The 144179-nt window shown below is 36.4% G+C and overlaps 12 protein-coding genes, 1 long non-coding RNA gene and 4 pseudogenes across 16 annotated transcripts; 8 read left to right on the top strand and 9 right to left on the bottom strand.

Annotated features, from left to right (window-relative positions):
* Positions 1-46766: 46766 nt before the first annotated feature.
* Positions 46767-48457, top strand: LOC120211569 (F-box protein At1g67340-like). The gene is made up of 3 exons (XM_039210077.1): positions 46767-47090; positions 47183-47345; positions 47424-48457. Exons 1-3 carry the CDS (start codon positions 46849-46851, stop codon positions 48180-48182), a joined length of 1164 nt encoding a protein of 387 aa, XP_039066008.1. The 5' UTR covers positions 46767-46848; the 3' UTR covers positions 48183-48457.
* A 1999-nt stretch (positions 48458-50456) lies between these two features.
* Positions 50457-51834, top strand: LOC120211362 (probable serine/threonine-protein kinase At1g09600). The gene is made up of 3 exons (XM_039209909.1): positions 50457-50533; positions 50858-51188; positions 51622-51834. Exons 1-3 carry the CDS (start codon positions 50457-50459, stop codon positions 51832-51834), a joined length of 621 nt encoding a protein of 206 aa, XP_039065840.1.
* Positions 51835-52419: 585 nt separating this feature from the next.
* On the bottom strand, positions 52420-55693 carry LOC120211568 (probable arabinosyltransferase ARAD1). Its single transcript, XM_039210076.1, has 4 exons — positions 55151-55693; positions 53843-54139; positions 53658-53753; positions 52420-53198 (listed from the first exon to the last, which is right to left on the bottom strand). Exons 1-4 carry the CDS (start codon positions 55631-55633, stop codon positions 52773-52775), a joined length of 1302 nt encoding a protein of 433 aa, XP_039066007.1. The 5' UTR covers positions 55634-55693; the 3' UTR covers positions 52420-52772.
* A 5827-nt stretch (positions 55694-61520) lies between these two features.
* On the top strand, positions 61521-63430 carry LOC120211361. The gene is made up of 3 exons (XM_039209908.1): positions 61521-62210; positions 62832-63357; positions 63417-63430. The coding sequence occupies exons 1-3, from the start codon at positions 61521-61523 to the stop codon at positions 63428-63430; spliced, it is 1230 nt and encodes a 409-aa protein (XP_039065839.1).
* LOC120211565 lies at positions 63394-66133 on the top strand. Its single transcript, XM_039210073.1, has 6 exons — positions 63394-63790; positions 63965-64352; positions 64557-64730; positions 65022-65225; positions 65358-65468; positions 65601-66133. Exons 1-6 carry the CDS (start codon positions 63465-63467, stop codon positions 65922-65924), a joined length of 1527 nt encoding a protein of 508 aa, XP_039066004.1. The 5' UTR covers positions 63394-63464; the 3' UTR covers positions 65925-66133.
* Positions 66134-66251: 118 nt separating this feature from the next.
* LOC120211566 (OVARIAN TUMOR DOMAIN-containing deubiquitinating enzyme 4-like) lies at positions 66252-68517 on the bottom strand. Its single transcript, XM_039210074.1, has 6 exons — positions 68472-68517; positions 67579-67700; positions 67128-67168; positions 66882-66977; positions 66608-66772; positions 66252-66395 (listed from the first exon to the last, which is right to left on the bottom strand). Exons 1-6 carry the CDS (start codon positions 68494-68496, stop codon positions 66380-66382), a joined length of 465 nt encoding a protein of 154 aa, XP_039066005.1. The 5' UTR covers positions 68497-68517; the 3' UTR covers positions 66252-66379.
* A 1605-nt stretch (positions 68518-70122) lies between these two features.
* LOC120211567 (U-box domain-containing protein 6-like) lies at positions 70123-73926 on the bottom strand. The gene is made up of 6 exons (XM_039210075.1): positions 73812-73926; positions 73442-73540; positions 72969-73154; positions 72724-72831; positions 71256-72433; positions 70123-71079 (listed from the first exon to the last, which is right to left on the bottom strand). The coding sequence occupies exons 2-6, from the start codon at positions 73490-73492 to the stop codon at positions 70272-70274; spliced, it is 2331 nt and encodes a 776-aa protein (XP_039066006.1). The 5' UTR covers positions 73493-73540; positions 73812-73926; the 3' UTR covers positions 70123-70271.
* Positions 73927-92081: 18155 nt separating this feature from the next.
* Positions 92082-95404, top strand: LOC120211564 (proteasome subunit beta type-5-like). Its single transcript, XM_039210072.1, has 8 exons — positions 92082-92215; positions 92382-92513; positions 92615-92744; positions 92977-93083; positions 93838-93972; positions 94066-94169; positions 94892-94992; positions 95108-95404. Exons 2-8 carry the CDS (start codon positions 92400-92402, stop codon positions 95233-95235), a joined length of 819 nt encoding a protein of 272 aa, XP_039066003.1. The 5' UTR covers positions 92082-92215; positions 92382-92399; the 3' UTR covers positions 95236-95404.
* Positions 95405-102607: 7203 nt separating this feature from the next.
* On the top strand, positions 102608-105794 carry LOC120211563. Of its 3 annotated transcripts, XR_005524611.1 has the most exons (5): positions 102622-103282; positions 103395-103427; positions 104698-104761; positions 105159-105499; positions 105619-105794. It is a non-coding gene; the product is annotated as an uncharacterized LOC120211563 (long non-coding RNA). The 3 variants fall into 3 exon arrangements; XR_005524609.1 differs by lacking the exon at positions 105619-105794 and having other exon boundaries at positions 102608-103282; positions 105159-105427; XR_005524610.1 differs by lacking the exons at positions 104698-104761; positions 105619-105794 and having other exon boundaries at positions 102608-103282; positions 105159-105427.
* Positions 105795-114050: 8256 nt separating this feature from the next.
* Positions 114051-116582, bottom strand: LOC120211562 (F-box/kelch-repeat protein At1g67480-like). 2 transcript variants are annotated; one of them, XM_039210068.1, is made up of 4 exons: positions 116506-116582; positions 115928-115997; positions 115009-115830; positions 114051-114930 (listed from the first exon to the last, which is right to left on the bottom strand). In XM_039210068.1, the coding sequence occupies exons 3-4, from the start codon at positions 115524-115526 to the stop codon at positions 114303-114305; spliced, it is 1146 nt and encodes a 381-aa protein (XP_039065999.1). In that variant the 5' UTR covers positions 115527-115830; positions 115928-115997; positions 116506-116582; the 3' UTR covers positions 114051-114302. The 2 variants fall into 2 exon arrangements, with proteins under 2 accessions (XP_039065999.1, XP_039066000.1); XM_039210069.1 differs by lacking the exon at positions 116506-116582 and adding an exon at positions 116190-116322.
* A 4142-nt stretch (positions 116583-120724) lies between these two features.
* Positions 120725-123044, top strand: LOC120211559 (annotated as a pseudogene).
* LOC120211560 (probable signal peptidase complex subunit 1) lies at positions 122996-124229 on the bottom strand. Its single transcript, XM_039210067.1, has 2 exons — positions 124124-124229; positions 122996-123541 (listed from the first exon to the last, which is right to left on the bottom strand). Exon 2 carries the CDS (start codon positions 123539-123541, stop codon positions 123266-123268), a length of 276 nt encoding a protein of 91 aa, XP_039065998.1. The 5' UTR covers positions 124124-124229; the 3' UTR covers positions 122996-123265.
* A 962-nt stretch (positions 124230-125191) lies between these two features.
* Positions 125192-126910, bottom strand: LOC120211252 (annotated as a pseudogene).
* LOC120211577 lies at positions 126154-126271 on the bottom strand (annotated as a pseudogene).
* Positions 126911-129210: 2300 nt separating the features above from the next.
* Positions 129211-131592, top strand: LOC120211360 (annotated as a pseudogene).
* A 1327-nt stretch (positions 131593-132919) lies between these two features.
* On the bottom strand, positions 132920-133648 carry LOC120211359 (putative B3 domain-containing protein At2g27410). The gene has a single exon (XM_039209907.1). The coding sequence runs from the start codon at positions 133646-133648 to the stop codon at positions 132920-132922; it is 729 nt and encodes a 242-aa protein (XP_039065838.1).
* Positions 133649-140977: 7329 nt separating this feature from the next.
* LOC120211558 (glyceraldehyde-3-phosphate dehydrogenase, cytosolic) lies at positions 140978-143302 on the bottom strand. Its single transcript, XM_039210066.1, has 11 exons — positions 143184-143302; positions 143052-143084; positions 142860-142960; positions 142633-142748; positions 142425-142524; positions 142134-142341; positions 141957-142054; positions 141690-141832; positions 141517-141600; positions 141336-141425; positions 140978-141221 (listed from the first exon to the last, which is right to left on the bottom strand). The coding sequence occupies exons 1-11, from the start codon at positions 143185-143187 to the stop codon at positions 141173-141175; spliced, it is 1026 nt and encodes a 341-aa protein (XP_039065997.1). The 5' UTR covers positions 143188-143302; the 3' UTR covers positions 140978-141172.
* Between the last annotated feature and the right edge of the window lie 877 nt (positions 143303-144179).

Here is a 144179-nt window from a genome sequence, read left to right as displayed (position 1 = left end):
CATCAGTAGTGCATCGATGCATACCTTCATTAAAAGATGAAATTGACTTTTCTCTTAGTCTAAAGAGTGAATCATTAGAGTATATTAGTTATAATACTGATATAGATCCATGTGCGATTATGTAGATACTAAAAGTAAGCTTATTCCGGAATGATCAAAGGATTAGAATCGAATCAAAGCAAAGCTAAGGTGAGTGCATACTATATGTATATTATAATGGAATAAGACTTGTGATAAGTCTAATCCCTATGTTGATTTTTATAATACAGTAGTTGTGAACATGCATATATGATAATTATTGTGATACATGCATAAGATATATATATGTTCATGTGATATGATATGTGATATGACCTGTGATATGAGAACATGATATGAAGTGATATGAGATACATGATCACAAGAGAAATGATATGAGTACATGAACATATGAAATATAAGAATAATGCCCATAGTATACGATATGAGAATTATAGGTGTAATTGGCATGCCAAGAGTCGAGGGTATAATAGTCCTTCGGGACGTAGTCCTTCGAGATGTAGGAGTCCTACGGGACGAATACTGAACTAAGGTTTGGTGCCCCATGAGGGAATAGATACGAGCTGTGGTGACAGCATTAGTGCACAACCTCAATGCACTCACATACCTCTAATCTCAATAATATACATGGGCTATGCAATTGAAATACCGATTTTACAATGAAAGTGATACAAGAAGGTAAGTTTCGTATGTGCATTATATGTTATCGTGCGATAGATACATGCATATTGAAAATGTCATGATCCAATTGTAAGTATGAACAACTGTACACATAAGATAATTTTTTAAAAATAAATAATATTTTATAATCATCTTGTACTATTAAACAAACCGAACCACGGTATAAGGAAATTCTCAATATAGAAGGAAGAAGCACTTTCCATTCATTTACAAGCTCTTCATTGTTTGCCAATTGCCGGCTCTAAGAAGTAAAAGAAGTAATGTGAAATACAGTGAAAATGTTGCCGAAGAATATATATATATATTAATTGTAAAATTTAGGAAGAAAGAAGAAGATAAACGCGTTTAGGTAAGCATTGAGTTGAGGTTAACTTCACTTACCATGCACGTAAAGGTTGTCCCATTACTAGCAGGCATTAAGCAATCTAACTTAGGGATGGGCATGGGTCGGGCTGGATCGGATTTCTGGTTAATCCGACCTGACCAAAAAAACTATACACTCTCCACCCGATTCGAATCCGACTCGAAAATTACACACCCTCCACCCGATCGAAACCCGGTCTATCTTTTTGGGATAAACCTTGAACCCGACTTGAATTGAAATAATATATTTATAAACAAATATTACTTTTATTTAATAAAAATAGGGATTTAATTGAAAAAATAATGAATGGTGGAGGCAGCAAAGTGGTTGTGGATTGAGCTATATTCATGAACTTAATGTCAACAGAAGAGGGAAAATGTTGGAGGGTTTTCAAAGATCAAATGATGTTACATTCTATAATTATACAATTTCGATTCATGTTTGAATTAAATCGAGTTATATTTCGTTAAGTAAAGAATTATATATATATATATATATATTCATTAAAAATATGGACTGAAACAGATAATGTTAGAATAGCTTAAGAATCACTCGAGGATTTGTGGCATGGAGCATGCAATGGGATTATTCTACACGGGGCACGAGGATGACAAAATATAAGACGTTTAGATGTTTTAATTTAATCCCCAATCTATGACTCTCATTTTAAATTAGTCCTTAAACTTTTGAATATTCTATTTTCATCCCTAAATTATGATCCTCTTTCTAAATTGGTCCCTAAACTTTTGAATATTCTAATTTCATCCACAAATCCGTCCAAATATATGATTAGTTTCATCATAATTTAACCTAAATTTTGTTTTTCTTCAAACATATTATAATATAACCTGGCCAAACAATTTTATTAACAAGGAATGTGATACCATATACGTATAGTTTGGGATGAAATTGGAACGCTCAAAAATGTTTGGGGACCAAATTAGAAAGAGGGTAATAGCTTGAGGATGAAATTGAAATGTTCAAAACTTTTTTGGGGGGGTGATTTGCATATTTTTACCCAAGAGAAGCAGAAAAAAATGCTATAAAGAACATGAGAGCACCCTAAAAAAACACAGGTACTCTAAACAATTTCCCAAGCATCACAAAGGAAAGAATTTAAACGACGAAGCCTATTTACAATCCTCCCCAGAAACTTGATTTTCATAAGCTCCTTAACAGATTCAAATATCTCACTCTCATCCCTAGTTCCAGCCCCTGCAAACAACATCCTATTGATCTCCTGTCAAGTAAAGTAATTTGATGCACACCATGTAATTTTCAACACAAACACCATGCAATATTAGAAAAAAATAACAAAAGAATAATTAAATTGAAAGTAAAAAAATAATTTAAAAATGTTACATCAACTTCGCCATTATTTTTTTAATGATGGATAGTAAAAAAAAGAAAAGAAAATATAACGTTAAGTATGATTTTGGAAAAAAATAATAATTGGATGACCTAAACATAAATAAAATAATAGATGAGTGACTAAATAAATAATTTATCATCTTTTAATTATATGTGAATTTACAATTTTGGGCCCGAGACAAGAGGGGCCTGGACGAGCGCCCATTTTGCCCATGCTCAGGGACGAGCCTAATAATAGGTTAACGTTCAACTCAAAATGTTGTCAACTTTTAATGAAAAATGATGAGTTTAGAATATAATAAATAGTCGGGTGACCATTTTGCATCTTTTAATAGTCGATGGACTCAACAAGGCAATACTCCATAGTCCAAGGATCATTTTGTAATTTTTAATAGTCGAGAGATTTAATTAGAAAATACTTTATAGTCGGGATCATTTGTATACTTTACCCTAAATTTAAATCCATCTCGATTTAAACATAAATGAAGTTTTAACGAGCGCTTTGTTGAATCAATTAATATAACATTCAGTCTCAGAGACATAAATTATCAGTGCTTTTTTTTCCTGGAATTAATTAGAGTTGTTGCTATCAGACGTATATTTGTATTCAGTTGTAATTTCAACTATCTGAACACATTTTTGTTTCCTTTCATAAAGAGAAAAAAGTTGGTCGGTAATTAATTTCGATGAAATTAATGTTAATGTATTTGTATTGTACGCTACTTTTAATAAGGAGTGGGATGCACTGAACATTATCTAATCTCACCTGCTTGAGTATACTATATGAGTCCATTCGTATATCTGTATATATATATACACGCACGAACCAATTTATCTTATTGGTTAAAAGGATCGTTGTTGTTTTTAGAGGTCTTGGGTTTGAGTGTTTCTCAAATGATTAAGAGTATTTAGAACATATACTACTTTGTAATCACCTTAACTTAATAAAAAATTTAATTAAATATATATACATATCAAAAGATTATTATATATTTTATATTTTAAAATTTGTTTTGAGTGTAATCTAATAAAAAATAGAATTGAAAGTTACGTAACGAGATTTTTGTTTAATCTATTCAGCGACGGATCTTGACCAGTTAATTTAAAGGGGTTAATTAAAAAAAAGAAAATAACTTCAGTGACCGAAAATGCCTTATAATATACGATTTTAACCAACTTTTTTTAGATTTACGAAAATGACCAACAAATTCGCAACGCAATCTCGAATTCGTAACGTGAACTCCAATTTCGCAACTCAGTTTCCAAATTCGCAACGCGAATATGTAAATCGCATTGCAATTTTCCAAATTCGCGTTGCAATTTTCCAAATTCGTAACGCAAATATGAAAATCACAACGCGAATTTGTAAATCGCAACACAAAAGTCAATTCGCAAAGCGCGTTTATTTCGCAAATTTATTTTCGAATTCGAAACACAATATTTATTTCGCAATACAAATGTAAACAGTATAATCGCAAATCATAGAGAAAATAACTTCAGTGACCGAAAATGCCTTATAATATACGATTTTAACCAACTTTTTTTGGATTTGCGAAAATGGCCAACAAATTCGCAACGCGAACTCAAAGTTCGCAACTAAGTTTCCAAATTCGCAACGCGAATTTGTAAATCGCAACACAGAAGTCAAATTCATAAAGCGCGTTTATTTTCGCAACGTGAATTTTATTTTCGAATTCGAAACACAATATTTATTTCGCAACACAAATGTAAACAGTATAATCGTAAATCATAACCTAAAACCCTAAATCACAACTCAGTTCCATCTCCATCTCTCACTCTCTACGGCGACATCTGTCCCCATCTCCGACGAAATTTGTCCTCATCTCCGGCGAAATTCATCTATCTCCATCTCTCAGAGCCACCCTAACAACCATTCACGGTCAGAAATGGAAAATCAACCACCGAGGGTTAGTTTTTTTAATTATTTTTATTTTGAAATTTTTGTATTATTATTAGATTTTTCATATTTAAATTGATGATAAATTTACTGGTAATTTCAATAATAGATTAACCATTTCACTTAGGTTGCTTAGTAAATTCATTCGGTTTCTGCCAATACTGCTAAACTGTTTAGTCTTTAACCCTGTGAAGTTAGTATTTGTCTTTGTTTTATCTTTTGGTTGAAGTAATGCAATTCATTCAAGTTTCAATTTGTAGAAGACTATTTGAAACTTAAATCGCAACACGGAAATGAAAATCGCAACGCGATTTTAGTTTCGCGTTGCGATTTTAAGTTTCAAAACTATTATTCTTTTGCAAATTGAAACTTGAATGAATTGCATTACTTCAACCAAAAAACAAAGACAAATACTAACTTCACAGTGTTGCGAATTTAAGTTTCAAGAATAAACTACTACTCTTATGTTGTCCTTGAACCTGCACTAAACCTATATGTTGTCCTTTTAAATGTTTATATAAGTGCTTACTTCTGGAATGTTATCTGATGCATTTTGTGAACTATGATAGAATAATGACTTGGGTGAATACCGTGCAAGTTTGAAACATATTTGGCTTTATTTTCACTGTTTAATATCATGTTTGTTTATAGTGTATAATTTGTAGTTTTTGGTATATCTAACTTGGTATGTTTATTGTTTTTGTAGATTTTTTTTTCAGCTTCATTGACCTTAAAGAATAAATTAAGCCTAGCCACTACAATTGCGTCGACGCTTATACCTGTACAAAGAAAATTGTTTGAGGATACTTGCTTCGGGCCATGGCTGAAAGTACAACATCCGGGTGGAGATGCTATGTTGACCATTTATTACCATGACTAACGATCTACCCGAGAGGATACAACGTGGTGATGAAGAAATATGATTTCATTTTCCTCCGACGTATGCTTGTTTTGGGCGGGATGAGTTTTGCTTAATGACTGGTCTACGCTTTGGACTCGATGATGTAGGTCGGTACACTAGTCATATCTCCCGCCCTTCATGGTTATCTCGGGTTTTTTCTAAGCTGGCAAAGGCGAAGCCGAGTTTACACGTCGACGACTTGAAAAGATTATTTGTTAAAGATGCTTTTACTCGGATGGATGACCTGGATGTTGTCTGAGTATGCCATTTATTACTTTTGCATGCCGGTTTTTAGGCAAAGAGGCCAGACAACCTATTTCTGAGGACCTAATATTATTGGCAGAGGACCTAAATGCATGTAATCTATTTCCGTGGGGTTCATATCTATGGAAAGCTACCTGGAAAAAGTTATCGTCTGCCTTTGAGGACCGAAAAAGTTTGTGTGGCCATGGTTCCAAATACACTTTGGCAGACTTTATTTGGGCCTTTAAGGTAAGAATTTATATATAATGTTTCCAAAATTATAATTAATTATTTAACAATTACTAATGTTTGTGTATTATATTGTTTGTAGATTTGGATATTTGAGGTTTTTCCCAGCATGCAGACATATGTTATCAAAATTTCAAATGATATTCCTAGGGCTATTTCCTGGAGGAGGATCCGGCTGTTGGATTGGGAAGAGTTACTACCATATACGACGATGAATGATGTAAGTTAACACAAATACTACCATATGTAAACAAGTTATTACTAGTAGACGTTTAACTTTGTTTGAGCTTTTATATTGTTAGGAGGCCAACTATCCATTACAGAGGCTGACACCCACAGAGGCTGAGCTTGCCACTGATTGGTGGCAAACTAGTAAGCGTTTTTTTATGGCACGGATGATGAGCAGCCCCCACTTCGAGAGCCATCACCTCACCTAGAGCCATTACCTGATCGAGCCGATTATACACCTCCACAACGAGAGTCATCACCTATTCAATTACATCATCGAGCCTCTTCTCCACCATCACCTCATGATAGGCAATCGACAAAGATGCCACGACATTTATCTCCATGTTCTCCACCTCCACAGGATGAGTTAGGGGAGTTACGTGATAAGGTCAATGCTTTGCGTGAGGAGGTCGGTATTTTACGTGAAGATAATGGTGCATGGCGTGATGAGGTACGATCTTTACGTTGTGAGGTAGAGGATTTACACGATGATAATGATGCTTTACGTAGTGAGGTATCTACTTTACGTGATGAGGTAGCCGCTCTACGTGAGATTGTTGCATCGTTGCAAAATTAGGTTCATACTCTACGCAATGAGGTAAGTTTGTTTAATAATATACTAAAAATGTAAATAACCTTTTTTTCGGCATTATTTATTTGTTTATTTACTGATTTATGTATTAATTTATTTTTAGCGGCCCGATAAGGTAAATGCTTTATGTCGGGTTTTTCTTGCACGACGGGGTTCACGCATCAGATGTCGTACACGTGCCATTATGTCTCCGTTCACCCCAATAGTGCCAAGACTTCGTAAGAAAAAACCTGATTCACCTGTCATCATTCAAGAGGCCTCTCCTATCGTTCAAGAGGCCCCTATCATCCTTCAAGAGGCCCCTCCCACCGTTCAAGAGGGCCCTTTCATCGTTCAAGAGATCCCTCCCACCGTTCGAGAGCCCGATTCACATGGCATAATATGTCGACATATTGATAAACCCCCTCACGTGCCCGACATGATGGATAAGAGTTGGCTTTCGTATGAGTTACCGGTCAGTACCATTCTGGTATCTGAAGTAGAGAGGAGAACACTACCGGACACAATTCTGGATAATACCCTTTGGGCTAAGACCGCAGTTGATTTTTATCTACATGAGTGGAGCCAGGGGTGTTACGCTGACATATGCAAACTCGACGATGATATGCATTTGTTTCTTGATCGGTCTTGGTGGGATGTGTTATTAGGGGTTGAAGACAATGGCTATTTCGACGGGGGGTAAGTCTTATATTCTTCTTATATTGCATTTTGATTAATTTTTTTAAAAATTTATGAAATTCACTAATATATGTATTTTTTTATAAAACAACATATTGATGCATGGGTGACACGCCTTCTGATAATAAGGAAATTGAAGAAAATAAAAAATACGCGATGGACTATTATGTCGACGTCTTTTCACGTAGCTCACTTAATGGATCAAAGAGACACTTCATATGTGTTGGGTAATGGAAAAGTGTTGAAAACATTTTGATGTTTCGATATAACAAATTAAATTAAAAGAATTTTAATTTTGAAAAAGATTTTTCTAAGCATATTCGATATATTAATCGAATATCAAAATATTACTCAAAGTATTTCAAAGTTTATTTTAAATCCTTACTAAAGTGTAAAATTAAGTTTTAATATTAAAATAATTTTAAAACAATTTTACAAAGTATTTCGAACCGTTTCAAAGCCAAAAATTACAGTTTGTCCAGAGGGAACCGATTCCCCCTGAATGGTTTGGCTCCGAAAAAAATTCCAGTATGCTCGGAGGGAACCGATTCCCCCCAGGGGTATCGATTCCCCCCACTGTTCAACGGTCGAAATATTTGAATTTTACATTTAGGGAACTGATTCTCCATGAGGGGTACCGATTCCCCCCACACTCCAAGTTGTTGTATTAATTGTTTTTACACTTAAACGGCTCCAATAACTTCATTAATGATCCCTAACATTCAGAAGTGATTCAAGGTGTATTTAAGCAAGCTTAGAAGCCATTGATCAAAAACAAGAAACATCAAGCAACTAAAATCAAGAGAGAATAAAAGAGAAAGCATCAAACGTCAAGTTTGAGCATTTCAAGCCTATTTTTCATTTAATATTCATTTTGCTTTCAAGAACACTTATTGTGCTCAATTGTATTTATTCTTGAGTGTTCTTTCTTTGTTCTAGAATTGTGCAAACATATTTGCCTTGTGAGGTTTTTCTTGTAAGTTTGTAAATTTGTAATCTTCTATTTGAGAAAAGAGTGTTCTCAAGAATTGGGGTATATTCTTGAGGGAGTTGTAAGGTTATCTCTTTTGCCTCAAAAGAAAGAACAAATTAGTGAATTTGTTGGAAAATCCTTAGTGTGGATAGCTAAGGTAGTGGACGTAGACTTTGGTTGATAAAGTCAAACCACTCTAAATCGTTGTGCAATTACTTTCAATTTTCTGCAAAAGCTTCCACAAAATTTTAATTGTCAATTTACCCCCCTCTTGGCCGATTCCGTCAATCGATTAACTCAACAAAAAGCTAAACTTTATCCTGCGTGGTGGGAGGTTGATAAGGTTAGTATTTATTTTGAATTTTAATTGCCGATTCCCCCCAGGGGTATCGATTCCCCTCACTGTTCAACGGTCGAAATATTTGAATTTTACACTTAGGGAACCGATTCCCCATGAGGGGTACCGATTCCCCCCACGTTCCAAGCTGTTGTATTAATTGTTTTCACACTTAAACGGCTCCAATAACTTCATTAATGATCCCCAACGTTCAGAAGTGATTCAAGGTGTATTTAAGTAAGCTTAGAAGCCATTGATCAAAAACAAGAAACATCAAGCAACTAGAATCAAGAGAGAATAAAAGAGAAAGCATCAAACCTCAAGTTTGAGCATTTCAAGCCTATTTTTCATTCAATATTCATTTTGCTTTCAAGAACACTTATTGTGCTCAATTGTATTTATTCTTGAGTGTTCTTTCTTTGTTCTAGAATTGTGCAAACATATTTGCCTTGTGAGGTTTTTCTTGTAAGTTTGTAAATTTGTAATCTTCTATTTGAGAAAAGAGTGTTCTCAATAATTGGGGTATATTCTTGAGGGAGTTGTAAGGTTATCTCTTTTGCCTCAAAAGAAAGAACAAATTAGTGAATTTGTTGGAAAATCCTTAGTGTGGATAGCTAAGGTAGTGGACGTAGACTTTGGTTGATAAAGTCAAACCACTCTAAATCGTTGTGCAATTACTTTCAATTTTCTGCAAAAGCTTCCACAAAATTTTAATTGTCAATTTACCCCCCTCTTGGCCGATTCCGTCAATCGATTAACTCAACAAAAAGCTAAACTTTATCCTGCGTGGTGGGAGGTTGATAAGGTTAGTATTTATTTTTGAATTTTAATTGCCGATTCCCCCCAGGGGTATCGATTCCCCTCACTGTTCAACGGTCGAAATATTTGAATTTTACACTTAGGGAACCGATTCCCCATGAGGGGTACCGATTCCCCCACGCTCCAAGCTGTTGTATTAATTGTTTTCACACTTAAACGGCTCCAATAACTTCATTAATGATCCCCAACGTTCAGAAGTGGTTCAAGGTGTATTTAAGCAAGCTTAGACGCCATTGATCAAAAACAAGAAACATCAAGCAACTAGAATCAAGAGAGAATAAAAGAGAAAGCATCAAACCTCAAGTTTGAGCATTTCAAGCCTATTTTTCATTCAATATTCATTTTGCTTTCAAGAAAACTTATTGTGCTCAATTTTATTTATTCTTGAGTATTCTTTTATTTGTTCTAGAATTGTGCAAACATATTTGCCTTGTGAGGTTTTTCTTGTAAGTTTGCAAATTTGTAATGTTCTCTTTGAGAAAAGAGTGTTCTCAAGAATTGAGGTATATTCTTGAGGGAGTTGTAAGGTTATCTCTTTGGCCTCAAAAGAAAGAACGAATTAGTGAATTTGTTGGAAAATCCTTAGTGTGGATAGCTAAGGTAGTGGACGTAGACTTTGGTTGATAAAGTCGAACCACTCTAAATCGCTGTGCAATTACTTTCAATTTTCTGCAAAAGCTTCCACAAAATTTTAATTGCCAATTCACCCCCCTCTTGGTCGATTCCGTCAATCGATTAACTCAACAAAAAGCTAAACTTTATCCTGCGTGGTGGGAGATCGATAAGGTTAGTATTTATTTTTGAATTTTAATTGTCGATTCCCCCCAGGGGTATCGATTCCCCCTACTGATCAACGGCCGAAATATTTGAATTTTACACTAAGGGAACCGATTCCCCATGAAGGGTACCGATTCCCCCACGCTCCAAGCTGTTGTATTAATTGTTTTCACACTTAAACGGCTCCAATAACTTCATTAATGATCCCCAACATTCAGAAGTGATTCAAGATGTATTTAAGCAAGCTTAGAAGCCATTGATCAAAAACAAGAAACATCAAGCAACTAGAATCAAGAGAGAATAAAAGAGAAAGCATCAAACCTCAAGTTTGAGCATTTCAAGCCTATTTTTCATTCAATATTCATTTTGCTTTCAAGAATACTTACTGTGCTCAATTGTATTTATTCTTGAGTGTTCTTTCTTTGTTCTAGAATTGTGCAAACATATTTGCATTGTGAGGTTTTTCTTGTAAGTTTGCAAATTTGTAATCTTCTCTTTGAGAAAAGAGTGTTCTCAAGAATTGGGGTATATTCTTGAGGGAGTTTTAAGGTTATCTCTTTGCCCTCAAAATAAAGAACAAATTAGTGAATTTGTTAGAAAATCCTTAGTGTGGATAGCTAAGGTAGTGGACGTAGACTTTGGTTGATAAAGTCGAACCACTCTAAATCGTTGTGCAATTACTTTCAATTTTCTGCAAAAGCTTCCACAAAATTTTAATTGCCAATTCACCCCCCTCTTGGCCGATTCCGTCAATCGATTAACTCAACAAAAAGCTAAACTTTATCCTACGTGGTGGGAGGTCGATAAGGTTAGTATTTATTTTCGAATATTTTAAAAGTGTTCATAAATAAAAATTTGATGTGCGCAATTGAATTATTATTTATGATTGCAGGTGTTTATCCCTTTTTTGGAACGTCGTCATTGGCTTCTCGTCGAGCTTCAGTTGCCATCCCTGAAGAGAATGGTATATGACAACATGTTGAATTACATATCATTGTCTGATTTGAGAGATATTATTTGTAAGGGATGGAGCGCTCATTTGGCTAAATACTTGGATGTGATTGATTATTGGACTAATTCTGGAAATAAGAAACCAAATAAGTTCAAAGTTACAATGATCAGAGACGAGACCGCGCCACAACAAACGTAGGGAGCCAGAGGAGATTGTGGTCCTCTCGTATGCATGTGCTTGGAACGTTTGACGACAGGAAGTAAACAGTTTCTACCTCCCACAGATAGAGATAGAGGTGCAGTAGGCTTGTGGTTTCGGCATTTTATGGCTAGAGCGATATATGCGAGATGTTGGCTACCTGGATTCGCATGCTGAAAGTGTGCATAAACAATTGGTAAGTTTGAGCGTTAACATATATTCTTTGTTGGTTTGAAAATGTTTGGTTAAGTACCTAGAATTCAATAATTTGTTGTTTGTTGGTTTTAGATGTGTAGAAAGTGTTGTTTGAGCAAATGTTTGGTTTATGCAGGTTAATCCTGAAGTGAGATGCGTGAAATTGATGTATTTGTTAAAGTTTATTTGTAAAGTTGATTTGTTTAATTGATGAGGAAATAAGAATTATTTTTTTCTTGTTTAATTGATTTGTAAAAGTTGATTTGTTTAATTGATGTGTAAATAATTCTTATTTTTTGCTTGTTTAATTGATTTGTAAAAGTTGATTTGTTGTTTAAATTTCAATATGCATTAAGTTAAGGCAAAAAATAACTGTTGAAGGTACACTTTCGCAACGTAAAAGTCAAATTCGCATTGCGATTTCGCGTTTCGAATTTGACTTTCGCAACAATCGCAACAAAAAATCTGATAAGTGATAACAACTGAATAGATCATAGCAATGTTCAAACTCAAGTTACTAATGAATGTCTAATTGAAATGTATACATTCACACATAAAATACACATAATACAATATTTTCATTTAAAAATCACCTAAGTTAATAAGTCCCAAAAGGTTAAGCCGGTTGTGATTAGGATTTTGATTTTGATTGCGATTTTGATTTCCTTTTGCTTGGCACCATATGAGCTTTGGATTTTGATGAGAATCCATATTTTGGTAGAGGAAAAGATGATTGTGATGGCACTGGTGATCCACAGGTTAACCTTGTATGACAACTTTCCTTGCACCGACTACATGTCGATATCCTCTTCTCTTCACCCTTAGACGGTATACGATCATGATTTTTTGGTTGGCCGGGTAGCCTGCTGTCCATGACTGGTGGCAAAACTGTTTGTAAGTCATCTGGTATGTCCCACTCAAAAGGATGTGGAATAGGGTAGACAATATCGACATAAGTCTGTCGATATACTTCTGTAATGTAGTAATCCATAACGTATGGGCTTGAATCATCTTGGTTTAGATGAAGAGCAACTTTTATAAAATGACCACATGGATAACCAAATGTTTGTCATTTCATACAACTACACGTCTTTGTATTTAGATCGACAAGCCCATTCAACTCTCCATGACGTTGACTTCACAACACGTTCCATTATCTTTTTTTCAGTCCATGATGTAACACGACGTTCCAATGTTCCTGTAAATTTAAATAAATAATACTTAGTAAATATATGATAAGTTACGAATTTAAAGAAATAATACCTACATGATTTCTTTTCTTGTAGTACCACTGTTGAATAGAGGCTCGAAAAAACTCCATTAACATAGTAATGGGTAATTTCCGGGAATGACGACGTAGAGCGTTGATTGATTCTGCACTATTAGACGTCATGAAACCATATCTTGCTCCAAGTTGATGTACTCTTGACCATCTTTCAAACTCGACATCTTCTAGTGTTTGAGCACATTGAGGCAAAACACGTCTTAAACAATTTATATGCTTATTAAAATCCACTTCCCGATAAGCTTTTACAGCCTTCCAATATGTCCATTTGTGATTTTTTATACCATCAGACCTTGATTTTAGATTTATGTACAAATAAACACCACAAAGTCCATGAAAAACATCTGGGAAACACCTTGTAACAGCGTTGTCAATTGAGTTTGCCCTATCGGATATGATTGTCATATTGCTAATAGGACCTATACAATCCCTAATATGCCCCATAAACCATATCTATGAATCAAAGGTTTCAGATTTGCCAACCCCATAAGCTATTGGCAGTATCCCATTGTTAGCATCCATGGCTACTGCTAATAAGTTTACTCCAATGTATCGACCTTTCAAATGTGCTCCATCAACTATAATAATTGGGCGCATGCAAGTAATAAACGAACGAATCTACAAAATAATATACACAAGAAATATAATCATTTAAATGTGAAATGCATGTAACTAACAAAAATGAGTCAACAAAATTATATTGATTTACTAACCGCAACACCAATGGCGATAAACAGCAACTCAAAGCGTTCATCTCTATCTGTTTTGATATGAGTTACCAACCCAGGATTTTTCAGCTTTAAATTGTGACAATAAGCCGGCAGTTGGGCAAACAATGCTTCTGGAGACCCCCTCAACAATTCCAAGGCATAACATTTGGCTCTCCAAGCTTGAGAATATGAGATGCTAATCTTGAACCGAGCATTCATGTCAGTCATAATTTCATGTCCCCGATATACCATGCCATTCAAAAATATTAACTCAGCCAGAAAACCACCCAACACCTTTTTGTTTGCCTGTCTATGGTGAGGAAAAACTTGGGTTCTTGAACATGAATGTTTATCAATAAAAGTCCTAACTTGAAACATTTCGCAATCTTTTATCCACTTTGTAATCATACGCCACGTACAATTTTTTTCAATCATACACTTTGTTTCGAAACAATCTTTGCTTGATTTTTTAACTTTTAGTTGATAGCCATCTTCCACATATTTCGAATACAAAGCTATCTTCAAGTCTTCATTTGTATCAAAACAATCATCTTTCTTGATACGAATAACTATTGTGTAATAATCAACTGCTATCTTTACCAACTCTTCTTGCGGTATCTGAAGTAATTCTGGCATATTCCAGTTATACTCCCGTGGTATTTTCTTCTTTTTCTTTTCTTCGGGGACTTCTTCTTCTTTTTCTTCTTCAGGGTTATATGAATTAAAGAATGGATGTTCAACATGTTCATTTACAGTCGTAACTTCCTCCTCATTATTATCAACAACATCTTCCTCGGCAACGGTTGTTTCATCATCAAAATTCGGGTATTGACCAATATCAAAATCATTACACGCAGGGTCTGTTTCTTCTTCTGAAACATCATCAAAATCCGAGTATTGACCAAGATCAAAGTCCGGGTATTGACCAAGATCAAATTTCGAATACTGACTAGTACTCACAATTTTTTCTGTTGGCTCATAATCGTCTAACTGGTCAATACGAAAACCGGAATTTGGTGCTGAAAGTTGATTGGGATTTGGATTAGGAAAAGGTTGTGGGTTTTGAGATTGTGTTTGATATTGGAAATGTGGTGAAACAAAATTTTCTTGGTGATGAAATTGTGGTGGAACTATTAAATTTTGAGGTTCATAACAACGTTGTACATTGTGAGCACCATAAACTGGGGTTGAAGAACTTAGTTGATTACTACCCGCTACTGACCCAACTTCACTACTTTTACGTTCAACAACATACAATGTAATATCATCTTCTTGCGAAACACTAATGTAAGCAATGAATCGTTCAACATCTTCATTGTCAGTTAACAAATAAACTTTACCTTTTCTCTGATAAGATAGCCTAAATCCACTTAGAGGCTCTAAATTCAATTTCTTTGCAACAAGTAACATTAGAATTTCATAAGTTAACTTTTTAATGACAATTTTAGTTGAAGATTCATAGGTAAATGCATATATTGTAAAACACCATGAACATTCTCTCATGACCCTCCAAAACACAAATCTATCCAAACATGATCAACATTAGATGATTTTATTCTACAAATTGTAAATTAATTTACTAAATAAACGAGCTATAAACTACATATCATCACTAACTTAGAGAAAAACATACCTTTATTAAGTTGATAGTTGATAATTTGGGAGAGCAATCATTAAAAAAATTATATAGAAATAAAATTATGTAAAAAAAATTAGAGATGGGGAAGGATATCGTTGGGTATAGGAATGGATGTCGCCGGAAAGAGTGATAGATGGAGATGAAATGAGTTGCGATTTAGGGATTTAGGTTATGAGTTGTTGTTGTTGCGTAGTTATATACTCAAAACATTTGTGTTGCGAAACTAAAACCAGTTGCGAAATTAAAATTTGTGTCGCGAATTCGAAAATCGAGTTGCGAAAACAAAATTCACGTTGCGAATTTAGAAATCGAGTTGCGAATTTGAAATTCAGTGTTGCGAATTTGGAAAATCGCAATGCGATTTACATATTCGCGTACTGAGTTGCGAAATTGGAGTTCGCGTTGCGAATTTGTTGGTCATTTTCGCAAATCCAAAAAAAAAGTTGGTTAAAATCGTATATTATAAGGCATTTTCGGTCACTGAAGTTATTTTCTCTTAAAAAATTCAAAGTTTAAATCAAAATTTTTAAAGTTTAAGATTTAATTGGATTTTTTTTAAATTAGAAGAAAACTTAATTAGAAATATTCAAAATATCCTAGAGTCAAATATTATTTCTTTAAAAAAACAGAGGATTAAGTCATGTCACGCCTTGGAAATGTTGGAGACATTAATCTCACGTTGAAAATGAAAAGAGAGATCATAGATATTTTTCGGAAAGAAAGAAGTAATTTCGTGACAAGTGATATCAAATTGATTTTTTGACTGTTTGATGTCACTTTGGGTGTTACAACGGATGGAAAACAATGACCGATCCAAAAATATTTTTTAGCGTGACCATGCATATGTTAACGACACAAAATCTTTGAATGATGTGGACATAAATAAAATTTTAGGATTGCCATTATCAGTTAAAACAAACAATTAATTTAAAAAATCAGAATTCATAGTGGGCACATACGCATCCTAAGGAAAGTGTAGATCTACTACTGGTGGGATAGATAGGGTGGATAACCGTGACGAGGGCGTCACGAGATCGAGTGAAGGAGAATGGCACATAGATGCCTCTATGGTCATTGTTTCCACCAAGAAAGGGTTGCAAAGTAGCGTATCCCAATTGGGTCTGCAAAGTTAATCGTTTTCGGTGGTGAAAATCATGGAAGGGCGACCCCATGATTGAATACGCCACTCAAAAAGGCTGAGCAGAAACTGTAGACAATGCCCTCCCGAGACCTTCGGGCAGCCACACATTAATCGCAATAATGAGTCCCCGTTAGCTCGGTCTGCTGCATCTGCCCCAGCCCCGGTCCTTTTGTTTTAAACTTGGAAGCTTCAACTTCACTTAACATGCACGTTAAGGCAAACAAACAACAACAACAAAATTGCCCAACCACCAGGAAGCAAAAACCCAACCCCACCGTATACACGTTACCAGAAGACACAACGTGAAAAGGAGATGCACAATGGTGAAACTTGCATGGCTTGTCAATCAATCTCAGTCTCTCTGAATTCATGATGAAAAGACATTCAGACCGGTCAAGCATCACGTGTATATAAAAAATGGCTGATGTTTGGTTACATCGAACTCCTTTCATCTTGTTTTTCTGATGAGAATTTAAGATTGGTCTAATTATGATTCTAGTCCTTACATTCTTTGTAATCTAAAATTTTGTGAGTGTGTATCAATTCTTAACTATTATTATTAGAGTTAATTGCATCATATGTCCCGAAGCCGTGACTCTCATTTCAGATTAATCCATAAACTTTTAAACATTTTGATTTCATACCCTAACCATGAATCTCATTCTAAATTAGTCCCTAAACTTTTAGATCTTCCAATTTCATCCCCAAATCCATCCAAATATGTCATTCATTTCAACCATAGTTTAACCTAATTTTTTTTCCAAACATATAATAGTATAACTTGGCCTAATGATTTTATTAACAAGAGATGTTATTAGTATATACATATAATTTTAGGATAAAATCAAAATATTCAAAAAGTTTAAGGACCAATTTAGAATTAAGATCACAATTTGGGGATGAAAATGAAATATTCAAAAGTTTGAGGACTAATTTAGAATGATAGTCATAGTTTAAAGATGAAATTGAAATATTTAAAAGTTTAGAGATCAATATGAAATGAGAATCATAGATTAGAGACATATGATACAATTAACTCTTATTATTGTTATTATTATTATCATCAAATTCTTAGATTATTATGTGACGCTATCACAAAATATTTATCTATAAGAGGGTTAGATTTTCCTTTCGAATGGTATGGAGTGATTATAAGATAATATTTGTTCGTAATTTTTTTAATTAATTAATAATAGACGCTCCCTCTGTAGTTGCTCAAACCCATTATCTCTAACAAAAATATTATAATAACATTCTATTTTATTATTAAAATCACGTGATAGATTCAATCGTATTTTAAAATACGTCACCGACGATGAAACCATTTGTACTAGGTGGGTTCGTTTCTGCATGTGCCCCCCCCAACCAACACACCATCAAAATGCATCAACACTTATGAGTTATGACCACACAAACCATACTCACCGTACAATCAATGGGTCACCCACCTTTTGTTGTTTTCAGAAAATATTTACGTCCAGTAAATTGGCTTCAACCATACTCAACCTCCTATCTAAGAGCCCCCCATCACGTGGGTGCGCATGCAACTTTACCAGTAGTTTTTTTAAATAAAAAACTAAATATATCAATAATCACTTAATTATATTAAAATTATAGATTTAATTATTAATATCGTTACCGTTTTTCATCCAGGTGAGAAAAAAAAGTAATTTGACTTGGGGGTTTTTCTTTGAAAAGAGTTTGCAGTGTGAGGAGTCGCCACCAATCATTTAAGGTATGATTGAAACACTATAAAAATCGGGTCATTTTAATAAAATATTTTTATTTTATAAAAATATCGAGTTTGGGTCTGTGAAAACTAGAATCAGGTTCGGGAGTCGGTTATGCGTAGGGAATGATTAACACCCCCACAACGCTCAAAAATTGGTACCCAGTTGATGACCTTATATTTAAAAATCAGAAATTTTGAGTTCGACATTTATTTAACTTTAAAAATCATTGTGGATGCTTATTTTGAAAAGGATGTTCGTTTATTTAAGCTAATAGTATTTGCCCCTAGCATGAATGCGGGAGATAATTATTATGCCCAATAATCTAGCATTGCTTTGGAATTTTAGAAACATAACTTGGATTTTGAAAAGGATGTCGACTCATTACGAGAATCACTAGTAGTCATTCCCTGAGCATAATAACGGGAAATATACCATTGATAAATGAATGAACATTGTCTTTTTTTAAATGCAATTAAACAATCAATTTAAGAAAACCTAATTTTACTAGATGAGTAAATCAAGGGATCTCCTACTTAAAGTTGTCAAATTATGTAATTAAAGAACCCAAGTGATTAACCTAAGGTGAAGTCCCTAATAATTATCATTTTGTTTTATTAATCAATTTTAAATGGATGATTGCTTTGAATAATCGGGCATTTTCATGCGATAATCCAAACCAAGTCACCCTCTAATAATAAGTTACTAAATATGAAACTAAATGTAGGTTCTAAGTATCCTAATTAGATCATATTTTAATTCAATTAATCGTTCAAGGACTAAATGGTGAAAATTTTAAAGTCTAGGGACTAATCTAATAAATTAGGGCTCTAATAACCTATTTAATTACTAAAAAAATTAAAGAACTAATCCGCTTTAAAATTAATCAATAATTAACCAATTATTTGATTTGAACAAATGACTCGAATAATCGGGCATTGAAACGAAAATTCGAATCAAATTTCTCTTTAATAATTAGGTGAAAACCTAGACATCTAATCACATTATTTATTTTTAAAGTGAACTATCTATCTAATGGGTGAATCCTCAACTAAAACAAGACAATTAACTACATAAAGATGCAAACATAGATAACAAGTAGAAAATTTAAAACCATTAACTAACCAAAATAGCTAATAAATAAAACGGATAATAAAAGCATAACATAAAAAAATGGTACAAACATGAAAGGGAACATGCCAAAAACAAATAATTAATTAAATGAAAGACAATAAATAGCAAAACATGTAGAACACAAAAAAGGAAAATAATCGAATGGACAAAAATTAAATAGGAAAATAATGAAATAAAAAGAAATTAATTAATTATAACGATAAAATAAGAGTTTTTTTTTAATATAGCAAAACAAATTAAAATCTTAGGGTTAGATAATATAAAAGTAAAATAATAATTTTTTTAAAAAAATAATAAATCTAATAAATAAAAATATGAATTAAGATGAAAAGATTTTAAAAAAGAAATAGGGACTATAATGTAAAAATACGTGAAATTTAGAAGGATTAAAACATGAATAACCCAAATAATTATAGCACGGTCTTGAAAAATGGGAAATTGTGGAATAAGGCTGAAGCAAAAGGGTAAAATACAAAGTAGGTCCTTACATATGACCAAAGTTGTAAAAACACGCTTAAGGTAAGGTGGGAGTAGGGATGGCAACTCAACCCGAATCCGACGGGTTCCGACCCGACCCGACCCGATCGGGTCGGATTTTTTTAAAAAAATTCGGGTTCGGATCGGGTCGGGTCGGGTCGGGTTTTTTTTAAATGTACTGTTCGGGTCGGGTCGGGTCGGGTTTAGGGTGAAAAAAATCCGACCCGACCCGACCCGAAAAATATATATAATTTATCCTATATATTTAGGGATAATTACAATAATGTCCCTCCATATATAATTTTTTTCAATTAAGTCACTGTTTTCATTGAATAAAATTTTTTTTATTATTATTTCGGGTCGGGTCGGGTCGGGTGAAACCTTAATTTCGTCGGGTCGGGTCACGGGTGAAAAACCCTTTCTTCTCGGGTCGGGTCGGGTGGCCCAAAAACCCGACCCGACCCGACCCATTGCCATCCCTAGGTGGGAGGGCATAAATTAAATTAAACCAAAATTGTAAAGCACAAAAAAGGGAAAATAACAAGATTAATGCAATTGGAAAAGGGTAAATATAAATTCGGTCATCGCAGGTGACCAACTTGTAAAAAACGCGCAAGACTTTGGGGGACTAAACACAAAATTTCCCATTTTCCTTCTTATAAAACAACCTTAATCCCTAATTAACCTAAACCTATGCCTTTTTTGTTTTTACCCAGCTGCCTGAGGTGAGAGACTCTCTTTCATTTTATTCACATAATCCCCCTCATCCTCACATTCTACCGTGCTTCGGCGAGCTCCAGTCACCATTCGTGGTGGTCGTGGAGGCCAAACGATATCTTGAAGGCCCTAAAACACTCTGGTTTTCTTTGTTTTCCTCACCCAGAAATAATTTGGCCAAAAAATGAACCCTAAAAACACTTTGAAACTCCAAAAACATTTCGAAACATGCAAGCTCCAATGACCTTTCCTCCGTTGGTCCTCGGCGACGGAACCTTCTCCTGGGCATCGTGGGTGCCCGTAGACAACCCAAGCATCTCAAATAAGAGAGAAATCGACCTTTTTTTGTGTTATGTTAAAAAAAACACAAGCAAAATAAGAGAGGAAATGATACCTTGAAATGAACTATGGTTTTCTTTTTATATTGATTTCAAACTGAAAGATTACATATTTGGGAGGGATTTTATAGAACCCTGACATTCAAAAATGGAAGAAAAAAAGCTTTTCTGATTTTCTTTTGTTTTTGTTGATTGTTTCGGCTTTCGGTGGTCTGGCCGAGGAGGGGAGGGCTGCGACAGTGACGTGGGTGGCAGAGGGGTAAAAAAAAGCTTTACCCCGAGGCTCGTTTTGGTTGTTTCTGGTTATCGACGTAACTCTTGGCGGTGGTGGCAAACCTCGGGAACACGAGAGGGCTCCGGCGCGTGGCGGCGGTGGGAGCAACTGGAGAGATTAGGGTTTTTGCCTAGATATGGGACAGCTGGGCATGTTATATTTTTTTGGGTTTTTTTATTATGTTGGGCATGATGTAATTTTTTTTAATAATAATAATATAATAAAATAATGATCTAACCCTAAAAATGGTGATAACAATTAAATTTATAGAAATTATAAAATAGTTAATGTGTTAAAAGCAACATCTGCTATTGTTTTTAATAGGGATGAACATGGATCGGGTTTCGGACAACCCGACCCGATCAAAAAATTTTACATTCTTCATCCGACCCGAAAATATATACCCTTTATTCGATCCGAATCTGACTCGATTTTTTGAGATAAAATTCGATCCCGATCTGATCTGACACGACTCGAAATAATAAAAAATATTATTTTATTCAATAAAAATGGTGATTTAATTGAAAAATAATATATAGAGAGACATTACTGTAATTATTCCTAAATATATAAGATAAAATTATTTTTTTTGGGTAGGGTTGGATCAGATATTTTTCACTATAAACCTAAATCCCACCTTACCTAAACATCAACTTTAAAAAACTCGACCTGACCCGACCCAACCCAAATCTGATTTTTAAAAAAAATCGTGACTCAATCTAATTGAAACCCTTCAATTTCGGTTTCCATGTCCATCCCTAGTTTTTAAGGTTATGTTTTTTTAATGAGAAAATCGCCTCAGTGACCAAAAAAAAGTTATAATATACGATTTTAACCAACTTTTTTTGGATTTGCCAAAATGACCAACAAAATCGCAACGCGAAATAAAAATCGCAACGCGATCCCCAGAATCGCAAATCAGTTTCCAGAATCGCAAATCAGTTTCCAAAATCGCAACGCGATTCTTGAAAATCGCGATGCGATAGTACAAATTCGCATTGCGATTTTCCAAAATCGCAACGCGAATATGAAAATCGCAACGCGAACACATAAATCGCAACGCGTATCCGTAAATCGCAACGTGTATCCGTAAATCGCAACGCGTATGGGTAAATCGCAATGCGTATCCGTATATCGCAACGCGTATCCGTAAATCGCAACGATAATACATAAAATCGCAACGCGTATCCGTAAATCGCAACGCGATATTTAAAGCGCCATTATAATCGCTACGCGTATTTTATTTTCAAATTACAAAAAGAATATTAAGACAAAATCCCGTAATCGCAACTCATAACCTAAAACCTAAAATCACAACTCAGTCCCATCTCCATCTCTCACTCTCTACGGCGAAGAAATCCGTCCCCATCTCCGAAGATTTCCGTCCCCATCTCCGGCGAAATCCCTCACAACCATTCACGGTCAGAAATCCCTCACAATATTCAGAAATGGAAAATCAACCTCCGAGGGTTAGTTTTTTTAATTATTTTTATTTTGAAATGTTTGCATTATTGTAGGTTTTTCATATTGAAACTGATGATAAGTTTACTGGTCATTTCAATAATAGATTAACCATTTCACTTAGATTTCATTTCGCGTTACGATTCTGTCGTTGCGATTTTCATTTCGCGTTGCTATTCTCTCGTTGCGATTTTCAAGTTAGTATTTGTCTTTGTCTTTGTTCTGTCTTTTGGTTGAAGTAATGCAATCCATTCAAGTTTCAATTTGCAGAAGAGTCGCAACGAGATAAATGAAAATCGCAACGAGAGAATGACTGTCGCAACGAGAGAATCGCAACGCGAAATGAAAATCGCAACGAGAGAATCGCAACGCGAAACCAAAATCGCATTGCGATTTTCATTTCGCGTTGCGATTCTCTCGTTGCGATTTTCATTTCGCGTTGCGATTCTCTCGTTGCGATTGTCATCTCGCGTTGCGATTCTCTCGTTGCGATTTTCATTTCAACCAAAAGACAAAACAGTGTTGCAAATTTTAGTTTAAAGAATAAACTACTACTTTTTATGTTTATTGTTTTTGGTATATCTTCACAGTGTAGTTTTTGGTATATCTAACTTGGTATGTTTATTGTTTTTGTAGAAATTTTTTTCGGCTCAATTGACCTTGAGAAATAAAGTCAGCCTGGCCACTACAATTGCAAAGAAGCTTTCACCTGCTCAAAGACAATTGTTTGAGGAAACCTGCTTCGGGCCATGGCTGAGAGTACAGCATCCGGGTGGAGATGCTAATTTGACCCATTTGTGGCTTCAGACCATGACATCAAATCTACCCGACAGTATACAACGTGGTGAGGAAGAGATATGGTTTCATTTTCCACCAGCGTATACTTGCTTTGGGCGGAAGGAGTTCTGCTTAATCACTGGTCTACGATTCGGACACGATGATGTAGGCCGGTACACTCGTCATATCGCCCGCCCATCATGGTTATCCCGGGTTTTTCCGGATGAGTCAATGGAGAAGCCGAACCTACATGTCGACGACCTGAAGAAATTATTTAATAAGAAAGCTGGTTTCACTCGGATGGAAGACGTCGATGTTGTCCGAGTATGCCTTCTACTACTTGTGTATGCCGGCTTTTTAGGCAGAGAGGCCAGACAACCTATTCATCGGGAGCTAATAATATTGGTAGAGGACCTGAATGCATGGAATCTGTTTCCGTGGGGTTCGTATATATGGAAAGCTACCTGGACTAAGTTGTCGTCTGCCTTTGATGACCGCAAAAGTTTGCGGGGCGATGGGTCCAAATACACTTTGTCAGGCTTTGTTTGGGCCTTTAAGGTAAGAATTTCTATATAATGTTTCTAAAATTATAATTAATTATTTAACAATTACTAATTTTGTTATTATATTGTTTGTAGATTTGGATATTCGAGGCTTTCCCCAGCATGCGTACATATGCAATAAAAACGTCAAATGATATTCCCAGGGCTATTTCCTGGAAGAGGAAAACTCTGTTGGATTGGGAAGACTTAATACCATATGCCACAATAAATAATGTAAGTTAACACAAATACTTTCATATAATATATAAACAAGTTATTAATAGTAGACGTTTAACTTTGTTTGAGTTTTTATATTTTAGGAGGCCAACATTCCATTACAAAGACTGACACCCACGGAGGAAGAGCTTGCCACTGATTGGTGGCAAGCTAGTCAGAATTTTTTTGATGGCACGGATGATGAGCAGCATCCACTTCCTCCAATTCGAGAGCCATCACCTCACCTAGAGCCATCACCCGATCGACCCGACTATACATCTCTAGAACGAGAGCCATCACCTATCCCGTCACATCATCGAGCCTCTTCTCCACCATCACCTCATGATAGGCGACCGGCAAAGATGCCACGACTCCTATCTCCCTGTTCTCCACCTCCACCTCAACGGGATGAGTCAAGGGAGTTACGTGATGAGGTCAATGCCTTGCGTGAGGAGATCGGTACTCTACGCGATAACGATGGTGCATGGCGTGTGGAGGTGTCAACTTTACGTGGTGAGGTTGCCGCTCTACGTGAGATGATAGTATCGTTGCAGAATGAGGTTCATACTCTACGCAACGAGGTAAGTTTAAGATTTTCCATATTTAACTTAATGATAAATTTACTCGTAATTTCACTTAGATTAGCCATTTCACTTAGATTGCTTAGTAAATTTGTTCGGTTGCTGCCAATTCTGCTAAACTGTGTATTCTTTAACACTGTGAAATATATTTGTCTTTGTTTTGTCTTTTGGTTGAAAGTAAATTTGTTCGGTTGCTGCCAATTCTGCTAAACTGTGTATTCTTTAACACTGTGAAATAGTATTTGTCTTTGTTTTGTCTTTTGGTTGAAAGTAAATTTGTTCGGTTGCTGCCAATTCTGCTAAACTGTGTATTCTTTAACACTGTGAAATAGTATTTGTCTTTGTTTTGTCTTTTGGTTGAAAGTAAATTTGTTCGGTTGCTGCCAATTCTGCTAAACTGTGTATTCTTTAACACTGTGAAATATATTTGTCTTTGTTTTGTCTTTTGGTTGAAAGTAAATTTGTTCGGTTGCTGCCAATTCTGCTAAACTGTGTATTCTTTAACACTGTGAAATAGTATTTGTCTTTGTTTTGTCTTTTGGTTGAAAGTAAATTTGTTCGGTTGCTGCCAATTCTGCTAAACTGTGTATTCTTTAACACTGTGAAATAGTATTTGTCTTTGTTTTGTCTTTTGGTTGAAAGTAAATTTATCCATTCAAGTTTCAATTTGCAGAAGAAGAAATAGTTTACTTTCGCAACACGAAACTTAAAATCGCAACGCGAAACCAAAATCGCAACGCGAAATGAAAATCGCAACGACAGAATCGCAACGCGAAACCAAAATCGCAACGACAAGATCGCAACGCGAAACCAAAATCGCATTGCGATTTTCATTTCGCGTTGCGATTCTTTCGTTGCGATTTTGGTTTCGCATTGCGATTCTGTCGTTGCGATTTTCATTTCGCGTTGCGATTTTGGTTTCGCGTTGCGATTTTAAGTTTCGTGTTGCGAAAGTAAACTATTTCTTCTTCTGCAAATTGAAACTTGAATGGATTGCATTACTTCAACCAATAGACAAATCAAAGACAAATACTAACTTCAGGGTATTAGTTTGAAACATATTTTTCTTTGTTATCTGATGCATTTTGTGAACTATGATAGAATAATGACTTGGGTGAATACAATGCAAGTTTGAAACATATTTGTCTTTGTTTTCACTGTTTAAATATCATGTCTGTTTATTTACTGATTTTTGTATTTAATTATTTAGCGGCCCGATAGAGTGGATGCTTTACGTCGGGTTATGCTTGCACGACGGAGTTCACGCATCAGACAGCGTGCACGTGCTATTAAGTCTCCGTACACCCCAATAGTGCGAAGACACCGCAAGAAGAAGCCCGACTCGCCTGTCATCCCTCAAGAGTCCACTCCTATCGTTGAAGAGGCCCCCCATATCATTCCTCGAGAGTCCCCTCCCACCGTTCAAGAGGCAACTGTCATCGTTGAAGAGGTCCCTCCCACCATTCCAGAGCCCGATTCACATGGGGTATTATATCGAAGTATTGAGAAACCCCCACCGGTTCCGGACATGATGGATGAGAGTTGGCTCTCGTATGAGTTACCGGCCAGTACCATACCGGTATCTGAAGAGGAGAGGGAACAACTACCGGACACAATTTTGGATAACACCATTTGGGCTAAGACCGCAGTTGATTTTTATCTACATGAGCGGAGCAAGGGGTGTTTCACTGACATATGCAAGCTCACCGATGATATCTTTTTGTTGCTTGAACGGCCTTGGTGGGGCGTATTATTAGGGGTCGAAGACAATGGCTATTTCGATGGGGGGGTAAGTCTTATATTTTTCTTATATTTCAATTTGATTAATTTTTTTTTTAAATTTATGTAAGTCACTAATATGTCTTTTTTTGTAAAACAGCATATCGATGCGTGGGTGACACGTCTTCTAATAATAAGAAAACTTAAGAAAAATAAAAATATACGATATACAATAATGCCGACGTCTTTTCACGCCGTTCACTTGAAGAATGCACGAGATGAATCATTTGATTTGGGCAATGGACAAGCTAAACTTTATCCTGCATGGTGGGAGGTCGATAAGGTTAGTATTTATTTTAGATTGAGTTTAAAGGTTTTATGAAATAAGTGCGCAAATGAATGAATTATTACTTATGATTGCAGGTGTTTATCCCTGTTTTGGAACGTAAACATTGGATTCTCGTCGAGCTTCAGCTCCCATCCCTTAAGATAATAGTGTATGACAGCATGATAAATTACATATCATTGGCTGATTTAAGAGATGTTATTAAGGGATGGAGCTCTCATTTGGCTAAATTCTTGGATGCGATCAATTATTGGACTCGTTCTGGAAACAAGAAGCCAAAGAAGCTCAATATTACAGTTATTAGAGACGAGACCGCGCCACAACAAACGAGCGGAGCCAGAGGAGATTGTGGTCCTCTCGTATGCTTGGCGTTGGAGCGTTTGACGACGGGAAGCATCAAGTATCTACCTCCCACCGATAGAGATAAAGCTGCAGTAGGCTTGTGGTTTCGGCATTATATGGCTAAATCGATATATACGAGACGCTGCCTACCTGCATCTGCGTTATAAAAATGTCCATAAACAATTGGTAAGTTTATATACTTATAAATGAAAATGTTTGGTTAAGTAATTAGAATTCAATAATTTGCGTAGAAAGTGTTGTTTGAACAAATGTTTGGTTTCTGCAGGTTAATCTCAGAAGTGAACTGCGTGAAAATGATGTCGAGCTGCAAAAGTTGATTCAATAGTTTAATTGATTGTTTTTTGATTGTTTAATTGATTTGTAAAAGTTGATTCAATTTTTGATTGTTTAATTGATTTGTAAAAGATGATTTGTAAAAGTTGATTTGTGTAATTGATGCGAACATAATTCTTATTTGTGCTTGTTTAATTGATTGAAATGTAATGGTTGATTTTGTTGATTTCAATCTGCATTATGTTGAAGGCAAAAATGACTATCGCAATGCGAAATGAAAATCGCAACGAGAGAATCGCAATGCGAAATGAAAATCGCAATGCGGAAATGAAAATCGCAATGCGTTTATAATTTCGCATTGCGATTTTCATTTCGTATTGCGATTTTAATTTCGCATTGCGATTATGTCGGTTCGATTTTCATTTCGCATTGCGATTTTCATTTCGCATTGCGATTCTCTCGTTGCGATTTTCATTTCGCATTGCGATTTTCATTTCGCATTGCGATTCTCTCGTTGCGATTTTCATTTCCGCATTGCGATTTTCATGTTGGGATTTTCATTTCGCGTTGCGATTGTATTTTCCGTGTTGCGATTTTCATTTCGTATTGCGATTTTAATTTCGCATTGCGATTATGTCGGTTCGATTTTCATTTCGCATTGCAATTTTCATTTCGCATTGCGATTCTCTCGTTGCGATTTTCATTTCGCATTGCGATTTTCATTTCGCATTGCGATTCTCTCGTTGCGATTTTCATTTCCGCATTGCGATTTTCATGTTGGGATTTTCATTTCGCGTTGCGATTGTATTTTCCGTGTTGCGATAGTCAAATGCATGCCTAATAGTGATAACAACTGAATAACAAGAGTTGGTTAAGTCAAAATGGTTGGCCTGAGTCATTAATTCAACTGAAAATGTTAAAAGTTCACACATAAAATCCACATAATACAACGTTTGCATATGAGCTTTTGATGGCAACGTTTACATAATACACATAAAATGTTAAATGTTAAAACGTTTACATAATACAACTGAATAACAACGTTTACATAATACAAAGTTCACACCATATGAGCTTTGGATTTTGATGAGGATCCATATTTGGTAGAGGAAAAGATGATTTTGATGGCACTGGTGATCCACATGTCAACCTTGTATGACCACTTTCCTTGCACCGACTACATGTCGATCTCTTCTTCTCTTCACCCTTAGACGGTATACGATCGTGACTTTTTGGTCGGCCAGGTAGCCTTCTGTCCATGGCTGGTGGCAAAACTGTTTGTAAGTCATCTGGTATGTCCCACTCAGAAGGATGTGGAATAGGGTAGACAATCTCGGCATAAGTCTGTCGATAAACTTCTGTAGTGTAGCAATCCATAGCGTATGCGCTTGAATCATCTTGGTTTAAATGAAGAGCAACTTTTATAACATGGCCACACGGATAACCAGATGTTTGCCATTTCATACAACTACACGTCTTTGCATTTAGATCGACTAGCCCATTTAAGTTATTATCCAGTACTTGAAACAAAGTGTTTGAACATGGTTCAACTCTCCATGACGTTGACTTCACAACACGTTTCGTTATCTTTTTTTCAGTCCATGGTGTAACACGATGTTCCAATGTTCCTGTAAATTTAAATAAACAATACTTAGTAAATATATAAATATGATAAGTTACGAATTCAAAGAAATAATACCTGCATGGTTTCTTTTCTTGTAGTACCACTGTTGAATAGAGGCTCGAAAAAACTCCATTAACATAGTAATGGGTAATTTCCGGGAATGACGACTTAGAGCGTTGATTGATTCTGCACTATTAGACGTCATGAAACCATATCTTGCTCCAAGTTGATGTACTCTTGACCATCTTTCAAACCCGACATCTTCTAGTGTTTGAGCACACTGAGGCAAAACACGTCTTAAACAATTATATGCTTATTGAAATCCACTTCCCGATAAGCTTTTACAGCCTTCCAGTATGTCCATTTGTGCTTTTTTATACCAGCAGACCTTGATTTTAGATTTCTATACAAATGAACACCACAAAGTCCATGAAAAGCATCTGGGAAACACCTTCTAACAGCGTTGTCAATTGAGTTTGCCCTATCGGATATGATTGTCAGATTGCTAATAGGACCTATGCAATCCCTAAGATGCCCCATAAACCATGTCCATGAATCAGAGGTTTCAGATTTGCCAACCCCGTAAGCTATTGGCAATATCCCATTGTTAGCATCCATGGCTACTGCTAATAAGTTTACTCCAAGGTATCGACCTTTCAAATGTGCTCCGTCAACTATAATAACTGGGCGCATGCAAGTAATAAACGAACGAATCTACAAAATAATATACACAAGAAATATAATCATTTAAATGTGAAATGCATGTAACTAACAAAAATGAGTCAACAAAATTATATTGATTTACTAACCGTAGCACCAATGGCGATAAACAGCAACTCAAAGCGTCCATCTCTATCTGTTTTGATATGAGTTACCGACCCAGGATTTTTCAGCTTTAAATTGTGACAATAAGCCGGCAGTTGGGCAAACGATGCTTCTGGCGACCCCTCAACAATTCCAAGGCATAACATTTGGCTCTCCAAGCTTGAGAATATGATATACTAATCTTGAACCGAGCATTCATGTCAGTCATAATTTCATGTCCCCGATATACCCTGCCATTCAAAAACATTAACTCAGCCAGAAAACCACCCAACACCTTTTTGTTTGCCTGTCTATGGTGAGGAAAAACTTGGGTTCTTGAACATGTATGTTTATCAATAAAAGTCCTAACTTGAAACATTTTGCAATCTTTTATTCTCTTTGCAATCATACGCCACGTACAGTTTTTGTCAATCATACACCTTGTTTCGAAACGATCTTTGCTTGATTTGTTAACTTTTAGTTGATAGCCATCTTCCACACATTTCGTATATAAAGCTATCTTCAAGTCTTCCTTTGTATCAAAACAATCATCTTTCTTGATACGAATAACTTTTGTGTAACAATCAACTGCTTTCTTTATCAACTCTTCTTCCGGTATCTGAAGTAATTCTGGCATATTCCAGTTATACGCCCGTGGCATTTTCTTTTCTTCGGGGACTTTTTCTTCTTCTTTTTCTTCTTCAGGATTATATGAATTACAGAATGGATGTTCAACATGTTCATTCACAGTCGTAACTTCCTCCTCATTATCATCAACATTACATTCTTCGGCAACGGCTGTTTCATCATCAAAATTCGGGTATTGACCAATATCAATATCATTACACGCATGGTCTGTTTCTTCTTCTGAAACATCATCAAAATCCGTGTATTGACCAATATCAAAGTCCGGATATTGACCAAGACCAAATTTCGAATACTGACTAGTACTCACAATTTTTTCTGTTGGCTCATCATCGTCTAACTGGTCAATACGAAAACCGGAATTTGGTGCTGAAAGTTGATTGGGATTTGGATTAGAGAAAGGTTGTGGGTTTTGAGAAAAACTTAGTTGATTACTACCCGCTACTGACCCAACAATACTACTTCTAGGTTCAACAACATACAATGTAACATCATCTTGTGAAACACTAATGTAAGCAATGAATCGTTCAACATCTTCATTGTCGGTTAACAAATAAACTTTACCATTTCTCTGATAAGATAGCCTAAATCCACTTAGGGGCTCTAAATTCAATTTATTTGAAACACGTAGCATTAGAGTTTCATAAGTTAACTTTTGTAAAGACAATTTTAGTTGAAGATTTATGGGTAAAGGCATATATTGTAAAACACCATTAACATTATCCCATGACCCTCCAAAACACAAATCTATCCAAACATGATCAACATTAGATGATTTCATGGTTGTAACTAAACAAACGAGATGCGAAACTAAGACCTGTTGCCGGATGGGGAAGGATGTCGTTGGATATAGGAACGGATGTCGCCGGAGAGAGTGATAGATGGAGATGGAATGAGTTGCGATTTAGGGATTTAGTTTATGATTTCAGTGTTATATACCCAAAATTTCAGTGTTGTGATTTACAGATTCTCGTTGCGATTTACGGATTATCGTTGCGATTTACAGATTCTCGTTGCGATTTACGGATTATCGTTGCGATTTACGGATACGCGTTGCGATTTACGGATTATCGTTGCGATTTACGGATACGCGTTGCGATTTACGGATACGCATTGCGATTTACGGATACGCGTTGCGATTTACGGATACACGTTGCGGTTTACGGATACGCGTTGCGATTTACGGATACGCGTTGCGATATACGGATACGCATTGCGATTTACCCATACGCGTTGCGATTTACGGATACACGTTGCGATTTACGGATACGCGTTGCGATTTATGTGTTCGCGTTGCGATTTTCATATTCGCGTTGCGATTATGGAAAATCGCAATGCGAATTTGTACTATCGCATCGCGATTTTCAAGAATCGCGTTGCGATTCTGGAAACTGATTTGCGATTCTGGGGATCGCGTTGCGATTTTCATTTCGCGTTGCGATTTTGTTGGTCATTTTGGCAAATCCAAAAAAAGTTGGTTAAAATCGTATATTATAACTTTTTTTTGGTCACTGAGGCGATTTTCTCTTCATGTGTTAGAGAATTCAGGTGATTTTGATATTATTCTACGTTGACTTGTTGCCAAACCAATAACCTACCGTTTCAAAATAATAATAATAAAAATAAGCTATTGCCTTCATTTATTGTAACCTTTATTCTTTAACTAATTATTAAACTCATATTTGATATGATATAAATCAAGTAAAGTACAAAATGGTAAAATCTCATAGTCACATTATTATTTATTATATTTTAAATTTGTCATTTTATTAAAAAAAAATATGATATTCTGAGTTGAATGTTAGCATGTCGACTGTTATATAATAAAATCTTATCCCAAAATCTCAAACGACTATTATATATAACTTAAATAACAACCATCTTTACGAGTTTAGAACATAATGAATAGTTGGGTGAACATTTTGTAACTTTTAATAGTAGAGAGACTTAATAAAGTAACATTCTATAGTCGAATGATCATTTTATAACTTTTAATGATCGAGAGACTTAATGTAAATTAATCTCGAACTTCATAAGGTTGGGTAAAGCTGCCTTTTTTTTTTTACATGTTGGGTAAAGCTGTTTAAATTGGGTTGTGTGGGATTATGGAGCACATGCAGCACCAACAACCTTACCCAGAATATTTAACAACTGCCATAGAGTTTTCCAACAAACAACGTTACCGACCGATGGAGGTTGAGGCCTGAAAATTTTAGTCACAAATGGGAAAGCTTGTTTGGTATATTTGGTGTATGCATTTAGATTTGAATGGGCAATGCCCCCACATCTATGTACCATACGCATAGGCCAGGGTTTCAAGTAAGTATATTCATTGCGGTACATCAAAAATTATTATTATTATTATTATTATTATTATTATTATTATTATTACATAAGAAAGTAGCTCACATACTACATGATACTGGGAGATGAAGCCTCACAATCCGTCCGGAAGATATCTTGCACCACATCAGGTGGGGAGTCAAACAAATGGTACCCGAATGGTAGTGACCAAGTAGTTTTCACCAATCCGTCCGCCAAAATGTTACACCCTCGAGGACTGAACACCATAACAGTACTCCAAGGGCGAGCTAAAGCCTCTCTAATGCACATCACCAAAGGAAAAAAAGAAACCTCGCTCTGATCCGGATTAATCACCGATAATGCCTGTTTGTTATCCGTTTCCACCACCAGCTCTCGAACTCCCGAATCCCAAGTGAGCTTCAAGCTCTCAAGGATTCCCCATAAACTCCGCTCCAAAGTTGAACATATACCATTGGATTTTGAGAGCCCCGCAACCCAACTTCTCATAGAATAACGTAAAACTCCACCACTTGTATTAAGTCCCGAATACGTCCGTCTAGAGCCATCCGTATTTAATTTGAACCATCTCTGCTGAGGGGTTGTCATTGTGAGGAGCTAACATCCATTCTTTTCGTCGACTACTGCTGAACACGTGCTCTTAATAATTCCTGAAGCAAACGTAAACTCCTCTGCAAAACACTTTCAAACTCCACAAACCACACATCAAAGATCCTTTTATTCTTTCGACACCAAAGGTTCCATAAGACCACACCAAACAAGAGATTCCAATCTTCGGATGCAACCCGAAAGCGATAGTGATTAGCAAGATTAATCTCAATTCAGGCCATTAAATCTAGCTGAAAGAATTCGACTTGCTGATCCGCTTTAATTAGATTAATCCATACATTCCTCACGGGCAAGCAATCGCGGAGAATTGGTACACCAAATCTTTATAATAAACGTTGTCACTTTTGGTTGGATTCAACCTCATTGTTTGTCTATTTTAATATATTCGTTGATATTCAAATAAATCATTCTTTTATTGATTGAATTTAATTTAATTAATATTATAATGATTACAATTTATAATAATATGTGTGTTCAAACATATTTAAGTATTTAATATCATGTCATTAAATTATATAGGAGTATATTATTTTTGAACTAGATACTATCATATTATAAAAAAGGGTAAATTATGCGTTTAGTACCTAAACTATGAGTTTTAATTTATTTTAGTACTTAAACTTTAATTTTTTACAACCATACCTAAAGTTTAGTTTTTGTTTCATTTTAGTTTCATTGTTCAAAATTTAACATTAAGTTTTGGACAAAATAATTGAAAGTTTAGGTACTGAAACGGGCCAAAACTTATAGTTTAGGTACTAAACACATTGAGTTTATAATGGTGGGCACTAAAATGAAATGAAAACTTGACATTAGGTATGGTTTTGAAAAATTGAAACTTTAAGTACTAAAACTGACCAAAACTAATAGTTTAGGTATGACATGCGTTCCCTTTTTATATGGTAAACTATGCATTTAGTACCTAAACTATTACTTTTGGTCCATTTTAGTATCTAAATTTTTAATTTTTTAAGAATTATATCTAACATTTAAATTTTATTTCATTTTAGTACCTCCACCGTTAAAACTTAATGTGTTTAGTACCTAAGCTATCAGTTTTGGTCTGTTTTGATACCAAACTTTCAATTTTTCCAAAATTTAATGTTAAATTTTGGATAGTGATACTAAAATGAAATAAAAACTAAAATTTTTAATGATGGCGTACTAAAATGAAATAAAAACTAAATTTTAAATATGATTTTAAAAAATCAAAAGTTTATGTACTAAACGAAATAAAAATAATAATTTAAGTACTAAACTCATAATTTACCCTAAAAAACTTGAAAATTAGTGGAGTAATATAAAATATAGGGGTGTTTTCTTAAAATCTCTTATCAATTTTGCAAGAGAAAAAGGGTGGGAATAGGGATGGCAAAAAAATCCGAATCCGACGGGGAAAACCGAAAATCGAATTATATGGGTCGGGTTCGGGGATGATAAACGGGGACGTGAAAAACCCATTTATTTTAAACAGGGACGGGGACGGGGACGGGGACGGGTTTGGTAATCCCCGCCCCGATTACCCGATTACCCGCCCCGATTACCCGCCCCGATACCCGACCCGATAAATATTAAAAATAATTATTTTTATATATATATATATATATATATATATATATATATATATATATATATATATATATATATTAATAAATTTAATTTAAATAAAAATATATTTTATATTTAATTTAAATATATATATATACCCGGCCCGATTCTCGGCCTAATACCCGACCCAATACCCGGCCCAATACCCGTTTAAATAACTGTTTATGCTAAACGGGGATACCCGTTTCCCCGCGGTTTTCCCCGATTACCCGACGGGGATCACCGTTTAAATCCCCGCAGTTTTTTAAATGGGGACGGATACCGATTTTTTAAACGAGAACAGGGGATCAATACCCGGCCCGAACCCAGCCCGTTGCCCCTAGGTGGGAAACTTCTTTTATTGTTAAGGACGTCAAACTGGTTGACTTCTCTTCGCTCAACTCTCCGAGTCATCTTATTATCCGACGTGGCAAAGGGAAGATCTGCCAACACACAGAGCAAGAGGGTCGATAGTCCGCCACGTGTCGGATTTGCAAAAGGACTAAAGAGTCGTGCGTCAGTGGGAGAAACAAGACTCGGCTCAGCTGTTCCAAAACGACCCAACAAATAGTGGGGCCTGCCGTAACAGATTCTGTCCAAATTTAGCAGCGGAAAACTGAAAAAAGGTATGTAGGTCTCTCGTGGAGCTTAGTTGGAGTTGGACCCCACTCCTACCTAACCGCCGTCTCTGGTTGTCGTTACCGTCGGCGTGGAGAATATTAACGGGATGTACGGAGGCGGCCATTTAAAAAATATAAGCTAAACTACGTGTTTATTACATAAGTTACTCAATTTTAGTTCGTTTTAGTATCTAAATTTTTTAATTTTATCGTGATTATGTCTAACATTTAATTTTTATTTCATTTCACTATCGGTTAAAAATTTGACGTTAAATTTTGAGAAAAAATAAAAAATTAAATATTAAAATGAGTAAAAAACTTATAGTTTAAGCATTAAACACGTTAAGTTTTTAACATCATGGTACTAAAATGAAATAAAAACACGTTAAGTATGATTAAAAAAATTTAAAAATTTAGATACTAAAACAGACTAAAACGAATAATTTAGATACTAAACAAGTAACTTACCCAAAAATATAATACGTTATATTAAAATACTAAATAATCATTCCATTTTCTATATCTAAATTATAGATTAAATCTTATATTGACCCTTGAAATTTAAAATGTTCTGCTCAAGCATCAAACTGAAATTTTGTTTGATAAGATATTTATCAAACTAGTAGTTAGTTTTGGTGTCAAATGTTGACTAGGGTGAGGTGCTAACAAGTTAAAATAACAATAATTATTACTGAATACGTTTTCTAAAAATATTTTTCACAGGAAAAAAAATATAAAAATGGGCTATGCTTATCATAAAATAAGAAAAGCTTAACATGAGAGGGTTGAGCGTACAAAACTATAACACGTCTTGTCTACCACGTAATCGGCCTTAATCAACTTTTAAAACAGTGACGTTATCACTATATCGACGGCTAAACTACATTATTAAGGGTCAAAATCAAGTTTCCATTTGTCTGTGCCGTCCCCAACATATTATTAATTATGTGATACCGATGTTTCTCTGTTTTTATCCATCATAATTAGGATTATAAATGAGACGAGACAGATCACGTGTTACTCAAGATTAATTCGATTATTTATGATCTATTCAGTCAAGGTTCGATAAATACTCGGATCGAATGAACTCAACTCGAATTCTTAACATGCCAAAACGAGCTGCTTGATATTCGACTTGAAAAGTTCGTGAGCAGCTCGCAAATATAATATACTAAGAATTTATTTTTAAAAAAATAAATTATTAATAATATTAACATTTATGTGTTAATTTTTTTTTTTAAAATACAATAAGGTTTTCATGTATTTAAGGTTCAGGTTCGAGTTTGAGTCTGATGATTCAATCTTGTTAAGTTTAAGATTTTTTTTTCATTTCGAGCCTTTTCGAGCTGATCACGAGCTTCAGTTTAGGATTTCGAGTTCGAGTCGAGCTTAAAAATTTTAAGCTCGCGAATTTTCGAGTCGAGTCGAACTCCATTTCAGAGTTTTCGAGTCGAGCTAGACTCGACTCTTTTATACCCGTAAACAAAATTACGAAAACATTATCATCATCAGAAGCTTTGATCCTTAGTTTCACAAATTCTGAAAGAAAAAAAAAATAAAAACATTAATTTGATTGAAAGTGAGAAATTTAGTGAAAATTAGTTAGAGATGAAGTTAATTTCTAAGAATCATCTTGCATTTTAATTCGACAAACTAATAATTAATATTATATTTTATAACTTTTATATTGGTTCAATGTAATTTTAGCATTTAAGGATAATCAAATAGAATTTTATAATTTTGGAGACTAAACCCTCAACCCTATTTTTTAAAAGAAAAAATCGCCTCAGTGATCAAAAATGCCTTATAATATACGATTTTAACCAACTTTTTTTGGATTTGCCAAAATGACCAACAAAATCGCAACGCGAAATAAAAATCGCAACGCGATCCCCAGAATCGCAAATCAGTTTCCAAAATCGCAACGCGATTCTTGACAATCGCAATGCGATAGTACAAATTCGCATTGCGATTTTCCAGAATCGCAACGCGAATATGAAAATCGCAACGCGAACACATAAATCGCAACGCGTATCCGTAAATCGCAACGTGTATCCGTAAATCGCAACGCGTATCCGTAAATCGCAATGCGTATCCGTATATCGCAACGCGTATCCGTAAATCGCAACGACAATACGTAAAATCGCAACGCGTATCCGTAAATCGCAACGCGATTTTTAAAGCGCCATTATAATCGCTACGCGTATTTTATTTTCAAATTACAAAAACGAATATTAAGACAAAATCCCGTAATCGCAACTTATAACCTAAAACCTAAAATCACAACTCAGTCCCATCTCCATCTCTCACTCTCTACGGCGAAATCCGTCCCCATCTCCGAAGATTTCCGTCCCCATCTCCGGCGAAATCCCTCACAACCATTCACGGTCAGAAATCCCTCACAATATTCAGAAATGGAAAATCAACCTCCGAGGGTTAGTTTTTTAATTATTTTTTTTGAAATTTTTGCATTATTGTAGGTTTTTCATATTGAAACTGATGATAAGTTTACTGGTCATTTCAATAATAGATTAACCATTTCACTTAGATTTCATTTCGCGTTACGATTCTCTCGTTGCGATTTTCATTTGGCGTTGCTATTCTCTCGTTGCGATTTTCAAGTTAGTATTTTTCTTTGTCTTTGTTCTGTCTTTTGGTTGAAGTAATGCAATCCATTCAAGTTTCAATTTGCAGAAGAGTCGCAACGAGAGAAATGAAAATCGCAACGTGAAAATGACTATCTGCAACGAGAAAAATGAAAATCGCAACGAGAGAATCGCAACGCGAAATGAAAATCGCAACGAGAGAATCGCAACGCGAAACCAAAATCGCATTGCGATTTTCATTTCGCGTTGCGATTCTCTCGTTGCGATTTTCATTTCGCGTTGCGATTCTCTCGTTGCGATTTTCATTTCAACCAAAAGACAAAACAGTGTTGCAAATTTTAGTTTCAAGAATAAACTACTACTTTTTATGTTTATTGTTTTTGGTATATCTTCACAGTGTAGTTTTTGGTATATCTAACTTGGTATGTTTATTGTTTTTGTAGAAATTTTTTTCGGCTTCATTGACATTAAGGAATAAAGTTAGCCTAGCCACTACAATTGCTTCGAAGCTTTCACATGCACAAAGACAATTGTTTGAGCAAACCTGCTTCGGGCCATGGCTGAGAGTACAGCATCCGGGTGGAGATGCTAATTTTACCCATTTGTGGCTTCAGACCATGATATCAAATCTACCCGACAGTATACAACGTGGTGAGGAAGAGATATGGTTTCATTTTCCACCAGCGTATACTTGTTTTGGGCGGAAGGAGTTCTGCTTAATCACTGGTCTACGATTCGGACACGATGATGTAGGCCGGTACACTCGTCATATCGCCCGCCCATCATGGTTATCCCGGGTTTTTCCGGATGAGTCAATGGAGAAGCCGAACCTACACGTCGACGACCTGAAGAAATTGTTTAATAAGAAAGCTGGTTTCACTCGGATGGATGACGTCGATGTTGTCCGAGTATGCCTTCTACTACTTGTGTATGCCGGCTTTTTAGGCAGAGAAGCCAGACAACCTATTCCTCGGGAGCTAATAATATTGGTAGAGGACCTGAATGCATGGAATCTGTTTCCGTGGGGTTCGTATATATGGAAAGCTACCTGGACTAATTGTCTACTGCCTTTGATGACCGCAAAAGTTTGCGTGGCGATGGGTCGAAATACACTTTGTCAGGCTTTGTTTGGGCCTTTAAGGTAAGAATTTCTATATAATGTTTCTAAAATTATAATTAATTATTTAACAATTACTAATTTTGTTATTATATTGTTTGTAGATTTGGATATTCGAGGCTTTCCCCAGCATGCGTACATATGCAATAAAAACGTCAAATGATATTCCCAGGGCTATTTCCTGGAAGAGGAAAAATCTGTTGGATTGGGAAGACTTAATACCATATGCGATAATAAATAATGTAAGTTAACACAAATACTTTCATATATATATAAACAAGTTATTAATAGTAGACGTTTAACTTTGTTTGAGTTTTTATATTGTTAGGAGGCCAACATTCCATTACAAAGACTGACACCCACGGAGGAAGAGCTTGCCACTGATTGGTGGCAAGCTAGTCAGAGTTTTTTTGATGGCACGGATGATGAGCAGCATTCACTTCCTCCAATTCGAGAGCCATCACCTCACCCAGAGCCATCACCCGATCGACCCGACTATACACCTCTAGAACGAGAGCCATCACCTATCCCGTCACATCATCGAGCCTCTTCTCCACCATCACCTCATGATAGGCGACCGGTAAAGAGGCCACGACATTTATCTCCTTGTTCTCCACCTCCACGGGATGAGTTACGTGATGAGGTCAATGCCTTGCGTGAGGAGATCGGTACTCTACGCGATAACGATGGTGCATGGCGTGTGGAGGTGTCAACTTTACGTGGTGAGGTTGCCGCTCTACGTGAGATGATAGTATCGTTGCAGAATGAGGTTCATACTCTACGCAACGAGGTAAGTTTAAGATTTTCCATATTTAACTTAATGATAAATTTACTCGTAATTTCACTTAGATTAGCCATTTCACTTAGATTGCTTAGTAAATTTATTCGGTTGCTGCCAATTCTGCTAAACTGTGTATTCTTTAACACTGTGAAATAGTATTTGTCTTTGTTTTGTCTTTTGGTTGAAAGTAAATTTGTTCGGTTGCTGCCAATTCTGCTAAACTGTGTATTCTTTAACACTGTGAAATAGTATTTGTCTTTGTTTTGTCTTTTGGTTGAAAGTAAATTTGTTCAGTTGCTGCCAATTCTGCTAAACTAATACCCTGAAGTCAGTATTTGTCTTTGTTTTGTCTATTGGTTGAAGTAATGCAATCCATTCAAGTTTCAATTTGCAGAAGAAGAAATAGTTTACTTTCGCAACACGAAACTTAAAATCGCAACGAGAGAATCGCAACGCGAAATGAAAATCGCAACGACAGAATCGCAACGCGAAACCAAAATCGCAACGACAAAATCGCAACGCGAAACCAAAATCGCATTGCGATTTTCATTTCGCGTTGCGATTTTCATTTCGCATTGCGATTCTGTCGTTGCGATTTTCATTTCGCGTTGCGATTTTGGTTTCGCGTTGCGATTTTGGTTTCTCGTTGCGATTCTCATTTCGCGTTGCGATTTTAAGTTTCGTGTTGCGAAAGTAAACTATTTCTTCTTCTGCAAATTGAAACTTGAATGGATTGCATTACTTCAACCAATAGACAAAACAAAGATAAATACTAACTTCAGGGTATTAGTTTGAAACATATTTTTCTTTGTTATCTGATGCATTTTGTGAACTATGATAGAATAATGACTTGGGTGAATACAATGCAAGTTTGAAACATATTTGTCTTTGTTTTCACTGTTTAAATATCATGTCTGTTTATTTACTGATTTTTGTATTTAATTATTTAGCGGCCCGATTGAGTGGATGCTTTACGTCGGGTTATGCTTGCACGACGGAGTTCACGCATCAGACAGCGTGCACGTGCTATTAAGTCTCCGTACACCCCAATAGTGCGAAGACACCGCAAGAAGAAGCCCGACTCGCCTGTCATCCCTCAAGAGTCCACTCCTATCGTTGAAGAGGCCCCCCTATCATTCCTCGAGAGTCCCCTCCCACCGTTCAAGAGGCCACTGTCATCATTGAAGAGGTCTCTCCCACCATTCAAGAGCCCATTCACATGGCGTCATATGTAGGCTTCTTGAGAAACCCTCTGACGTGCCGGACATGATGGATTCAAGTTGGCTCTCGTATGAGTTACCGGCCAGTACCATACCGGTATCTGAAGAGGAGAGGAAACAACTACCGGACACAATTCTGGATAACACCCTTTGGGCTAAGACCGCAGTTGATTTTTATCTACATGAGCGGAGCCAGGGGTGTTTCACTGACATATGCAAGCTCACCGATGATATCTATTTGTTGCTTGATCGGTCTTGGTGGGGCGTATTATTAGGGGTCGAAGACAATGGCTATTTCGATGGGGGTAAGTCTTATATTTTTCTTATATTTCAATTTGATTAATTTTTTTTTTAAATTTATGTAAGTCACTAATATATGTCTTTTTTTGTAAAACAGCATATCGATGCGTGGGTGACACGTCTTCTAATAATAAGAAAACTTAAGAAAAATAAAAATATACGATATACAATTATGCCGACGTCTTTTAACGCCGTTCACTTGAAGAATGCACGAGATGAATCATTTGATTTGGGCAATGGACAAGCTAAACTTTATCCTGCATGGTGGAGGTCGATAAGGTTAGTATTTATTTTAGATTGAGTTTAAAGGTTTTATGAAATAAGTGCGCAAATGAATGAATTATTACTTATGATTGCAGGTGTTTATCCCTGTTTTGGAACGTAAACATTGGATTCTCGTCGAGCTTCAGCTCCCATCCCTTAAGACAATAGTGTATGACAGCATGATAAATTACATATCATTGGCTGATTTAAGAGATATTATTAAGGGATGGAGCTCTCATTTGGCTAAATTCTTGGATGCGATCAATTATTGGACTCGTTCTGGAAACAAGAAGCCAAAGAAGCTCAATATTACAGTTATTAGAGACGAGACCGCGCCACAACAAACGGGAGGAGCCAGAGGAGATTGTGGTCCTCTCGTATGCTTGGCGTTGGAGCGTTTGACGACGGGAAGCACCAAGTATCTACCTCCCACCGATAGAGATAGAGCTGCAGTAGGCTTGTGGTTTCGGCATTATATGGCTAAATCGATATATACGAGACGCTGCCTACCTGCATCCGCGTTATAAAAATGTCCATAAACAATTGGTAAGTTTATAGACTTTTGGTTTGAAAATGTTTGGTTAAGTACCTAGAATTCAATAATTTACTGTTTGTAGGTTTTAGATGTGTTGAAAGTGTTGTTTGAGCAAATGTTTGGTTTCTGCAGGTTAATCTCAGAAGTGAACTGCGTGAAAATGATGTATGGCTGCAAAAGTTGATTCAATAGTTTAATTGATTGTTTTTTTATTGTTTAATTGATTTGTAAAAGTTGATTCAATAGTAGATGATTGGAAATAAGAATTATTGCTTATTTTTTGATTGTTTAATTGATTTGTAAAAGATGATTTGTAAAAGTTGATTTGTGTAATTGATGCGAACATAATTCTTATTTGTGCTTGTTTAATTGATTGAAATGTAATGGTTGATTTTGTTGATTTCAATCTGCATTATGTTGAAATGAAAATCGCAATGCGAAATGAAAATCGTAACGAGAGAATCGCAATGCGAAATGAAAATCGCAATGCGGAAATGAAAATCGCAACGAGAGAATCGCAATGCGATTTTCATTTCGCATTGCGATTTTCATTTCCGCATTGCGATTCTCTCGTTGCGATTTTCATTTCGCATTGCGATTTTCATTTCGCATTGCGATTCTCTCGTTGCGATTTTCATTTCGCATTGCGATTTTCATTTCCGCATTGCGATTCTCTCGTTGCGATTTTCATTTCGCATTGCGATTTTCATTTCGCATTGCGATTTTCATTTCCGCATTGCGATTTTCTTGTTGGGATTTTCATTTCGCATTGCGATTCTCTCGTTGCGATTGTAATTTCCGTGTTGCGATAGTCAAATGCATGCCTAATAAGTGATAACAACTGAATAACAAGAGTTGGTTAAGTCAAAATGGTTGGCCTGAGTCATTAATTCAACTGAAAATGTTAAAAGTTCACACATAAAATCCACATAATACAACGTTTGCATTTAAAAATCACCTAAGTTAACAGTCCCAAAAGGTGAAGCCAATTGTGATTGGGATTTTAAAGATGATTGCCTTTTGCTTGACACCATATGAGCTTTGGATTTTGATGAGGATCCATATTTTGGTAGAGGAAAAGATGATTTTGATGGCACTGGTGATCCACATGTCAACCTTGTATGACCACTTTCCTTGCACCGACTACATGTCGATCTCTTCTTCTCTTCACCCTTAGACGGTATACGATCGTGACTTTTTGGTCGGCCAGGTAGCCTTCTGTCCATGGCTGGTGGCAAAACTGTTTGTAAGTCATCTGGTATGTCCCACTCAGAAGGATGTGGAATAGGGTAGACAATCTCGGCATAAGTCTGTCGATAAACTTCTGTAGTGTAGCAATCCATAGCGTATGCGCTTGAATCATCTTGGTTTAAATGAAGAGCAACTTTTATAACATGGCCACATGGATAACCAGATGTTTGCCATTTCATACAACTACACGTCTTTGCATTTAGATCGACTAGCCCATTTAAGTTATTATCCAGTACTTGAAACAAAGTGTTTGAACATGGTTCAACTCTCCATGACGTTGACTTCACAACACGTTTCGTTATCTTTTTTTCAGTCCATGGTGTAACACGATGTTCCAATGTTCCTGTAAATTTAAATAAACAATACTTAGTAAAATATATAAATATGATAAGTTACGAATTCAAAGAAATAATACATGCATGGTTTCTTTTCTTGTAGTACCACTGTTGAATAGAGGCTCGAAAAAACTCCATTAACATAGTAATGGGTAATTTCCGGGAATGACGACTTAGAGCGTTGATTGATTCTGCACTATTAGACGTCATGAAACCATATCTTGCTCCAAGTTGATGTACTCTTGACCATCTTTCAAACCCGACATCTTCTAGTGTTTGAGCACACTGAGGCAAAACACGTCTTAAACAATTTATATGCTTATTGAAATCCACTTCCCGATAAGCTTTTACAGCCTTCCAGTATGTCCATTTGTGCTTTTTATACCAGCAGACCTTGATTTTAGATTTCTATACAAACGAACACCACAAAGTCCATGAAAAGCATCTGGGAAACACCTTCTAACAGCGTTGTCAATTGAGTTTGCCCTATCGGATATGATTGTCAGATTGCTAATAGGACCTATGCAATCCCTAAGATGCCCCATAAACCATGTCCATGAATCAGAGGTTTCAGATTTGCCAACCCCGTAAGCTATTGGCAATATCCCATTGTTAGCATCCATGGCTACTGCTAATAAGTTTACTCCAAGGTATCGACATTTCAAATGTGCTCCGTCAACTATAATAACTGGGCGCATGCAAGTAATAAACGAACGAATCTACAAAATAATATACACAAGAAATATAATCATTTAAATGTGAAATGCATGTAACTAACAAAAATGAGTCAACAAAATTATATTTATTTACTAACCGTAGCACCAATGGCGATAAACAGCAACTCAAAGTGTCCATCTCTATCTATTTTGATATGAGTTACCGACCCAGGATTTTTCAGCTTTAAATTGTGACAATAAGCCGGCAGTTGGGCAAACGATGCTTCTGGCGACCCCCTCAACAATTCCAAGGCATAACATTTGGCTCTCCAAGCTTGAGAATATGATATACTAATCTTGAACCGAGCATTCATGTCAGTCATAATTTCATGTCCCCGATATACCCTGCCATTCAAAAACATTAACTCAGCCAGAAAACCACCCAACACCTTTTTGTTTGCCTGTCTATGGTGAGGAAAAACTTGGGTTCTTGAACATGTATGTTTATCAATAAAAGTCCTAACTTGAAACATTTCGCAATCTTTTATTCTCTTTGCAATCATACGCCACGTACAGTTTTTGTCAATCATACACCTTGTTTCGAAACGATCTTTGCTTGATTTGTTAACTTTTAGTTGATAGCCATCTTCCACACATTTCGTATACAAAGCTATCTTCAAGTCTTCCTTTGTATCAAAACAATCATCTTTCTTGATACGAATAACTTTGTGTAACAATCAACTGCTTTCTTTACCAACTCTTCTTCCGGTATCTGAAGTAATTCTGGCATATTCCAGTTATACGCCCGTGGCATTTTCTTTTCTTCGGGGACTTTTTCTTCTTCTTTTTCTTCTTCAGGATTATATGAATTACAGAATGGATGTTCAACATGTTCATTCACAGTCGTAACTTCCTCCTCATTATCATCAACAATACATTCTTCAGCAACGGCTGTTTCATCATCAAAATTCGGGTATTGACCAATATCAAAATCATTACACACAGGGTCTGTTTCTTCTTCTGAAACATCATCAAAATCCGTGTATTGACCAATATCAAAGTCCGGATATTGACCAAGACCAAATTTCGAATACTGACTAGTACTCACAATTTTTTCTGTTGGCTCATCATCGTCTAACTGGTCAATACGAAAACCGGAATTTGGTGCTGAAAGTTGATTGGGATTTGGATTAGAGAAAGGTTGCGGGTTTTGAGAAAAACTTAGTTGATTACTACCCGCTACTGACCCAACAATACTACTTCTAGGTTCAACAACATACAATGTAACATCATCTTGTGAAACACTAATGTAAGCAATGAATCGTTCAACATCTTCATTGTCGGTTAACAAATAAACTTTACCATTTCTCTGATAAGATAGCCTAAATCCACTTAGGGGCTCTAAATTCAATTTATTTGAAACACGTAGCATTAGAGTTTCATAAGTTAACTTTTGTAAAGACAATTTTAGTTGAAGATTCATGGGTAAAGGCATATATTGTAAAACACCATGAACATTATCCCATGACCCTCCAAAACACAAATCTATCCAAACATGATCAACATTAGATGATTTCATGGTTGTAAATTAATTTACTAAACAGACGAGCTGCGAAACTAAAACCTGTTGCCGGATTGGGAAGGATGTCGTTGGATATAGGAACGGATGTCGCCGGAGAGAGTGATAGATGGAGATGGAATGAGTTGCGATTTAGGGATTTAGTTTATGATTTGCTGCTGTTGCGTAGTTATATACCCAAAATTTCAGTGTTGTGATTTACAGATTCTCGTTGCGATTTACGGATTATCGTTGCGATTTACAGATTCTCGTTGCGATTTACGGATTATCGTTGCGATTTACGGATACGCGTTGCGATATACGGATACGCATTGCGATTTACGGATACGCGTTGCTATTTACGGATACACGTTGCGGTTTACGGATACGCATTACGATTTATGTGTTCGCGTTGCGATTTTCATATTCGCGTTGCGATTCTTGAAAATCGCAATGTGAATTTGTACTATCGCATTGCGATTTTCAAGAATCGCGTTGCGATTTTGGAAACTGATTTGCGATTTTGGGGATCGCGTTGCGATTTTTATTTCGCGTTGCGATTTTGTTGGTTATTTTGACAAATCCAAAAAAAATTAGTTAAAATCGTCTTGTTGTTTTCGATCCCTCTGCCTTCTATATAAGATTTCCACTTTGCTTTTTTATATACGTCTCTTGAGCCACAAGAGAAAAAGATGACAGAGTGAAACGCAGACGATGAAGGCACGGAGCTCGAGATCAATTTGCATAATAGATTGATTTTCTAGAGAGAGACAAAAATGAGAACAAGGAGAGGGCTCTATTACCCCAGAGCAGATGTTTGTTTAGAGAAGAAAGTCGTTAAAATTACGGGTTTCGCCGGGGATAATATGGGTTGCCGGAAACGGCGAAGAACCTCGCCGGAGAGTATTGGAAAGAGAGACTTTTTTTATGCTCTGCCTGATGATCTTGTCATTTATGTTCTCTCTAAACTAAGCTCCACCGCTCGTTGCCCCTCAGATTTTGCCAACGCTTTGGTTGCGTAAGTTTCCTGGATTCTTCTGGGTTGATTGCTTGTTTCTCGGAAAAGATAGTTTTTTCCCTGAAGATTTCATTTTCTATTTTGTTGAGCAGATGCAAGAGATTAAATAGTTTAGCACTCCATCCCCTTGTATTATCCAAAGCCTCTCAAAAAATGTTTGCCATTAAAGCCAGAAACTGGTCGGAATCGAGCCGGAGGTTCTTGAAGGACTGTGCGGATGCCGGAAATATTGAAGCTTGTTATACACTCGGCATGGTGAGTTTCGATTTTATATTTTAGTAGTGAAGTATCAACGTTCAGTAACGAGTTTAACTGATATATAATTTGAAACAGATTCTTTTCTACTGTCTAGAGAATCGAGAGAGTGGAGCCTCTCTTTTGGCTAAGGCGGCGATTAATTTACACGCGCCGGCACTGTACTCCTTAGCTGTGATTCAGTTCAACGGAAGCGGCGGCTCCAAGAACGACAAAGATCATAGGGCCGGCGTTGCTTTGTGTGCTCGCGCTGCTTTTCTTGGCCACATCGACGCCCTCCGTGAGCTCGGTCACTGCCTGCAGGACGGTTACGGCGTCCGGCAAAATGTCGTCGAGGGCCGTCGGTTTCTCGTCCAAGCAAACGCCCGAGAGTTAGCGGCGGTTTTATCATCAGCTGGGGCTGCTTCCAACAAATTTATGCGCTCCTGGCTCACGTGGAGCCCACACCCTAACCTCAACCTCAGCCACCGCCATCCGGCGGTCCCGGGTTGCCCGTTGCTGAGCGATTTCGGATTCAATGTGCCGGCTCCGGAGGCGCACCCGGCTAACAGGTTCTTAGCCGAGTGGTTCAGCGCTCAGGGCGGGGTGCCTGGCCCGGGCTTGAGACTATGCTCCCACATCGGTTGTGGGAGACCGGAGACGAGAAAGCACGAGTTCCGGAGGTGTTCCGTTTGCGGGGCCGTTAATTACTGCTCACGCGCTTGCCAAGCGCTCGACTGGAAGTTGCGCCACAAAGCCGGGTGTGCGCCGGTGGAGCGGTGGCTCGACGACGAAGGCGATGGCTTCGTGGGGAACGAAGCGGTAAATGGGAACGATGACGTTATCGCCGAAAGTTAAAATAATAACGCCTCATGGTAATTTACTATTTATTTTAAACTCTTTAAGGCAACGATAAAAAGAGGAAGTGGAAAATGAAAATGAACAACCAGTTTTGGTGGAAAATTCGAGTCTAAAAAGTCAACGTTTACTGCAATGACGATAGTTGCTGAAACGGCACAGTTTTAGTTCTCTGTGTAATGTTAAGAGGGCGCCTTGTTTATCTTTTTTTCAAAATCCCTCTTGTACTATATAGATCAATGTTCACCTTCGTTAAATTAAAATTTAATATCCGGTAAGTTAAAATATTTTTTTTCTAAAAAAAATTAAATTTAAATAATTAAACTTAAAAAATATAATAAGTTTATTTTCATTTTAATTCATTAGGTGTTGGTGTATCAAATTATCACTTAATTTGAGATCAAATTTTTCTACTCTTAATTTGGAAATGGAATTATTAATATACATGCATCATGAATTAGGTGTCTAATGCGTATGAAATGAAGTCCAAGGCCCATCTAGTCCATTTGGATTGGGTCTTCTTTATCAATCATATTGGACCCAGCCATACTTTCAGATTTTAATCAAATCCTTCAATTTTGTATAACATATGAGGGGCGGATATACGTGGGTCCTTAGTGGAGCAACTGCACATTATTATTTTGATAAAAGTGTTAAATTTAATTTAACTTGTTAAGAAAAATAAAAAAAAAAATTTAAAATATAATAATAAAATTTTGTACTCTTATTTTTTTTATTACTAGATCTACAACTGTGATATATGTGTATAACATGTGAAAGAAACATATATGTATTACATTTTTCTAATAAAAAGTCACACAAAAATGAATTGTTATATATATGTATTGTATATGATAAAAATGATCATCCAGTTCAGTTGGTAGAGCACAAGGCTCTTAACTTTGGGGTCGTGGGATCGAGTTTTACATAGGGCATTTCATAATTCGGAGGTCTCCTACGGAAGTTGTTCTTAACCTGACGTTGGGAGCAGTTTACTATCCTACCTCCCCTTACCCTATTATTATATATGAGAATAAAGGTCAGCTAATGTATTGTATATGATCGTAAAAAACTATTTAAATTAAAATTAAATAATATCATAATATTATAAATATTTATGATCAAATTTAAACAAAAACTCGAAAATTAAATTCGACTTAGTCAACGCGAATTTTATAAACTCAATTTGACTAGAAAATTTTTTAAGATAACTCTGAGTTGCAAAATATGACTCGTCAACTTTAATAACAAGAAATTTTTTTACTCGACTTAATTGAATGCTCACTCCTATCCACAATTAATCGAGATTAAACTAGAAACAACGTGCGTGTATCATCGTCTAATTCACAATTTACTTTTATAGAATTATTCACTATAATACATTAAATATAAATATACATCACCTTAGTATCAAGATAAACAAGAAGATGATCAGGAACGTCCTTACATTTCTGGTAGACGGGGCCAACGGTGGGGGCGACGGTGCCTTCAAAGGTCACGACGGTGGATCGAAACGGACTGGAATTCTGTTTAGCATACTCATAAAGATTCGAAACACAAAATAGCACACGGATCACGGCCACCCTCACCAAACCTACGTGCTTCAGGCTGTGTATGTTGCTCTCAAAATCTACCTCCTAAAACATAATAATGGTAACAATACATTTTTCAAAATGAAATAAAATCCACAAGCATTTAAGAGAGAAAAAAAAGGTTCAATCTACCCTTCCCTATTGATTCTCGAACAAGGATCGTCGAACCAGTACAATAAACAGAGCGTTTCAGTTAAGTTAAATGGAGTTTACATGAACCAGAACCTTAAGCTCTTGAGATAAATAGGGTTCATGAAAGACCAGCTGTATGCGACAACTAAAGCTACGAGCTTTAGCTGCAAGTAACTCAAAACTAAACTAAAATAAACAATTTACTTACCAGATGAGCTAAAAAAAAACGAAAATGGAGTCAAACGGAGATGCAAAAATGAGTGGACTGAAACCCTTGATTTTGATATAGTTAGAAGTGAATAGCTTAGTTTTGGGGTTTGGGGTTTTCGAAGGGTTGGTTTAACCTAGATGTAAAATTGATAGTGTCTTTCCTTAACAGTATATTAAGAATACCTGAGAATTTCTAGGTTTGACGTACAGGCGAAGAGCCGAGAAACCAAAAGAAAAGGGTACCCTCCAACAACAAACCCCAAAGAAAATTCGTATCCACTAATATTGGTGGAGCAAATTGATAATAGATATGCTCTAATCAAAGCTAAGAAAACTAATCATGCTGGTCGAATATATAGATAATGACAGATTTAGCATCTTTATCATAATTGTATTATTGTCTTTGATTTTCAGAACGTATATTTTTATTCTCAAGATAAACATTTTTTTCCATTAATTTAACTAAATAATTTGATGTGTTTTTATTTTTCTTTATTTGTTTGAAAGTTTTAATATTTTTTTATCTATTTTAAAATTTTAAATATTCTAATATTTTAAAATTATTCATTAATAGGGTACATTATATAAATAGTTCCCAAACCTTTAGGGCGTTTACATTTTGGTCATCCAACTTTTGAAACCTGCAATACAGTCATCGAACTGTTAATTTGTTTTCAGTAAGATCCCTACCGTTTCCTCCCGTTAGTTTTTGCTTACCTGGCACATTACCGTTTGACTCAGCCCGTTTGACTTCTTCTTCTTCTTCCAACTCAAACCAAGCAAAACCCAAAACCCTTCTCCTTACAGCAGTGTGTACAAAGCTCGTGACCTTGAATCAAATAATTTAGTTGCCTTGAAGAAAGTTCGATTTGTTAATATGGACCCTGAAAGTGTTTGTTTCATGGCAAGGGAAATTATTATTTTGCGTCGGCTTGATCATCCTAATGTCATGAAGCTTGAAGGTCTAATTACTTCCGGGGCATCTGGAAGCCTATGTCTTATATTTGAATACATGGCGCGTGATCTTGCAGAGCTTATAGCAGCACCTACGATTAAGTTCACTGAGGCTCAGGTATATTCATATCTTCAATATTTATTTGATTAATGTTGTTTAGATCAGCATAAAGTTTGTGATCCTATAATTTTCTGGACTTCAAAGGAGTCTAGTCTTGATGGAAGAAAACAATTTCGTAAGAAGTCTGTGGCATTATGAACTGTGAGTGGTTTTCCCTTGGTTTTTGATGGAACATATTGTGCATGTAGAAAATAACTGTTACAATTTACGACTCAAAATGGAAAACAAATTTGGTGGAAACTCCTTTCTTTAGTTATTAGCTGCTTGTGCAAATGGAGGCAATTTTTGTTGTCAAAGTTGCACCCTTTCTTGTATGTGTTATTTTTTATGGTGAAGAATTATATTTAGCCTTTTTTTTACTCAAATGAAAGACAAGGGACTCTGTTGTTAAGGGTGTTCAAGTGTTGAATCCTTATGTGTAACTGTCCAGATAAAGTGTTATATGCAACAGCTGCTCCGAGGACTCAACCATTGCCATAGTCACGGTGTTTTGCACCGTGACATTAAGGGCTCAAATCTCTTGATAGACTGTAATGGAAACCTCAAGATTGGTAAGTTTGGACTGGCAACATTTTTCCATCCCAATCAGACTAAGGATTTGAGTTGGAAGAAGGAGAAGGATTTTGGGTTTTGCTTAGTTTGAGTTGGGAGGAGGAGAAGAATAAGGGTTTTGGGTTTTAGTTGGAAGAAGAAGAAGTCAAACTATCGGTCAAATGTGCTGAGTCAAATGGTAACGTGTCATATCAGCAAAAACTAACGGGAGGTAATGACATGGATCTTACTGTAAAACGAACTAAAAGTTCGATGACTATATTGCAAGTTTTAAAAGTTGGGTGATCAAAATGTAAGTGCTTTAAAAGTTTGGGGACTATTTATATACTTTACCCTTATTAATATTACGAACAATATTACATAATATTACCTCAATAATAAAATATATGTGAATTATCATACATATTGTCACATCAATATCGATTATATTTTAATAATTTAGTAAACATTTTAATTTGACTTAAAGTAAAATATTGAGTGTTAAATTACTATAAAAAATGCCATTTTAATAGTTTTTGTATGTCTTTTTCTTCTTTTGCATTTCTATCAATTTTTGCAATATAATAAATAAAAGGACAGTGGCCAAAACCCAAACTAAAATTGCCCGAAAGGCCCAATTGAACAATATAATTTTACTCATATTTGTTGAACGAAAAAGATTTATTCAATAGTACAAGACAAAATCAAATGAAGTTTCTGAGGTACTACTGATACATGGATTAGCTTGATCACTTTGAATACACTTGTACAAGATTTGAATGCAAAGATTAGAACCTAAACAAAATCACCTCTGGAAGTGTATATCCTATGTCATTACACTATCTATAGCCCACATCCGCACAAACAAATGATGAAAAACAATATTAACCGAGTTTGAAACTACGTACCGTAAGTCACAGAGCTCGGTAAAGCTGGCCCATGATGTGTTGGCTTGTGGTTTCCAGGCACCTTTGCTCATTACCCGCCGTCAGATGTCACCATAAATGAGAAAAATATGGTGATGTACAGTGTTGAAACAAGGTTCTGTTGTCATCGTCTCCGTTGCCACCAATCTGGAACTTTCAATCTTCTACTTCTGTGTAAAGCAAGTTGGATCCCGGGAAGCTTGTGCTTTACCTGTCTCCATAACATATTGACGGCGTCTTCCTTCTTTGGAGGGTACTGGAACTCGAAATGATGGGAAACATTCTTGAGCCGGTTCCACATTCCAAGCCATCGGTCCTTTGGAAATTGACGCAACTGATTGACCAGATAACCTGGTACCAATGCCTCTTTCATAGAGAAGAAAATTGAGAATTCAGTGTAGTCAATTTCATCCTCGTAGGGGAGCTCAATATTATCACTGACGATCACCGGAACACAATGGCTCACAATAGCATCAAACATTCGGCAAGATGAAGGTGTGTCACCTGCAGGATGCAGACAGAACTTTGACGAACGCATCCCCTCTGTAGACTAATACAAAAGAAAGTGAAAGAAATAAGATATTTAGCATAATTTTAGCACAAAAATTATATTGAAAAAATTGCAAAGCGTCTCCAAAAGTTTCTTCCACCTTGAAAAAGTGATGATTATTTGGTTTTAGACTGTAATATGGTGGCAAATACTTCCCATTTAATAGATTAGCAACACAAATTTATTGTCTGAAACCAAGAGACAGATGTATCAAACCACGTCAAAACATCCAAAGGAAGGAAAAAAAAAAGTACAAATAGCAGACATGGTAACTAAAAATTGGCTTTTTGACTAAAAATCGTTGCGAAAAAGCAAACATAACATTAACACGTATCGGCAAGCAAGTCCATTTGAATTTTGGGACTATCAAAATATGCAAATTGGAAACTGGGATTACCACTTCGTTTTCTGAATGCTTAGAAAATAGTATACTTCCAAGGTCCAAGACAAGCAGCATACCATTATAATGTTTTTCGGAGTTGCTACACTCTTCTCGTAATGAACATCATCAATACCAGACAACATCTTTGACAGTTTGACTCGAATTTTGCCTTGCTGCGCAGAAATGATATTGAGTTAAGAACGTTACCAAATTCAACATAAGTTCTATGAACGGAATATCTGTGTTTAAAAAATTGTCGTACATCTTTCCTGACAGTATTTCCCCGGAAGAAAAGAAGTGTATTTCGAGACTCGTATGGGTCCAGAGGGTCATCATCTGTGAAGGAGTCCACAACATGTACATATGGAGCAACCACATCTTTGCTTAATCTTGACACGTTTCTAGGATAGCGGCCAAAATCTACAACAATAAGGAGTGATGCATTCAACTCTTGTCGAAGAAATCTGAAAGCATTTGGATGTGTCATGGGAATTACATGGTCTCTGCCTCCAGATCTTTGATAGTACTTGGATTTTTGCAGGAATTCCAATAACTCAACCTGAAATGAGAAAGCAATTTTTTTTTTTTTTGGATAAGTGAGAAAGCAATTTACGTTCACCATAATCAACAGTAATCAACTTGAAATGAGAAGCACTTTATATCCCACATCCGTCAATATAAGTCTACTCCAGAAAACTGAAATATAAGATCATTCCGCCTGCTGGGACGTAGAGTCGAGTAAAAACACAAAGCAATAACTACAAACTAGAGAAACTCATCGGCAGCAGAAAAGGGGGAGAAATAGCTCTTTTAATATCATTCGCATTAAAATTACAGAATTCTGACAAGTTAGGCATGATAATATTTGAGACAACCGGTGCAAGTTACTAATAATCAAACCAGCAACCGCTGCTTGCTTCCGGTCAGTAAAAGAGGGCATATAGTGCCATCTTAAAAGAAAAATACTTAGAGGATTGCAATAAGCATTCATTTACACACTTCAAAATAATATAAGGAGCTAGGAAGCATGTGGAAGTTCTCCTTTCCCTAAATGATTACCATCAATAATGAACCGTTGACCAAGGATTAGATGCATCATGATAAAAAAGTATTCAAGTTATCATGTGCTGAACATGTTTGAAATCTACATTCCATTAATTGAAGAGCAATTAATGAATTCATTATTACAAAATGATAGTTCCCAAAACCATTGGCTAATTCTTTAACATGTCAAAAGCACAAGCAAAGCGGCATTTCCTTTTCATATAATGATCAATTGATAAATGCACCTAAAGTCCCATCTCTTTTATAATTGGGAAATGTTAAAGAAATAAAAGAGCAATTAACAAATTTATTTTTGTTTTGAATTCAGCTGATGTAGTTATCCAAACCCAGATAGCTAAAGTCTCGTATTTTTCATGGAATTCAATATCAGTAACTAAAAACAAAATGCAACTAAATGAACTTAATTTGTGCATTTTTGGTATCAAAACAACTGGAATCCATCTCCCTAATCACCAAACAACGCATTAAGCCATAGCGCGGAGCGATTGATTAAGATTCCCAGTACCTGTAATCGGCGATCAACCTCCGTCTCAGGATCCGTCATATTATGGCCGTGCGTATTAAAACTCAACGAGGAAAAAAACGGCACATAAAAGGCGTCCGCGGTTTCAGGATCCGAAACCCTAACCGCCTCCCTACCTTCCTCTCCGTCGCCGCCGTAGAGAAGCGACGCCATCAGCCAATACTCCACACTGTGCTGTCTCTTGATCCCGGAATTCGATGGCCAAGGTGGGAAATTCTCCGCCGTCACGGGAGCCGATCCCTCGGAGGAGCTCCGACGGTCCATCATGCCGACGTGGAATCTCCTGGGGAGATCGTACATGTAAACGCGGAGGGGGCGGCCGGTAGCGCAGAGCGAGCGTGTGACCGTGGGCGACTGAAGTAGAGGGAAGAAGTAGGATCTGAAGTCAACGGTGCCGACATAGATTGAACATGAAACGAGGAAGAGAATCACGGATGGTAAGCAGATTGCAGCTTTACCGTACATTGCTGTGTAAGAATTGAGATCTACCTCTGCTCTTTGCTCACTGAATATAATTATCTGTGATTCCAAGTCTTATATTCTCTTCTGCTGAATTGTCCTTTGGATTTCCACGCGCACACACAAAATCTTAAAATTTGCTTTATCCGCATTTGAAGCAAAACAAAAGAACAAAAAGGGATTTATTTACAGTGCCGTTGTAAATTCCCGGAAACGCCAACTAAATTCGTTACTATTTTTTATTTTTATTTTTTAAAAGGTAAAATAAGTGTTCAAATTACAATATTTTTTTTGAATATATATTTAAATTATTTTTAAATGATCTCAATGTATAACATTATAAATCTAGTCCTAGGATCCAAGTGCATACCTATTATTTTAGATAAATTATTAAATATAATTCAATATATTAAGGGAATGATTAGAAAATAATTTTTTTTACATACTCATTATATTATTTTTTTAATTTCTAGATCTGTCATTGGTTATAAACGTTATCATTTTAGATGTTCGGGCTGTTAACAACGTTAGTTTCCTCCATTAACATTATGAAATAATAACATTTATAACGTTAGACACTAATATCATTCAAAAAAATTTAGATACATATTCGTAAAAAAAAAACTATAATTTTAACGCTTATTATATATATATTTTTACTTTGTTACCACTTTTTAGGTTTGTTCTAACGTCCAAGTAATTATGCATGCTTAAAACAAACGATTTCTGTTAGGTAAATTGACAGTTGAAGCGGTAACGTAGTTTGATCGGTATTTCTCTTGGTTGTATTAGGGATGGACAGATATTGAGTTTTATTAGATTTTTTTATTTATTCGGAGTATCATATTTTTTTATTTTTTATTTTATTTAGAATTCGAATAAAAACTATTTGGGTAAATTACACACTTACTCACTTGACTTTATCCTCTTTTCTATTTCACTTACCGTACTTTTAATTTTTTTCAATTTACTCACTGAACTTTAGACATTGAACTTTTTTTGTCACTCTGCCGTTAAATAATTAACGACGTTATGGCATAACAACTTGTAATAAAACGATGTAGTTTTAAATCATTACAAATATCCAATCTGGATCAATACGATGCCGTTTTGGTCTCAATAAAAAAATTAAATTTATATTTTTTTCATTTTATCCCTTTATCTTCCGCCCCTCCCCTCATCTCTCTCAAAATCATGAATCACGCCAACCCATTTTCTCCTCCCATTTTCCTCATTTGTATACTAATAAGCCACGGAGGACATCTAGAGATGGGTCTCGGAGAGTTTATTTGGAACTTTCCTTGGGGTAAGTTTGAAAGCTTTTGCATTTCCTTTCTTAGTCTGCGTATAGTGCCGAATAGGGTTGTAAAAGAGACGAGACAGATCACGAGTTACTCGAGATCTATTCGATCAAGACTCGATAAATACTCTGATCGAATAGATTCGACTTGAGCTCGAGCTCGACTCGAGTTCTTAACGAGCCTAAATGAGCTACTCGATATTCGACTCGAAAAGCTCGTGAGCAACTCGAAAATATAATTTATTAAGATTTTATTTTAAAAAATAAATTATTAATAATATTAATATTTATGTATTGATTTTTTTAAAAAAATACATTAAGATTTTATGTATTTAAGGTTCATGTTCGAGTTTGAGTTTGAGGCTTCAATCGAGTTAAGTTTAAGCTTTTTTTTTTCATTTCGAGCCTTTCGAGCTGCTCATGAGTTTCAGTTCAGGATTTCGAGTTCCAGTCGAGCTTGAAAATGTTAAGCTTGCGAGTTTTCGAGTCAAGTCGAGTTGATCTCAGCAATACTTGAGCTCGACTCGTTTACACCCCTAGTGCCGAAACCAAAAAAAAAAAAGAGAAAATAACCTCAGTGACAGAAAATGCCTTATAATATACGATTTTGACCAACTTTTTTTCGATTTGCCAAAATGACCAACAAAATCGCAATGCGATCTCTAAATCGCAACGCGATCTCTAAATCGCAACGCGATCTCTAATATCGCAAATCAGTTTCCAGATTTGCAACGCGATTTTGACTATCGCATTGTAATTTTGCAAATTCGCGTTGCGATTTTAGAAAATCGCAATGCGAATATGTAAATCGCAACGCGATTCTGACAATCTAAACGCGATAATACAAAATCGCAATGCGATTTTCCAAATTTACGTTAGTCCAAATTCGTTGCGATAGTCCAAGTTCACGTTGCGATTTTTCAAATTCGTTGCGATAGTCAAAGTTCGCGTTGCGATTTTGAAAAATCGCAACGACTGGTGGTATTGCATTTGTTTCTTAAGAATTTTCTCTAAAAAGATAGTATCCGCGCGGACGTGTCGAAGACACGTATTACCACGACCACGACCACGACGGCAGCGGCTGTGCGCGAGAGTCCCCCTTGTTCTCTTCCACTCAACAAGGAAGTGGGAAATCCAAGCATTAAATACTCATTCCCAGTAGTGTTTCCAATACTATGTGAGATTGAACATTGCAAACACTTGGGAATCTTTTACACTATCGCAACACATTCTTTATTGTTTCAAACTAAGATCTTACAAATGGCTTGAGAATCTTTTACACTATCGCAACACATTCTTTATTGTTTCAAACTCCACGTGAATTTGGAATAGTTAAAATGTAAACTTATTTTGGATTTTTCACTATCGCAACACTTTTTCACTATCTCAACAACACGTTTTTTAAACTCTCGCAACACATTTTTCAAAATCGCGTTACGAATCTGGATATTCGCGTTGCGAATTTGGAAACTGAGTTGAAAAATTAGAGTTCGCGTTGCGATTTTTTTGGTCATTTTGGTAAATCTAAAAAAATTTAGTTAAAATCGTATATTATAAGGCATTTTCAGTCATTGAGGTTATTTTCTCAAAAAAAATTACGACATTTAGAAAATATAATAGAGTAAACTATGTATTTAGTACCTAAACAATTAGTTTAATTTATTTTATTACCTAAACTTTCAATGATTTTCAAAACTACGCATAACATTTGATTTTTGTTTCATTTTAATACTCCACCTTTAAAAACTTAATGTTAGTACCTAAACTTTTTTAGTCTGTCGGACCCGTTCAAAGAAAAGCTGTTTTTACGTACTTCCCTCGGGTCCGTTCATATGCATATTATACCCATAATAGATATAAATTAGTGAAATCTATGAAAAGATCATATGAATAATGTTATCTCGATCATCTTCTCATATTTTTTGAGAAATTACTTCTTTATTTCAAAACATTCATTTTTATTTTGGGAGCTACACATTTATTATTTAAAATATTAGTTTTAGTCTGATTTAGTATTTAAATTTTTTAAAAAAATTTAAATCATTCATAACGTTTAATTTTTGTTTCATTTTAGCACCCACCGCTAAATACTTAACGCATTTAGTACCTAAACTATAAGTTTTGGTCCGTTTTAGTACCTAAACTTTTTTAAAAAATTCAAAACTTAAATTTAAATTTGAACGGGTACTAAAATGAAACAAAAATTAAACTTTAGGTATGATTTTAAAAAATGAAAGTTTATGTACTAAAACGGACCAAAACTAACAGTTTAGACACCAAACACAAAATGTACCCTTTTATATTTAGATTTTACACTTTCATTTGTGACTTCATGTCTAAAGCGAAAGGTTAAATTGTACCCAATCAACACAACATTTATTTATCTCTTACACATCAATAATGTGAAAAAAAAATTAAAATACTATACAAAGATGATACAATACAAAAATGTCTCAAAAATATATATGGTACAATTGTTGGATTAAAATTCATAATTATGGACACATATTTATAATGTATATTGTTATCATAAAATATGATATAAATTAAGTGACTAATTATGTTATAAAGTCATAAGGTATTAAAAGTGTTATGGAAATAAAAGTGTAGATACTATTAAAGTTGTATTTATAATTCGACGAGGGGCAGAGTTATAAGTACGGACAATAAATGATTCTTAAATCAGCTATATAAAGTGGTTATGGTCCCCAAAAAAATAGAGAGTTCTCGTATTTACTCTTATCCCGTCAGAGAATTTATACTCAATGGAACTCTTATCCCTACATAGGTAGATGTGATTGCTTATTCTAGTTTTTTATTCTTTTAATAGTGTAATGATGGTAGATAATGCAAATATTAGAGGATGATTGAAAGATGTGAAAGGTTTTTTTAAATCGAAAATGTTACCTTTTCATAATATTTTTCGGTAGACAATAGAAAGTATTTTCTTCATAATATTTTCGGTTCAACCGTAAATGTTAGAAAAAATTAATATTTTAGGTTACATTCAATCGAAAATATTATGCTTTTTTATAACATATTTGGTTCCAGTTATTGTCTGTCATTTTTATCTTTAAATTAGATTGTCATATAGCAGAATTACTTGTCGTTTGGACGATTTCATCTTTTAACCAATTCTATAAAATAAAAATTGATATACAGACTAAGTTAAGTGACGAACATGATAATTTACCCTAAAAGAAAAAGGGTAAATTATACGTTTAATACTTAAATTATTGTTTTTATTTTATTTAGTTTTTGAAATTTATTCTTTTATATCATACTTAATATTTAGTTTAAATTTGGTTTTGATATTCTACCGTTAAAAATTTAATGATGATGTTGACATATCATCATAAGATAATTGCATGTCAACATTGAAAAAAGAAAAAAATGTGACATCAGTAATTCTATCAATTTTTTAATAGTGGGTACCAAATTGAACCCTAACCAAATGTTAGACATGAATTTATGAAAAAATAAAATTTAGATACCAAGACGGAATAAAAGTAATAGTTTAAATATTAAATGCGTAGTTTTCCCAAGAGAAAATAATAATTAAAATATATGGTTTGCATGGGTTCTTTTAGTGACGAAAGCAATGGAAATACAAATAGCGACGACAATGTAATGTATATATATATATATATATATATTTATTTTATTTTTTTTCTGAAGCAACTTTAGATTCCCCCAAAATTCCCTTCATTCTTCCCCTAGAATTGATTCTTTTCCCCATCCTTTTATGCTTTTTCCTTCACACTGTGCTCAGATTGACCCTTCACAACTCAAAAGAAGAGTAAAAGTTTGTTTATCCTCTTTCCATCATTTTAACACTTTCATATTCGTTTCTTCTCTGTTAGTGTGTCCTTAGCTTCCGATTCTTCGTCCCCACTGACACCCTTTCCTTTTATCTTGTACGTACATTTCAACTCGTTTCCTTTTTATCTGATTTATTTCTCTTACACCCTTAGCTTCTTTTTTTTCTTTAATGGTGTTTGCATGAAATGGGTTGCTTGCGTTTTGTCTATCTGGTTCATAGATTTGTTGTTCTTTTTTTTTTGGGTGTAAAATTGGGCTTAATTTGTATCTATTTGACTCTGTTTTTAGTTTGAGTACATAGCCTGATTGGTTGTTAAGAATTTTATATTTAATTCCATTAGCTATTTAGTGGTAGAGATCCTCTTGAGATTCATGGACAGAAGTTGTTTTAGTTCGATAAAGAAAATTTCTATTTTTTAAAACCTTGTAATTTTGACTTTTATATATTAAACAAATGGAATATGCATGAAGACTGATGAATTAATGGTACGTTGCTAAGAATTATATACATGGACCTGCGTTCTGTTTTCAATTTGATTCCTTGTTTTTCTCTGCATTTGGTTGTTCACAAGTCATTTTTCTTGGCAAAATTGTTCTTCTTCCTCTTTTTTCAGTTTTAGTTTGTTATTTTGTTCAAGCTCTTTCGACATATACGGTTTCTGAATTTTGTTTGTAACCCCAATTGCAGATCATTTTCGTATGGTTTTCATAAACGTGAAGCCATATTGATTGATCCTGAGTGCAAGCGGTTATTTCTTCGGGGTTTGGACAATGATTCTTGGGTTAAAAACTAAGAAGAAAAACCGCGTCTCGGATCAGGATCATTACGTTGTATGTGTTAAGGAGATTAGTCCTTGGGCACCATTGCAAGCTTCGCCCTTGCCTCAGTCTATATTGCTTCAATGGGATAATGGTAATAAGAATTCTGGGTCCTTGGTTTCTTGTAATAGGAATGGAAAAATCGAGTTTGGCGAATCTTTCGGGCTTCCGGTGACTTTATCTCCGGAATCATTTCGTAGGAGCAGCCACCGTGATAGGTTCCCAAAGAACTACTTGGAGTTCTACTTGTACGAGCCTCGAAGGGACAAAAATGCAAAGGGTCATCTTTTAGGATCTGCTGTTGTAAACCTTGCTGATTATGGGGTTATCAGGGAAACTATAAGCATTAGCACTCCTATTAACTTGAAGAAGAGTTCAAAGATAAGGATCGCAGGCCAACCAATTCTTTATTTTAATATCCGGCCATTTGATAAAGGCAGCTCCAGCTCGTCACCAGGAGGCAGCTCTCCAAATGAACTGTCATTTGTCAAGGATGGGAGCAGCTCATTTTCTGAATCGATAAATGTAGAAACTGAGAGTGCCCCTTTAACTGATGATGATGATCTTTCCTTACAATCATCTCGGACTGTTTCTTCTTCTGTTTTCGATCCTCGGAGGGAGTCATATAGTCAACTTGACAAGGTAGTTAAGTTCATTATCCTTCTTTTTTTATTTGTGTCCATTCACATTGAACTGTCTTAGCAATTACCTTGAATTAGAGGTTTTAGCTTTAAGATTTCTGAAATTGACTTGGCCAACTTAAGGTTCTTGAAGCATTGCCATAAGTAGAATTTTCATGTGAATAAGAAACGATTATGATTTGATAATCCTATATTATGCATTTGGTGGTGTTATTTGAAATTACGTTTACCGTGCATATGCTTCTTTCTAAATGATGCTAAAAAATTATCAAGAATTTTGTTTTTTTTTTAATAATTTAGCGAAGGGGATTTCAACTTGGGACCTATATCAAGGTAAGACATCGCTGGCAATTAGGCCATACCCTGACCTGAAATCACCAGGAGCAATAAGATGAGAAAAAATTATTGTTAGTGATTAATTTGTAGGTACAAATTACAATCCCTCTTTAACCATTATGAGAGTCTATATGGTAGTTTCGAGCAGGCACCGGAGCACAGTTTCCTACGCATTTGCATGATTCCTTTATAGAACTGTTGTTGTTCTGGTTAATTTGGTGACTGTCATCATCCTAGAAAAGCTTATATTTCTGAATGTTTCATAGCAAGTCACCATTCACTACAGATTGGATCAGAACCAGTGGATGGTGGGATAACAAGGTCTGGGCTCGCTCTTCCTTCTGATGGAACATCTGCAAACCAGTTGATGTCCTCCAATTCAGAGAATCTTGTAACTCATCCTACGGGTAAAGTTTCATCCTCGGAGGCATGTGTTGCCATTCCAGTAGATATGAACTCAGATCATGTAAAAGATAAAGACTCCCAAAGAAAAATAGAGGGTGCTGGAATAGCCTGGAGACATGACCAAAGCCATGTAGACAAAAATTCAAGTAGTGATTCACGTGTTGGTCTTTGGAAGGGAAATGCTGAAAAGTCATCATGGGAAGATGAGCTGGATAGCCAGATTTTAGGTCCTGAGGAATATTCTCTGCAGGATAGGTTAGGTCTTAGACAAAAGAACTTGAAACCTGTTCAGTTGCATGTTGACGAAGCTAAGAGTAATGGACCCTCAAAGATCCAGTTCACGGAGAGGGCGGAGGATAATTCTATCCCTGAAAAGACTTCTAATCGTACCACAAGTGATATACTTGGTGAAAAGGAAGAAACTAACAGTAAAGCTGACACGGATAACGGTTATGGGCTGCTAAAGAAAACTCAGTTTAAGGACAAGACAAATGAAAATGATGCTTCTGAAGAGATGCATGGTAGTCCTACATGTAATACGTGTAATGAAAGAACAGAAAATGCAAAGAGCTTTTCCGAAAGAAATGTTGAATTGGACTCCAAAATTGAAATGCTTGAAGAAGAGTTAAGAGAAGCTGCTGTTCTTGAGGCTGGTCTTTATTCTGTTGTTGCAGAGCATGGAGGTTCTACAAATAAGGTTCATGCTCCAGCTAGACGACTTTCTAGATTCTATCTTCATGCTTGTAGTGCAAATACCCAAGATAAGAGGGCAAGTGCCGCTAGGGCTGCTATTTCTGGATTGGTTTTGGTGTCTAAAGCATGTGGACACGATGTTCCAAGGTGTGCACTAAAACTTTCCGTTATCTTTTTCCTTTTAGAAAATGAATCTGGGAGATTTTAGCTTCTACCTTTGCTTTTTTCACAGATGTTAATTTGGTTTGCATGTTGTCCAAATTTAGTCATTGGTGGTGTAATGCTTCTCCCTTTTTCACCTTTTCTTTTCCATTTCCATAGGTTAACCGTCTGGTTATCAAATTCAATTGTATTGAAAGCAACTGTTAGCCACACTATTGGGGAAATGCAGCTATGTTCGGAAAGTTCAGATGACTGGGTGGACCCTCAGACATTTTTACTTGTGTTGCAAAATTTTGAAGCTTGGATCTTCTCCAGAATAATTGAATCTGTCTGGTGGCAGACTTTGACTCCATATATGCAGTCTGCTGCTGCAAAGAGTTCAAGATCAAAGAAAACCTCAAGCAGAAAACATGGATTAGGTGATCAAGAGCAGGAAAATTTTTCATTTGAGCTTTGGAAGAAGGCTTTTAAAGATGCCTGTGAGAGGCTTTGTCCCGTTCGAGCATGTGGGCACGAATGCGGGTGCTTAGCTGTGTTGGCTAAATTGGTATTATGATATACCATACACTTTGTTTTCATGCATGAATACAAAACTTAGACTTGGATCCTATGCTTATTCATGTTCATCACAATGTCTCTTTGTTAAAAAATGAGGCGGGCATGTCCTTGTGTCTTATGATTTTATTATCTAATTGATAATGCCGTTGAAATGCAAATTTGATAGACACATTGTTGTCTGTTCCATCACTAGGTAATGGAGCAATTGGTGGGCAGATTAGATGTTGCAATGTTCAATGCTATTCTTCGTGAATCAGATGATGAAATGCCAACAGATCCCATTTCTGATCCAATAAGCGATTCCAAGGTTCTTCCTATTCCTGCAGGCAGATCAAGTTTCGGGGCAGGCATACTACTAAAAAATTCTGTGAGTAATGGGCTCTCTTTTTTGTAGCAACTTTAATACTTCATTGCCTCCTTGATGTGCAAGATCTGGTCTTGTTTGACAGACAGAATTTTTCCTCATTTAAAGAAGCTAAATGTTTACCTTGTGATTTATTGCTCCAAATGTTATGTCAACGGATAATAAAAGAATGAGATTAGGGTTTGAAATTGCTTCAGTGAAGTTGCTTGAATAATGATGTAAGAACGTAGAAGTTTATTACATTTCTAGCATTTCATTGAAAGTATCCTTTTTTTCTGCCGCCCGTGTTACCAGATCGGAAACTGGTCGAGATGGTTATCGGATCTATTTGGTATAGACGATAGTGAGAGTCACAAACATAGCACTGAAAACGAAGTAGGCGAGTGCAAAAATGTTGTATGTGAGGGTTCCTTCAAGGCTTTTTCCCTCCTAAATGCATTGAGTGATCTCATGATGCTCCCATCTGACATGCTTGTGGATAGGTCCACAAGGAAAGAGGTATAGTTCTGGAATTATTAAAACGTTTCTTTTAATTTCCATAAGCAATATATATATATTCTTTTATAGCTCATTCCTCTGTCACTTCTCTATCTGTTAATCTCATCTTCCCTTTGAAATTTAATGCTGAAGGTATGTCCCAAGTTCAGTGCCCCCCTGATCATCAGGGTTCTTAACAATTTTGTAGCCGACGAATTCAACCCAAATCCAGTTTCACAGGCAGTTTTTGAAGCATTGGAAGAGGTTTGTCATAAACAATATACAAAGTTTTGCTTAAAATACAACTTTCCAGTTCATTCATCACTCTGCAAAGTTGCAAGTTTGTGGTGCCCGGCTTTCTTTTTCCTAGATTGATCATTTTTCTCTCTTAATCAGGACCTTTCCGAGGCCGGGGAAGAGTCCATCACAAACTTCCCATGTATGGCTACTCCTATAACCTATTTTCCACCTTCTGCAACTTCCCTAACAGACATTATAGGAAGTCAAACCATGGAACGGAGTCAATCATCTGCGCTTAGAAAATCATACACTAGTGATGATGAGCTTGATGAATTAGATTCTCCCATTACAGCGATCATGATCGAGAACCCTCACGGTTCTCCCACTTCAAAAGAACCCAATTGGATGAAAATGGGAAAGGGAGGCCGGAAAGTTGTTAGATATCAGCTCATCCGAGAGATATGGAAAGATGGTGAGTAGCAATGTTTTTTCCCCTCCCCCTGTACTTTTCACCAAACATATTTCTGTATACAAGCATGTGATCATAGGCTGGTGTATTAAGTTGCCAAGGTTCGTCGGAGTAGAGTAAAAATTGGTATTTTCCGTTACATCATCGTACACATGTTACAAACTACAAATCTGTATCGCCTATTGCACGGTTGCTAATAAAAGGAAGATGATTGCCAAGATACCTTGAAATCTTCTTTACATGTGATGTGATTTTAAGGGTTAATTTCCTTGATCTTTCCCATCACCAGCCACTTGTTTATAAAAAGAATTTTATCTATCATAATTTTATTAACTTAATATTATTCTGAATCCATGAATGAGTGTAAATTACACCTGAAAAGAGTTTCATTTCATTACATTCACAAAGGACACTGTCACCACAAAATTCCTAGTATCTCCTGTTTTACAGTGCAATTATCCCCAAGTCATCTCTTCTTTCCCCTGCAAAAACCGGCAACAAGACAACTATCAGTCTCTCGGTAATTTATTCGAAGTCGTTTTTATAGTTAAGAGTGACTGCATGAACCAGTGAGTTAAGCTTCGGGTTCAAACTATTTCTAATTCTGATGATCAAAGTATATGAACTTGATTAATATAGGTACTATATGAAGGCTGAAAAAACAGTTTAAAACTAGAGAAACAAGATATCTTACGGCTTAGAAGAAGCACTGCTTACTGGGCTCATCAATACATCATAGTGTCCATAACCATGATACAGGACTCGGATGGGGTTTTCCTTACTGTATTCCTGACCGTACTCGGATAGAATTTTGAGGGTACCGGAATTCTTGTCATTCATGTAAACTGTTATAGGGGTCCTGCAGATGACACATATATTTGACAGACAAGAAAAGTTTGATTTACTGATAACAGGAAAGTGTAATTGTAAAGTTCTGATGTAGAAAGCTAAAAGAGAGGAAAACTCACTGTAGGACATGTGAGCACATAAGCAACTCAGGTTCTCCTCCCCATATATGTGGCTGCCGCATCTGCACGACATAGTTGTCGAAATCCTCGAGGAACCTGCAAAAAGCGTGAAGATTTACTTGCGTGTAGTGTCAATGAATCGACAGGGAGATGCTAATCAAGAATTTGGATCGGTTTATTTCAGGATATAACCTTTACTGTCTACTTGTGGCTACAATAGTTCATATGTGAAGAAAACTTGCTTACCATTCGGTGTCAGCCCGCCTCTTGATGAATTCGTCAACAACCTGTCGAAACATATAATATTTTACTGTGTGCCAATGCAAAGTTACAGCAGAAAGACATCCCCAGCTAAACAGAAGATGGGAATGGATTGAATAAAAATCAAATGCAGGTAAACCGATCTGCCGATAAATGTGGTCTGAAACGAAGATAAAGCAATAAAGACAGGTTTTGCATAGAAACAAAATTCTGGTTAACACATTCCAGTTGCACTATGCTGAAAATGTATGCCAAGAAGAAGTTAAAGGCAAGTAAGACATCTGCGGCAGAATAGGAATTGACAGCAGAAAAATCAAATTGTGACAAATTCCATCCAAGTTATATCGAATTCAGAAGCAAGTACAACTAAAAAACCAAATGATGCTTTGATGTGAATGGAATCAAACACCCTGTGAGCAATAGAATAGGAATATACGTTAGCTCTGAGTTCATCAGCAAGATCTTTCTGACAGCTATCACTCGGAGACTGCTTCCCTGACCTCAGCCAAGTATCGTGAATCACGGAGCGGAACAAACATCGCCCGTCACCGGGAATGCCTGCATTGAAAAGCAAGCTAAAAAACTCAAATCACATGCATTGTGCCAAAACAAATAGATTCTCAATCATGCATAAGTTCGAACATAAAACAGATTCAATGCATATGGAATTAGAGACAATTATGATCGTTTTGCAGCCCAAACAATTGCAAAACATTATCAAGAAATACACCAAAATGAAGAAAACAATATATATATATATAACTTTATAGTTTTACATAGATTTAGAACCATTAGATAAGTATAAATAGAAACTGAGATTACCAGTAGGAAATGAGAAGATATTCACTTAAAAAAAAGTTAATCCCATCATTCTATTCCCAGTCAAAGGTTTAAATTTATGTAAAACTAATAAAGTTTTACATTATGTAATTAAATCCTAACCCATATATATATTATATATATTGAATTTTTTAGAATCCAAGAATTCCTTATAAGTTAAAACCCTAATAAATGATGCACATGAGAACAAATAAATCATATTCTTTGCTCCAACTTTCCAATTCCAAAGATTGAAAAAAGAAAAGACCCTTTAGCTTCAATGTTTCTATTTTCGATAAAATCAACAACGCAAAGCAAAAAGTTCAAAGAAAAAGAACCTGCGCCGATTTCCATAATGATTGCAACAATGAAAAGGCAAGAAGAAAACACCATTATTAATGCAAACCCAAACCACCACAAACAAGTCACGCCATCAGAGACAAAAGTAAAGAATATTACTTAAACAAACAAAATCACCAAGAAAAGTATCCAAAGGAACCGGAAAGTTACCGATCCAAGTTTCCTGTTTAGGCATTCTTTTCGATTTTCATTCAAAAACTGAAAAATGAAAATTCCTCAGAATCAATCAACTGATGAACACCCAGGATTTCAGCCATTTTAACGCAAGAGTATAAACAAGTTTTACCGGTGAGGGAGCTTGAAAGTGATGAGAGCAAATTTCACTGAATATTCTATTCATGCTTGTAGTTCCATTGCCAATATTAGAGATTCCAATTCCAGTTCCTTGCTTTTTTACTTAAATTCTTGGACAAGCTACTCATTTAGTAGTTAAAGTATCAGTTTTATTCCGTTTTAATACTTAAATTTTTAATTTTTTTTAAATCATACGTAACATCTAGTTTTATTTCACTTTAGTACCCATTGTTTAAAACTTAACGCGTTTAGTACCTAAACTATTAATTTTAGTCCGTTTTAATACTTAAACTTTCAATTTTTTAAAAAACTTAACGTTTAATTTTGAATGGAGTACTAAAATGAAACAAAAACTAAAGTTTTTAACAACGGGATACTAAAATGAGACAAAAGCTAAACTTTAGGTATGATTTTAAAAATTTGAAAGTTTAGGTACTAAAACAAATCAAAACTGATAGTTCAAATACTAAACGCATAATTTACCCTATATTGTTTTACTTTGATTAAAGTACATCAAAAGTCATTGAATTATGCTTAAATTAATATTTAGTCATTGAACTTTTAAAAGTTATAAAATAGTTATTAAATTTATCAAATTGTTATAAAATAATCACGATGATGTTGTAATAAGTGTAATAGTTCGGTAAAGTTTAATGATTATTTTGCAACATAACGATAAAAATTATTAATCATTTTGCAACAGTTTGATAAATTTATTGAATATTATATCATTTATAAAAGTTCAGTGACAAAAAAAAAAACCATTTGAGCATAATTCAGTAACCTTTGAGTACGTGAAGCCGATAATTTGGGACCAAATTGGAAATCCTTATAACTGTTAACCGTTATTCCCGCTAAAATGTATTACTGCCGTTCATTTGGTTGCCTTGCTTATTCAATATATATATATATATATGAAGAAAAAAAATTATTGAGAAAAATCAAAAATTTCGAAAAAATTGTAATATACATAAACAGGAACTATAATTACATCATTTTTAACACTTATATTTTATATTTTAAGATAATTTTACTAATTGCATAACTTATTTTCTACAAAGATGGTATACATTTTTTTATTTAGGACTATGATTCTGAAATTATAAGGATATATATTATCTATTATTAAAATTAAAATTTTGATTGATTTTAACGTCATAAATTTTTGTGTATTTTTATACCATTTATCCTACTTTTTGCGTCAAAATTTTATCAACCGTAAGATTATTAAATATCACGAGTCATTCTTACTCAGAAAATATTATCAAAAAGTCCTAACACGTCAAAATTCACATAATCCGCCAGCTAGAGTACAAGACAACATAGGGTCACATCTGAATCAAGGATCTCGGCGTGATAGTTTGTAGGAGCTAATTAAAAATTTAAATATTTTTGGGGCTTAATTGAAAATTTTGAGGGATTTTTAAAAAATAGGGTCTAATGACAATTTTGAAGGGGCTTAATTAAATATATATAATGCATACATAAATTATGTAAATTGTGACAATCCAGAAAAATAGCCCATGGATTACAAAGGGGCTGTACATTTCTGGTTCTCTATGATGATAAAAATAAATAAAAAGACGGTCCAATGGAACAGGACAATAGAAGTGTAAAAAATATACAAAGGGAAATTTACAGTACCTGCCACGCTTTTCAATGGTAAATGAAGTGAGGGTAGCTCTTGGTCTTCCATAGAAAGTTCAAGCTGAAGCCTTTCCCCACTTTTCTTCTTAATGAAGATTTAGAGAGTTGCTTGTATTCCGGAGCCGACGGCGAAGCAGGCGTTGTGTCTTGACCGCTTTCTACTAATGTCCGGCATAGGTTTGCGGGAGGATGATCTCGTTGACGCTGCTCCCGGAAGAGCGCCAGAAGCCTCTGTGACTTGTCCCTGCCTCTTGTTGTTCCGTTTACTGACATCGAGACTAACGTGGGAATCACGCCTTCTTGTAGGACCAATTCGCTGCATTTCTCGCTTCCGTTGCACAGGAGTAAAAGGCATGAAACAGCTTGCTCTTGCGCAATGGGTTCCCCGTCATCTAAAACCGATGCGAGGCCGGTTATGAGACCGGAGGCTGATACCATCTCTTGTTTTGCTGCTTCGTTTAAAGCTAAATTTAGAAGAACTGCAATGGATTTCTCTGTCCAGGTATGGTCACCCGAGACCACAAGCGACTGGAGTTGATTGATTATGCCGGCAGAAAGAAGGTTCGGAATAATGGAGTGGTCGGTTGAAAGATTAAAAAGAGTGTGAAGGGCATCAAGCTTGCATTGTGTATCAGTTTCAGCTTCTAGTATCCGGACTAAAAATGGGACAGCCTTACTTGAGCCTATGATAGATTTGGCTTCCTCAAGGCAAGAGAGATTAAGATAGAGGGCAGTTGCCGATTCATCGGAATTGGCGATGGAAATCATACGCTCCAGCAATGGAATCAATCCATACTCTAACATCAATTCCTTGTTCCTGATATGTAATGCAGAACAATCATATGAATAACAGTTCCAAAATGGAAGACATAACAATGCTCCGACAACGATGCATTTAGCGTATCCTCGAATGAATCATAGACTAGCAGCAGCTTGTCAGAAGCTAAGAGAAATAGAAAAGCCTGTATTGCTCATAAGTAAGCAAAAACGTACCTTTTATTGTTGACAGCAAGGTTAAATAGGGCTAGTGCCCCAACTTCTTGAGCCACTGCATTCTGTTCGTGCACAGCCGACTCTAGAAATCGCAATAATGCTTCGACGAATCCATTAGTCCCCATAAAAATCCTGGCCTTTTCATCATCTTTCAGCAAAAGCCTTATTTGTTCCACGACTTTGCATCTCTCAATCAAGTTCTCTTCTTCATTCAGGACATATAGGACTTCCTGATATCTATCCAACACGTTGAGCTGGGAAACTTCTTCCTGTAGGGATTGAGATTCATCTTCGGCTTCATTTCCTCTCACTTCCTTACTTGTAACACTCTCCTCTAAAGGAACCACCTTAGCCCCTGTCAAGTTGCATGAGCAAACACTATCCGTCGATCTAGAATTTGCAGCCTCGGACGCAGACAGGGCCAGTCTCCAGTAGTTAAGATCAAGAGACTCTTGGGGGGCACCAGGGATAGGAACTCCGTTCTGTTCACACCAACTAGCAATGAGACCTTTGACACAGTAATTAGGAGTCAAAGAGAGATGCGGGAGCTTCTGTTGAGTCTTCGGACAGGTGTCATGCCCATCCCTAAACCATTTCTCAATACAGATCCTTTCGTATGTCTGTCCAGAGGCAATTACAACCGGTTCATACATAAGCTGCAATGATATCGGACATCGTAATTCTTCGGGTGGAATGCGTGACTGCCCAGATCTAATGTTTGTCTTGAAATTGAAAGAACTGAGCTTTTTTAGCTGGTGCTCGAATCCATGGCAGTTGTCACCGGCCCCTCCATCCTCGAGAGAGCCCAAAACAGTGGGGGAACACGGTGCCGAACCCTGCGAGTCGGCATCATCCGAAACCTCGCTTCGAAATACCTTGGAGTATTTTCTCATGAGAGATAAAAGATAAGCCACGATGGATTCCTTCCTCTGGTCCTCCTCTAAACGGGATCTTTCTATCACCTTCTTGAGAGCCTTTCTTTCAGCTAGGGCTGCTCTAGAAGAAGTGATACCAAGTTTGCAAGCTGCCTGGTGAAATGACTCGAGTTCAATGCTGTCATTACATTCTTCAAACTTCCTCCCGTTCTGGAGTAATGCAATTATTTCATCGCCAACTTGCTTCTCATACGGGTCGAGTGAGAAGACGGTCTCCTCGAGCTCCTTTATGATCTCCGAAATCTGAAGCCAAACAAGTAAACCAAGAATACAGTGAGTGTACAAGAAAAAGCAACAGTTACTACAGGGTTTCACATAGTAAGATTCATATTGCAGGTAAATCCAATATAACCAAGACACAGAAAACCCTTCTTGATTTGAACACAAACATTAAGCCATTAAGAAGTATAACAACGCACTGGGATGATGTGGATAAAACACTACTTCAAATGCTTCCAGAAAAGACCCTTATTTATTTGAACACACAGAAATTACATAATTTCACACACTAACCAAAAGGAAGGAATTAGTACCTGACATCCAATGGACTGTGGAACTATATCTTTTACACGCCTAAGACTATCAATAAGAGCAGATTTTGCCTTCACAAATTTCAAAAGAACAGAATCTCCGGTAATAGCCTACATGAGAAGAACAATAAAGTTAGTAAAAATCTCCAGGAAAAATATTGAAAAGTAATTTAGTAAACGTATCCAACAAAAATCAAAACCGCTACTCTAAGAATACACATGAGTAACTATGCATGCATATATCTTACCAAGTAGAGTTTACTACATGTTGAGCAGTGTTGAAGAACTTTTTTGGCCTTTTCTAGAGCTATATGCAAGGAGCATAAAGCCTGAATCCCAGATTTGCTCCTAGGCCGTGCTGCTTCCAAGGAAGGGAATATCGACGAGACTTTGCAATAAATTTCTGAAAGTGTCTTGCACATTTCTCCATGAAACTGCATAAGAAAAAATAGAAAATAGGTAAGAGAACTGTGGAAATTAAGACCTTTTCTTTCCTAAAAAGATGCAACAAGATGTGAACATTACAACTTCCCGAAAACAGAAGACCTTTATTTTAGAAACACAATTAACAAAAACTATGAACTTAAAAGATGAATCGATACCAACAAAAAAATCTGGGAAAAGTTTAAAAAATGGCAAGCAAGCAGGTACCTTTTTGTGAAGTGAATTACAATTCAAAAAATAGCAAAAAAAACATATCCAAATGCCATCAAACTCTTACCTTGGCATCACTAACTGAAAATAGGTTCTCTTCAAGCCCAGAGTTGTCCATAATCTAGCCTTCAAATCAGGAAACCACTAAAATGCAAATCTATATCAACTGCAATGCAACATGAAAATAGAACAAAGTCAGATGACTCAGATAGGTTATAAACTAGGCGAAAATAAAAAACTCAAAACACACATAAAGTTCAAATTACATTGATAACTTACAAAATATAATGGTCTAAACATTTTCCTTCTCCTCGACACAAAATCGGTACCGAGTACCGACCATGCATGATGAATGCGAAGAATTAAAAAAAAACCCTCTAGGGTCGCATTGCTAGGAATCAACCTTTAAGAACTTCAATTTTTCTAGAATGATGCACCCCAACAAAGCAAATGACATATTTGACTCAGTTCTATGGTTCCCTCTTGTTATATGAACAAATTATCATTCAGAGTATATATATATATATATATATAACATTTCTCTCCTCTGATACACATAGGATTAAAAATAGAAGATTTCATACGTTGAAATGGACAAGGAAAATGCCTCTGTAGATAAAGGAGGAAAAACTAGGCAATATGAGCGTTCCTGTAAAAGCTATTATCTGGACATCACTGCGATCTCGAAACAAAGCATACTAAATATTTCATCATCAAACACCGTGAGAGAGAACTTGAAATCCTGGAAGAAACAAAGACTTACGATTGCTGTTAAGAAATTTGTTGTAGACATCTCATTGCAATTAAAAGTAAAATAAAATCAATATTCTCGTAAGAAACAGGTAAAACAAAGGAGAATTGCTTAAAAGAAGGGGGGGTAAATGAATACACGGTTGTATGGAAACAAATGACCTTTTTTAAAGCGATCCGAGACAATACACGACGAGAATCGGTATCAGCTTGAATCGATATCTCGAAAACAAGCAAAACAAAAAAAACAAGAAACTCACCAACATAGACCAAGCAAGGGGAGGAGAAAAGAACAACATATAACACAAAATGCTGATTTTCCTATGGAGATTGCAAGAAACAGAAAAAAAAAAACAGACACGCGCGAAAAAAAGTAAAAACAAACTCTCCTATTTTCAAACAATGACTATTTTATTTTTGAAGGAAAATTACAATGAGATTGCCAGCAGCCATGTGGATCGTTGGTTAAGTTCTAACTCCTGATAGCTTTCAAGTATAGAAAATGAAAATTACAATGAGACTGAATCAAATCCAGGGTCCGGAAAACAGGTGGAAACATACCAGATAATACGGAGGTAAGCATGGTGGCTTCGTTTAAAAATTTCTCCGAAAATTACAAGTTCAGCTGGATTCTTGGAATCAAAATTTTCCTGACAGAAGTACCGAATTTTCTCGGAAAAAGAGAAGGGAGCCAGGAATGCAGAGCGAGAGAGGAGTGGCTGTTTGGTTCGTGAGAAAGTGAGGGTAAATAACTAAATACAAAGGGATATTGGATTGTGTGTGTATAATATTTTTTTTAAATAAATTGACTAATTAATGTTTAATAGTAATTATATACTTAATAAGATAATAAAATTTTTGCTTTTTGCTTTTAATCTCCGGTCACTCTGGTTCGCCGGCCGACAGTTGCCGGCCTCCTCTTAGATCTGCCGTCAGTGGTATCAAAATGACTGGATTGTCCTAGGATTGTTTGTTGGTTTTCGAAGCGTTAAAATATACGTACTGATAAAACTATACAACGAAATAAAAGCAATTTCGAGGGCATTTCGGGTACAAAAATACAAACTATGATTTCTTTGGCGGCAGAAATGTTTCCAAGGAGGAGAACAGAGGCGGGAATCTCCTATTGTGTTTTAATTATAATAGTTTGGGCCCGCCCTCCTGTCCACGTGGGGATGTTTTAAAGGAGTGCAAATTTCGAACTTAAGCCGCTAATAATTTGCCCACCACTGTGATCCGATCAACGGTAGCCAAACAGTTATGCCATTACAATTCCCATTAAAAAAGGATCCAATTCCAACTAAACGCGTTATTCAAAGTTACAAAAAGTTATGCATAAAGAGTTTGTTCAACTAGGGCAGTAAGTGAAAACAAGACAAATCGTGAGCTATTTGAGATTGATTATGTCAAAGCTCGATAAATACTTGATTCGAATGGACTCGACTCGAGTTCTTAACGAGCCGAAACGAGCTACTTGATACTAGACTTGAAAAACTCACGTGCAACTCGAAAATATAATATATTAATATTTTATTTTTAGAAAATAAATTATTAATAACATTAGTATTTATGTGTTGATATTTTTTAAAAAATTACAGTATAAGGTTTTTATGTATTTAAGGTTCAGGTTAAAATTCGAGTTTAAGCTTTAATCTAGTTAAGTTTACGATTTTTTTATTTTGAGTTTTTACGAGCTTCAATTCATGATTTTGAATTCGAGTTGAGTTTGAAAATTTTAGGCTTGCTAATTTTCGAGCCGATTCGAGCTCTATTTTTGAGTTTTCAAGTCGAACTTAACAATACTTGAGCTCGACTCATTTATAGCTTTACGCTCACTATATTAAATAATCATTTTTATGGGTAAGTATACTTCATCAGTTAGTTAAGTTGTTCATATTTATTTTCTTATAATTTTATTAGGTGATGGATTTTAAAAACATTCTCTTTCCTTCCCCTAAGTTTCTTTCCCTCCTTTTAGATAGGATTAGTTAAAAAATGACCATTTTAAAATAAATTATTTATAACAATTACGATTGAATTTTATTTATAAAAATAATATAATAAAATAGAATTACAACGTATCTAAACATAAAAAAAATGAGACAATTGTCACAAAAAATACTCATATAAAACAAAAATATTAAATCTAAATATATGAAGAACAACAATTCTTTTATCCCTAACAATAAACGTCCATACCCCTGACATTCATAGTGTTCGAACTTGAGCTGTAGCGGAGCCACGACTTGGTAAGGATAGGCACGTGTCCACTCTGAAATCTAAATTTTCTTCGATTAGTTATTTATTTTACTGATTGTGTCCATCTTGAAATTTTTCTCGCCCACCTATTTATACCCGTTCTATTTAAAAAATTTATGTTGTTAATATATATCTATCAACCTTAAAAAATATTTTTGAATTCGCTACTGAACATGATACCTCAAAAAACAACAATAATATTTTTAGAGGTGGCTCGGTTGGTGGTGTTTTCCACTATTATTAAGCCATCAAATGAACAAATTGCACAAAGCGCGGGGCAATAACAGTAGATGTGCGGTAGTAATTGGGGTTGCGTCCACGTTCTTTGCATGAAAACTACAACTACTTGAGCCTTTTGCGAACCTCAATTGCTTTGATTTCCCACTTGGTTCCCTTTGCAACGTCCATATTTATTTCATCACAACATTTTAGTTGGGCTATTGATTGAAGTGATGGCAATCACAATCCACTAAAAATATTGTTACTTTAATCCTTTCATTATTCTCACTTTTTTACTTTGATAATTGATATTTTAATTTTATCAATTAAACCATTTAATTATTTAAACGATTCCGGTCAAACCACATATTATTAATATTTAACGAAAGTGTTGACATGTAAATCAAACCATTTAATTATTCTGTCAATTATACATTTAGTCTTTAGTACATATACATTCTATAGATTTGATCCTAATTTTAATTTAGAATGTATACATATTGAGGATCAAATATATAATTATATCAATTTTGTTAACGGCAGGTGATTGATTGACATCATTTAAATAGTTAAGTTGTCTGATTGGGAAAATTGAAAGATCAATGGTCAAGATGAAAAAGGGTAATAATTAAATGGTAAAAGTATAATTTACCATAAAAATTAAAGAGTTTTCATCTCATCTTAATTCGACTCCCGATTTTAATATAATTTAATTTGATCTGATTTTGTCTCGACATAGTGAAAGTATAACTTAACCCAAAATTATAAAATGAATAATATATAAAATTTATAAAATTAAGAAACAAGTATTTTAATAAAGAGAAAATAACCTCAGTGACCAAAAATCCCATATAATATACGATTTTAACCAATTTTTTCCGGATTTGCCAAAATGACCAACAAAATCGTAATGCGATCGCTAATTCGCAACGCGATCTCCATTTTCGCAAATTCGCGTTGCATTTCGCGTTGCGATAGTTGAAAATCGCGTTGCGATTGTCTACAGTGTCGTTGCGATTTTCCCAATTCGCAATGCGAATAAGTAAATCACAACGCGAATTGGGAAAATCGCAATGTGATACTGACTATCGCAATGCGATAATACAAAATCGCAACGAGATACTGACTTTCGCAATGCGATTCTGACTTTCGCAACGCGATAATACATAATCGCAATGCGATTTTCAAAGCGCCATTAGTATCATGGCCAAGTATTTTATTTTTAAATTCCAAACATGAATATTAATATATTGGAACACTGAACCGTCCACAGTATATCCCGTAATCGCAACTCATAACCTAAAACCTAAAATCACAACTCAGTCCCATCTCCATCTCTCACTCTCTCACCCATCTCCAACGAAATCCGTCCCTATCTCCGGCGAAATCCGTCTATCTCCATCTCTCATAGCCACCCTCACAATCAGAAATGGAAAATCAACCAAATCAACCAACGAGGGTTAGTTTTTTTAATTATTTTCTTTTTGAAATTTTTGCATTATTATTAGGTTTTTCATATTGAAATTGATGATAAGTTTACTGGTAATTTCAATAATAGATTAACCATTTTACTTAGATTGCTTATTAAATCAACCGATAATCGCAACGCGAAATGAAAATCGCAACGCGATTTTAGTTTCGCGTTGCGATTCTCTCGTTGCGATAGTCAAATTCGCGTTGCGATAGTCATTTTCGTGTTGCGATTTTCATTTTCAGAAACTATTCTTCTTCTGCAAATTGAAACTTGAATGAATTGCATTACTTCAACCAAAAAACAAAGACAAATACGAAATTCACAGTGTTGCAAATTTAAGTTTGAAGAATAAACTACTACTCTTTATGTTTATTATTGTTTTTGGTATATCTTCACAGTGTAGTTTTTGGTATATCTAACTTAGTATGTTTATTGTTTTTGTAGAAGTTTTATTCGGCTCAATTGACCTTAAGAAATAAAGTCAGCCTGGCCAAAACAATTGCGTCGAAGCTTTCACCTGCACAAAGAAAAATGTTTGAGGATACATGCTTCGGGCCATGGCTGAAAGTACAACATCCCGGTGGAGATGCGATGTTGACACACCTGTTTCTTCAAACCATGACTAGCGATCTACCAGAGACTATACAACGTCGTGATGAAGAGATATGGTTTGATTTTCCACCGGCGTATACGTGTTTTGGGCGGGAGGAGTTTTTCTTAATCACCGGTCTACGCTTCGGACACGATGATGTAGGTGGGTACACTAGACACATTACCCGCCCATCATGGCTATCCCGGGTTTTTCTTGAGCTGGAGAGGCCGAATCTACACGTAGAAGACCTGACAAGATTGTTGAATAAGGAAGATGGTTTTACTCGGATGGATGACGTCGACGTTGTCCGAGTATGCCTTCTAATTCTTTTGCATGCCGGCTTTTTAGGCAGAGAGGCCAGACAACCTATTCCAAATGATCTAATCAAATTGGTAGAAGACCTAAATGCGTGGAACCTGTTTTCGTGGGGCTCGTATTTATGGAAAGCTACATGGAATAAGTTATCGTCTGCCTTGGATGATCGAAAAAGTTTGCATGGCGATGGTTCCAAATACACTTTGACAGGCTTTATTTGGGCCTTTAAGGTAAGAATTTTTATATAATGTTTCCAAAATTATAAGTAATTATTTAACAATTACTAATGTTTGTTATTATATTGTTTGTAGATTTGGATATTTGAGGCCTTTCCCACCATGAAGACATATGCAATAAAAACTTCAAATGATATTCCCAGGGCTATTTCCTGGAAGAGTAAACGGACCTTGCAATGGGAAGATTTACTACGGTATACGACAATAAATAATGTAAGTTAACATAAATATTACCATATGTTTATAAACAAGTTATTACTAGTACACGTTTAACTTTGTTTGAGCTTTTATATTGTTAGGAGGCCAACACTCCTCTACAGAGGCTGACACCCACGGAAGCTGAGCTTGCCACTGATTGGTGGCAAGCCAGTAAGCGTTTTTTTGATGGAACGGTTGATGAGCAGCCTCTACTTCGGGAGCCATCACCTCACCCAGAGCCATCATCTGATCGACCCGACTATACACCTCCACAACGACAGCCATCACCTATTCTGTCACATCATCGAGCCTCTTCTCCACCATCACCGCAAGATAGGCGACCGGAAAAGATGCCACGACGTTGATCTCTCTGTTCTCCACCTCCACCTCAACGGGATGAGTTAGGGGAGTTACGTGATGAGGTCAATGCCTTGCGTAAGGAGGTCGGTACTTTACGCAAAGACGATGGTGCATGGCGTGTTGAGGTGTCTACATTACGCGGTAAGGTAGCCGCTCTACGTGAGATGGTAGCATCGTTGCAGAATGAGGTTCATACTCTACGCAACGAGGTAAGTTTAAGATTTTTCATACTCGTAATTCATTCGGTTGCTGCCAATACTGCTAAACTGTTTTTGTTAGTATTTGTTTTTGGTTTTGTTTTTGTCTTTTGGTTGAAGTAATGCAATCCATTTAAGTTTCAATTTGTAGAAGAAGAATAGTTTACTTTCGCAACACGAAAATGACTATCGCAACGCGAAAATGGCTATCGCAAAGCGAAATGAAAATCGCAACGACAAAATCGCAATGCGAAATGATAATCGCAACGACAAAATCGCAACGCGAAATGAAAATTGCAATGCGATTTGTGTTTCGCATTGCGATTTTGTCGTTGCGATTTCATTTCGCGTTGCGATTTTGTCGTTGCAATTTCATTTCGCATTGCGATTTTGTCGTTGCGATTTTCATTTCGCTTTGTGATTTTGTCGTTGCGATTTTCATTTTGCATTGCGATAGCCATTTCCGCGTTGCGATAGTCATTTTCGCGTTGCGATTTTAAGTTTCGTGTTGCGAAAGTAAACTATTCTTCTTCTGGAATGTTTATATATGTTGTCCTTTTAAATGTTTATATAAGTGCTTACTTCTGGAATGTTATCTGAGCATTTTGTGAACTATGATAGAATAATGACTTGGGTGAATACAATGCTAGTTTAAAACATATTTGTCTTTGTTTAATATCATGTCTGTTTATTTACTGATTTATGTATTAAATTTTTTTTAGCGGCCTGATAAGGTGGATGCTTTACGTCGGGTTTTCCTTGCACGACGAAGTTCACGCATCAGACGGCGTGGACGTGCTATTACGTCTCCGTTCACCCCAATGGTGCGAAGACTCCGCAAGAAGAAGCCCGACTCACCTGTCATCCCTCAAGAGTCCCCTCCAATCGTCCAAGAGGCCCCTATCCTCCCTCAAGAGTCCCCCCACCGTTCAAGAGGCCACTGTCATCGTTGAAGAGGTCCTTCCCACCATTCCAGAGCCTGATTCACATTGGGTAATATATCGAAGTATTGATAAACCCCCACCGGTTCCGGACATGATGGATGAGAGTTGGCTCTCGTATGAGTTACCAGCTAGTACCCTTCCGGTATCTGAAGTGGAGAGGAGACAACTACCGGAAACAATTGTGGATAATACCCTTTGGGCTAAGACCGCAGTTGATTTTTATCTACATGAGCGGAGCCAAGGGTGTTACACTGACATAAGCAAACTCAACGATGAAATGTTTTTGTTGCTTGATCGGTCTTGGTGGGGTGTGCTATTAGGGGTTGAAGACAGTGGCTATTTCGATGGGGAGGTAAGTCTTATATTTGACTTATATATGATTTTGATTAATTTTTTTAAAAATTAATATAATTCACTAATATATGTCTTTTTTTTTGTAAAACAGCATATCGATGCGTGGGTGTCACGTCTTCTAATAATAAGGAAGCTTAGGAAAAATAAAATAAATTCGCGATATACAATAATGCCGGCGGCTTTTCACGCAGTTCACTTGAAGAATCAACGAGATGAATCATTTTCGTTGGGCAACGGACAAGCTAAACTTTATCCTGCATGGTGGGAGGTCGATAAGGTTAGTGTTTATTTTTTAAATTTTTTAAAGGTGTTCATAAATAAGTGCGCAAATAAATGAATTGCAGGTGTTTATCCCTGTTTTGGAACGTCGTCATTGGCTTCTCGTCCAACTTCAGCTCCCATCCCTGAAGATAATAGTATATGACAACATGATAAATTACATATCACTGTCTGATTTGAGAGATATTATCAAGGGATGGAGCTCTCTTTTGGCTAAATTCTTGGATGAGATTAATTATTGGACTCATTCTGGACACAAGAAGCCAAATAAGTTCAATGTCACAGTTGTCAGAGACGAGACCGTGCCACAACAATCGCCGGGAGCCAGAGGGGATTGTGGTCCTCTCGTATGCATGTGCTTGACGCGTTTGACGACGGGAAGCACAGAGTTTCTACCTCCCACCGATAGAGATAGAGCTGCAATATGCTTGTGGTTTCGGCATTATATGGCTAGAGCGATATATTCGAGACGCTGCCTACCTGCATCCGCGTTATGAAAGTATCTATTGTTAATTGGTAAGTCAAATGCAAGTTTTGTTAACATATATACTCCTTTTGGTTTGAAAATGTTTGGTTAAGTACCTAGAATTCAATAATTTGTTGTTTGTAGGTTTTAGATGTGTAGGAAGTCTTGTTTGAGCAAATGTTTGGTTTATGCAGGTTAATCCTTAAGTGAGCTGCGTGAAATGGATGTACGGGTGCAAAAATGATTCGTGAAATGCAGTTTTCTTATTATTATTTTTTGATTGTTTAATTGATTTGTAAAAAATGATTTGTAAATGTTCATTTGTTTAATTGATGTGTACATAATTCTTATTTCTGCTTGTTTAATTGATTGAAATGTAATAGTTGATTTGTTGATTTTCAATCTGCATTATGTTGAAGGCAAAACAGCATGTCGCAACACGAAACTGACTATCGCAACGAGAGAATCGCAATGCGAAATGAAAATCGCAACGAGAGAATCGCAATGCGAAATGAAAATCGCAACGAGAGAATCGCAACGCGAAATGAAAATCGCAACGACAAAATCGCAACGCGAAACTAAAATCGCGTTGCGATTTTCATTTCGCTTTGCGATTCCCTCGTTGCGATTTTCATTTCGCGTTGCGATTCTATCGTTGCGATTTTCATTTCGCATTGCGATGGTCAAATGATTGCCTAATAAGTGATAACAACTGAACATATCATAGCAATTTTCAAACTCAAGTTACTAATACATGCCTAACTGAAAATGTTAAAAGTTCACACATAAAGTCTACATAATACAACGTTTGAATTTAAATCACCTAAGTTAACAGTCCCAAAAGGTGAAGCCGGTTGTGATTTGGATTTTGAAGAAGATGATTGCGATTTTGATTGTCTTTCGCAACGCGATTCTGACTTTCGCAACGAGATAATACATAATCGCAATGCGAGTTTCAAAGTTCGCAACAGGTTTTAGTTTCGCAAGCCAAATTTTTTGTGTATATATCTACGCAGCAGCAACAACTCATAACCTAAATCCCTAAATCGCAACTCATTCTATCTCCATTTATCACTCTCTTCGGTGACATCCGTTCCTATATCCAACGACATCCTTCCCCATCCGGCAACAGGTCTTAGTTTCGCATCTCGTTTGTTTAGTAAATTAATTTACAACCATGAAATCATCTAATGTTGATCATGTTTGGATAGATTTGTGTTTTGGAGGGTCATGGGAGAATGTTCATGGTGTTTTACAATATGCCTTTACCCATGAATCTTCAACTAAAACTGTCATTAAAAAAGTTAACTTATGAAACTCTAATGTTACGTGTTTCAAAGAAATTGAATTTAGAGCCCCTAAGTGGATTTAGGCTATCTTATCAGAGAAATAGTAAAGTTTATTTGTTAACCGACAATGAAGATGTTGAACGATTCATTGCTTACATTAGTGTTTCAAGTGATGATGTTACATTGTATGTTGTTGAACCTAGAAGTAGTATTGTTGGGTCAGTAGCGGGTAGTAATCAACTAAGTGGGTCTCAAAACCCACAACCTTTCTCTAATCCAAATCCAAACCAGCTTTCAGCACCAAATTCCGGTTTTCGTATTGACCAATTAGACGATGATGAGCCAAGAGAAAAAATTGTGAGTACTAGTCAGTATTCGAAATTTGATCTTGGTCAATACTCGGACTTTGATATTGGTCAATACTCGGATTTTGATGATGTTTCAGAAGAAGAAACAGACCCTGCGTGTAATGATTTTGATATTGGTCAATACCCGAATTTTGATGATGAAACAGCCGTTGCCGAGGAAGATGTTGTTGATGATAATGAGGAGGAAGTTACGACTGTGAATGAACATGTTGAACATCCATTCTGTAATTCATATAATCCTGAAGAAGAAAAAGAAGAAGAAAAAGTCCCCGAAGAAAAGAAAATGCCACGGGAGTATAACTGGAATATGCCAGAATTACTTCAGTTACCGGAAGAAGAGTTGGTAAAGAAATCAGTTGATTGTTACACAAAAGTTATTCGTATCAAGAAAGATGATTGTTTTGATACAAAGGAAGACTTGAAGATAGCTTTGTATATGAAATGTGTGGAAGATGGCTATCAACTAAAAGTTAACAAATCAAGCAAAGATCGTTTCGAAACAAGGTGTATGATTGACAAAAACTGTACGTGGCGTATGATTGTAAAGAGGATAAAAGATTGCGAAATGTTTCAAGTTAGGACTTTTATTGATAAACATACATGTTCAAGAACCCAAGTTTTTCCTCACCATAGACAGGCAAACAAAAAGGTGTTGGGTGGTTTTCTGGCTGAGTTAATGTTTTTGAATGGCAGGGTATATCGGGGACATGAAATTATGACTGACATGAATGCTCGGTTCAAGATTAGTATCACATATTCTCAAGCTTGGAGAGCCAAATGTTATGCCTTGGAATTGTTGAGGGGGTCGCCAGAAGCATCGTTTGCCCAACTGCCGGCTTATTGTCACAATTTAAAGCTGAAAAATCCTGGGTCGGTAACTCATATCAAAACAGATAGAGATGGACGCTTTGAGTTGATGTTTATCGCCATTGGTGCTGCGATTAGTAAATCAATATAATTATGTTGACTCATTTTTGTTAGTTACATGCATTTCATATTTAAATGATTATATTTCTTGTGTATATTATTTTGTAGATTCGTTCGTTTATTACTTACATGCGCCCTGTTATTATAGTTGACGGAGCACATTTGAAAGGTCGATACCTTGGAGTAAACTTATTAGCAGTAGCCATGGATGCTAACAATGGGATATTGCCAATAGCTTACGGGGTTGGCAAATCTGAAACCTCTGATTCATGGACATGGTTTATGGGGAATCTTAGGGATTGCATAGGTCCTATTAGCAATCTGACAATCATATCCGATAGGGCAAACTCAATTGACAACGCTGTTAGAAGGTGTTTCCCAGATGCTTTTCATGGACTTTGTGGTGTTCATTTGTATAGAAATCTAAAATCAAGGTCAGCTGGTATAAAAAAGCACAAATGGACATACTGGAAGGATGTAAAAGCTTATCGGGAAGTGGATTTCAATAAGCATATAAACTGTTTAAGACGTGTTTTGCCTCAGTGTGCTCAAACACTAGAAGATGTCGGGTTTGAAATATGGTCAAGAGTACATCAACTTGGAGCAAGATATGGTTTCATGACGTCTAATAGTGCAGAATCAATCAACGCTCTAAGTCGTCATTCCCGGAAATTACCCATTACTATGTTAATGGAGTTTTTTCGAGCCTCTATTCAACAGTGGTACTACAAGAAAAGAAACCATGCAGGTATTATTTCTTTGAATTCGTAACTTATCATATATTTTACTAAGTATTATTTATTTAAATTTACAGGAACATTGGAACATCGTGTTACACCATGGACTGAAAAAAATATAACGAAACGTGTTGTGAAGTCAACGTCATGGAGAGTTGAACCATGTTCAAACACTTTGTTTGACGTACTGGATAATAACTTAAATGGGCTTGTCGATCTAAATGCAAGAACGTGTAGTTGTATGAAATGGCAAACATCTGGTTATCCGTGTGGCCATGTTATAAAAGTTGCTCTTCATCTAAACCAAGATGATTCAAGCACATACGCTATGGATTGCTACACTACAGAAGTATATCGACAGACTTATGCCGAGATTGTCTACCCTATTCCACATCCTTCTGAGTGGGACATACCAGATGACTTACAAACAGTTTTGCCACCAGCCATGGACAGAAGGCTACCTAGCCGACCAAAAAGTCACGATCGTATACCGTCTAAGGGTGAAGAGAAGAAGAGATCGACATGTAGTCGGTATAAGGAAAGTGATCATACAAGGTTGACATATGGATCACCAGTGCCATCACAACATCTTTTCCTCTACCAAAATATGGATCATCATCAAAATCCAAAGCTCATATGGTGTCAAGAAAAAGGCAATCAAAATCGCAATCATCTTTAAAATCACAATCACAACTGGCTTCACCTTTTGGGACTGTTAACTTAGGTGATTTTTAAATGCAAACGTTGTAGTATGTAGATTTTATGTGTGAACTTTTAACATTTTCAGTTAGGCATGTATTAGTAACTTGAGTTTGAAAATTGCTATGATTTGTTCAGTTGTTATCACTTAATAGGCAATCATCTTAATGTCTATCGCAACGCGGAAATTACTATCGCAATGCGAAATGAAAATCGCAACGAGAGAATCGCAATGCGAAATGAAAATCGCATATGGTATTTCGCAATGCGAAATGAAAATCGCTACGAGTGAATCGCAATGCGAAATGAAAATCGCAACGCGAATTTAATTTCTCGTTACGATTTTAATTTTGCGTTGCGATTCTATCGTTGCAATTTTCATTTCGCATTGCGATAGTACTTTTTGCATTCAACATAATGCAGATTGAAATCAACAAAATCAACCATTACATTTCAATCAATTAAACAAGCACAAATAAGAATTATGTTAACATCAATTAAACAAATCAACTTTTACAAATCACCTTTTACAAATCAATTAAACAATCAAAAAATAAGCAATAATTCTTAGAGAAAATAACACTTCTACTATTGAATCAACTTTTGCAGCCATACATCATTTTCACGCAGCTCACTTCTGAGATTAACCTGCATAAACCAAACATTTGCTCAAACAACACTTTCTACACATCTAAAACCTACAAACAACAAATTATTGAATTCTAGGTACTTAACCAAACATTTTCAAACCACAAGCCTATAAACATACCAATTATTTATGGACATTTTTATAACGCGGATGCAGGTAGGCAGCATCTCGTATATATCGATCTAGCCATATAATGCCGAAACCACAAGCCTACTGCAGCTCTATCTATATCGGTGGGAGGTAGATACTTTATACTTCCTGTGATCAAACGGTCCAACGCCAAGCATACGAGAGGACCACAATCCCCTCTGGGTCCTTTCGTTTGTTGTGGTGCGGTCTCGTCTCTGCTAACTGTAATATTGAGCTTCTTTGGCTTCTTGTTTCCAGAACGAGTCCAATAATTTATCGCATCCAATAATTTAGCCAAATAAGAGCTCCATCCCTTAATAATATCTCTTAAATCATCCAATGATATGTAATTTATCATGCTGTCATATACTATTGCCTTAAGGGATGGGATCTGAAGCTCGACGAGAAGCCAATGGTTACGTTCCAAAACAGGGATAAACATCTGCAATCATAAGTAATAATTCATTCATTTGCGCACTTATTTATGAATACCTTTAAACTCAATCTAAAATAAACACTAACCTTATCGACCTCCCACCATGCAGGATAAAGTTTAGCTTGTCCATTGCCCAACGCAAATGATTCATCTCGTTGATTCTTCAAGTGAACGGCGTTAAAAGACGTCGGCATAATTGTATATCGTGTATTTCTTTTATTTTCCTTAAGTTTCCTAATTATTAGAAGACGCGACACCCACGCATCGATATGTTGTTTTACAAAAAAAGACATATATTAGTAACTTACATAAATTTAAAAAAAATAATCAAATTAAAATATAAGAAAATTATAAGACTTACCCCTCCATCGAAATAGCCATTGTCTTCGACCCCTAATAATACGCCCCACCAAGACCGATCAAGCAACAAATAGATATCATTGTTGAGCTTGCATATGTCAGTGAAACACCCCTGGCTCCGCTCATGTAGATAAAAATCAACTGCAGTCTTAGCCCAAAGGGTGTTATCCAGAATTGTGTCCGGTAGTTGTTTCCTCTCCACTTCAGATACCGGTATGGTACTGGCCGGTAACTCATACGAGAGCCAACTTGAATCCATCATGTCCGGCACGTCAGAGGGTTTCTCAAGAATCCTACATATGACGCCATGTGAATCGGGCTCTTGAATGGTGGGAGGGACTTCTTCAACGATGACAGTGGCCTCTTGAACGGTGGGAGAGGACTCTCGAGGAATGATAGGGGCCTCTTCAACGATAGGAGTGGACTCTTGAGGGATGTCAAGCGAGTCGGGCTTCTTCTTGCGGTGTCTTTGCACTATTGGGGTATACAGAGACTTAATAGCACGTGCACGCCGTCTGATGCGTGAACTATGTCGTGCAAGAAAAACCCGACGTAAAGCATCCACCTTATCGGTCCGCTAAATAATTAAATACAAATATCAGTAAATAAACAGACATGATATTTAAACAGTGAAAACAAAGACAAATATATTTCAAACTTTCAACCAAAAGATAAAACAAAGACAAATACTAACTTCACAGTGTTAAAGAATACACAGTTTAGCAGAATTGGCAGCAACCGAATAAATTTACTTCAACCAAAAGACAAAACAAAAAGACAAATACTAACTTCACAGTGTTAATAAACAGTTTAGCAGTATTGGCAGCAACCGAATAAATTTACTAAGCAATCTAAGTGAAATGGTTAATTTAAGTGAAATTACGAGTAAATTTATCATCAAGATAAATATGGAAAATCTTAAACTTACCTCGTTGCGTAGAGTATGAACCTCATTCTGCAACGATACTACCATCTCACGTAGAGCGGCAACCTCACCACGTAAAGTAGACACCTCCACACGCCATGCACCATCGTTATCGCATAGAGTACCGATCTCCTCACGTAAGGCATTGACCTCATCACGTAACTCCCCTGACTCATCCCGTGGAGGTGGAGAACAGGGAGATAGAAGTCGTGACATCTTTTTCGGTCGCCTATCATGAGGTGATGGTGGAGATAAGGCTCGATGATGTGACGGGATAGGTGATGGCTCTCGTTGTAGAGGTGTATAGTCGGGTCGATCAGGTGATGGCTCTGGGTGAGGTGATGGATCTCGAAGTGGAGGAAGTGGAGGCTGCTCATCATTCGTGCCATCAAGAAAACGTTGACTAGCTTGCCACCAATCAGTGGCAAGCTCAGCCTCCGTGGGTGTCAGTCTCATTAATGGAATGTTGGCCTCCTAAAAATATAAAAACTCAAACAAAGTTAAACGTCTACTATTAATAACTTGTTTATATATGATAGTATTTGTGTTAACTTACATTATTTATTGTCGCATATGGTATTAAGTCTTCCCAATCCAACAGACGTTTCCTCTTCCAGGAAATAGCCCTGGGAATATCATTTGAAGTTTTTATTGCATATGTCTTCATGGCGGGAAAGGCCTCGAATATCCAAATCTACAAACAATATAATAACAAACATTAGTAATTATTAAATAATTAATTATAATTTTGAAAACATTATATAGAAATTCTTACCTTAAAGGCCCAAACAAAGCCTGACAAAGTGTATTTCGACCCATCGCCCCGCAAACTTTTGCGGTCATCAAAGGCAGACGACAACTTAGTCCAGGTAGCTTTCCATATATACGAACCCCACGGAAACATATTCCATGCATTTAGGTCCTCTACCAATAATATTAGCTCCTGAGGAATAGGTTGTCTGTCCTCTCTGCCTAAAAAGCCGGCATACAAAAGTAGTAGAAGGCATACTCGGACAACATCGACGTCATTCATCTGAGTAAAACCATCTTTCTTATTAAACAATTTCTTCATGCCGTCGACGTGTAAGTTCGGCTTCTCTATTGACTCATCAGGAAAAACCCTGGATAACCATGATGGGCGGGTGATATGACGAGTGTACCGGCCTACATCATCGTGTCCGAATCGTAAACCAGTGATTAAGCAGAACTCCTTCCGCCCAAAACAAGTATACGCCGGTGGAAAATGAAACCATATCTCTTCCTCACCACGTTGTATACTGTCGGGTAGATCGCTAGTCATGGTCTGAAGCCACAAATGGGTCAAATTAGCATCTCCACCCGGATGCTGTACTCTCAGCCATGGCCCGAAGCAGGTTTCCTTAAACAATTTTCTTTGTGCAGGTGAAAACTTCGAAGCAATTGTAGTGGCTAGGCTAACTTTATTCCTTAATGTCAATGAAGCCGAAAAAAATTTCTACAAAAACAATAAACATACCAAGTTAAATATACCAAAAACTACACTGTCAAGATATACCAAAAATAATAAACATAAATAGTAGTTTATTCTTGAAACTAAAATTTGCAACACTGTTTTGTCATTTGGTTGAAATGAAAATCGCAACGAGATAATGATAATCGCAACGCGGAAATGACTATCGCAACGAGAGAATCGCAACGCGAAATGAAAATCGTAATGCGATTTTGGTTTCGCGTTGCGATTTTTATTTCGCGTTGTGATTCTCTCGTTGCGATAGTTATTTCCGCGTTGCGATAGTTATTTCCGCGTTGCGATTTTCATTCTCGAAACTATTCTTCTTCTGTATTACTTCAACCAAAAGACAAAACAAAGACAAATACTAACTTCTCAGGCTAAACAGTTTAGCAGTATTGGCAGCAATCGAATGAATTTAATAAGAAATCTAAGTGAAATGGTTAATCTATTATTGAAATTACCAGTAAACTTATCATCAATCTCAATATGAAAAACCTAAAATAATGCAAAAATTTCAAAATAAAAATAAAACAAAACTAACCATCGGAGGTTGATTTTCCATTTCTGAATGATTGTGAGAGATTTTTGACTGTGAATGGTTGTGAGGGATTTCGCCGGCGATGGGGACGGAAATCTTCGGAGATGGGGACGGATTTCGCCGTAGAGAGTGAGAGATGGAGATGGGACTGAGTGTTGTGATTTTAGGTTTGAGGTTATGAGTTGCGATTACTGTGGACGGTTCAGTTTCCGATTTATTAAGAAAAAATTCGTGTTTGGAATTTGAAAAAAAAATACGCGTTAATACGAATGGCGCTATGTAAATCGCAATGCGATAGTAAGATTCGCATTGCGATTTACGTATTCGCATTGCGATTTCCCTAATTCGCATTGCGATTTACGTATTCGCATTGCGAATTATGAAAATCGCAACGAGAATACGTAAATCGCATTGCGATAGTAAGTATCGCATTGCGATAGTCAGTATCGCATTGCGATTTTCCCAATTCGCGTTGCGATTTACTTATTCGCATTGCGAATTGGGAAAATCGCAACGACACTGTAGACAATCGCAACGCGATTTTCAACTATCGCAACGCGAAATGCAACGCGAATTTGCGATAATGGAGATCGCGTTGCGAATTAGCGATCGCATTGCGATTTTGTTGGTCATTTTGGCAAATCCGGAAAAAGTTGGTTAAAATCGTATATTATATGGGATTTTTGGTTACTAAGTTTATTTTCTCTTTAATAAATATTTCATTATGGAATGAGTTTCACTTAAACCCAACTCGTCCTTGCTCTTTTTAAAAATATGGTCCAACTCGCACGACTCTTAATTTTGTATAAAAATATATTTCAATTAGTGATTGTAATTTAATTCGAACATGACAAGTTTCGACTCAGTCATATAAGGTCAGGTTTTAAAAAATTGAGAAAGAACCAAATCAATTTTTTTTTTTTTTGTAAATGGTGAGATCGAGTCGAGTTTATGATGAAATTTTTTTGACTCGACTTGGCTTGGGATAATAGCATGATTTTTTTTATATATTCAGAGGCAATTGCTATTATGACATCATCTCTACATTTTTTTTCAATTAGGTCCTTAATTTTTAAAATAAAAATAAGATATTTTTAATATTTTCGGATCAAGTTGAATATGCGTTTTTATCTCAAAACTCGAGTCGAGTTAATGTCAAGGTGATATGCTTCTCAGTTCGAGTCGAGTTACTATGAAGGTGATATGCTTCTCAATTCGAGTCAAATTAACTAAAATCTCGATCCAACACAATCTGTTACCATCCCTAATCCAGATCGAGTCGGATTAGAAGCCATCTACGTCGGAGAAAATTATCATTCTTAATCAACTTATATCATTGTTTGTTACTGTATTAGATTCGGCCCAATCTATTGGACAGATGAGCTCTTGGCCCATAGATCCTGATAGGTGATATCGTGAATTCTGGATTCTGGAATCATTGTGCGGTGTCGAAACTACCAATCTCCGTTTGGAATCAAAACTTGGGCCGATCCAAGACGACCCAAACAAGCTGATTTTCTGTTTCCCATAGCGCAAGAAAACTGGGAAAGAAAAGTAGAGAACGAACCCATTTTCCTCGTTATAATTTCAGTCTGCTGCAGCTTATTTCATTCGATCTCACTAACTTTTTACCTTCTTGAATCGAAAAGGTTTTCTTCTCAACCTCACTTTTGTATATACATATGTCGGTATGAATATTTTAAGGAAGAGTGTTATTGTTTTTACGCCTAGGGTTTATGTTGTAATTTGATTATTGGGAAAGAAATATATCATCGGATGCATCGAATTTTCTGATTCTATCTCACACTTTCTCAGATTTTCTAAAACCCGATCATGAAGCTCGACACCAGCGGTTTAGAATCGGCTGCGCCTGTCTGGGGTGCTCCGAGTGAGCTTGTTGATGGGTTTTCAGCTGCTCCGTTGTTCGAGGTCCCGAATACTACTGATGTGAGTTGGAATTTCCCTTTAATTGGTACCACTGTTTTAATTTTCTGAGTAAATGGAGAGATTTATGCCCAATTTTTATATGTTTGATCGGTTTATTGCAGTTTGATGGGTTCCAAAAAGAAGCTATCCAGATGGTGAAACCTGCTAAGGGTACCACCACACTTGCTTTCATCTTTAAGGAAGGCGTCATGGTTGCTGCTGATTCTAGAGCCAGCATGGGAGGCTATATCTGTATGTTTATTTATTTATTTATTATGTTATGTCTATTTTGCAATAGTTAGATATTATTTGCAGAAATTTATTGGTTAGAAAATAGTTGACTTATGGTCATTGTGAACTTACTAAACCTTGATATATATGTGTGTGTGTATGTGTTGAATCTGCTATTTTGTTGTTGATGTTTTGGGATAGAATCATAGAAATTTAAAGCACTATTATCATTCCTTTTCCAATGATTTGGCAGCTTCACAGTCGGTGAAGAAAATTATTGAAATCAATCCTTACATGCTTGGTACAATGGCTGGAGGAGCTGCTGACTGTCAGTTTTGGCACAGAAATTTAGGCATCAAGGTAATGGAACAAAAAACTGCCCTCTTGTGCCAGCGGGATAGTGTCTGTGTCTTTTTTTCTCTTTTGTGTTGGCTTCGTATTGTTTGCTGTGTACCGTATTTTTTTGCATATTGGGCTATGGGTCATTTTGGCATTCTCTTTGCAGTTTTCATTGATGCTCATTTATTGCAGTTTTTCTAAAACATGGGGTTATACAATGTAGAAAGCGTGAGTATGCTTCCACCTTAAAGGCTTCTGATGAGATGATTTTTCAGTTAGCTCTAAAATTTAAGTGCAGATGTACTGCATTTTCTAGCACATATATTAGAACAAAGAAGTAGAAAAAGATTTTGTATTTAGCATATCTTACCAACCGTGAAGTATATTCAATGCCCCCTTTAAATGTAATTTATACTCACAGATTAGCCGTTTAAAGCTCCAACTAAGGGAAGTTGTTTTCACGGTTTTGATTTGTATGCAGTTGTGCTTTCATAACCTAAGTGGATGTAGATTTATAATATTAGGTCTTTTTCCTAGTTAGTAAAGCAAACTTTTGACTAGGAACTATTCAATATGAGTTCTCCTTGCTTTCTGATTGCTTGGGTAGTTACATTTAAGGCATTCTGGCTGCCTAATTGCCTTGCTGTCAAAATGGAATATTCTCAAAAAGAAAGTGGAGCCACTACTTAGTTGAGAAAAATTTTAGGCCCGTTACTGTGTTTTCCCAATTACACTTACACAAATTGCTAATAGATGACCATTTCCCTTGATCTAGTGCCGGCTGCATGAATTAGCAAACAAGCGTAGAATTTCTGTTACCGGGGCATCAAAACTGTTGGCAAACATTCTCTATTCTTACCGAGGAATGGGACTGTCAGTTGGAACCATGATTGCTGGATGGGATGAAACGGTATTTGAAACTAAAATTTGTTCTTTATCCTTCCTTTTCCCCTTGCATTCTAAGACTTTCATGTTTTAACTTGCTGCCAAACCTATATTCTAGGGTCCTGGACTATACTATGTGGACAGTGAAGGGGGAAGGTTAAAAGGAATGCGTTTCTCCGTTGGATCTGGTTCACCGTATGCTTATGGTGTGCTGGATAATGGGTATGGAATTTTCTCCCGTTCTTTAATTGCTATTGTTCCATTAATAAATGCAAATGCGATGATGTAAAGTTATCACAATCTATTCCTTCTAAAGGTAGACTGGTAGATTTAAAATTAAGTTCTTGAAATGATGTCAGTCAAAGATGTTGCTACAAAGTTGGCCAATAAACTGCAAATTTATCATGACCTTCTTATTAAGCTAGGTTTAAAATAATGATATGTCAGTTGAAGATGCTATGAAGTTAGCCAAGAAGCAGAGTCTCCTCGTAAAGTCATCGTTGTCTAATAAGAAAGAGACAATGGAGGAGGAATGTGTTGAGTGGGCCTGTTAAATGCTTTATTGTAGCCTTTTGGTTCTATGCACTTTTATTTGTTGAGCGAGCCTGTTAAATTATTTTTCCTAGTTTTTTTGGTTCCTTCCACTTTTTTGCTCTCGCTGAAGCGCGGATTTGATAATAAGCATACTGCTGCCCAATTGAAGCTCTGACCAATACATAACTCCGCTTCAATGAAATCTTTCTGATTGCTGTAATCAACCCTTTCATTAATTTTCTAACTTTGCTTTGGGACGTCGACTTTTCTTGGCTTCTTTGAAGTAAATCATAGATATTCTCTTGTATGCTGTTTAGTCAAATTATTTTTGACATTTTTATTCGTCTCATTTTGTGCTCAGCTTTATGCATTCATACTCATAAAAATCTTGTTTTGGATGTTGGTGCTAGCTATCGGTATGATATGTCCGTTGAAGAAGCTGCGGAGTTGGCCAGAAGAGCTATTTATCACGCCACATTCCGTGACGGAGCCAGTGGTGGTGTTGCCAGCGGTATTCTCTCTCTCCCCATCTCAAGTCAACATGAATTTTCTCAGCAATTGTTATATATGATATGCATGTGTTTGTGTGTTCCCTACTTTAATGAACTTATTATAAATTTTATCAGTTTACTACGTGGGACCAAGTGGCTGGAAGAAGCTATCCGGCGATGATGTCGGGGAACTTCACTACAAATACTATCCAGTGATGCCAAGCACGGTCGAACAGGAAATGATTGAAGTAGCTGGTGCATAAGCCAACTTGAAGGTGGTTGTTGCTTTCATAAGATGGGTCATATGAAGCAGTTTCCTCAACATTAAAAGACAATTCGGTCATAAACATGGGTGCAAGTTAATGTTACAAGAACTCCCCCCATCAGTTTGTTATATTGATGTTGAAAATTTTAATGAATCTCTGTTTTTAGAAAAACCCAGTGTTGTCTAGATGTTATTTTATTCTCTTTTGGTACGCTGCTCTCTCTCACATCCTTCCTTTTCTAGCTTAGCATGTTATTTTCATGATAATAATTAGGGTAAATTATTCATTTAGTACCTAAACTATCATTTTTTATCATTTTTAGTATCTAAACTTTCAAAAAAAATAAAAAATATGCATAATGTTTAGTTTTTGTTTTATTTTAGTACCCCACCATTAAAAACTTGATATGTTTAGTACTTAAATTATCATTTATGATCTGTTTTAATACTAAATTTTTAATTTTTTTAAAACTTAATGTTAAATTTTGAATGGGGTATTAAAGTGAAGTAAAAATTAAATTTTAAGTATGATTTTTAAAAAAATTAAAAGTTTAATTAATATAATAAATCAAAATTGATAATTTAGATATTAAACGTGTAATTTATCCTAATAGTTATAATAATAATAATGGGAGGAATTAATCCTAATAGTTATAATAATTATAATGGGAGGTGGAAAAAGAAGAAGACACGGATGAAATGATTTTCAAATAAAAGCCTCCGAACTCAGTGAGTTGGGCAGTGAACAGTCGGACTCAGTTCAACTCCCATCTCTCATTTTGGCGGGAGGTTGGGTCTCAGCTCGTGTCTTCCTCATAAATACCTTTGTCTCTCTCCTCCTATCTGCTCAACCAACCTTACCCATTATCTACGGTCTTCACTGCCAAAGGAAAAAAAAACTCGGTTTCTCAGCTCTCTCGTCTTCTCTTCTCCAAAAAACCCACATTGTTAATTCACACATAAAAACAAAAGCAAAATCCTTTGTATCGAATGATAATGAGGAAACCGCCTCTGTTTCTACTCCTTTTCTTCTTCTTCTTCTTCTTGTTGCTGAGACCTGCCTCTACACACTGAAAAATCCCCAAATTAAAAACCCTAGAATTTGGAAAATTTTGACCTGAATTCCTAAGTTAAAATCAGTGATCAAATTGTAAAATTGAAAGGCTTGAATCCGTTTTTCCAAAACCCTAGAATGTTCAATGGCTTTCTTTGTAATTAATCCAATTTTCTTTTAAACTAAAAATTTCCCCGACTATATCTCTGCACTGCGCCCAGGGTTTCTGTCACGGACCACGAGCCCACAACCGAGGTTAGTCCATGAAGAGCAGTCCAAGTGGTGTTTTGGACCTTCTAGAAGCCACAAAGACTTAGGTGGCATTTAAATATGTATAGATAATGCCCACTTGTTTTTGGTAGGTAAAGATTAATCTCGACCGTCGATGTAATTAGATCTTAGCCGTTCATTGAGGGGAGCTTTAGCTATAAATAGAGGCCTCCCCTCCTCATTTGTACTCACTCCTTCACTTTGAGAAATCATAAGAGCATTATTCTCTCAAAGCTTTCTTATCTTCCTTCTTGTGCTAGTTCTCTTGTCTAGCTTCCGTCGAGGTTCTAAGCATCCTTGCTTAGGATATTTTCAGGCTTACTTAGCCACGATCACTAAGAAAGCGACTAAGGCTGCACGTTCCGAGGCGTCGAAGTTCTAAGGGCGTGACAAGTGGTATCAGAGCCAGTTTTACAAGAGATGGCACAACACAACCAAGACGAGGTCCCCACAAGCGAAGTGATGGAGACTCGCGCTGTAGTGGCAAAGAAACGAGGGAGCTCGAAGGATATCGTGGCCTCGTTTGAGCAAAGGGTCGGTAGATTAGAAGACCGATATAATGAAGTCCAAGAGACTCAAGACTCGGTTGAATCTCGCTTAGAGAAGGTGGAGTCCGTAGAGGATGTACTCCGTAAAGAAACTCAAGCACTCATCAGCGAGTTGACGGATAACGTAGATGACCGTACCAGAGGCCTCGAGAGCATGTACTTGGCCATGAGGACCGAAATAATGCAGGAGGTAAAGGAGCTCAAGAGCGAGCTGCTCGTCTATAAGGCTGCCGTGCTGAATGGAGTGACTGGGGAGGCGCAAGCACCAAGACCCAGGATCGACATCCCTAAGCCGAAGGAGTTCAAAGGGAGTCGGACTGCCCGAGATGTGGAGAATTTCATCTGGGGCATGGAGCAATTCTTCCGTGGCATGGGTATCGAGGATGATACCACCAAGGTAAATGTTGCTTCCAATTATCTTACCGATGTTGCTATGTTATGGTGGCGTCGTAGGTGTTCCGAGATTACAAAAGCAATCGGGACGTGGGAGAAGTTCGTGGGAGAACTCAAGGAGCATTTCTATCCGAAGAATGCTGTGCTCGAGGCTCGAGCAAAATTGAAACAATTAAAGCATGACCGATCCATCTTTGAGTATGTCAAAAACTTCACAGAGATCAAGATGCAAATCCCGGACTTGGGCGAGTCCGAAGGTTACTTTGCATTTATGGTTGGACTACAACGTTGGGCCAACATGGAGATCCAAAGGAGGGGAGTGACCGAACTCTCCAAGGCATTAGATGCAGCCAAGGCTATTGCCCCGTTTGAAGTAAAAAGGACCGACTCTCTCCAATCCAGGTCGAAACCCAAAGGTAATAGTGGGGGAGAAAAGGCCAAAGGAAACTTTCACAAGCCAACGGGAAATCATGGGAAGCCGAATGATCGACCCAAAAAGCTCTTCAATCCTTGGGAGAAGAAGGGGGAATTATCATGCTTTTCTTGTGGAGGAAATCATATGAAACGAGATTGTCCTCAACTTGTGAAAATTGCTGCCATCAAGGAGAATGATGGGGTGGAGAGTGAGACTCTCAAACTTGGCTCCATCCTTAGCACCATGGAGGTCAAGAAAGGCCGCAAGAAGAAGGGATTGATGTACGTAGACATCACCGTCGCAGGCCAAAAGATGAGCGCACTGGTGGACACAGGTGCCTCAGAATTGTTCATGTCCGAACAAATTGCCAAGAGACTTGGCCTTCATGTGGAGAAGGCAACGGGATCCATCAAAACCGTGAATGCCGAGGAAGTTCCAATTGCAGGGGTCGCAAAGGGAATCGAGCTAACCGTCGGAGGTTGGTCCGGAAAGGAAGCCATCAAGGTAATTCCTCTCGATGACTTCGATTTTGTTCTTGAGTTAAGTTTTTTGGACCGAATAAATGCTTTCCCAGTTCCTTTTGCCGATTGCTTGTGCATCCTGGATCCAAAGCAACAATGCATTGTTCCAGTGAGCCGAGGGCCTGGAATCTAGGCCAAGATGTTGTCCGCAATCTAATTCTCAAATGGGGTGCGCAAGGAGGAACCCACCTTTGTGGCTTCATTGGTGGAAATTGAACCCACAATGACCGAGGAAGTCCCAAGAGAAGTGGGACAAGTATTGGCGGAAATCAAAGATGTGATGCCTGCTGAGTTACCCAAGAAGTTACCTCCAAAGAGGGATGTGGATCACAAGATTGAATTGGTGGAGAACGCAAAGCCACCCGCTCGGGCCCCTTACCGAATGGCTCCACCCGAGTTAGAGGAGATGTGTAAACAATTGAAGGATCTCCTCGATGCCGGATACATCCGACCATCCAAGTCCCCCTATGGTGCACCGGTGCTATTTCAAAAGAAGTACGATGGTTCTCTACGGATGTGCATAGATTACCGAGCTTTAAACAAGCTCACGGTAAAGAACAAGTATCCCATTCCCCTCATTGCGGACTTGTTCGATCAACTTGGTGGTGCAAGGTGGTTCACCAAGCTAGATTTACGATCATGCTATTACCAAGTCAGGATAGCCGAATGAGATGAACCGAAGACAGCTTGTGTGACCAGGTACGGTTCTTACGAATACCTTGTGATGCCCTTTGGCCTCACGAATGCTCCGGCCACCTTCTGCATATTGATGAACAAGGTACTACAACCCTTTCTAGATCATTTCGTTGTAGTTTACCTTGACGATATTGTGGTGTACAGTAAGACCTTAGAGGAACACATCGAACATTTGAGAAGAGTGTTCCAAGTCTTACGAGATAACGAGCTCTATGTTAAAGAGGAAAAGTGCTCGTTCGCTCAGAAGGAGGTGCCATTCCTAGGCCATGTCGTTGGAGGAGGCAAGCTCCAGATGGACAAAGACAAGATCCAGGCGATTGATGAGTGGAAGCCACCCACCAAGGTAACTGAATTACGAGCATTCTTGGGGTTAGCCAACTACTACCGACGGTTCGTGAAGGGCTATTCCAAGATCGCAACACCTTTGACTGAGCTACTCAAGAAGGACAAGGTGTGGGAATGGAGCACGAAATGTCAAGATGCTTTTAAAAAGCTCAAGGATGCCATGGTGAATGAGCCCGTGTTGGTGTTGCCAGACTACACCAAGCCTTTTGTAGTCTTCACTGATGCATCTGATGTTGCCATTGGTGGAGTCCTCATGCAAGAGGGATATCCGGTTGCATACGAGAGCCGGAAGCTCAACGAGATCGAGAAGAGGTACTCGGTTCATGAGAAGGAGATTACGGCAGTTGTACACTGCTTACGCACATGGCGACATTACTTGCTTGGGTCCAAGTTCGTGGTGTTCACGGACAATGTTGCCAACAGTTACTTCCTCACCCAGAAGAAGCTTTCTCCCAAGCAAGCTCGTTGGCAAGAGTTTCTTGCCGAGTTCGACTTTTCCTTGGAGTACAAGCCCGGGAAGGTGAACTGTGTTGCAGATGGCTTAAGCCGGAGGTATGCCATCGAGACTGTGGAAGGTACTCTCCTCGAGAGAATCAAGGAAGGATTACCCGATGATCCTGTGGCTGAACGAATCATCGAGGGAGCCAAGGAGGGGCGAACCCGAGAGTTTTGGCTCGAAGAAGAATTGCTGTACCACCGAGGCCATCGTCTCTTTGTGCCTCGATATGGGAAGTTACGCAAGGAGCTCATAAAGGAATGCCATGATTCTAAATGGGCGGGACACCCGGGAGTTGATCGGACTATGGCCCTACTTTCGGAGCAATACTATTGGCCGCACATGGCTGAAGATGTGCAGGCCTATGTGAAGACTTGTCTTGTATGCCAACAAGACAAGATTGAGGCAAAGAAACCGGCAGGACTGCTACAACCGTTGCCCATTCCCGAGCGCCCATGGGAGAGTATTTCCATGGATTTTATAATTGGTTTGCCCAAAACTGATGGACTTTCAAGTATCATGGTTGTGGTTGATAGGTTTTCGAAGTATGCGACGTTCATACCCACATCTAAGGTGTGTCCAGCTGTAGAAGCCGCTCGAATTTTCCTTAAGCACGTGGTGAAGTACTGGGGAATGCCGAAAACCATCATTAGTGACCGGGACACACGGTTCACTGGGAGGTTCTGGACGGAGTTGTTCAAACTGATGGGATCGAGCTTGAACTTTTCCACCGCAGTTCATCCACAAACCGATGGGCAAACTGAGCGAGTGAATGCTCTGTTAGAGATCTATTTGAGGCACTACGTGAGTGCCAACCAACGAGACTGGCCAAAGCTGTTAGATGTGGCCCAATTTTCCTACAACTTGCAACGGAGCGAGGCGACAAACCAAAGTCCGTTCGAGATCGTGACCGGGCAACAACCATTGACACCCAACACGGTTGTTACCAAATATGAGAGGCCCAATCCATCAGCACACAACGTTGCCAAGGAGTGGCACGAGCAACACGACTTAGCCCGAGCTTGTTTGAACAAGGCAGGAAAACGGACCAAGAAGTGGGCTGACCGAAAGCGGAGGGACGTGAACTTTGAAGTTGGCGACCTTGTCCTTGCAAAATTGGCCAACGTTTTTCGCCATGCGGACGTGCACAAGGGGCTTGTTCGAAGATACGAGGGTCCCTTTCGAGTTGTGAAGCGAGTAGGCACCATGGCCTACAAATTGGAGTTGCCTCCAACCATTCGAGCGTATCCCGTCATCCATGTTAGCCTGCTCAAACCATACCATCAGGATATCGAGGATCCAGATCGAGGCAAGTCACACCGAGCGCCAGTCGGAGTAGCGATCTCCTATGACAAGGAGATCCAAGATATACAGGCGGAGAGATTTATTAGACGACCAGGACACCGCCCGAGGCATGAGTACTTCGTTTTGTGGAAGGGACAACCCGAGTGCGAAGGGGAGTTGGGAGCATGCCGAGGGACTTTGGCAATTCAAAACCCGAATAGATCAATTTCATGCCAGACGAGTGACGAGGGCGTCACCAGAACGAGTGGGGGAGAATGTCACGGACCACGTGCCCACAACCGAGGTTACCCCATGAAGAGCAACCCAAGTGGTGTTTTGGACCTTCTAGAAGCCACAAAGACTTAGGTGGCATTTAAATATGTATAGATAATGCCTACTTGTTTTTGGTAGGTAAAGATTAATCTCGACCGTCGATGTAATTAGATCTTAGCCGTTCATTGAGGGGAGCTTTAGCTATAAATAGAGGCCTCCCCTCCTCATTTGTACTCACTCCTTCACTTTGAGAAATCATAAGAGCATTCTTCTCTCAAAGCTTTCTTATCTTCCTTCTTGTGCTAGTTCTCTTGTCTAGCTTCCGTCGAGGTTCTAAGCATCCTTGCTTAGGATATTTTCAGGCTTACTTAGCCGCGATCACTAAGAAAGCGACTAAGGCCGCACGTTCCGAGGCGTCGAAGTTCTAAGGGCGTGACAATAGAGTACCGCGGTACCCGTGATTTTGTAGTAGCGCTACCTTCCGCTACACTTGTAATAACGCCCGCTACGGGCCACCGAATTAATTCGGTCAAAAAATGGTTAAGGATTTTTTAAAATTCGATTAATGATTAATTCATTTTAAAATCGGTTAATTAATTATATTAATTAAATTAACCTTTAAATATAATTCTATTAAGGTCCAATCCATTTAAAACTCAAATCGATATTAATTAATTAAAATAATCTCAATACTAATTATAAAATGTTTGAATTAAATTAATTAGATATTATTTATAATTAGATATTATTTAAATTAATTGTAAATTATTATTTTTTAAACTAAAAAATACTAAATTCTAAAATTCTAAAAAAATCGGTTAATTTGAAAAATTAATCGAATTAATTAAAATTTATTCAGTTCGGTTAATACTTAAAAAAAATTTAATTCGATTAACAGTTAAAAAAAATTCGATTAATTCGATTAAGGGTATTTTGATTTGATTACTCACCATTTTAATCGAATAAACACCATAACTATGGTCGCAATAGTATCTGCTATAGTCACCATCGCGGTAAAAACAAAATGATTGAAAACTTACGGCGACTTGAAACAATGATTGTGCCCGTTATTTCCTAAAAAAACAAAACAAAACCCTTGCGTAGAAACCTTGTATCAGTGCCGCTCCACGCCTTATCTTTGATTCGTAGTCCGGTCTCGTAGTTAAGGACGTCGATCTTCGTTCATGTACCTCAACATCTCCCCATGACCATCGATGTCTTTGAACAACATCGGTTTGTGAAACCCGTAAGCCTTGGCTCGCTCTCGTCGCCGTGGGAGTCTCGCGTCAGTCGTATATGGCAGTGGTAGGGTCGAGCGCTCGTCGGGGAAGACTCGAATGGACTGGGTCGTGGTTGAACGGCGTTGTTTGGCTGTGGAAAGCTTCTGTCGGTTGCTGCCCTCTTCCGTTGACGTCGCCGACGGCCGTTTAAGGTCATGGCAGGGCCGACCGTGATATCTTCAATCCATGGGGAATACTGCAAGTGCACCATTGTCGCTGACAGTCCTATTTTATTTTACCGACATACCATTATATTCGAATTAGAATCAGAATCTGTTGTCGGGTCCCGTTCGAGATTGAAAATAATTTTAAATAGTCGTAATTATTATTTCTTAAATTGGGATTTCTGATTTGGGACTTAAATTCAGACGTTGTAAATTTTGCAGGAAACTTTGAACATGGAACTCAGTTACCTCCTCCACCATTGTTGCCTGCAAATTTTGAACCGACCCGTATTAATTGTGTTGAGCGTGAGTGATAGTAAATTTAGACATTTGAAATTGTCAAATTAGTTAGATTAGATTATTTATTTAATAAATTAATCTGTAGAAACTTATTCGGTTCCAACCGTTATCGTGATAGGTGTTACGACTGACGTTGGCTATTTTTATCGAGGTGTGTCTCTATCTGGTGCTAAATCTTGTCTGTGATAATTGTTTGATTGTCTGAATTTGAGTGGAAGCATGATTGTTTTGTGATATTGTTGAATTAATTATTATTCTGATAGCATGTTGATTGAAAGTTGATTTCGAGCATGATGGTTATATGACTTGATGTATCAGTTGGAATTCAGATAATTATGTTATGTGACATGTGATATTTATCGTATTCAGATTATGTTGTGTTCAGACTCTAGAATCATGTAACTGCGTTCTCATTCAGATCGGATTGGAATTCAGATATATATATATAATATTTGAGTATATGTTATTCAAATCGGATTAGATATCAGATATGTGTGCCATTTGCATGTCATACTGGGTTTGGATTGATAAGGGAAGTTTAGTGTTTTTACCCGACTGAGTGAATTTCACTTCGGATCCAGTGGCCTCTGCCTTCGTGGTAGACCCCACTTCGGATGGTGTTAGTAGATAGAGCGGTTTTGGGGAACCTACTCTTCAGATGATGTAAGGCATTTGGGTGATCATTTATTGCATATTTAGTCAGGTTGTGAATATTTTGTTAAATCAAATTGTGAATATTTTTGTTGAATCGAATTGTATGTTGATTTGTAATGTTTTGTTTGTGATTGATGAACTTTAGAGGCACACTAAGTTTTATAGCTTATACCCCATAGTATTAAATGCAAGTGAAAGCAAACAAATTAACTCAATTCTTACCTAGAAATCAAGCAAGATAGGGTGACATAAGATTTGCTTTTGTTTGGCACTCGAGAAACGGCTAGGACACCCGAGTTACTCTAGCATTATGACGACCGTACTTTGTTTGTAAATATCTGGATATTGTCTATTTGGTACGATTTCGATGAACGTAAATTCTGAGTCATACCGATATGAGTTCCGACGCACGTAAATTCTGGAATCGTACCCTATGCTCGACTAGGTACGGGATGTTTGCTTTTGATGCACGTAAATTTTGGACCTCACTTCGACCTTTCGAGGATCTAAGGTAGACTAAGGGCCATAAGTTTCGATGCACATAAATTCCGGTTCTTACCTTGAAGCTAGGTTAGTACGCTGTCCAAGATGCGTGTAAATTCCTCCGACCACGCTACTTGGCCTATCTCATGTTTGTTATGTACTTTCGCATGTATATGACTTAGCATTTCAGCATGTTCATGTAATGAATGCATGTAGTATCGCATAGTTATTTTCATGGCACTGAGCTTGTGAGCTCAGCGTATGGAATGTGTTTCCGTGCACAGGTTAGTGGTGAATCGTTGAGGGAGCCTATCGTATTTGTCCATTCCTGACCAGTCGATTATCAGAGTATGGCTTGAGTATTTGTAGAGGGCATGTATTTTATATGAACCTTTTGTATTCGAGTAATAACTCTATTTTGATTTTAAATTCTACGGTTGTAACGTACGTATTTTGGGAGACTCTCGTATTTGTAAACTTTATTTCGATTCCACATATAACATGGTGGATGATTTTGATGATTATAAACTGTTTTGAAAAGAAATTTTCGGGTTGACCATTTTGGTGGTTTCATGTGGCATTGTAATCCATGGATCTTCGGGTAGGACTGGATTAGGGTGTTACAATTCTAGTGGAACCATTTTGTATGTAGGCGGGGGGAAAAGGGTCAAATTGGCTTGTTGTTACTCTTTTATTAGCAATGCTTTACAACTTGTGGGACTAACATATATATTTCTTGGATCAGGTGAACGCTTAAGTCCTTGGGTAGCTGTAGGATGCTTCACAATGGGGGTGTCGATAATATTTTTCTAAGCATGAGCACCTTTTGCTTGTTCAATGGTGGGATTCATTTCTTACATGTGGACCAATGCATCTCCTGTCAAAATTTGACATGTTTAAAGGGTTTGTATGATGAACAGAGTTTTGATGACACTACCAAGAACTATATACAAACTTATTTGAATTGTAACTGAGCATTCTTTGGCAGATTATTTTTCCATTATCTTCAGTTTACCCTGTGTGCTTCCATTACCAGTGGCCCTAAAGCTAAGTTGGATTGCCAACTACAAAGTCTACAATTGCCAAGTTTGATTCCTTTCTTTTATATTATTAAATCTCCTAGCCTTTTCACCTTCTTTAGAACTGTTTTTGTAAAATCTCATTCTTTTGATCAATCTAATTTACCTTCATTTCCTTTTGTACAGAGGAGACTGTAACCTATGGATCGAGAAAGGAGTTGCAGATGCTGAAATTCAAACTTCAGATTTACTAGATGTCAACTCTTAAAGGTAGCTTGCATGAATCAACTAGATTATGTTTTGGATTCATTTTCCTTTCTTTTCTATGAAGTCAGATCTTGCGTATAGCGGGTTGACAGGAGAAAAGGCGTTAGACTATAGAATGTCTTGTTTTGGTTTTATTGTGATGAAATAAGGCATTTACACTTCTATTTAATCATAGTTGGTACCGTACATATGCCAGCCCCTTGCCCTTTGCAAATCATGGAATTTTGAAGATATAGAGGGGGGGGGGGGGAAGAAATAGATCAAATCGATATCAAGGCAGTAGGTGATTTAAAGCAGATAGAAATACAAGCAATTACATAAGCAGTGAACCTATGCTTGTATCTCCTCAAAACCATAAGCTTTTCACCACTCCAGTCGCATGCAGATAGGATAATCTTCTTCATAGGCTTCTTTCCTGTACTGCTTCCCTCAGTGACCGTCACTGTTTCTTCATTGGTTTCTTCATCTTCACCCGAGTGGAGAGGATAGCTCCGCAAAAACACTCTTCTGTTATTGTAGTCTTCATAACGAAAGCTCCTAGTTCTCACCCCATCCTCTTCATCCATACCTAGGAATATGCTTAATATCAATGCCTAAGCCTAAGAATGATCATATTAAGTTAGGGTTCTATATATATTTAGGAATTGGGTAGCTGACAGGATGATAAAGACATAAAGGTAGGAAAGTGATAACCCGATAACGATGGCAAACAAAACCTTATAGTATTTGGTTTTCCCAAGGTTCCTTAAGAATATATCTTCCATTTTTATTACGCTCTTGATTTCTACAATGATATCATTGGTGGGGTTTCATTCCTTTTGTGGATCAGTAATTCATCATTGTTGATTTTTCTTTTTGCACGGGATATTCCTAACATTGTTGTCCCTACTAGATTTCTTTATTCAGTCATGTTTCATACACACTTTCTTTAATGTATTTGTAGCTAGAAGATAATCCGCCATGGTTATATATTGTGAAGGTTGGAACAATTTTGTTTGTATAAGATTGGTTTAGGCTTTTTCCCTTTCAGCACCGGACCTATTGACCAGTTTATTTAGATAGGGTTTTGCACGGTCTTATTAGTTTATTATTAGAACGATCATCTCAATCTAATTTTCTTCATTCACAACGTCAAAATTCGAATTCCTCTAAGACCGTCTTAATTCGATTGATTCATATGTAGCTCAGAATATACGCAATATCTTCTTGTGTTTTCAGGTTAAGATTTTGTTTGTTGTATAGAAGAAATCCAACAGGTATAGTGTGTTTGAAGTTTTGGTACAATGGAGTCTAGTTATAGGCTTGAAACTTTGATGTGGGTTCCACTGAGTTTATAATATTAATTAAAAATAATTAAATTATATATTTCTAAAAATAAGCAAACAGATAGGATTAAAAAATGCTTAATTAAATATTATAATAATGATAATAATTAATCACATTTATTTTTTGCCATTGTAACACGTTACCGGAAAATCCCAACTAATTAACAAACGATTGCTTTGTTGCTTCACTTTCACTCCGCTGTCTACCACCCACTAATTTTGTCATTATATTCCAAAACAAATTGTGAGAAATCATAGAGTTTTGGTACCCAAAATCTCGACTCAATTTACAAATTCATCGTAATTTTAAATTTTTAAATTTGCTCACTGACGTTGAATTTTTTTTGTTCACTCTAAGATGAATTAGATTATTTTATTATTTTTCTCACATGAGATGTCATATTTTATTAATATTTTAACACCAAATAGGATTAAAATAAAAATAAATTTAAAAAATTACAATTACACCCTTAAATTATACCTAAATTTTCAAATTATATCTCAAACTTTAAACCCCAAATTATAACCCTACACACCATCATCATTGACAAGCTCACCCCTTTCACCGGCAATCACCCTCCCACGGGCGGGCGGTACCCTCCTACCGCTGAACGGTCAAGCTCACGGCCCTCGACCGACCAAATCAATGAATACAGCGGTGCAAACGTTTGACCCATCCACCATCTCTGTTGCAGAGCAAGTAAGTGCTCTACAATGATAAATTTTCCTCTCTAACAGTATTTAAAACGAAAAAAATCATAAATTGACAAATACCCATTGCCGATGATAACATCAGTCATAAGCTAAACTAATACACGGTTACTTACAGTTTCGAAAGATGCATGGTTTTAAGCTCATTCAAACAAACATGAAAGCTAAATCAAATTCTTTCACTTTTTTCTATATAAAATAAATTATTACATATTATTACTGCCTGGAGTTAAAGTGTCTTGATTTCTAGAAGCTTGCTCCTGCGAGAACTACCCTTGAAAACAGAAATTAAGATGAAATGAAATAAAAGTAATGGAAAAGCTTCAAATTTTTAATGGAAAAAAAAGGGGAAGAATCTTTTCATCGCTAAGAGAACGAACAACAGCTTTAGCGTGGTCCCAACGAGTGGTGGATTTGGTGAACCTTTTGAGATAAAGAAGGCCTCCAATTAAAAACAGTGTCTTCACTATCAGACCTCGAGTTCGACTCCATCCATTCGAGTCCGACTTCATCCACCAGTCTTCTTTTCACCTCACCTAAACACCCACTAAAAAAAGGCCATCGTGGCAGCCACTACGATCGCAGTCACCGACGGAGCTAACCCAACGCTGCCGTTGAAACTTGAATGTGGGTGGTGGGGGTGGGAATTTTTGTTTTTAGGTTTGGTTGTATATTTTAATATTTTTTAAAATTTATTTTTTATTATTATCCAAAATACTATTAAAATATTAATAAAAATGTGACATGTGATATGAAAAATAATAAAATAATCTATGTCATCAATGAGTGATAAAAAAGTTCAATGTCTAAAGTTTAGTTAATAAATTGAAAAAAATTAAAGTAAGATGTGTGAAATAGAAAAAAGAGTAAAGTTCAGTAAGTAAATTTGTAATTTATCCTTAAAAATGCTATTTATGTTGGATTTAGAGTGAAACATTCACTATATATTTAAGGATAAATGCATTGATACTCCTCCCTATATATTTTTCAATTAGATCCTCATTTTCTTTAATAAAAATGAGAATTATTTATTTGTATGTGTGTCGGTTCGGGCCGAGTTAGATCAAATCGGATTAAATATAGATTTTTAACTTAAAAATCGAGTTAACTAGAGTTTCTTTAAACTCAAGTCGACCGACAGATGGAGGGATAGAGTTCTTGGATCGAATTCAAGTCAGCTATAAACTCGACTTGTCTCGCCTATGTCCATCCCTAAGAGTAACTTAGATAATGTTACATTCATATAATATCATTTTTTAAAATATATATTACACTTCTGTTATTATTATAAATTCAATTTGATCTGATCTAATTTGACTCACACTTTAATATTATCTCGAATAATTTTATATTATACTAATATTTTATAAACCAAACTTCCTTAAATACTAGCACCTTATACTATTTAACTATTTGAGTGAATAAGAGTTCAATTTAGTTATTAATGGAAACAAAGTGACAAAAATAGGTTTAATATAAAAAAAATGTCTGAACTTTGCGTCAAAAAACGTTTTAGTGTCTAAAGATTTTTTCGCTAAAAATAAGTGTCTAAAGTTTCTAAAGTTATACATTTAGGTGTCGGGGGTTCCACCATGGCAACGGGGTTGAAATGATATTTTGTAGTTTTTTTTGAGTTTTTTATAATTTCATTAAAGTTTAGGGTTCTTTTGTAAATAAATTAAGTTTTTTTCTTTTTTCATTAAAAATAATACTTTTATTATTAAAATAATTAAAAAAATATAATAGTTGACACCTAAAAATGTGACTGAGAAAACTTCAAGTACCAATTTTTAACAAAAAATTATTTAAACACTAAATCATTTTTCAAGATAAAATTGAAGCACTTATTTTTATATTAAGCCAAAAAAAAATGATGCAGTATACTATAGACGGAGTTGAATTTGGCAGCTTGCTGTATGTTTTCAAATGAGTCGAATTTCGTCAAACATGGGATTTAATGTTTTGGAAGGACAAGTGCAGCCGCCGGAAAGAGACGAGACGTGCAATAAAACTATGGTCTATGGGACATCATCAGAAACATCAAACGTTAGAAATTATTTCCTTTGGATATATTTTTCTGAGGCTTCTTCTATGAAAATGTCCTGTAAAAATGTTATATGGAAATTATTATTTGTGGAAATGTGAAAACTACTCATGAATTATCAAACTTAAAACCTTAGATACACATATTATAACAATAATTCTAATTGAATAAAATTATATCATAAGAGTCTTCGTACCCATTTTAAATTATTATTTCTTAATTTATTTTTCATAAAAAAACTGCGAGTGAATTTTTTAAATAACATCAAACAAATTTGGGATGATAAATTATAGCACAAGAAATAATGAAGCCACTCCGAGAGTTACGGTATACTCTAAGGGTGCGTTTGGTTCACGGAATGTAAGATTACCAGTGGGAATAAAAGATCACCAGAGAATATGATTACTGAGAATGTTGTATTTTGTATTTGGTTAGTTTAGTAGGAATGTAAGATTACCGTGTTTGGTTAAAGGAATAAAAGATTATTGGAATGTATATTTGACCAAACTGTCCTTATTATATATTTGTATAATATTACAAGTTGTAAAAAATTTATATATTTTCTTTAGAAAATTAAATTTATAATATTTATATAATTTTTTTACAAAATAAAAAATATAAAAAAGGTTTAATGAAAGGGTAAAATTTTATTCAACCCCTGAAATTCATATAAAATTTTAATTATAGATTTTTTTTTGTAAATATAAAATAATTTAAGGATAAATTTGTAATTTAACCTTCGTAGAATTTTTATTATTCAATGACAGATGAATGATAGTTTTGAAAAAAAATAAAAATTTAAGGGCATTTTAATCCAAAACGCCGGTAATGTTACAATACCTAAGGGAATGGAGGTAATGATATTCCCGGTAATATACCCAAAAAAATCCAATATTGATAAATGACGTTCCCGGCCAAACCAAACGGGGGAATGTGGATTTAATTCCCGGGGGAATGTGGGATTCCCATGGGAATAAAATCCATATTCCCCCGTTTGGTTAGTCCGGGAATCTCATTCTCGGTAATGTAAGATTACCAATAATGGATTTTTTGGGGTATATTACTAGGAACATCATTACCTTCATTTCCTTAAGTATTGTTGGATTCCCTGCGTTTTTTCCCTGTGTTTTGGACTAAAATGCCCTTAATTTTTTTAAAATATCAATTTTCTGTCATTAAATAATAAAAATTCTATAAAGGTTAAATTACAAATTTATCCTTAAACTATTTTAGATTTACACAAAAAGTCTATAATTAAAATTTTATATGAAGTTCAGGGGTTAAAATAAAATTTTATCATTTTATTAAACCTTTTTATATTTTTAATTTTGTAAAAAAAAATTATATAAATTTTATGAATTTAAATTTTTTAAAGAAAATATATAATATTTTCCAAATTGATGGATGGTGCGCAAGGTGCGCAACGTGAGCTTTGGTGAGAGGAAGAAAAGGCTAAGCCCTGCCCAAAATTGATGGATGGTAAGGTAAGCGATTACATATTTTACTTTGTATAAACCTCTAAAGTTAGTAATGAAAATTGGCACTGCTTGAACAAGTCACAATTACAATATAGAAAATCTTATTCGGATTTAAGTGTTAGGGGCTGTTTGTTTGCCTCTTAATGGAGCCATTCAGCGCTGAATGTTGAACCGTTCAACATTCAGAGCGTTTGTTTCGCACATCTAAATGATTCAGTGCTGACTGATTCAGCAAAATAGTGCTAAATGATTAAGCATAGAAGTATATTTTGAATGATTCAGAGCCATTATCAAACATCATGTCACATTCAGAACATTCAGAGCGTTTGTTTCGCACCTCTGAATGATTCAGTGCTGACTGATTCAGTAAAATAGTGCTGAATGATTCAGCATAGAAGTGTATTCTAAATGATTCAGAACCATTATCAAACAGCATGTCACATTCAGAGCTAATTCATGCAGAGCCTCTGAATCATTCAACGCTTAATCATTCTGAAGTAAACAAACAACCTCCTAGTGTTGGATTGTGTATATATATATGTATTTGATGTAAGCATATGATATATTTGAAGAAATTATATCCTGAAACTTGTATTTAAATTTATTTTGGAAATGAATACTTTATGAAAAATGAAGGATCGGAATGTATAAAAGTGAGAATTTTGTACTAATATGTTAAAATGCTCATAAACTAGTATGCTTTGTTCTTGCTCAAGCAAGTCTAGAGGTAGAACCGGAATCGACGAGTTGGTCCAACATAGAATCGACGGACCAATTTATTTGATTGGTGGTCTAAAATTAAATATTATTATTATTATTACTGAAATACAAAATTGACTAAAATTCGGTTCAACTGGCTAATTTTTTTCTTCTAATTATTATTATTAACTTGTAATTTTTATGAGTAAATTACACATTTAGTACTTAAACTATCAGTTTCGGTCCGTTTCAGTACCTAAACTTTTAATTTTTTCAAAATCATACCTAAACTTTAGTTTTTGTTTTAGTATCCATTCAAAATTTAACGTTAAATTTTTAAAAAATGAAAGTTTAGGTACTAAAACGGACTAAAATTTATAATTTAAGTACTAAACACGTGAATTTTTTAACGGCGGGGTACTGAAATGAAACAAAAACAAAAGGTTAAATGTGATTTTGAAAAAATTAAAAGTTTATGTACTAAAACAAACCAAGACTGATAGTTTATGTGCTAAAACATACCAAAACTGATAATTTATATACTATATACTTAGTTTACCTCTTTTTTACTTGATGATCAATTCGACTGTCGATCTAATTTTTACATTATTAAGCAAGGAGAAAATAACATCAGTGACCAAAAATATCTTATAATATATGATTTTAACCAACTTTTTTTGGATTTGCCAAAATGACCAACTAAATCGCAATGCGATCGATAATTCGCAACGTGATCTCCAGTATCGCAAATCAGTTTCCAGATTCGCAACGCGAACTTCGACTATCGCAATGCGAACTTGGACTATCGCAATGCGAATATGTAAATCGCAATGCGAACTTGGACTATCGCAACGCGAACTTCGACTATCGCAATGCGAACTTGGACTATCGCAATGCGAATATGTAAATCGCAATGCGATAGTCGAAGTTCGCGTTGCGATAGTCCAAGTTCGCATTGCGATAGTCGACTATCGCATTGCGATTTACATATTCGCATTGCGATAGTCCAAGTTCGCATTACGATAGTCGAAGTTCGTGTTGCGATTTATTCCAAATTCGTTGCGATAGTCCAAAATCGCAACGACTGGTGGTATTGCATTTGTTTCTTAAGAATTTTCTCTAAAAAGATAATATTCGCGCGGACGTGTCGAAGACACGTATTACCACAACCACGACCCGACCAGAGACGAGACGGACGGCGGCGGCGGCGGCGCGCGAGAGTCCCCCTTATTCTCTATCACTCAACAAGGAAGTGGGAAAGCCAAACCTTAAATACCATTCCCAATAGTGTTCCAATACTATGTGGGATTGAGCATTACCAACACTTGTTCCCAATACTATGTGAGATTGAGCCTTAAATAGTGATATTATTTTTGAATGTTTTGCTTAAAATTGCAATAATCGCGATTGATTGTAGATTGACTTTTAATTATGACATATTTAATCGTATAATACTAATGCAATTGGTTGCTGATTCAGTTGTTTTAAGGTGCATGATTGTTAATTGTTTCTTGAATAATCACATTGTATTGGAAACAAGTGTTGGTAATGCTCAATCCCACATAGTATTGAAAACACTATTGGGAATGGTATTTAAGGCTTGGCTTTCCCACTTCCTTGTTGAGTGATAGAGAACAAGGGGGACTCTCGCGCGCTGTCGCCGCCGCCGTCCGTCTCGTCTCGTCTCGTCTCGTCTCATCTCGGGTCGGGTTGGGTCGTGGTAATACGTGTCTTCGACACGTCCAAGTTCGCATTACGATAGTCGATTATCGCATTGCGATTTACATATTCGCATTGTGATAGTCCAAGTCTGCATTGCGATAGTCGAAGTTCGCGTTGCGAATATGAAAATTGATTTGCGATACCGGAGATCGCGTTGCGAATTATCGATCGCATTACGATTTAGTTGGTCATTTTGGCAAATCCAAAAAAAGTTGGTTAAAATCGTATATTATAAAGCATTTTTGGTCAATGAGGTTATTTTCTCTTAAGCAAGTACTTACACCTTTACTAAACAAACACCTATTACTTTTATCCTTTAAACCCATCAACTTGATTTTAATTTTAAAATAAGAGAAGTAAAAGGATGGAATGTCTGGTTTTAAAAACTGAGGTTAAATTTAAAAAAAATTGAAGTATACAAGGACTGACGACAGAATTAGACCGAGAGATACGAGCAGGAAACCTTGAGAAGAAAAAGCAGAAGGTAAATTGTAAAACAGGAATCCAATTAACAAGTTCAATCTCAACACAAAAGGCTCGGAACCAAATTAGTCTTAACACGAACTTGAATGGAATTGGTCATTTGAGATCCTTAATTAACCCACAGGCCATGCCATGCTTCTTTCAAGCTTTAATTGTCACACTGCATAGGCACGAACCAGATGGCTTTATATCAGAAGTTTGCCATTCCGAACCCGGAGCCGCATTCGGATCATACAGAAGGGTGTGGTAACCGGGGTCTCCGTCCACCGAGAATAACAGAAGTTTTCCGTCCAGTATCCCGAAACGGAACCCTATGCTTGTGCTCCCAGTCAATGGCACCGGAACCATCTTCCAGGAATTGTCGTCCGGGTTGAAGATTGCCAGCTTCCGTTGGCTCTTCCACTCCATGCAGAAAAGGCTCTTCTCCAGCACGGCATGGGCGGTGACCATCACGCAACCGTTTTTCATCTCGCACCAACTGTGCTTCTCGGGGTTGTATACATCGACAAACCTCGAGTTTCCGATGGTGAAACTCGACCAACCGCCCAGTACGTGGAGTTTACCATTCAAGCCACACGCAAAACAACCCCAACGAGGCCGGCGTAGACTTTCGATGAGGGTCCACTTATCTGTATCAGGGTCGTACACCTCTGCAGTGGAGAGGCTCTCGCCTTCGGCCCAATATCCTCCGACGACGTAAACCGCGCCGTTCACCTCCGCACAAGCGAAATCATAGCGCGCAACATTCAAGTCTGCGAGTTTGTTCCAGCTGCAATTATGAAGATGTGTTAAACCCCACAAGAACGAAAACTACAGCAGATTATGTGATCAGAACCCGAAAACAAACCTGTTGAGGCAAGAATCGTATTGGTAAACGTCAGCTGACGCAGAGGCAGTCCCGTTGATTACATAATAGCCCGCTAACACAAGGAGCTTTCCATTAAGGACAGTTATCCCGAAACCGACTTTTTCGGGGCCAGGCATCGGTGGAAGAAGCCTGCGTCTCTGCCCCAAGCAATCCAAAACCTCCCAGTGGCTTTCCTTTCCTTCGGAATCCATTGTCAGAACATAAAGCCACTCTTCAAGCATTCCGGCTATCTTTCGCTCCGTTAAGAATTCTTTGCTTTGAATAAACGATCTCCACCTCTTGCATACGCTGCCCATGGCGAGGAAGCTGGGACGAGGAACAAGGGCAAGGCAATACTTGGCCACATCATCGGGAAGCCCCGGAAGCAGCGGGCAGCCTAATTCATCGATGGCCAGAGAATATGGATGTGGATTGCCTTTCGAATGAATCAGTGTATCTTGCATAACGGGGGAGGTAAGTTCTGTGATTCTCTTCTTGTCTCTCACAAAACCAGGCATTTTCTAAACGATTTCTCAAAATTTCCCGAAAGAATGCGTCGATAATTCTATAAATGCTAGTCTACTAATTAAAGGAACTCATGAAATCCATCACCTATAGGGATTTTACAACACCAAGGCATAAGCAACGTAGCGGAACGGATCACTTGAGCTGTTAATGTCGACGATAATCTATTCCTAGTCCATTCTGGTTTATAATCCATGCCGAAGGCCCTGCTATTCGAGTAGTTATCGACCGTCACACCTGGTGAAGCTTTCCCCACTCCTTTGCATCCGTTCCTTTCCACACACATCGCCCGAATACCTAATCACAGGATCGAAAACCAAAGGAAACCGATGAAACAATAGTATATATTCTAGTTGTACAAGCCATAGTCAAAGAATTCGGAAGCATAAATCACCTCTTATGAGCATAAAATTCGGCAGTTTTAGCCCCCAATAACTTCCATTTCGACGACACCGGGGATTTACCTGAATGTATAAAGTAAAATGAAGAAAGGTCAATTCAAAATCAACTTTTACCAAACCCAGTTCATGTACAACAACTTAGTATATATCCCTTGATTTGTACAACCCAGATCTTGATTTCACCCACCCAATGTTAAAAACAAAACAAATAACTAAAACCATCAAATGGGTTCTCAAGATCAAATGCATACATACAGAAAATTAAAGCAACAGGCAGGACAACCAATTATCAATCCCAGCAAGAAAAATCAAGCTGGAAATACAAGTTCTAACAACAGAAAGCCCTGTGTTCTTTTCCAACATCATAAGAAACATAGTAAGCTAGATCCGAGTATAAACACAAAAACAGGAATCTAAAATGTCTGAAAACAAAACAAAAACAAGCTAGAAATATAAGAAGAAGAAGAAGAAGAAGAAGCAAATGTAAGAACAAACTCAATCCGAGTATAATATAAGGATATAGAGAACTAAGATATGAAAGGAAGGGGGCAAAGAAGATGAAAAGAAACACCTTGATCCTGGAGAACAGGAGATAATGAGTTGATAATAATAAGAAAAAGAGGAAATGGAGGGGGGGATTGATTGTTTTGAGGCAAAGCAGCTATGAATTAGGGAATGAATTTATAAGCTTCAAATCAGCGACCAAGAACGAAGACAGAAGAACTAACAGGGTTCCACCACGTCATTATTCATCACATTATTTTCTTTTATTTTTACACCCTCGTTTATTTTAGGTTTAATTCAAAATTAAATATTTAATATATATTATTTTTATTTCAATATTTAGAATTAAAATAATATTATTTAAATGTAAATTTCAAATACTTGAATATTTTTTGAATTAACAACTTACATCCAATATATTAATTGACTAATATATATCAAGCTTTAAAAATGTATATTATGAGAGTGAACCTCTCTCTCAACTTAGTTCGCTTCATACGCAATCATCAAAATAATGATAGAATATAATTTAAATATAATAATATTATTTAAATATATATTTAAAAATAATTTTTAAACATACATTCATTGAAAGATTGAAGATAATATATATATATATATATATATATATATTTTAAGAAAAGATTGATATTTTCCTCTTTGCGATGAGCAAATAAGATTATGTTGAGTGTCAACATATTTTTCCTATAAAAAGGAATAACTTTTGGGCCAACATAATTAATATAAGTAGTGAGTAATTTGATATCATTTAAATAATTTGATATTTTCCTCTCTCTCAACGCATCGACTTCGCATCCCGGCTCCCACCGTGATTCAACACAATCAACTTGACTGTCGGTGCGTTCATCTCAACGGTAGAAGTTGATGTGGACAAATGATAATTCCAGATTTCGGGTTTTGGCTGTTTTCCGGTGCTTACCACGTATCCTAAAAATCAACTTCAGTGAGATTCCATTTTCATTCGTGCCGTGGATCCCTCGTGTGGTTAAGGATTAAACCCCGGACCTGGGATTTTTTGGAACTGTGGATATGTGGTCCAGTGCGGTCGCCTCTCGACCACCAATAGTGACCAAAACGAATCTATGACGCTATCCACTGGTGTGTGGTGGTAGGGTATTGATGTATTGCGTTCAAGTGAGTTTATTTATTTAGGATTAATACCGAAATAAATGTCCAAACTATACTTAAATTCTCAAATAGTTGTTTAAATTATTTTGGATTCATTCAGGTGTCTAACGTTATAAACATTATTCATATAGGTGCTCGGGTTATCAATGACGTTAATTTCTCCGTTAAGTGACATATGTCACAATATGGTGCTTTTTAAAAGAATATTAAAAATAAACAAATTAAATTATATATATATATATATATATATATATATATATATATTAAAAATAAACATTTTGAAATAACCCAAAAAACTTTGAAAATATCTATTTCAATCCCTAAACCAACGTCGACCATCGCCCTTACCGTCGAGAAATCTCCACCCGACCTCATCTCACATGACGACCAAAATCCCTATGAAATCGTGATCGATCGACGGCGAATCAATATTTTATACCCGCGAACCTAGGATAAAAATTACGATCCCACGCAATCTCGACGACAACTACGACAACGTATGAATAAGAAGATGACATGGACTACGTTGACAGCAGTGGCCGTGGCCGGAAAGGGGGACGGGCAACATAGAAAATCATGATATTATGAACGAAAAAACTGCATTTAACAAGATCGTCTTTATAATCATTTTTTACAATATTTAATTTTAATTAATTAATTAACAAATCAAATATACATAATTATAAAATAAAAAAGTAAACTTGATTTTTTTGTTTAATTAAGCTTATGAAATACACATGGGCATGGCTTGAATATGGTTCACAAGTTTTGATTTGACTTTATTCTCACATCCTTTGCCGATTCTTCATATTATAAAATGGTAATCAGCCTAACCCCCCCTCGACCCTCTCTAGAGATGAAACGAACGCATTATTTGGAGCTCAACTATTAAATGACTCTTTGGCACGTCAAGAGGCCTTTCAATTCTCTTCTTAACATAAAGTTGTCTGTAAATTTCAATCTAATTATATATATATATATAATATGATTCTAGATATACAAAACAATCACACGTTTAAAATTTTTAAATTTATATATCATCTAAGAATATTTTTTTTATTAACGATATAATTTCGTATCTTTAAAATTTTATAATTTTTAATACAATTTTATAAAGATTCATATCTTTAATATAAAAATTTATATTTTGTCATTGTATATATCTATGAAGCGTCACGCCGTCATTTAGCAAAAAGAGTTTTATGTTCCTTCAATCCTGATACATTAAAATTTTAACTTAAATAATTTAACTTTAAGATATATTTATATTGGGATACGATCGTTTTACATCATGTAAGACCCTTTTAGTATTACATAGGTTTATGATCGTTGGATGAGTGAAAGTAGATAGTTGAGATTAACGGTATGAAATGTAAAGATATCTACTGAGAAAAAAACAAAGAGTCAATTTCAGCCATTTATTTTCACTCATCCATTTGATAGTTATATTATTATTTTTATTAAACTAAGGTGATTACAAAGTAGTATATGTTTTATAAGATTAATCTTTATTGACGTGGTAGGTAGACTATGAGCCACGGCCTAATGAAATGAGCTTCCCTTTTATCGAAAAATAAACGGTGATGAGGTGTAGAAAACTATATGAATTTAAGAAAGAAATTATTTCCATCAAACATCTTAGTATAGAATCATGACACTGGAAAATTTTATGTTACACTTAAAGAGTAACATGATTCAATGTAGATTGTAAAATAAGAGATGGAAATGAGATAAATTGAATACAAGTTTTTAGTGGACTCGAATTTGATTCGAATATTTTATTTTTTAATTGTCATTTGATTTGATTTAAATTTAAGAAGATTACATCAGATTAGAAATTAGATTTGATTTTTAAATAAAAACTCGTATCCAATATGACACACATATCTATAATTAAAAGATATAGTAATTAATAAGGGTTGGTTCAAGTGGTAAACAATTTGATATCGCTTAAGCAAGGTTTTGAGTTCAAATCATTGTTTATGCAAAAAATCCCTATCGAAGACTCACCCACCAAAATCAGGTGTGCGATGCGGGTTGATCCAAATTAATCAAAGCAAATATTTTTAATATTTAAACATAAAACTTTAAATATAATAATAATTTTTACTCGTTATGGTGTTTCGGTCGCATAATGTGAATGATCTGTTTGATGCACTTTTCCTAAATTGTTTTACTATTTTCTCTAAATTTGCATGATAAGCTCAAGAGAGCATGATTACATCCAATAATAATAAATAAATAAGGGTAAATTACACCGTTCCTCACTAAATTATACTCTCTCCCTATTTTTCCTTACCCAACTTTTAATTTTTCTATTTTGTTTACTGAATTTTACATATTGAATCATTTTGTTCACTCTGTCGTTAACTATTTAACAGCGTGTTGACTTGACACAAGCATCAAAACAACGTCGTTTTGAAAAACTCAAATATACAACAAAACAACATCGTTTCGAATACTATATTGAAAGTTCGGTGAGTAAAATAGAAGAGGGAGTAAAGTTCAATGAAGAATTGTGTAATTTATCATTTTTCCTTTTCTTCTACATTTTCTCTCAATCACTCACCACACTATTTTCACTCCGGACACCATCCACCATGGCTATTTGGTCCCAAATTTCATGAGTCGGTTCATCTCGACCTATGAGTCTGAATATAGTGGTTGTTTCACCGAAAAATGTTCCAAAACCCGTGAATCTCAACTGAAACGTTTTGATTCCCTCACTTTTAATCTCAAATTCGTAGACTTTAAAACAACTTCTGACAAAAATAGAGGTTGGATTCAAAATCACGATGTCAAGGCGAAGCGACCCATAAAATTTGGGATTGAATAGTCACCGTCTACGGCGATCAACGGTGGCCGACGATGACATCTAACCACCTTCTGATTTTTTGTTATTTTCTCAATTTTTATATTAAAAAATAAAAAATGCCACTTCTTCAACCATTAGAGAGAAAATGGGAGAGTGAGAAACGATTCAATTTGTAAAGTTGAGTGAAAAAAATAAAAAAGTGAAAGTTAAGTGAGAAAAATAGGAGAGTATAGTTCGGTGAGTACCGGTATAATTTACCCAATAAATAAATAAATAACAGCGAACTGTTTGTACCAGAAAGAAAAGAAAAAAAAGGCGAAGATAGGGCTAGGCAATTCCTTGCTACAAGGGAAATGGATAAAATTCCACTCAGTCCACAACATTGTCTCTCTCTCAATTTTGATGAATTGAATTCAACGACCGATCATTTTCTCTACTGATCAGGATGCCGATTACTTCGTTTTCTCTGTTCCGTTACCGATCACCAACCGTAACCACCGTTTTCCTCCGCCACTTATACCCCAATCGCCGCCTCTCTATCCTCGCCGCCAAACAGGCCGCCAAACAGTCCCCTTCTGATCCCAGACAACAAAACGCATCCAGAAGAACGCCGCCGAACAAGAATCTCCTCAAAGCCAAACACGTCTTGAAAGATTTCTCCTCCCTCGCCCCCGCGCTTTCTAGTAACAAAACCCCTCCCCTTTCCGAGTCCCAAGCTATCGGCACCGTCGCCGCCTCCCAAACCAACTTCAGGCGCGTAATCGTCCAACCGGAACGGAGCAGCTCCGATGGAGTAGATCCTAAAGTCGGCGTGGAGTTGCTGTGCGTGGTGAGGGACGTTTTGAAGAAGATAAAGAGGAGGGTTCTGGTAGGAGACAAGGTGGTGGTCGGGTCCATTGATTTGATGGAATCGCCTCACGCTTGCTTTGAACAAAACGGAACTCGTCGATGAAGAGGTTCGAATCCGAACCTTGATGCTCTCTTATGGCCGTGGATTGAGTGTACTGTTGCTAATTGACTATGATCTCATTGCAAATTACTTGTTGAAATTATGAAATGTATTTGCAGACTCTTGAGGCATGGAAGAAAAGGTTGAGAAGCTGGGGTTATGAACCACTTTTCTGCAGTGCTGAGACAAAAAATGGCCTTGATTCTCTGGTTTTTTACTTGAGGGATTGAACAACTGTAATTGTCGGTCCGAGTGGGGTTGGGAAATCAAGCCTTATCAATATTCTGAGAAGTAATCACCGTTCGTCCGACGCCCTTGAAGGAGACAACTGGTTTGATCCCGTGGGTTTGTTTTCCAAATTCTTCAAGACCTCTCTCTTCATTTTTCTTTGTATTAAGAATGGCAAGTCATGTATAATTCAATTCCTTAAGAAGCATTTGTTTCCTTTAGATTTTGGGCAGTAACTGGTTTGAAGATCAGAGGGTTGGGGAGGTTTCAACAAGAAGTGGTAGAGGAAAGCATACTACTCGACATGTTTCTTTGCTTCCGCTGTCAGGAGGGGGTTTTCTCGCCGATACACCCTGGGTTTAACCAACCTAGTTTGTTGAAAACGACAAAGCACTCTCTTGCACAAGCTTTCCCTGAGGTTGTCTGCTTGCTGACTGTAATGTAGTACACATCTTACCCTATGTGTACACTACAGCAACTTCTAATATGGATTCGACTCTAGTTTGTTCCATCCGATAATCTTTGTTTTTATTCTCATTTTCAGATCCGGAAAATGCTAAGAGACATGGAACCTGCGAAATGCTCATTCAACAACTGCCTACATATTGGTGAACCGGGGTGCATTTTTAAAGGGGATTGGGAAAGATATCCTTACTATTTCCAACTTCTTGATGAGATCAGAATCAGAGAGGAATTTCAGTTGAGGATGTTTGGGAGCAAAAGAGAGGGTGATTTTAGGTACGTAAACTATGATATGCATCACTTAAAATGTTAATTGCCTTATAAGAAAATCCCTCTTCATACGGTCCTATATAATCTATAGGCTATAGGCTAAAGGGGGATCATTTTCACATTTCGCCAGTGATTTTCATATCTTTGGTACCCTGTTCATACTTGCAGCTGTTCTTACAGTTCTGACTTCTGAAATAATATTCTAGTGAGAAAAGCTTAGATCCACAATATTTTAAAGTCTACGTTTCTATACAATGCCTCAATTTTGGTATTTTCCCACACTTCTCGTCGTAGATATGATTCAAGTTATATCAGTAGCTAACTTGTAAACAGTTGCAACATCATTCTGAAATTTTGAACCCTATTTGCAGGTACAAGGTTGGAGATATGGGCATTCAGCGAGCTGAACCCCGACTGGAACCAAAGAAACATAGGAGGCAATCACGGAAAAGGATTAACCAGTCTATATTAAATGAACTAGACGAACTTGATGATGACGATAGCTTGGACTTAGAAAATGACCCAATTGTAAGAGCAATAGAGAATGAAAACCGGTAGGAAAATCATTGCTCTTTTACGTGTAAATGATAAGGTTCCTAACCTTTTTTCCATGAAAGACAATGTAAACTTCATCTGCCAGCTTGATGCTAGCCTCAAGCTTTAAATCTTCGATTTTCCTGCAGCCAACCAAACAAAGGCTTTCTGGCATTTGATAGCAAAGCAATAATGTAAACATCTTAGAGGCATCAAGATGAAATAGATATGCAAATGAAAATGAAAATTCTCTTCAATTGTTTAATAGCAACATAGTAGAGGCAAAGGAAGAAGGGGTTCCCCTCTAATTGTTTTCAAGTAACCTAGCGGACTACAGTACCCATTGATGTAAATAAAAGCAAAAAAAAAAAAAGATATCCCTTCAGCTTCCTAGCAACCGAAGACGAAATCAAAATGACCCTACTTCTTGGTGCTTTTCTTCTTCGAACTCACAGCTACCTGAGGCTTGGGTTGCTTCTCGGCCTCACTGGGATCCAACCAATTGAGCGGATGGCGGTTGAAGAAAGGCCAATTCGGAACAGTAATCAAGGCTGTGAGGGTCACGCCAACGGCATATACGAGCATCATCATCTGAAACGATCCCAGCACATAACCAGCAACGAATGAAACCACTGCAAACACCGATAGCAGTACCTGCATGATCTGCTCTGCTAGCTTTTGCCCTTGCCAATCCATCTATTAATACAATTCAACACCAATTAACGATAACAAATACCAAAACTAGACTATAACTAAAAAGACATTGCTCTTGGCTAATTTTGTTTCCTACTTCACCATTACTGCAGGCATCATATAAACAGAAAAAACATGGATCTCGATCCCCAAAATGGTTCTCCTTCAAGTTTTCTTCGTTGAAACCTAGAGATCTTTGATTGTGTCTAGCGAGCGAAGATCGACAAATCAAAACCTTAAATGTTGTTTGGTTGGCAAGAAAAAAAAAACAAACGAATAGAGAAGTCTAAAGCTCATGAAAATGAATCGAGATCAGAAGGGGGGAAACAAAAGAAGAGAGATCGAAATTTGAGCATCAAATAGTGGAGGGTAAACATTAGGGCTTCGTTAGATTTCAGAGTAATTAAACCTAAAATCATCCTCGCCTTCGAAGCGTGAATGCTCCTCCTCTTTCATTTTCAACATAATTCGATCCACGAGCAAATCATACAAATCATAAGTCTTTCGGGGGGAAAAGAAAGAAAGAATGAAAAGAGAGTCGAATCACTTGGAAACTGCAAAACTTAAAACAGAAAAGAAATTTACCTGAAAGCGAAATCGAGAAGCGAAGACCGAGAGAGGATGCTTGAAACTGAAAGTCGAGCAACAAGAAAGGAAGTGCACTGTACGTGAGAAATTCAAGTCCAGGTTTTAACATATGGTGAACTGACGATATCTCATGACCACACGATCCAAAGCGATGATGGATACAATGGCCGTTGGATCAACTGCTCAAAACTATGTGCAACTGAAAGCTGTTTTATACTTTTATTTACTAGTAATAAAGCCTCTTATTAATGTTCCTTCAATGTCTTTTATTAATGGTATGAATTACATATTTATGGAAAGGATTATTTTTAAGTATGAATCGATCATCTAAATTAAGTTATAAAAACATCCCACTAAAACATTGAATAAATCACTTAGATAAATAAAAGGGTAAACTACACATTTAATCACTAATGTTTAAGTAAATTTAATTTATATCACTGAAGTTTTTAAAGTAACAAATTGATCGTTGATTATTAGTTACAAAATCATCACCCAAGGTCAATTAAATCAAATCTTCTTATATTCTTTTATGTCACGAACCAAAAATTTAGGATCGATACGTGTATTCAATCATCCACTCAAAAGATTCTAAGAGGAATATAATTGTTAAATAATTAGTATAATAATATAATAAAATTTTAATATTATCAGTAATTACATTAATTGGTTTTTTTAAATGGACCTTTAAAAATTAAGGGTATTTTACAAATTAGGTAATTCTACTTTTCTCTCATATTTCACTCATTGTACTGTAAATTTTTTAATTTTCAATTTATTCACTGAACTTAATACATTGAGTTTTTTGGTTATTCGATCATTAAATAATTAACGGCATTAAATGAACAGTTATATAAATTCAAAATGACATCGGTTTGTTGAAAATTTTGTTTTTTTAAACCACATCATTTTAGTCACTCGGCCGCGCCATTCAACGGGCCTCGTCAAAAGAGGGTGTCAAATGAGTTGCTCCCCATCAAAAGACTCGATCCACCACTCTTCAGGTATAAGCAACCAACTTAGATTCATGCCAAGGAGTTAAAGAAACGTATAAAAACATAGATTAAACCAAAAATCTCCAAGAGGAAACTCAGATAAGATTTGACTAAACATAGCTTCGAAAAACATCCTAAACAATAACTCAAGAAGAAGCACCACCTACGCAGAGGCTTGGGACTTCTTAGACTTGCTAGCTGCCAATTGAGTCTCGGGCTGGAAGAAGACGAACATATTTTCAACCGAAAATACAATAGCAGCACAATTTTCATTCGTAAGTAGATTTAAGTTCAGCTTTAAATTACCTCTTTCTGGACAGGCTCCTCTTTCTCAGACAAAATTAACTCGATGTGGCAAGGAGAAGACATGTAAGCTGGCAAAAAGAACAGCCTTATAAAGATATAGAGAGAATAGACCGTAAAGAACGATAAGTGCATGGTTCTAAGACATACGATTGATTCTTCCATGCGCACGGTAAGTACGACGCCTTTGTTTCTGAGCCTGGTTAACCTGGATGTGAGAAACATAGAGTGCATCGACATCCAAGCCCTTAACCTGAAAAATTAATTTTGGGGTTTATTATGAGCAGAAATCAATAGAATTGAGTTCCAACCAAAACGACGGGAGTAGGCATACCTCAGCATTACTCTCTGCATTCTTCAGCAAATCTAGAATGAACTTGGCAGATTTTACAGGCCAGCGACCTTGTCCATTAGAATGCCTGTTCTTTGCCTGAGCTGTACGTCAGACACCACCACAAAAGCGTCGAAAAGGTATGGCCTGTTTGTGAGCCATAACATCCTCCAAATACCTCTTAGCCTTACCTAAAGGCAACTTCCTGATGGCAAATGCAGTCTCCCTTGTGTTCTATACAGCAAAAAATGGATACGAAACATGGTGATGATCACCAGAAAATATAAGCCATAAAAAATACCCACTAGAATAGAATAGATCAAGGCTCCCCGAAAAAACAATTGAACGAATTCCCGTACATTGCTAATCAAACACTAACATCTTTGCAAAGTAATACAAAATGCGATATCATTTACTGAACCCTCAGTTACCAAGAAGATCCAGAGGTTCACCCAATAACAATGCAATTAATTTTCCTGAATTGTACGATAGCATCACTCACGAATCCAAATAGTAAGCCAGAAAGAATAAAAAAGCACAAACAATTCATCCTAATAAGTTCATCAAAATCACTAAAGATCCTCCCTCAAGCAATCAGGAAACAAAACAGAGACGTTCTGCAGCTGCTTATATAATCTAATTATTAGCTATGGCAACAATAATCATTCATTAGTATCACTTGGTTCATTTGATCTTCAACCGTATATAAAAAGAGAGATCCCTAAGCAACAAGCTAATCTATCTATACCGATAATTTTATCAAAAGTTCAGATCATATTATATCAAAATAACGTTAAAATACCTTAAAATGAACCCTGAGATCAGAGCCCCTTGCCTTGCAGGCTGCACAATAACAACACAACGCATGATCAGTTTCCAACGAAAAAAGGGCATAAATTTAAAGTAAAAATCCCAACGAAAGAGAGGAAACGGAGCTTTACACTTGGTGGGATTATCTGGCTCCTTCGAATACTTCACCTGAAAAGAAAAATCAAAATAAAATCGATTTTAGTGTTCAATCGTCTCAAAAAAATATAAAAAAATATATATAAATGAAGAAGAATGAGAACCATGGCTGCTAAACTGGCTGCCTAAGCTACTTCTGCCGCTTAAAAGAAGAATAAGTGAAAGAACGGAGAAGATAGAGCAACATATCTACGGTATGATTCTAGGGTTTTTTTTTAAATACTTAGAATTGGGTTTTTACTTTTTAAGTACCCGTTTTAGACCCGGATTTTAAAGGGTTTTTTTGCCCAATACCCGAGGCGGGTAAAAAATTTAGGGTATTGGGCCTAGCCAAATTTTATTTAGCAAACTACGATATTTGTTATAGTATGCCTAAAACTCGTCATCTCGAGGTGACGAGTTCTCTCGAATATTATTTTTAATGGTTCTCGAGTAGTGGGTTTCACGTGGACTATTATTTAATTGGGGTTATAATAACTTATTTCGTCGAGGTGACGAGTCTATTAAAATATATATTTTAAATTTTAAAAATAAAATTTATAAAATCAAAAAAGTCGATAGAATTCGTCACCTCGAGATGACGAGTTCCGACCGGTTATTTTGAAAAACTAGTTGTTTGGGGTAAGACTATAAATAAGGGTTTGGGTTTGATATTTCACCAAATCTGAATCTAAAAAAAATTAAAAAAATACGTTGTGCGAAAATCTCAAAAAATGACAACCCGAGAATATATGTTGCGTCTGGATAACATCCATGTTTCTTCAATCCAACATGGGTCGAATGACGAATGGAGTATTCGGAGTAGGGGGTGATAACCAGAGAGCCGCATCAATGAATAAAGGTATATATGCATTAATCCAATCTATTTCCGGTCATATTTTTACGTGGCTTCAAGGTGTACCCAACGTTAATCGAGGCTTTAATCGAACGTTGGCGTCTCTAGAAACACACGTTTTACTTCCCGAGTGGTGAAGCGAAGATTACTCTGGAAGAAGTTGCTTACCAACTCGGTGTTTCGGTGAATAGAGCCCCTGTGATGAACAAAAACATTTACGACCCCGCGACGTTGGTTTACCAAGTCTTAGGAAGATGACAACCATCCGATTGCATAAGGGGCTATCGGGTAATGATAACGTGGTTGAAGTCCGAATTCTAAGTCATGGACGAGTCTACCGAGAATGAGGTTGTTTTTGCGTCTCGAACATTTCTTCTCCAACTGATCGGAGGGATATTATTACCGGATAAATCTAGTAATTTGGCGCACACCCAGTATCTACGATATTTGGACAACTTCACTATGTATCGGAATACCAGTTGGGGCTCAGCGATTTTGACCTTTCTTTAATAGGAGCTTTGCAAGGCTGCAACTGTCCAGCGTGGTCGAAAAGCCTATGTAGCAAGATGTCTATTACTGTTACAGTCATGGGCCTTGTATTGCTTGCCCTTTTTTACCTCGATTACAGACACCCCGGTCGAGTTTTAGTTGGCTGCAAGGTAATTGTTTAACTTCATTTATTTAACCTATTTTTAATCTAAAAAATTTTATTTATTTATTTATTTGTTTATAATAATTTTTTTATTTTTAAATATTTTAGATAAAGCGTCATAAAATAATGGAGACGAAGTTGGTGGGTGCTGATGCACGAGACATACGGATGATGATCGACATCGTCGATTGATTCATGGTATGCCATACGCTATTTTTATTTTTATTTTTTGAATCTTTTTAACTTTATATATACTAATTTTGATATTTAATATTTACTGTTCTTTTAGCTTCTGTATAATGAAGAACACTTCTAATATTAATTCTAAACTATAGGAAATTTTTCAACACTTTTCCCCAAATTATTCCCCTATGGTCGAATACTATAAGTCCTTTAGGGCTTGATTTACATTCAATTTCAAGTATGAATTCAACTTTCTTACATCAAAATCATGATATTCTAACCATCACAACATCAAAATAAATCAAAATACATTCATCCCTTAAAACCCTAGTTTGGTCGAATTCAATACAAGGCTTTACACATAATTTTAAGGGTTAATTACTTCAAATACCATTAACCTTTAAGCGTTTACTCGTTTATACCACTAACGTTTTAATTTTGTCAATTTTAACACTAACGTTTGCTTTTAAGTGCAATTACACCACTCCGTCGTTAATGATTTAACGACACGATGACATGACAGCTTCGAGCCGCGACGTTGCTGACGTGGATGCCTCACCAAAACGACGTCGTTTTGACACAACTATTTTGATGCTCAATAAACACAAAACGACGTCCTTTTACTTGGAAAAAAATTATTAGAATATTATAGTTAAGGGGATTTGAACCCAAGACCCATGAAAATTGTTCTAAATGCTTAACCGCTAAGATACCTTAAGTTTTTTGTTAATTTTTCTAACAAATTTTTAAAAATCTTTGTTTCCGGAAGAAATTTTTGTTCCAAACAAGACAACTCATCATCCTCGTTCATAGCAGAACATGGAATCATGGTTTCTTGGTTACTCAACGTTGAGAATGAACTCAAGTGTTGCTTTTTCACACCACCATCATCATCTTGATACGGCTTTGTTTTACTATCAAGTCAAAATCGAAACTCTAGCTGGACTTCAACAAGAATCAATTAGCGGAGAAGCTTCTTAGATTGAAGAAGAAATATAGGACCGTGATGAGTAAGATCAATTCAGCTGGTAAAGAATTTTCCTTCAATACCCCTCATGATCAAGCTACTTTTGAAATTTTCAGTAGGATCTGTAGTAATATTGTTGGCAAAGTAGAAGATAATGTTTTAGATAATGATGAAAATAACAATAATAAAACTAGTTTAATAGACGATAGTCAAGAGAAAAAAAAAAATTACACCGAAATCAACGCCATTAAGAAAAGGGTTAGAAATAAAGGAGTGAAAATGGTGGAGAAAGGAGTTTTAAACGATGGAACTCTGATTACCAATAGTAACTATAATGTTAGGACTAATAATGATAATGATAATGGTAATATAGAAGGATTTAGTGGTGGCAGTGGTGGTGGTGGAGGAGGAGTTAATGTGGAGGTGGGGGTCGTAGAGGAGACTGAGGAGTTGTTTAACACCAATGTTCAAGGAGCTATTAGATAGTGTAATGGGAGGTGGGAGGAGGGGGATATGGAGGAAGAGGGATTAGTCAGTTGGCTATGAATGCAATGCCGTTGAGTTTTGAGGGAAGTTTGAATTTCGGTGGCGGTGGGGGTAATGCAGAACCGACGGACGAAAGGTGGAGAAAGCTGCAGATTTTGGAGTTGGAATTTTATTTGAAACGTTTGGAGATGGTGCAGGACCGGATTTATGGTAGTCAAGCAGTTGACCATTTAGAACAATTTTTATGTGTCTCGGGTTCAAATCCCTTTAACTACAATATTTCAATAATTTTTTCAAGCAAAACGTTATCATTTTATGTTTATTGAGCATCAAAATAGTTGTCTCAAAACAACGTCGTTTTGATGAGGCATTCATGTCATCAACGTCACGGCACGGAGCTGCCATCTTATCGTGCCGTTAAATCATTAACGGCGGAGTGATATAATTGCACTTAAAAGTAAACGTTAGAGCTAAAATTGGTAAAATTGAAACGTTAGTGGTATAAACAAGTCAACGTTTAAAGGTTAATGGTATTTGAAATAATTAACCCTAATTTTAATCATTACACAAGCCTTAGAATTAATCTCCAACATAAAAAACATGATAATCTTTCATCAAATCCTCAAAAATCAACAAACCCTAATTTTTTTTTCTTACCTACTATGGAACCCACGGTTGGGAGCTTGAAGTTGACAATTTTTTGCTTGAATTTTTCAACTTAATTAACATAATACACATGGCTTAATAATATAAATAAATTTAAAATTCATTTAATTCTTGTTTACAATTTTGTCATTAATGAATTATGATAATTATCATATGTCATGGTATTATCTTCTATTAAAATATTCCTTAGTCAAAATGAATCAATTTGACTTTTATTTTCTACTTTGGCCATGCAATTTTTCAATTTTACATTTTAGTCACTAATTTTCCATTGTTAGGCCCAAATATGAAAAATTACACTGACCTGTGCTAAATTTATTTGATCTAAATTATGGAAATAATATTTTCAACACTTATCTAGCATCTTTCAAATTTTCGTAGAATTCCGGTTCGATCCGATTATCCGATTTCTATATCGAACTTCATCGCTTTATAGTTTTTTATATAAATACCGTACCGAAAATATGATTACCACAAAAATTCTTGTTTTAGGTCAAACTGTTCATTTATGGGATAAGATATATAACTTTTTAAAATTATATTTGTGGTCCCTAAACTTTTATAAAGTTGATACTTTAACCACCAAACTTTAAATCTTATATTTTGGTCAATAGCCAAAATTTGGGGTATTACACGGCAGAATGGCAACATCATCAGGCCACACGAGCTTCAACATATGCGACTGAAGAGTACTATTACGCATCTCAGGCTAGTTTCGGTTTTAATCCTCCATTTCATACTTCAGCCGAGACTCGACTGAATTAGGTTGGAGGTTCATGTGATGCATCGCAGTACACTAAAGCATATTTAACAGAACATGCAGTTGCGGGTGAGAGTGACCATATAGCCAAGTTTAAGCAGTTACAACGATGATAGCGTCAAATGTCATAAATTCATCACTGTCTTTCGAAGGTGGATCGCAGAGTGAGTTGGGTACACCTCCTCGGCAAGAAGACGGCGACGACGATGATCAAGTTTATGACCCCAACGTACTCGACGAGCCCCGCGACACTATCATTCGACCACTCCACGGCATCGTCAAGAACTTAGAAGACATAGATAAATTGATTTTTACTTTGTAATTTTCATGTAAAAATTTATTTTTTACATTTATTTAATTACTTTGTATTTCGTAGACTGCCCCTCGTCCGTTCAACAACGACTACTTTTTTTTTGAATTCAAAGGAACTCGTCACGTCGAGGTGATGAGTTCCATCGATTTTTTATTTTATAAATTTTATTTTTTTAAATTTTTTTATAAAATTAATAGATTCGTCACCTCGACGTGACGACTCGTTATAATTCCAATTAAATAATGGTCCACATGGGGTCCACTATGTGGGGACCATTAAAGAATATTATATGTGGGAACTCATCATCTCAAGGTGATGAGTTCCAGGCTGACTGTAACAAATGTCGTAGTTTGCCAAATAAAATTTGAGTAGGCCCAAAATCCTAAATTTTTTACTCGACTGGGATATTGGGCCAAAAAAATCATTTTAAAGCTTTTAGAGACCCAAGAGGCCCACGCCATTTTCTTGGATAATGTTTTTTGTCTATCTTATTTTGGTTATCAATTTAAAAAAAAATAACATTTCAATAACTTATTTTGTTAGTTCGTTACATTTTAATCGTTGATTTAATTATTGAGTTGTTAACTTTCATTAGTTCAATCATTAGTGACGGAATATGTTATTAAAATAATTAATTTCTAATTTGATTCGTGAAATTTAAAATTTTTATTATGTTTTGCACTCTTCAAATAAAAAATAAAATCTTAAATCTCCCAAAATATTTCTTCTTTAATCTTAACACTAACCATCATCATTGATAAAACTATTAGTGTCGTCGTCGTCAGCCGACACATATAGCTTATCAAAACCTAAACCCATATACTCATTGTCGTTTATCTCAATCTTAACAATCTAAACACCGACAATCCCTCGACTCTTTTTGCTTCACTACATCGTGCATGACACAACAAATCAAATAAAATGACAAAGATGATAGCAAATACATGGGATACATTAAGTCTTCTAAGAGTTAAGTGTTCACATTATTTTGAGAAAATGATTAAATTTAATGTATCATGTTAAATATCAAAACATTCTTCTTTAAACGTCATTCCCAGCGGCACCATGTTCCTCTCGAGTGTGTTATCATTCATTACAGGTATAGGGATTTTCAGTTTCAACAATGGTCTGATATATCGAAGAATTTCAGTTTAAGAAGCGACAAAAGAACATTCTTGTAATCTGAAAATTTACGGCAACTGAAATAACGAAACACTCTTGGTTATAGAAAAAGAAATAACGAATGTCCATGATTGAAGAGCAAAATACTAGTAAATTCAAAACTTGGAACACATGTGCATTGTCCTTGTTAACTTCAATCTTCTGGTGTTGGATCTTAGACTCTGACTAACGCGAAGCAAAGCTCTGAATTCACCCGGAAAGACCAGAGTTGCACAGTCTCATCCTTCTTGAGTTTGTTGGTCTCCACTACCGAGTTCCACGATTCGGTCATCACGTAGAGTGAGCTTTTCCCCATATTCCACTTATTAAAAGTCATTGTAGTTTTCTCCATTGATGGATCCAAGAAGCTTACTTGCATTGGTTTCTTGTGAGCCAAATCATCGGCCTCTGTTTTTGTGAGAAAGTCGTGACTTTTGACCTGCAAGAAGGGTACGGAGAAGCGGCTGGCGGTGTGATTAACGTCGGAGTAAAAGAGGGTCTTCTCAATCACTAGAACCAAACCCGAACCACCCATGTCTTCTAGTATGTGCCGTTTGTATCTGTCCGGCATGTCGGGTGTTGGGATTGAGGATTGGGGTTTCTGTTTCTTGATTCTCTTCAACTTGGGTTTCAGATTCAGTCCACTTCCCCATTCTCCATCACCATCTTCTTCTTTCAACTTACGTTTCGGTTTCTTACCAGCATTGTTGTCGAACCCCATGTTTTCTTTCCTGCAAAGAGACTCAGGCAGCTGTGCATTGCACTCAAAACCATTGGAATGGCCATGATCATGGTTTTCCTGCAGTTTCTCTCTCTCAAATTTGGCTATTTGAATCAACCATTCAAAAGGATCTCCATTGGGATCAATGTGGTTAAAATCATCACGGCTCAGTAGTTCCACCATTCTCTTTTCTTTGTAATTGCAACTCAGAAGAACAAATTCTTTTCTTCTAATTGCAACTCAGAAGTTAGAACAAAACAAGCTTTTGTTTTGTTTTTCCAATGGAGTCGGTGTATAAATAGAAGAAAAAAAAACTTTCTTGAGTTAAAAGTAAGGGGAATTTTCTTTCTTGAGAGAAAAGTAATTTTGTTTTTGAATTATGAACGTCGGGCAGGGTGCGTTTTGAGGCTTACTAGTTCTAGTAGGAATTAAAGTTCATTAACGGTAAAAAGGCAGGCAGAGAAAGGCGGCAAAGAAGTGAACATGCTTAAGATCACAGTTAGATGCTCGAGTCGGTTTCAATGTTAAAAGAGGCTAATCTTAAAATAAATATACTAACAAAAATGCCCATCAAAAGCCCAATACTAATAGGCGGGACCCACCCCCGCCTCCGACTGCGGCAAATAGCATTGAGCTATCGAATCACTTGCAGGATCTTAAGGTTGGAGTTATCATAAATGGCTAGGTTAAGACATTAGTTTATGTGCTTCCTTTCTAGATTATCTTATGAAGCCATGAGTTATTTGTGTGAAAATATGCATTATGGCTTGTTTAGATGAGAAAATGTGCTTCCTTTTGATTTGCCTGGTTTTTTGTATGCCAAATTTCTGTTTCTATAGTTTTTTAATAAGAAAAACAATCTGGATATAAAGCAGCCTTTTTCCACCTCTAAGTTATGAAGTACTCCAACTTGATGATATTTTCAATGCAATCAACACTCCAACTTGTTGGCAATGCTAATTTCTGGTTGATTTCTAATATACAAGCTCTAATAGTTTTCTTTTAGCATTTTCTTCTGTTCTTGCATCTTCTAACTTGGACTGGAAATTTCCCCCTTATGAATCAGCTATGGAAATTGGATGCCATGTACGGTTCTGCAGTTTTTGCAGTGGATGCGTGTGAGAAGATGGATCACAACAGGTACACAAATTCCTGGTCTTTGGGTTTAAGGCATCAAAGATAAAGGACATTTAACAATTATCCAAAGATGGTTTTTGATTTCAGTAAAATGTATGCTTATTTTCTCCTCCTTTTATGGCCTGTATTGCTCCAAGCTGCTGCCTTGATGGGAGAAAACAAGGCAGTCAAAGCTGAAAAAATGTTTGGGGTCAAAATGTTTCGAGTTAATGTCTCATTTAACATTATATGTTCTTTGATCTAGACAGATGTTCGATGGAAATATAAACATACAATTATCGATTGAATGCCATTTAACGTTATGCTCTTAGAAACTGCTAGTCATTTTGCTTGTGTGGATGCAGGGTTTATATGTCCTCGCATCCTCTTCCTTTCCCAATGACAGGGCCTCTCTAACAGCGGAATATCGTTCTTCCATTTGGTTTCCGGAGATACCGTCTCATAATGCACCAAGCCGATCAAACTGCTCCTTCGAATGTATATCGAATCCTAATGATTCAACCTCACTAATTGTAGTACTTCTCTTCTGCTCAGTAGCAGCTGCTTCATTTGGCATACCCTACTTCATAGCATAGATTCCAGAACCCATGTTTCTGATGCAAAAACCTTTTTAACGGCAGAGTTCAGAGCGGCGATTTCCGTTCCAAAAACCCAAGCAGCAAGCAGTACCAAAGGTGCTCGTGGTCAACATGTGTCTCCGAGGGCAAACCATTCATCCTAGCATTGGGATGCAACAAAATGGGGTGAGGTTCACAGCCGACACTATTGATGTCGAGCTACGGAGAGTATGCAAAGTGTTTCGAGATAAATGCGTTAAAGCGCTGGTGGAAAGGGATCTTCGACAATCCTTTTCTCAACCTTCTGCGCACGGACAAGGGAACAGCAGCTTTACCGTGAATGGCACGAAATCTAGTCATGTTGCAATTGCTCATTATGGACTAAAACTCTGTGTGTGTGTGTGTAAGAACGTATTATTCTTAGTGTACGAACGCTAACCTTCAAATTGTTCTATTTTGAAATGATTATTGGTATCGAGTGAAGCTGCAAGCTCCATTATACTACACATGTGGACTGATTGTTCAACTAACTGTGACATTCATACACGTCCTCATACCATATCGTAAGTGTTTGCAAATGATATTGAATTGATTAGAAAAAAAGTATCACGTTCGTTCTCTTTAATATAACACTTCCTTAAGGCTTATTTATTGGGATTGATGCAAGGCAGTAGACCTCCATTTAATTTGGCAGACACATCTGATAACTACAATAGTTAAAATAACCAAACATTCTTGATTTTGGAAAGAAAGAAAAAAAATAAGAGAAGCCTGCACATATACTTGTTAACGTGAATCTTATTATGTTGAAGTACGAAGCTTAACTTTGAATCATCTGGAAAGACCTGAGTTGCACAATCTTATCGGACGCGACAATTTCAACAATGTTCTCATATATTGAAGAACTTCAGTTTAAGATGCGACAAAAGAATATTCTTGTAATCTGAAAAATTACAGTAACTGAGATGATCAAACATTCTTGGTTATAGAAAAAGAAATAACGATTGTCCATTATTGAAAAGCAAAATACTTGTAAATCCAAAACCTAAAACACATGTGCATTGTTCTTGTTAACCTCAACTTCTGGTGTTGGATCTTAGACTCTAACTAATGCGAAGCATAAGTTTGAATTCACCCGTAAAGACCAAAGTTGCACAATCTCACCCTTCTTCTGTTTGTTGCTCTCCACTACTGAGTTCCACGATTCGATCATCACGTAGAGGGAGTTCTTCCTCATCTTCCACCACCTGTTAAAAGTCATTGTACTTTTCTTCATCGATGGATCCAAGAAGCACACTTGCATTGGTTTTTTGTGAGCCAAGTCATCAGCCTCTGTTTTCGTGAGAAAGTCGTGACTTCTGACTTGCGAGAAGGGTACGGAGAAGCGGCTGGCGGTATGGTTAACGTCGGAAGAAAAGAGGGTCTTTTGAATTACTAGAATCAAACCCGAACCATTCATGTTTTCAAGTATGCGCAGTTTGAATCTGTCCGGCATGTCGGGTGTTGGGATTGAGGATTAAGATTTTTGTTTCTTGCTTCTCTTCAACTTGGCTTTCAGTCCACTTCCCCATTCCCCATCACCGTCTTCTTCTTTCAACTTGCGTTTCGGTTTCTTCCCAGCATTGTTGTCGAACCCCATGTTTTCTTTCCCGCAAAGAGACTCGTGTAGCCGTGCATTGTACTCGAAACCCTTGGAATGGACATCATCATGGTTTTCCTGCAGTTTATCTTCCTCAAATTTGGCTATTTGAAGCAACCATTCAAAGCGATCTCCATTGGGATCAACGTACATAAAATCATCGCGGCTTAGTAGTTCAACCATATTTCTCTTCTGTGTAATTGCAACTCAGAAGCACAGATTCGTTTCTTCTAATTTGCAACTCAGAAGCATAGATTCTTTTTTTTCTAATTTGCAACCCAGAAGGTAGAACAAATCAAGCTTTTGTTTTGTTTTTCCGATGGAGTATGGGCAAGTAGAAAAAAAGCTTTCTTGAGTTAAAAGTAAAGGGATTTTGAATTATGAACGACAAGCAGGGCGACTAATTCTTAGGGCTACTAATTCTTAGGGTTGTAAATGAACTAAACGTTCAGCGAACCGTTCATGAACCGTGCGGCGAGAAGTTCGTTTATGTTCGTTTATTTATTAAATGAACGAACATGAACAAGATTTTGCGTTCGTTTAATTAAATGAACGAATACGAACATAGTGCTCGTTCGTTCATTTACTTTTGTGAACGTTCGATTATATGTTCGTTCATTTATGTTCATTTATGTTCGAACTGAAGGCAAGTTGAATATGTTACGAAGATTTTTGAAGTTGTTTGGATTTCAAGAAGATTGTTTTGTTGAACAAATTAACTTTAAGACTTTATTATGTTCATATAGCTTATTTATGATTTATGTATGTTTTTTTTCGTATTCGAACAAATTAACTCTAAAGTTGCAGGTTATATTAATGAATTTTAAGTTGTTATTCTTGTTGTTTACTTTTTTTTTACATTCATTTGTTGTGTTCGAATAAGTTTGTTTTTTGTGTTTGTGTTATTCGTTTATGTTCGTTTATTGTATTTGTTTATGTTCATTTATTAAGTTCGTTTATATTTGTTCGTTTGCGTTCGTTTACGTTCGTTTATCATTTAAATGAACGAACATGAATGAATATGAACAAGCTATATTCTTTAATTAACGAACATGAATAAAAAAAATTGTTCGTTTATTTAAATGAACGAACATAGACATACCTCCGTTCGTGTGCGTTCGGTTCGTTTACGGCCCTACTAATTCTAATAGGAATTAATTTGAGAAAGGCGGCAACGGGGCAAAGCTGTAAACATGCATAAGATGACCGTTAGCGGTTTTATCCGATTTCGTTTTCTTTCAATCGTTCGATTTTAAAACAATCTAATCTGAACCATTGAAACAAAGATTCAGAAATGCCTAAGTTCAAGGGTAATTCAGACATTTAGTAAACATCGCTAGGCAGCAAATATTTAGTGCTAAAAACCGTAAAGCGACTGAACTCTCCGCATCTCAGCCATTCACCGCCTCTACTCTGTCGCCGTTACTCAATTGACACACATGGATTGCGATTCAGACTCCGACGGATCATATGTTTCCGTCACTCCTCCACGTGACCCACTCCCGCCTCCGACTGTGGCAAATAGCATTGAGCTATCGAATCCCTTGCAGGATCTTAAGGTTGGAATTATCATAAATGGTTAGGTTAAGATATTAGTTATGTGCTTCCTTTCCAAATTATCTTATGAAGCTATGAGTTATTTGTGTGAAAATATGCATTATGGTTTGTTTAGATGAGAAAATAAGTATATGCTCAGAAGGTGATGGCATCGACAATATTCCTTTTGATTTGCCTGATCTTTTATTTGCCAAATTTCTGTTTCTATAGTTTTTAATAAGAAAAACAATATCGTTATGAAGTACTCGTCTGTTTCTACTCTGATGTCAAGAAATATTAGTATAACAGTTGATGGTATATTCAATGCAATCAACACACCAACTTGTTGGCAATGCTAATTTCTGGTTGGTTTCTAATATACAAGCTCTAATAGTTTTGTTTTAACGTTTTTTGCTGTTCTTGCATCTTCTAACTTGGACTGGAAATTTCCCCCTTATGAATCAGCTTTGGAAATTGGGTGCCATGTACGGTTCTGCAGTTTTTGCAGTGGATGTGTGCGAGAAGATGGATCACAACAGGTACACAAATTCTTGGTCTTTGGATTTAAGACATCAAAGATGAAGGACATTTAACGATTATCCAAAGATGGTTTTTGATTTCATACTTTTTTTAAAAATAACAACTTTTTCATGCTGAATGGGCAAAACTTTCGAGATAATGTTCTGAAAGAAATTAATTCACGAGCTAATGCACTCCCAAGATTAATTGCTCAAATAGGGTAAAATCCACGGTGTTGGCCGTAGGTCGCCATGCACTCCGGGCGACCTACCCTTGCTCAAACAGAGAGAATGAACGTGTTGCATGGCACATGCACGTCCCAACACATAGGTCGCAATGCCCTCCGGGCAACCTTGTAGGTCGCCATGCACTCCGGGCGACCTACCCTCTCTCGGCTTCCCTCGGATTCCCTCGCATAGCTCGCTCGGTTGCCCTCGGATGCCCTCGCATAGCTCGTTCGGATGGCCTCGGTCGGATGGCCTCGGATGCCCAGCGTGTTGGGACGTGCATGGCACATGCAATCTCTTGTAGCTCGCCGGGAAGACATGGCGACCTAGTAGGTCGCCCGGAAGGCATGGCGACCTACGGCCAACACTGTTGATTTCACCTTATTTGAGCAATTAATCTTGGGAATGCTTTATCTCGTGAATTAATTTTTTCCAGAACATTATCTCGAAAGTTTTGCCTGCTGAATGGGTCATTTGTTCCTTAATTTCTCTCTTTTTTTAGTTTTATTACTTCCTTAGAATTTTAGTTATCAACTCCAACAGTGATGTTTCTCTTGACGGATATTATGACAAAATAATTTGATGAGAAGACAACATCGGTTTCATCTTCTCAAATTTCTCCATCATAGTAAATAATAATTAAAATACGTGTCATTTTGAGAGTTTTAAAGACTAATAGTCTTATATCTGTAAAAAAATAGTTGAAATACATCTAATTAAATAAATAATATATAAATTAAAATATAAACTAATTAAAAAATTAAAAAAAATCACAATAATTTAAATAAATAATTTTATATTGTTGCCGTATCGGTAAAATGTGTCGAGGTATTATCCCGTTTTTTAATTTTACAATCGTCAAAAATTATACAAAATAATTAGTAAAATAAATTTTGTTCAAATAATTAAATATAAAATAATATAATATAATAAAAAATAATTTTATCTTATAAAAATAATAACAAAATCTACTTGATAGAAGGAATTGATAGAAACGAGAATAAACAAGTAATTTTAGTTTGGTAATGTTTGCATTAAGAGAGGTTCTTATTTATAGGAGAGATGGCGGGTTTAAAACTCGAGCTTTCAGGCTCGGGTAATTATGGAGTATCAATAATTCAACGTGTATAATAGAAGATGCAGATTATGATCCGCGCCTTCCGTATGTGTCAGAAATCTCGCGAAAGCGCGAATCGCCATGCGCGTCTTTCCTTATGTGGCGCCAGCTCAAACAGAACCCAAACAGAACCCGCGAAGGTGCAGATCGTCTTACGTGACGCCAGCTCGGACAGAACATCTTGAAGGCGCGGATGGCGATCCGCGCTTTATTACCACCATGTCATAAAAGACGTTAGATCAATAATATTAGGGTGAGGGTGCCTGACTGGTATGGAGGTAATTATTGGTGGTACAGGTGATATTTTGGTAAAAAAGTGTTTATCATAAACCCTTCTAAACATAAACCAGATTGACCAAGTCAAACCTTAAGCAAAGAGTAATGTCTTCATGATGACAGAGCATAACATCTCTTATTGTTTATTGGTTTCTCGGGTTTGAGTTGTTTATTGATATTCTCTTATTGTTCATTCATTTTTTTGGGGTTTGATTGTTTATTGATATTCTCTTATTGTTCATTCATTTTTTTGGGGTTTGAGTTGTTTATTGATTTTCTCTTATTGGTTTCTGGGGTTTGAGTTGAATGTTGGGTACTAATGAGGTTATGAGTTATAGCTGAGGGTAAAACTAGTCATCAATGGATGATGAACAGAGCTGAATTGAGAATTGAGGATTGAGGATTGATGATGATGGATTATCGGCGGGATAATGACAATGGTTTTAGGGAATAAAATAAATTCTCTAAATAAATAGGAATTCAAATGGCAGAGTGGGCAAATGCTGAAAACAAAAAGCAACAACAGAAATTTCATTGACCATTCGGTTCTATACTACATCTTCAATATATCGAAGAAGGAGCCAAAGCCATTGAAACATTGATTTCAAATTCAAAAACGCAGAAATGGAAACATCCAAGAAGGTAAAATCTCAGGTTTATTTGCAGCTTCAAAACACCCCCAGACATGATCGATCGTATTTAAGCTTGGGTAGATGCCATGTGAACAATCAAGTCGATCACTCGAGAACTGCAAAACAAAACATGAGAGGGGGTTGTCATGTTCACCATAACCCGCAATTCAAAAGGCCATAGGTTTCAAACGAAGAGAGAGAGAGAGAAAAATGGCTCAGCCTTTCATTACCTGTAACCCCATTCATTGTCATACCAGCTGACGAGTTTCACGAAGTTCTTGCTTAGAGCAATACCAGCCTTGGCATCGAATATGCTCGACCTGGGCACGGAACAAGATCAAACATAAGCTTATTGTTCACACATGCCAGTCCTATGACATAAATACAACAGGATATATCGCCTCGACTTGCCTGCTGTCACCAACAAAGTCTGTGGAGACGATGTCTTCTTCAATATAACCAAGAATTCCCTTGAGCTTACCCTCCGACTCCTCCCTGAATATTTGAACAGCGGGTCAGAAATCGACATATAATAGCATGAAGACAGTGATTCAGTCCTCAGGAGAGATTACTACGGAACTTACTTGATTGCGGCTTTGATCTCGTCATAAGATGCAGATTTCTCAAGCCGAACAGTGAGATCAACAACTGATACATCAACTGTAGGAACTCGGAAAGCCATTCCAGTCAATTTACCATTGAGGGCAGGGAGAACCTTTCCAACAGCCTATTTATACACAATATCAGGGAATGCATATATTAAAGATCAGTTAAACTAGCATATATTTAACAGATCTGGTCAGTGGTCGGATAATTTAAAGATTAAGAGCTGAATCAGACCGAACAAGTACCTTGGCAGCACCAGTACTACTGGGAATGATGTTGAAGGAAGCAGCTCTACCACCTCTCCAGTCCTTCATCGACGGACCATCAACTGTCTTTTGTGTGGCTGAAACCCAAAGAATTTCTAGTAAAAACCAGCATCAAGCCATTAAAAAAGTCATTAAAAACAGGGTAAAGTAAGCTACCAGTGATGGAATGAACAGTGGTCATGAGACCCTCAACAATACCAAATCGGTCATGGATAACCTTGGCAAGGGGAGCAAGGCAATTGGTAGTGCAGCTTGCATTGGAAACAATGTCAAGCTCCGGCTTGTATTCGTTTTCGTTCACACCGACAACGAACATAGGGGCATCTTTGCTTGGAGCAGAAATCACAACCTTCTTTGCGCCTCCCTGAAAACAAACAATATACCATTCAAGCTTCCATCTATTTATCAAGAACAAATAACAAAAACCCAATATTTTTTTCAAGGAACCTTCAAGTGAGCAGCAGCCTTGTCCTTGTCGGTGAACACTCCCGTTGACTCAACAACAAACTCAGCTCCGGCCTCGGCCCATGGAATCTCCTCGGGATTTCTAAATCATGACATGCAATTTTTAAAACCCTTAAAAATATAACCAAAAGCAAGCTTAGAAATGAGTTCCCCCCCCCCTTATTTTGTGACGTGTGTCCATTATTTTTACCTGATTCCGAATACGGTGACAGGATTTTCACCGAAGAGAAGGGTTTTAGAGTCTTTGACCTTAACATCATGGTGCTTCCATTGACCGTGAACGCTGTCGTATTTGAACATGTATGTCTGCATTTTTCCCATCGAGTAAATTAAAAAAAAACAAAATCTCAATTATAGTGTTTAAATCACAGCTTTTTTGATCTTTTAAGTTAACCACTCGATTAAATCAGGTGTTACCATGTAATCAGTGGTGATGAAGGGATCATTAACGGCAACGAGTTCAACATCGTTCCTCTGAAGAGCTACTCTAGCAACCAAGCGTCCGATTCTTCCAAATCCTAAGCATCAAACCAAAGAAATATCAAAACCTCGTGAAAAAAGTTTAAATGCTTCTAAAACCGAAGTAACATAACTAGATCCGATGATTACCGTTAATCCCGATCTTGATCTTCTTCTCTGAAGCTGCTCAAATCGAGTCAAACGAACGATTAACAGAAATATCGTACCGAGTAATTGATAAATAATGAATTAACAAAACGAAATGGAAATGAAGTAAATTACCCATTGGCGATAACAACGAAGAAAGCAGGAGAACTGAGATCGAAGAGCTTAGAGCTAAGCTGAGGATTTTAGAGTGAGATTTAGCGGTGAGACGAAGAGGCAATACAAGGGGCTATTTAAAACAAATTGGTTGGTGAAATGTCACGTGACAAGAGATTTAAATAATAGTTATATATAATTAAATCTGTATATATTAGCATTACATTTAATTTTAACATATTTTTAGATTAAATTACACCAATCATCACTGAACTTTACTCTCTCTCCTATTTCATTCACTGTACTTTAAATCCGTTCAATTTCCTCATTGAATTTAACATAATTACATTTTTTGTCACTCAGTTGTTTTCTCACAAAATATTGTTATAAATGAGTTGTTATATAGATGTAACACGAGGTCGTCTTGGTAAAAATTTTGTTTTTCTAAAACAACATTATTTAAATGCCGTTAAATATTTAACGAAGAATGACAAAAAATGTACTTATGTTAAATTCAATGAGAAAATTGAACATATTTAAAGTATAGTGAGTGAAATAGAAGAAAAAGTAAAATTCAGTGATGATTGATATAATTTACTCAATTATCTATTTTGACATCCATTCACTCTCTTATTTATGTTTTGGTCACCTATTATTAGATTTACCTGTTGACTTAACGTTATTTATTTATATGCTTGAATAATATTCAAACCATAGTATATTAATAATAAGAGGTAAATTATATCAAAATGTAGAGAATTAAAACTATAATCTTATATTCATAATTTTACCTTCAAATGATCAAACTACAGTACAAATTTACCTTGGGCGAAAAGCAAAGGGGAAAGGTAGCTAGAGCCGCTGTTTGTGGAATCTGGTTTTTACTGTTGACTGAGAGAAGCTTGTTGACGAAGACACTAGATTACACCTGCTTGATTGAGAGTGAGGACCGAGATTTTTCTCTTTAGAACATTCAGCGGCACCAAAGCCGTTAGGTTAGAGGGCTCAAAAATCGAA

This window comes from Hibiscus syriacus, unplaced genomic scaffold, assembly GCF_006381635.1.
Source record: "Hibiscus syriacus cultivar Baekdansim isolate YM2019G1 unplaced genomic scaffold, ASM638163v2 tig00109972_pilon, whole genome shotgun sequence".
In the NCBI taxonomy this organism is placed as follows: Eukaryota; Viridiplantae; Streptophyta; class Magnoliopsida; order Malvales; family Malvaceae; genus Hibiscus; species Hibiscus syriacus.
Note: the sequence above shows the minus strand (reverse complement) of the source record. Positions and strands in the feature narration are given on the sequence as shown.

What these genes read in the sequence shown, in the direction of transcription:
- LOC120211569 (XM_039210077.1), top strand. Translation starts at nt 46,849, where the DNA reads ATGAGAACAAGGAGAGGGCTCTATTACCCCAGAGCAGATGTTTGTTTA. An exon ending in TTTGCCAACGCTTTGGTTGC is followed by an intron (nt 47,091 to 47,182) that starts GTAAGTTTCCTG and finishes TTTGTTGAGCAG; the next exon opens with ATGCAAGAGATTAAATAGTT. An exon ending in CTTGTTATACACTCGGCATG is followed by an intron (nt 47,346 to 47,423) that starts GTGAGTTTCGAT and finishes AATTTGAAACAG; the next exon opens with ATTCTTTTCTACTGTCTAGA.
- LOC120211362 (XM_039209909.1), top strand. Translation starts at nt 50,457, where the DNA reads ATGCTGGTCGAATATATAGATAATGACAGATTTAGCATCTTTATCATA. An exon ending in TTGTCTTTGATTTTCAGAAC is followed by an intron (nt 50,534 to 50,857) that starts GTATATTTTTAT and finishes CGTTTGACTCAG; the next exon opens with CCCGTTTGACTTCTTCTTCT. An exon ending in TTAAGTTCACTGAGGCTCAG is followed by an intron (nt 51,189 to 51,621) that starts GTATATTCATAT and finishes GTAACTGTCCAG; the next exon opens with ATAAAGTGTTATATGCAACA.
- LOC120211568 (XM_039210076.1), bottom strand. Translation starts at nt 55,633, where the DNA reads ATGTACGGTAAAGCTGCAATCTGCTTACCATCCGTGATTCTCTTCCTC. An exon ending in AGGTTGATCGCCGATTACAG is followed by an intron (nt 54,140 to 55,150) that starts GTACTGGGAATC and finishes TTCTCATTTCAG; the next exon opens with GTTGAGTTATTGGAATTCCT. An exon ending in GAAATACTGTCAGGAAAGAT is followed by an intron (nt 53,754 to 53,842) that starts GTACGACAATTT and finishes ATTTCTGCGCAG; the next exon opens with CAAGGCAAAATTCGAGTCAA.
- LOC120211361 (XM_039209908.1), top strand. Translation starts at nt 61,521, where the DNA reads ATGATTCTTGGGTTAAAAACTAAGAAGAAAAACCGCGTCTCGGATCAG. An exon ending in CATATAGTCAACTTGACAAG is followed by an intron (nt 62,211 to 62,831) that starts GTAGTTAAGTTC and finishes CATTCACTACAG; the next exon opens with ATTGGATCAGAACCAGTGGA.
- LOC120211565 (XM_039210073.1), top strand. Translation starts at nt 63,465, where the DNA reads ATGCATGGTAGTCCTACATGTAATACGTGTAATGAAAGAACAGAAAAT. An exon ending in TAGCTGTGTTGGCTAAATTG is followed by an intron (nt 64,353 to 64,556) that starts GTATTATGATAT and finishes TTCCATCACTAG; the next exon opens with GTAATGGAGCAATTGGTGGG. An exon ending in TTTTTGAAGCATTGGAAGAG is followed by an intron (nt 65,469 to 65,600) that starts GTTTGTCATAAA and finishes TCTCTTAATCAG; the next exon opens with GACCTTTCCGAGGCCGGGGA.
- LOC120211566 (XM_039210074.1), bottom strand. Translation starts at nt 68,496, where the DNA reads ATGCCTAAACAGGAAACTTGGATCG. An exon ending in AGGCGGGCTGACACCGAATG is followed by an intron (nt 66,978 to 67,127) that starts GTAAGCAAGTTT and finishes CGCTTTTTGCAG; the next exon opens with GTTCCTCGAGGATTTCGACA. An exon ending in ATGTGCTCACATGTCCTACA is followed by an intron (nt 66,773 to 66,881) that starts GTGAGTTTTCCT and finishes TGTCATCTGCAG; the next exon opens with GACCCCTATAACAGTTTACA.
- LOC120211567 (XM_039210075.1), bottom strand. Translation starts at nt 73,492, where the DNA reads ATGGACAACTCTGGGCTTGAAGAGAACCTATTTTCAGTTAGTGATGCC. An exon ending in TTTCAGTTAGTGATGCCAAG is followed by an intron (nt 73,155 to 73,441) that starts GTAAGAGTTTGA and finishes TTTCTTATGCAG; the next exon opens with TTTCATGGAGAAATGTGCAA. An exon ending in CATGTAGTAAACTCTACTTG is followed by an intron (nt 72,832 to 72,968) that starts GTAAGATATATG and finishes CTTCTCATGTAG; the next exon opens with GCTATTACCGGAGATTCTGT.
- LOC120211564 (XM_039210072.1), top strand. Translation starts at nt 92,400, where the DNA reads ATGAAGCTCGACACCAGCGGTTTAGAATCGGCTGCGCCTGTCTGGGGT. An exon ending in TATGGTGTGCTGGATAATGG is followed by an intron (nt 94,170 to 94,891) that starts GTATGGAATTTT and finishes TGTTGGTGCTAG; the next exon opens with CTATCGGTATGATATGTCCG. An exon ending in CAGTGGTGGTGTTGCCAGCG is followed by an intron (nt 94,993 to 95,107) that starts GTATTCTCTCTC and finishes AAATTTTATCAG; the next exon opens with TTTACTACGTGGGACCAAGT.
- LOC120211562 (XM_039210068.1), bottom strand. Translation starts at nt 115,526, where the DNA reads ATGCCTGGTTTTGTGAGAGACAAGAAGAGAATCACAGAACTTACCTCC. An exon ending in TACGATTCTTGCCTCAACAG is followed by an intron (nt 114,931 to 115,008) that starts GTTTGTTTTCGG and finishes TCATAATTGCAG; the next exon opens with CTGGAACAAACTCGCAGACT.
- LOC120211560 (XM_039210067.1), bottom strand. Translation starts at nt 123,541, where the DNA reads ATGGATTGGCAAGGGCAAAAGCTAGCAGAGCAGATCATGCAGGTACTG.
- LOC120211359 (XM_039209907.1), bottom strand. Translation starts at nt 133,648, where the DNA reads ATGGTGGAACTACTGAGCCGTGATGATTTTAACCACATTGATCCCAAT.
- LOC120211558 (XM_039210066.1), bottom strand. An exon ending in GAGATCAAAGCCGCAATCAA is followed by an intron (nt 141,601 to 141,689) that starts GTAAGTTCCGTA and finishes TCAAATATTCAG; the next exon opens with GGAGGAGTCGGAGGGTAAGC. An exon ending in GACTTTGTTGGTGACAGCAG is followed by an intron (nt 141,426 to 141,516) that starts GCAAGTCGAGGC and finishes TTCCGTGCCCAG; the next exon opens with GTCGAGCATATTCGATGCCA.